The sequence below is a fragment of the Dasypus novemcinctus genome, chromosome 25, assembly GCF_030445035.2.
Source record: "Dasypus novemcinctus isolate mDasNov1 chromosome 25, mDasNov1.1.hap2, whole genome shotgun sequence".
Classification (NCBI taxonomy): domain Eukaryota; kingdom Metazoa; phylum Chordata; class Mammalia; order Cingulata; family Dasypodidae; genus Dasypus; species Dasypus novemcinctus.
In genome coordinates this window covers 44,399,477-44,509,884 of record NC_080697.1, presented here as the reverse complement: position 1 = coordinate 44,509,884, position 110,408 = coordinate 44,399,477, and the positions used below count along the sequence as shown (strand labels likewise).

Below are 110,408 nucleotides of genomic sequence, written 5' to 3'. Positions count from 1 at the left end.
CATTTAATCATTCAACAAACTTGTGAGGTAAGTACTATCTTAATTTAATAGATGGATGGAGGGCAATAATGAGATTCAAACTTTCATCAGTCTGATAACATTTTCTTCAAGGGATATCATACACGACTGTTTTTCAGGGTTCTTTCCTTCAAACAAAATCCAAGTTGGAACACGTGAGATTGTGAACTTGGAGCTGCTTTAACTGAAGCAGATATGGGAAGCCCAGGGAACAAGTACACACACATATACATACAATGTACATGTGCAAACATACACATACCCATATCGGCACACCCAATAGAAAAACATAGCTTCAAAATTACTATTAGGAGAGAATAGTGGATGTGAAAATGGTCATTGAAAAATTTAATGAAAAAGTACATCATCAGATTACGTAAGATCCTTTTGACAAGCTCAGAGCTATAACAGGTATTTCCTTGAGGGTACTTCCAGTGCTGAGATGTGTCTTTTCAATTTCACATACATGAGACCCAGCCTGTTCACAGATAGGGGAATTGACCTCTTACTCCCACAATGTTTGTGTTTAAGCATTTGGGCTTTGTTTCAATTGTTAATGTTGAAACAGAGGGATACTTGCTAAAAATAGTAAGAGATGTAAAGCTGATATTAGTAACACCAAGAATGAAAATGCTTGAAACCTTGATAATCAGGCTGTCCCCATTTAAATCAGGTTTTCCTGTTGTGAAATAAAAGCTCCGAGCCAAGACTTGGGAAATTGAGAACTCTGGCCAGCCTACAATGGGTTTGCCACTGTAGGGTTTTGTTTACTTGTTTTTTGTTGTTTTTGTTTTTTATTTTATTTTATTTATTTATCTTCCCTTCCCCCCCCACCCCGGTTGTCTGTTCTCTGTGTCTGTTTGCTGCGTCTTCTTCTTTGTCTGCTTCTGTCGTTGTCAGCAGCACGGGAATCTGTGTTTCTTTTTTTTGTTGTTGCGTCATCTTGTTGCGTCAGCTCTCCGTGTGTGCAGTGCCATTCCTGCGCAGGCTGCACTTTCTTTTGCACTGGGTGGCTCTCCTTACGGGGCACACTCCTTGCATGTGGGGCTCCCCTATGCGGGGGACACCCCTGCGTGGCAGGGCACTCCTTGCGTGCATCAGCACTGCGCATGGGCCAGCTCCACATGGGCCAAGGAGGCCCGGGGTTTGAACTGTGGACCTCCCATGTGGTAGACGGACGCCCTAACCACTGGATCAAGTCTGCTTCCCTGTTTACTTGTTTTTAAATACATCATATCTTGAGAGCAGAGGCACTGACTGCCTTTGTTACAGACTATTTTTCAAGAATGTGTGTGTAGCAAATAGCTGAAAAAGATGGAGTATCTCCCTCCACAGAAGATAAAAAGTTTTGTGTATTGTCTGATGTATCATGGCTAATGTCTCATTTTAGAATAAAGGTTAGTCAGGCTTAGTGTCTAGTATAAATGATTCCAGTTTCCTCAGCTCAGAATTCCGCTTCTGTAACTTAACTCCCTGCATGTACAGACATCAACTGCCCTACTTGGTGTCTCTCTGTGGCAATTGGGTGTGTGAGTTTTCTATGGCTGCTGTAACAAATTACCACAAATTGAGTGGCTTTAAAAAAAGCAGATTTGTTATTTTATAGGCCTGTAGATTAGACATCCAGCGCTGATCTCAGTGGGCTAAAATTAAGGTGTGGTATTCCTTCTGGAGATCCTCGGGGAAAATTTATTTCCTTGCCTTCCTTAGCTCATAGCCCCTTCCTCCTTCCTCGAAACCTGCAGGGTTTGGCGTCTCCCTAGCCACTCTCCCATAGCCACATCTACTCTTCTGCTTTCCTCTTCCAGTTAAAGATGCTTGTGGTTGCATTGGGCCCATCAGGATAATTCAGGATAGCCTTCCCATTTTAAGGTGAGCTGATTAGTAAACTTACTTCCATCTGTAAACTTAAATCCCTTTTGCCATGTAACCTAACGTAGCCACAGGTCCTGAGGATTAAGGTATAGACATTTTTGTGGAGCCATTATTCTGTCCTCCACAGTGAGTCTTAAAGGACCTATACAAATGCTTATATCCTGGCTACTGCTATTGCTGTGAGTAATAAAATCCTTTGTCTCTGAGACAAGAGTCTCGCGTCTTCTTCTAGCATCCATGGAAATAAGTTTGTTTATAAGTAGTGTAAATACCCTCAAATCTCTTGATTTCATACTATTTTTTAACCTTTTGGAAGTTTTCAAATATAACTTTTTTAAGTCATACTATATCTATATATGATCTAGATAGATATATATATATACATTACATACATATAATTCTATATCCTAATATTGCTTCTGTCGCTCATTTTCTCTCAACTTTGTGAAAGCTGCTTAAGCCCAATTAATTGATTTCCTCATCTATGAAAAAGGAATAATTATAGAATTTACCTCATTAGGGTTTTAAGAGTAGTGACTAAAGATATGAAGTAATATAAATAAGTGCTTGAGATAGCATTTGACACATCATTTTTATTCAGAAAATCCTATATATTTTTTAGCTATTATTAAAAATGAAAAAGATAAATAATCCATTTCATTATGGCTAGCAGAAAAAATGAAAAGAAAAATTAGATTGTTTTTCCCCCAAGTTATCCTGCTGTGATTCTGGGCCCATTCTGAGCCACAACTCTACTGGACAGCAGTAAGGGGATTTTCCCGTCAGCTCCTGAATTCTTCCAGGCCCTTGCCACATGTATATCTGCTTCTGTAACTTAGCTCCCTGCATGTACAGACATCAACTGCCCTACTTGGTGTCTCTCTGTGGCAATTGGGTATGTGAGTTTTCTATGGCTGCTGTAACAAATTACCACAAATTGAGTGGCTTTAAAAAAAGCAGATTTGTTATTTTATAGACCTGTAGATTAGAAATCCAGCGCTGGTCTCAGTGGGCTAAAATTAAGGTGTGGTATTCCTTCTGGAGATCCTCGGGGACAATTTATTTCCTTGTCTTTTCCAGCTTCTAGAGGCTGCCAGCCTTCCTTAGCTCATGGTTTCTTTGGCCTCTGCAGGCCTGTCCCTCTCACTTTTAGGAGCCCTCAGTTCTGTTGGTGAAACAGCCAGGGCAGTGGAGTGGTGGCAAGTGCCTGGAACAGAGGCAGTTCTAGTATTCTACCCCTCAGTCTAGTGCCTGGACTGTGCCAAAGTTTCTTTCCAAAGGTGGCCAACTCATCCTCCCAACTTTGGTCTACTCCAGCTGTTCTTGCAAAAACAGTGGACCAAAGAGAAGGGTCTTCTAGGGACTTAGTAAATTCCATTCTTCTGGAGCTCTGCTAATACAGTGGGCATGGGCCACTTGCATGGTGATGCATAGCATCACTGCAGGTGCCGTGTCTCTCATACTCCTCAGATACCCCTGGGCCCTGAAATGCTAGTGGTCAACTTTGAAAAGACCCCTGGATTGGAGCTGGTGGAACTCTGAAAGGCCAGGTGTACAAACAGGCAAACACCAGCAAGGGAATAGAGACTTTAGTGACAGGGCTTCACAAGGTTACACTTTCTATTAGGTATTTTGGTGTGTTGCTGATTTTTCATTTTCAGTCTATCTAAGATGTCATAACCATAAACAGCTTTGTTGCCATATTTTGTTCCTGTGGTTCATTGATTCTCTGAATTGTAATGGAAAGAATATAGATTATAGAGTTAAGGCACAACCACAGCATTTGTTGACCGTGTGACTGGGGCAAGTCTGTTCGTTTTGTTTTGTTTTGTTTGAGGTACTGGGGCCAAGGATTGAACTGGGAACTCTTGGGAAGCTGGAGCTAAACCACTGAGCCACACTGGCTCCCGTGAGCTTTTTTGCCCCATTTGTTTGCTTGTTGTATGTTTTTTGTTTTGTTTTGTTTTGTTTTGTTTTTAGGAGGCACTGGGGACTGAAGCCGAGACCTCCCATGTGGGAAGCACGCACTCAACTACTTCAGCCACATCCACTCCCCTGAAGTTCTATTTTATTTTTATTTTTATCTTCTGAACGGTGCTTAGATTACATAAATGTTACCTAAAAAATATAGGGGACTCCCACATGCCCCACTCCCCTCATATCCCACACTTTCCCGCCTTAACAACATCCTTCATTAGTGTGATACATTCACTGCAATTGATGAACACATTTTGGAGCACTGCACCTAAGCATGGATTACAGTTCACATTGTAGATTACACTCTCTCCCACCCAATTTTGTAAATACAACAAGATATATAATGGCCTGCATCTGTCATTGCAATGTCATTCAGGACAATTCCCAAGTCCTGAAAACGTCCCTGTATTATACCTATTTTCCCTCTTGCTGCCCTCAGAACCTTCAGTGTCCACTGTTAAGTCTTCCATTACTAGAATCACAATAAGTCTATAGTAGAATACCAGTAAGCCTACTTTAGCCATCGTTCATTTACCAATCCTGATGATTCTGGAATGGTGCTGCCCACTCCGCTTCTAATTGAGAGGGGGCTTCAATCCCATAGGGTCAATGGATGGGAATCTCTTGCTTGCAGTTGTAGACTTTCTCGGTTCCTTGGTGTGGTGGCTGTCCATCCTCACCTCCTTGTTAGTTGTCCTGGGTGAGACCAATGAACTGGTCTCATCTGGTACATGGAAAGCCCAAGGATTTAAGTCTCTTGGACATACACCTACCAAATCTAGGGCTAATTATAGGTTCAAACAGAAGAACAATGAAATTCCATTTTTGTTGACTGGAAAATAAATAAAAGTTGAAGTGGGATTTTTATGAGAATATACCTATATTACAAAATTGTTAGATTCAGATGACTATGGATATGAAAGTTTCAGAAACAAATTCTGGTCATTTTCACCTTTCAATATCAGTCCATTGTTTGTATTCATGTCTCATTCTTTTTATTAAATCACAAGCTCCTCATGGACAGGCTCTGTGTCTATTTTATCTTCGTGTACCCCCAGGTGCCTGGCATACTGTCTGATATTATCCGGTACATGTTATAATTCAATAATTAATTTAATTAATCTGTTTAGTTATCAAAACCGTGCAACAAAACAGCCATAAAGAAATAGTCTAGTCCACGTTTTCCTTTTTTTCCCCCATAGAAATCTGAAGAGAAGGGAAATAAATTCTCCAACTCAGCTTCTGTCTTTTTCCAAACTTCCTGAACCAACAAGCCGAGCTATTTCCCGAGCAGCAGAGATAATGGAAACTTCAGTACAAGTGATGAAAAGAAAAGTTGACCTGAAACTTAAACAATTGCAGCATCCCACTGGTAAGCAGACCTCTTGTGTGCCCCTCTCCCCACCCTGGGGAGTGACAGCTCCCAGAGAGCAGAGCTATCTGAGCTATCATGCCACCTTCCAACAAAAGACTGACTTTGCTCAGAGGTGAGGGGTGGGGTTGCACAGGGCATGCTTTCTTTCTTGACACCAGGCGGGAGTGGAGTTCATGCTCATTCAGAGCACAAAGGCGGCAGTTCTTCAGAAATACTTACCAAACAGGCACAGTATTTCTTTTTGTTAGTCTGGGAAAGAAAGGCTTCTCTGCTATTCGAAGCAAATTTGGAGAAGTAACTCAGTAAGCTATATGACATGATATGAAATAATTTTGGAAAATTTCCATCGTTTCCCTATAAAATTTGAGATGCTCATTGATTTAAGTTCTTTGAGGAAACATATTTACATGATAGGCAGCATATTATTGTGAGAAGAAGCCAGTGACTTGGTAGAGTTACTCAGCCCTTTAAGAACCAATTTCCCTACCCCTAAACTGGGAATCACACTGGTCCTGCTCACTCAGATGACCACTGGCAGACCAAAATAAAAGTGAGGAGAAAGTTGCGTTACATCTAAACTACTCTAGGAATCTTAAATTTTTCACTGCATTTATTTTTTATTAGAGAAGTACAGGTTTATGGAAAAAGCATGTAAAACAATATAGTTATATAGTTCCCATATAACTGCCCTATTATTTCCACCATGCATAAATGTGGTACATTTACTACAATTGATGAAAAAATATTATTATAATGGCACTATTAACATAGCATATGGTTTTTTACTTATATATATATTATTTAATTAAAATTAATAGATAACAAGGAATATTACATTAAAAAAAAAAACATGAGGCTCCCGTATAACCCACTCCCCACCCATCATCACTTTATTACTATAAATTGTATTTTTTTGAAGAGATATACATAACACACAAAAAATGATACACTGAAAAATATAAGAGGTTCCCATATACTCCCCACCCTCCTAACCCACTCCCCCCACACCAACAATCTCCCTCATCATTGTGGCATACTCATCACACTCAGTGAACACATTTTGGGACACTGCTGCACTACACAGATAATAGTTTACCCTGTAGTTCACACTCTCCCCAAGTACATTCAGTGGGTTATGGCAGAATATATAAAGTCCAGCAACTGACCCTGCAATATCATTAAGGACAACTCAAAATCCCAAAAAAGCTCCCACATCACATCTCTTCTACCCTCTCCTTGCCCTCAGCAACTACTGTGACCACTTTCTCCACCGCGATGCTAAAATTTCTTCTTTTACTCATCACAATAGTTTTATAGTAGAATATCAGTAAGTCTACTCTAGTCCATATTTTATTCCTCCATTCTGTGGGCCCTGGGATAGTGATATCCTCTCCACCTCTAAATAAAGAGGGGGCTTAGATTCCACATGGATGATGGATGCAATTCCTCTGTTTACAGTTGTATGCACTCTTGATTCCCTGGTGTGGTGGTTGACCATCTTCACCTCCCTGTTAGCTGAGAACGAACCTGAGAGTAGGAGTCACCACTCTGCTTAAGCTCAGGGCCCAGCTGGCACGTGGGCAGTCTAGAGATTCAAGTCTCCTGAGTATGGACCATCCCTAGTGACAACCACAGGTTCCGTAAAAGTGACAAAAGAGGCATGTGTAAAAAAGTCACATTTAAGTCCAACTCCATCACACTCAGGAACACAAATTCCAAAGTAGGGCCCTCTGACATGGCACAGAGCTCCAAGTCCATGTGCCATGACTATATACCCTGTGGATCTCCATAGCCTTCAGGAGAACCAGTACCTAGAGTTGTATCTACTTTGGCTTTTTCTGGGGTCCTGCTGAGGTGTGTGTAAGCACGACCCCTCTGATGACCTCCTGACTCTTTTTAGAAGACTCTTAGCCATATCAACTCATTTGTCTTTGCCATTTCCCCCTTGTATTCAAGGTCAAAGAGTAGTTTTTAACACTTCATCCAACATGTAGGCTGAGATATTTTGCTGGTCTGAGTTGACCCTTTTATTTGAGGTCTCTTTCTAGTTGCTTCTCCAGTTAGTGATTGGTAGTAATCCCTTGGTGCCAGGGAGGCTCATCCCCAGGAGTCATGTCCCATGTTGGGGGGAAGGTAATGCATTTACATACTGAGTTTGGCTTAAGAGTGGCCACATTTGTGCAACATGGAGGCTCTCAGGAGGTAACTCTTAGGCACCCTACAGCTCTAGACTTAGTTCATATTTCAGGCGCACAGGCTCCTAAGCATAGTCATCAGTATCAAGGGCTCATTATTGGACCATCCTTCCTTGTTGATCTTTGCCATTGCACTTGGGGGATTATTGTTGTTCCATTAAGGAATGTGTCAGAGCTCCTCTGGAGGGGAACTCAGCACTCCCTCAGTTGACTTTTGTAACAGTAACTACTATAAAAATACCAACATTTATCCTAACATATTTATTGTCCCTATATACATGCCCTGGAGAACTCCCCCCGACCTATGTGCCCCCAATCAATAACACCCCACACCAGAGTTCTTCCCCTGCCATTGTTGAACCTCTCTGTGGTCCAAAACTTCTTCAACAATGAATCCTAATACATTGCCAAATTCAATTAATAGGAAATTGAAATACAGTGAGGGGTTTAAAGTTTAGAAATAGAATACATAGTAATTTAGAAATAGTAAAATAAAGTAAAAATAAATTGGTATATTAATAAAGTGAAAAATATGATAAAGCTTTGTTTCTAACGTTTTGACTTTTGTCACTGTAATAGGTATTGCCCTGTATGTACAGTGGCAAGGCACCTTCATTTCTTCCTCAGTGTCTACATCCTTTCTTTTTTTTTTATTTTCTAATTTTTAATTTTGTCTTCAAAAAGTTTTAGATCACAGTAATTCACATACACAATATAGGAGACTCCCAGATATTCAACATCAAACCCTTTTCACCTTTCCCCAGCAGTGATCTCATTACATGTTCATATTATATTTGCTGCAGCTGATGTACAAATTTTGAAACATAGCTATCAAACATGGTTCCATTTTGGTTTACATTATTGTTTATATTTTAGACTTTACAAATTTCTTACTTTCTAATTTCCTTATGTTTTACATTATAGTTTACATTTTAGTTTATAGACTTTTATATACTTTAGATGTAAGTTGACATGTCCATCATTGCATGATCTTGTGGATCACTTCCATTTCCCCCCAGTTGCCTGCTTTCATCCATGCTATACCTCTCTCCCCCTTCCCTCAGGGCACACCATGACACTCAATCTTCTCTACCTGAGGAACCAGATTTACAGATACTGCAACAATGTGAGGGCTTGACATACTAGACTGCCCTATCTAATTGGGAGCCAGCGATCCTCTCAAGAGACACAATTCCCTCTCTTTGGGAACATCAGGTCTCCCCAGGATGTGGGTACACCTTCACACTCACTGTATGGGTCTCCACCCAATGATATAGCACACTATGACAAAATGAACACTCACATACTCCCTAGAAGCTTGCCCCTGTAACAGATGCCCCCCTTAAGCACCTTAAATACATGATCCTTCCTTATTATATTTTCTAAAGAGTTTTCTCAACAGTATAGTTCAACCATATACCTGACATTCTCCCATATTTAATGGCTCCCCCTAGCACTCCCCGCAATTCCTTGGGTCATCTGACCTATCCTCCCAACCGTAGCCCCCCTCAAGCCCACAAAACCCTACCCAAAGGTATTCCTATTCCCCCGTCTTATCCCTTCCCTGTACAAATACTTACCTCCAGCTTATCAAAGACTTCACCCACGTAGGTGTCAGCTTGCAACCTACCTCTACCCCCCCTTCTCAGATTCCTTTAAGCCTATCTTCCATTCTTTTGCTCTCCGAGACAGCTCAGTTTGCTTGTTTCATATCAGAGAGGTCATGTAGTATTTGTCCTTCAATGCCTGGCTTGCTTCACTCAACGTAAGGTCCTCAAGATTCATCCGTTATCACATGGGTTTGTACTGTATTCCTCTTATAGCTTATACATTCCATTTTGTCCTTATTTTCAGATCTTCTGGGTATATTTCCAGCAAAGGAATTGCCGGGTCATATGGCAAATCTATAGCTAACTTTTTGAGAAACTGCCAAACAGTCCTCCAAAATGGTTGGATCCTTCTGCATTCCAACCAGCAGTGGATGAGTGTTTCCATTCCTCCACATCCTCTCCAGCACTTGCGGTCTTCTAATTTTTTGATAGCTGCCAGTCTTATGGGAGTAAAATGGTATCTCATTGTAGTTTTGATTTTCATTTCCTTAATAGCTAGGGATTTTGAACATTTTTTCATGTGCTTTTTAGCCATTTGTATTTCTTCTTTGGAAAAGCGTCTGTTCAAATCTTTTTCCCATTTTTAAAAGGGGTTGTTTGTCTTCTTATTTTCAAGATATAGAAGTTCTTTAAATATGCAGGATATAAGTCTCCTATCAGATATATGTTTACCAAATATTTTCTACCATTGTGTAGACTCTCTTTTCATTTTCATGACAAACTCCTTTGAGGTGCAAAAGGCTTTAATTTTGAGGAAGTCCCATTTATCTATTTGTTCTTTTTCTGCTCGTGCTTTGGGTGTGAAATTCATGAAGACATTTCCTATTACAAGGTCCTGTAGATGCTTCTCTACATTGTTTTCCAAGGTCTTTATGGTCTTTGCTCTTACACTTAGGTCTTTGATCCATCTTGAGTTGACTTTTGTATAAGGTATGAGATGGTAATCCTCTTTCCTTCTTTTGCATATGGATATCCAATTCTCTAGACACCATTTGTTGAAGAGGTCATTCTCTCCCAGTTGAGTTGGCTTGGTGGCTTTGTCAAATATCAGATACCTGTATATATTAGGATCTATATCAGAACTCTCAATTCAGTTCCATTTGTCAGTGTGTCTATCCTTGTGCCAATACCATTCCGTTTTCACTACTGTAGCTATGTAGTATGTTTTGAAGTCAGGTGGTATGATTCCTCCAGTTTCATTTTTCTTTTTCAATATATCTTTGGCTATTCAGGGCCTCTTTCCTTTCCAAATAAATTTCATAGTTAGTTTTTTTAATACATTAAAGAATGTTGTGTTGATTTTTATTGGGATTGCATTGAATCTGTAGATCAGCTTTGGTAGGATAAACATCTTAATAATAGTTAGTCTTTCTATCCATGAACAGGGAATATTCTTCCATTTGTTTAGGTCTTCTTTGATTTCCTTGAACAGTGTTGTGTAGTTTTCTGTGTATAAGTCTTTTACATCTTTGGTTATATTTATTCCTAGGTATTTAATTTTTTAATTTACTATTGTACATGATATTTGTTTCTTGATTTCCTCCTCAGATTGCTCATCATCAGTGTACAGAAATGCTACTGAATTTTTGTGCATTGATCTTATACCCTGCTACTTTACTGAACTCATTTATAAGTTCTAAAAGCTTTGTTGTAGACTTCTCAGGGTTTTCTATGTATAGGATTGTGTCATCTGCAAATAGTGAAATTTTGACTTCTTCCTTTCCTATTTGGATTCCTTTTATATCTGGGTCTTGCCTCAGTGCTCAAGGAAGTACTTCTAATACAATGTTAAATAAAAGGGGTGATAGTGGGCATCCTTGTCTTGTTCCTGATCTTAGAGGGAAAGATTTTTTAGGATTTCACCATTGTAAATGATGTTAGCTGTGGGTTTTTCAAATATACCCTTTTATCATGTTCAGAAAATTTCCTTCTATTCCTATGTTTTGCAGTGTTTTTATCAAGAAAGTGTGCTGTATTTTGTAAAATGCTTTTTCTGCATCTATAGATATGATCATGTGATTTTTTTCTTTTGATCTGTTTATATGGTGTATTACATTAATTCATTTTCTTATGTTGAACCATCCTTGCATACCAGGAATGAAGCCCACTTGGTCATGGTGTATAATTTGTTTAATGTGTTGTTGAATACGATTAGCAAGTATTTTGTTGAGAATTTTCACATCTAGGTTCATTAGAGAGATTAGTCTGTAATTTTCCTTTCTTGTGGTGTCTTTCTATGGCTTTGGTACTAGGGTAATGCTGGCATCACAAAATGAATTAGGTAATGTTCCTACTATTTCAATTTTTTGGAAGAGTTTAAGCAAAATTGGTGTTATTTCTTTCCAGAATGTTTGGTAGAATTCACCTGTGAAGCCATCTGGCCCAGGGTTCTTCTTAGTTGGAAGGTTTTTAATGACTGATTCTATCTCTTTACTTCTGATTGGTTTGTTGAGATCATCGATTTCTTCTTTTGTCAATGTAGGTTGCTTATGTGTTTCTAGGAATTTGTCCATTTCCTCTAAATTGTCTTTCTTGTTGGAATACAGTTTTTCAAATTATCCTCTTATGATAGTATTTATTTCAGTGGGGTCAGTGGTGATATCACCTTTCTCATTTCTTATTTTGTGTATTTGCATCTTCTCTCTTTTTTTTCTTTGTTAGTCTAGCTAAAGTTTTGTCAATTTTATTGATCTTCTCAAAGAGCCAGCTTTTTGTTTTGTTTATTTTTTTAGTGCTTTCCTATTTTCTATTTCATTTAGTTCTGCTCTGATCTTTGTTATTTCTTTCTTTCTTCTTTCTTTGGGGTTAGTTTGTTTTTTTTTTTTACTAATTCCTCCAATTGTTCAGTTATTTCTTCAATTTTAGCTTTTTCTTCTTTTTTGATGCATGAATTTTATGGCTATGAATTTCCTTCTCAGTACAGCTTTTGCTGCATCCATAAGATCTGATATGTTGTGTTATCGTTTTCACTAATTTCAAGGTAGTTATTGATTTGTGTTGAGATTTCCTCCTTGACCCATTTTTTTCTAAGAGTGTGTTGTTTAACTTCCATATCTTGGTGCCTAATCTGGACCTCTGGCCCTTGCAGATTTCCAGCTTCACTTCACTGTGGTCAGATAAATTATTTTGTATGATTTTGATCTTTCTGAATTCATTGAGACTTTTTTTGTGGCCTAGCATGTGGTCTATCTTGGAGAATGATCCATGAGCACTTGAGAAAAATGTATACCGTGCTGTATTTGGGTGTAATGTTCAGTATATATCTATTAGGTCTAGATCTTCTAAAATATTGTTCAAAGTCTTTGTTTCTTTATTGATTTTCTTTTGAGATGTTCTGTCCAATGGTGATAGTGGTGTGTTAAAGTCCCCCACTATAATTGTAGAGGCATCTATTCCTTCACTTAGTTTCTCCAGTGTTTGCCTCACATATTTGGAGGGGCCCTTGTTAGGGTCATAAATGTTTATGATTGTTCTTTCTTCTTGAAAGATTATCCCTTTTACTAATATGTAGTGTCCATCTTTGTCTCTCACAAGAGTTTTGCATTTAAAATCTATTTTGTCTGATATTAATATAGCGACTCCTGCCCTTTTTTGGTTATTGTTTGCCTGTAAGATTGTTTTCCAGTCATTCACTTTTAATCTTCTTAAATCCCTGGGTTTAAGATGAATTTCTTGTAGACAACATATAGATGGGTCATATTTTCTCATCCAGTCTTCCAATCTGTGTTTCTTAACAGATGAGTTTAATCCATTAACATTTAGTGTTATTACTTTCAAGGAATTACTTATATTAGCCATATTTTTTTTTGATTTGTGTTTGTCTTATGATGCTTGATTTTTTCCCCTCTTTTTATAGTTTTAGTTGTTCTTACGCTCCCTTCCTACTCTGTCTCTCTTTTTTTTCTTTCCTCCTGCAGAACTCCCTTTAGTATTCCTTGACAGGCAGGTTTCTTGTTGGCATACTCTCTTAGTTTCTGTTTATCTGTGAATATTTTGAACTCTCCATCATTTTTTAATGCTAGCTTTGTTGGATAGCATATTCTTGGTTGGAAGGTCTTTTCTGTTAGTACCTTGACTATGTCATACCACTGTCTTCTTGCCTCCATGGTTTCAGATGAGAGATCAGCACTTAATCTTATGGAGTCTCCCTTGTATGTGATGGTTCTCTTTTCTCTTGCTGCTTTTAGTATTTTCTCTTTGTCTTGTGCATTGGTTAATTTTACAAGTATATGTCTTAGGGTAGGCCAGTTGGGATTTATGCTGTTTGGGGTGTGTTGTGCTTCCTGGACATGTACATCCATCTCCCTCAATAGGTTTGGGAAATTTTCAACCATTATTTCCTCCAACACCCCTTCTGTCCCCTTTCCCTTCTCTTCTCCTTCTGGGATGCCTATAATGCATATGTTTGTGCATTTTGTGTTGTCATTCAGGTCCCTAAGTCCCTGCTGGATTTTTTTCTATCTTTTTATCGATTAATTCTACTATCCATTTGATTTCAGATGTACTGTCTTCCACATCACTAATTCTTTCCTCTGCCTCTTCAAATCTGCTATTATTTGCTGATAGTGTATTTTTGATTTCTTGGATTGTGCTATTGATCCCCATCATCTCTGTGATCTTTTTGTGCATGATCACAATTTCTTCTGTTTGCTCTCCAAGTGTTTTCTTAATATGCTTAATCTCTTCCTTCACTTCTTTGAATTGGTCCATGATACATGTTTTGAGAGCTTTAATTACTTGTTCAATGTTCCATTTCTCTTCCTGCTTTTTAGCTTCTTCATTGGATTAGGCCATGTTTTCCTGATTATTGGTATGGTCTGTAGTATTTTGTTGCTGTCTGGTCATCATTTTATCTTGTTGGGTTTATTCTGTTGATTATCTTCTTCATCTAGTCTTTGGGTTTAATTAGTTGTTTTTCATGTGTGTGTGTTAAGTCTTCTCTTTGTCACTTTTTTCTTTTTATTCTATTTCCTTGTTGTTGGCTAAGTTCCCTTGAAGGAAAATATTAGGTCCAGAGAAAGCAAAAGGGGTAAGAAAAGAAAAATATAATAGTAGTATTGATAGTGAATATTAGCAGAAGCACCATGTGAGATCTAAGAGAATGGATATAGAACTCATGTAAGCTGTGTATAGTTATAACTGTAAAAAAAGTGGAGTACCTATAATGAGATAGTAAACTGAATATGGGGAGGAATATACTATGAATTAAAATGTCAGTGTGGTCAGGAGAGAGGGAAAAAGAAAAGAGAGGACAATAATATAAAGAGTCAATAGGGAAGCAGACATGGCCCAATGGATAGGGCATCCGTCTACCACATGGGAGTTCTGTGGTTCAAACCCTGGGCGTCCTTGACCTATGTGGAGCTGGCCCATGCACAGTGCTGATGCGTGCAAGGAGTGCTGTGCCATGCAGGGGTGTCCCCATCATAGGGGAGCCCCATGCACAAGGAGTGCACCCTATAAAGAGAGCCACCCAGTGAGAAAGAAAATGCAGCCAGCCCAAGAATGGTGCCACACACATGGAGACCTGACACAGCAAGATGATGCAACAAAAAGAAACAGATTCCTAGTGCCGCTGATAAGGATAGAAGTGGTCACAGAAGAACACACAGCAAATGGACATAGAGAGCAGACAACTGGGGGGGAGGAGAAGGGGAGAGAAATTTTTTAAAAAAGAGTGAATAAATGATAGATAACAGATTAGAGATATTAGAGATAAGAAGTCAGAAATATTGGGGGCTAAACAGAGAGAGGTGGAATGTAAGAGAAACAATAAAGGATGGAGAAGAGAATGAAGTAAAGGAAAGGGATAGCATTGGTAGTCAAAATCAGTACATACAGAAAAGAGAAAATTGAGGATAAGGAAGCATAGCAAATAAGAAATGTTGCATCACTAATATAAAAAAAAGAAAAAATAAAAAAATGAAAAAGAGAGAAGAAAAAAGCAGAGCAAGAAAAAGAGCAGGGAGAAAAAAGAAAAAGAACAGTGGGGGGAATAAGGAGGAAGGAAAAACAAGAAAACAAACCAACAAAACAGAACAGACAAGGCCTCAGGCAAAGAATCCTCTTTGCAATTGAATAAACTCCTTAGGAGTCTGTCTGATCTTCCCTCTTTCTCCTTTCCTCACTTCCTTCTCTCCCAAGGCAGCAGGAAGGCTGCATGAGGGCTCCTGTAGGAAATTCAAATGCGTCCCTGGAGAACCAACTCACCTGAGAAAATAATGACTCTTAATTTCTTGAGAGAGCACACACCCCTTGCTAGGAGCCCTAAATATGCTATTGGAAGGCTGTAAATCACATCCTACTGTCCCTCTCCCTTAAGTGTGCTACAAGGCGGCTAGTTAATTTTCTGTCTCCACCTTCTCCCAGACCAAGTTTCCTATCTCAGGGCATTTACATATATTGGGCTTTCTCAGCAATTCACCTCTCCTCTCTTCCTAGGCTCTCCCCAAGTCAGCTGATACACTCCTCCAAACTCAATAAAAGGGGGGACCAGAAAATTGAACCTGCACTCCTTGGCTCCTCTGCATCTTCCACCTAAACTCTCCCACCCCCAGAGTTATTCTGAAACCGGAGGGGTAGGGAAATGCCAGATTTCCGAGAGTGCTGGACTTGGGAAACAGAGCCCCGGGAGAATGTGGACTCGGGGTATGTAGGTCTGTGAAATGTGGGAAATGTTTCAGGGGACACAGGCTTGGGGTTCACATGTTTGGGAAACATGGGGCTTGGAAACTTTACCCCACGACCGGCAGTTCTCAGTGAACGCCCCGGCTCTTAGCCCTAGGGGGATGGGATGTACCTTCCCACGGCCTCCAAGTTCAGTATCAAGCACCAATTCTGCTACAGTCTCGCCAGATTGATGTCCAGACACCTCCTGCCCTGCAGGTTCCTGCAACAGCCCACTCTGGTAGGACTCCGTCCCCACACCAGCCGGTCTTTCGTAAGAGAGATGACGACTGTGTACTTACTCAGAAGCCATCTTCCCCTCTTCTACAGTATATGGTTTACATTAGGGTGCACTGTTTGCATTGTACAGTCCTATATTTTTTAATTTTGATTTTAATAACATATATACAACCTAAAATCTCCCCTTTTAACCATATGCAACTATACATTTAATTGATGTTAATTACACTCACAATGTTGTGCTACCGAGTTTCTCTTTGGGGTGATGCAAAAGTTTTGGCAATGGGTGGGTGTAATGGTAGCACAACATTTTGAACATAATATAAGACATTAAGATGATAATAATTTTAAAGGTAAGGCATATTTTTTGTAACTTCTATGATTGGAAACTAGAAAGCAAGATTTTCTTTTAAAGAACAGATTTTTTTCAGTGCTGTACCATGAGCTACTTAGGCTTTTAGATCTTCCTCCTAATTATCTATAGATTAATTTATTGCTCATTACCTTAGAGAGTAGTTAGGTTTAATTGACTTTCTGACAAGCAAAGATTCATTTGAAAGAGTTTTTGTTTCAAACCATCTAGTCTAAAAATGCGTCTACAGCCTCTTGGTCTATTTTCCTGTCTAGAATAAGGGAAGATTCAAAAAGAAACTTTCTCTGGTGTTAGAAGTTAGTGTAGGTCTTCTGATCCATACTCTAGAATTTCAATTCTCATTTCCCAGGCCAGTGGTGTAGGCAATTAGGGAGGTCAGGCAGATGTGTTTTAGTCCAGGGCATAAAGTAAAATGTGAGAACACCTTAACTTAGGTTTTCTATTATTTCCATTATAAAAATAGCCAATTTAGAACATTTAGAATGACATAAATGTAAAAGAACCTGAGATACTCCCTTATCACTTCATCTCCTGGTAATAACTATTATTAAATATTAGTGTCTCTCCTTCTGGGCAGTTTCTTCAGATTGTTTTTTTTTTAATTAGCTGTGGTCCATTTTTTAAAACTGGTAATTACTTGAGCATATGTGTGAGCATTTTTCTGTCATAAAGATTTGTATTCATTATTTTAAGTAATGTATAGTTCTTCATTAACTGAATGCAAATTGTAGTTGAAAGTTTATCTAACCATTTCCTTAGAGTCATTCCCATTTAGATTGTTTAGTGAACATTAATTATTAAAAGGCTGTTTTTGTTTCTCTTGAATATAATAATGAAATGCATTTCTTCCAATTTTTTTTCTAGTGAATATTTCTATTTCATTGGTATCTGGTTAATTAAAGTTTTAAGGCATCATCTTTGAAGATTTATATAAACCATCTTGGGGAATGATTACTTCTACTAGTACACAACAAAATAGCCCTTGCTTTGATTTGTTGAATGACAAAGAAATAGTGAGAGAATTGGGGAAAAAGTAAAAGAGGTGGTTTTTCTGAGGCTCTAATCTGGAAAGATTTACAATAGGGAACTCAAAATCAATAAGGAGGAAACATTAAAGACTTTGTGGATGGACTTTGAATACTATTACAAAGTTAACCAGGAAGTTTTTTTGGAGAATAAATACTACTTATTCACCATTCTCTGAAAAGTTGGAGCCATTGCTAGATACATATACCTCAGCAGTGCAATTGTTATGAATGAAAGCCGAGTCATCTGTTCACACTGGAGATGTGCCAATGGAGAATAAGTGATAACTTAAGAAGACCTGACTTGTTTACTTATCTTTCTGGAGGCTTAGCACTCTTAGAGTGGCTTTTCTGGGAGATCACAAAGCTAAAATGCATATTTTTGAAAACTCACATCCCTAGCAGTAAAGAAGCCCTAGGGAATTAAATGAGAGTGCAACTGATTTAAAGAGAAAAGGAAGTTTTTCTCCAAAAAGTTTCATGTAAGTGTAAGACAGTTACCATGTATTACAATGAAAACACACATACATGCAAGAAAATAGCCTCTTTATTGTTTATTTCACTTATGCATGTGTTTCCAAGTCAATTATACAGTTAGAATAAGGAGTCTGGCTTACATTCCAGGTTTGTAAGACAGTATTACAGGCACACAGTGGCACCCATACTGAATTGATGAATGAGTTTCAGTAAGTTTTAATCTACACAACAGAGAGGAGATGTGCTTTTGTGCCACAGTCGTTTTAAAAGAAGTATCCAAATATCTCTTCATAGCATTAGGTTGAACCACCTGGAATTGCCAGCTTTGTCCATTTTTGTCCTGCATAGGTAACAATTTTATATGACTCAGCTTATACCATGGTTGGTGGGCTGTAATAAAGGAAACGGATGTGTCCATTCAATTGTTCTAGAAAATAATTAAATTTATCGATTAATTGGATTTGACAAGCTGATTCCAAATTCTTATGTTGAGGCAACTTTTTGAGAAATATTAGAAAATTTACTTTATTAGGTAGATTGGTTATTACAAAGAGTGTGTTTTGATTTCCTGGGCTGTTCAAGCAAGTATCATGCTTAGCAATAGGAATTTGTTTTTAGGAAATGGCCAAATCTAGGCATCATCAAGATGATGCTTTCACCCTGAAGACAATGACATTCTGGGGCTGGCTGTTGGCGAACCTTGATCCTTAGTTTGTCTCATGGCAAGGCACATGGTGGCATCTCCCAGTTTCTCTCTTCTCTTCCTTGTTCCATTGCATTTCAGTTTCTTTCTTCCTGTGGCTTTCTCTCTCTCTCTTTATCTGAATTTCACTCCGTTTATAAAGAGCTCCCGTAACAGGATTAAGACCAATCCTGATTGAGGTAGGCCACACCTCAATGAAAGGTCCTATTTATAAAGGGTTCACACCTGCAGGAATGGATTCAACTTAACATTTTCATAGGGTATATACAGCTTCAAACGTCACAGAGCATTTCTGGTTTATTTGTTTTCTCAGACGTTTTATCAGAAGATCTACTGAACATAATTGCAAATATATCTGGATGTCTGCCATACATGTTACCTCCAAAATGTCCAAATAATTGCCTAGTAAACAAATACAGACTTATCACAGGAGCCTGCAACAACAGGTATTTTTTTCGGTTTTCTTTATCTTCTCATGTAAGTTTTATTTGAACATAATTAGATACCCATCATGAGTGAGATCCTCTAGATGATTTGTTCATCTTATCACTCCTCTGAGCTCTAGCCCCTTAAACTGACTATTTGACATCTCCCTGGTAGGCATCTCAATCATAACTTGGCCAAATCAGAACATTTTATTCCCACCAATAATACTCCCTCTCCAAATAAGTGTTTAAAAATCATCCTTGTCTTTGTAAACACAGAAAATGGCTCCATATTCCCCTAATTGCTTAAACCAAATACTTAAAGTCATCCTTGATTTCTCCAAACCCCTTACCCATTTATATTCAATACCTAAGTAAGTATTATTTATTCTACCTCCAAAATATGTCCCAAATATCGCCACATCTCTTTACATCTTCCCTCCTATCACCAATCTGAGTTGAAGTCAAAATGGCCAGGGTGTTGGAATAAAGTGATTGTCTCTTAAGTGGTATTATAATTTAAAACTCATTTTTCTACATCCCATACTCCATATTGTAGCCAAAGTGATATTTTAAAAACACAAATTTGATTATGGCATGCTCCTTCTTAACACTTACCATTGACTTTTCATTGCACCTAGAATAAATCTAAATTCTTTGCTAGGGTCAATGGGCCTTACAGAATCTGTCTTCTGATGATAGCACAGATTGTACACTTAGGGTGGATTTATACTGTATTATTATGTATTGATAAAATTGATTTGTTAAAAGAGGATAGATCCAAAAAATGCTCAAGGAGATAAAGAAAAGTAAAGAAAAAGAACTAAAGGATACAAAAAACAAAAAAATAATGAATAATATGAGAATCTAAGTAAAGAGATCAAAATATTATAAAGGAACCAAACAGAACTGCTGGAGTCAAAGACCACAATAACTGAAAAGAAAAATGCTGAGGAGGATTTCAAGAACAGGTAGGAGGTGGCAGAAGGAAGAATCAGTGAACTTGAAGACAGGACACGTGAAAGGATTCAGGCTGAGAAGCAGAAAGAGAAAAGAAATATTATAAATGAAAATAGCCTTAGTCAGTTATGGGACACCATCAAGCACACCAATGTATGCACTATAGGAATACCAGAAGAAGAAGAAAGCGATAAAGGAAATATAAAAGAGATAAAGGAATATAAAAGCATTAATGACAGAGAACTTAGCAAAAGACAGGAATATGTAAATACAGAAGCTCAGAGGACATGAAACAAGATAAACATGAAAATACATCCCATAATATATTGATTATACTATCATATGCAAAGGACAAGAAGAGAATTCTGAAAGCTGCAAGAAAAAAGCAACATATTACATACAAGAGAGTCCCAATTACCTTGACTTCTTGTGTCTCACTAGAAACCATGGTGGCAAAAAGACATTGGGTTGAAAAACTTTAAATGCTGAAGGAAAACAACTGCCAGCCCCCAATTTTTATATTCTGTGATGTTCTCTTTCAGAAATGAGGGGGAGATTAAGACATTCTTGGATAATCAAAGGTTAAAAGGGATCATCCCAGTAGGCCTGCCTTACGAGCAATGCTAAAGGGAGTTCTTCAGACTTAAAGGAAAGGACACTAGATAGTGGTTCAAAGCAACATAAAGAAATGAAGGCCTGGATAAATGTAAACATTTGGATAATGATAAATGCCAGTATTATTGTATTGTACTGTTTGGTATGTAACCCTACCTCTTACATATGTACTTCCTACATATGTTAAAATGCAAATGCATAAAAGGTAATGATAAATTTAGGTTTGAGGTCATATGATATACAAAGACATAAGTGGTAAAAAGAACAAAAAATGGTGGGGGACAGAGAAGTATAGGGAAAGAATATGTGCATGCTGTTGAAATTAAGTGGCTATCAAACCAAATATGATTGTTATATATATGGGGGGACGGGGTTAAATTTTAACCTCATGGCAACCACAAAAATATATATATGAAAAATATATCCAGATAGAAATGAGAAGGCATTCAATGTGGTACAGTATGAAGAAGCAAATAAGTATAAAAGTAGGCTTTAACAGAAGTGAGGGGAAAAAAAAGATATAAAACTTATAAAGGCTAAATAGTAAAAATGGCAGAAAAAGTCCTATAATATCAATAGTGACTTTCAATGTAAATGGATTAAACTCTGATAAAAAGGCAGAGATTGACCGAATGGATTAAAAAAAAAGCTGACCCAACTATATGCTGTCTACAAGAGACTCTTATTAAAGTCAAAGATAAAAGTAGATGGATGATGAAAGTATTGAAGAAATATATACCATGCCAGTAGTAACCAAAAGAGGGCTGGGGAAGATATATTAATAAGGCATAAATAGATTTTAAGCCAAAACACTCTTATAAGGGACAATGATGGTCATTATATACTAATAAAGGGGACAATTCAATAAGAAAATGTAACAGTTATAAATGTATATACACCTAAAAACAGAGCCCAAAATATATGAGGAAAATAACTGACAGATTTGAAGGAAAAAGTGATGGTTCAGTAAGGAAGCGCAATACTTGAATGATACATTAAGCCAGCTAGACCCAACAGACATTTATGGAACACCGTACCCAATGAAAACAGCATATACATTCTTCTCAAGTGCACATGGATCATTCTCCAGAAACTATCATATGCTGGATCACAAAACAAGTCTCAACAAATTCAAAAATATTGGTATCACACAATGTGTATTCTTTGACCACAAAAGCATGAAGCTAGAAATCAACAATAGAGGGAGAACTAAAAAATTCATAAATATGTGGAAATTAAACAACATACTCTTAAGCAACCAATAAGATAAAGAGGAAATCAGAAGTGAAATTAGGAAATATCTTGAGATGAATGGCAATGAAAATACAACACACTAAAACTTATGGGATGCAGCAAAGGCAGTACTGAGAGTGAAATGTACGGTAATTTAATTTAAAAATCAAGAGCACGTTGTTTGAGATGGGATGGGGAAAAGGATTCTAAAAAAATACAGGCCACTTGGCTTCCAGGTAACTGATGTAGTCCTTGCTGAAATACCATGTGTGCCCTCAATAACAGGTAATTCTGGAGCCCTGTTTGCAATATCTTGGAAAAACAAGCCACTGTTTGCTCTGTGGGCTATATCGATACATGTTTTTACTTATTTATTAATTTATATATTTGAAAATATTATCAATTGTATGATATAATATACAAATACTAATTATATGATAAATATTGATTTATGCATGTGTTTATGTATAATTTATAAACAATTTTTATATATACACATATATGATTAAAATTACTATATATGTTCCTGAGAAAGTCCTAAACATCTGAGCTATAGGCAATAATACATAAAAGAGAATTCATTATATTTTGAAATATAAAACAAGATTCTAGTTTCATATAGACTTCATCTGTTACCAGCTGGTTAGACTGAGCTATTCAGTTCACCTCTTTGATCACTGATTTCTTTCATCTGTCAAATGGCAAAGATAATAATATTTACTTACAGGGTGTTTATGAGGCTTAAGTGCAATAATGGAAGCAGAAATATTTTGTGAGCAATAAGTATTCTTCAGATGTTAGTTATTATTATTTCTAAATAATACCCAACTTTTTAACCCCTTGTTTGGATTCTATGGTTCTTTGGTCTTAATTAATCATAGCTTATCTTTGAAATGATTACATTATATTTTGAATTAGAGTCTGAAAGATCACAGCAATAAACCACTGTGTCATGACAACCCTGTAATATAATCTGTGTGTGTATATATATATTATACATAAATATAATTATATATATAGTGTATGTGTATATGGAATTGAATTTATCTAGCACCAATTATCAAAAGGACCATCCTTTACCCACTGAATTGCATCAACATGTATATCATTAATCAGATAACTATATATGTATGAGAGGTTATTTCTTGACTCTTAATTACATTTCAATTTCAAATACATATATTCATATATATATATTGCACACACACATATTAGCATGTGAAGCAGGGAATTAATCTTGCCCTTTTCTAAATCTATTAAGCAAAAGAGACAGGGATCCAATAAAACCAAAACATCGTTGTTTTTGGTTGTTGTTAAGGGTAAAGCTACACTGGGGAACAGGTGGTGGATGTGAGGGCTGCACTTCCCTCACCACAAGCCTGGGCCTGGGCCTCATACGAGGGGGGATTTGGGTCTGCAAAGCTGTGCAGTCACCTGTGTGAAGGCTTGTGTGCCTCACACCTTAAGTGAGCACAGAGATCTCTTCCAGCCGAGAAGTGGCACTGAAGATACCCATCACTCCCCATCTCACTGAATAAGCCTTGCTTCCTTCCTGGGCAGGAACCACTGAAAGCTGGGGGGATGGCAGACACTTCTTCCACAACATCTCCTCGGAAAGTGGGCTACCAGAGCTCCCCTTCGTCACTGTTGTACCAGAATGTGGCATTTAGCCCATTTCATGTTGCCATAAGTAGACTTTGGATGTCAGTAAGTGTTCTCTATCCCATTCATAGAAAACATGAATGTTCTTTGTACATCTGCACAGCTCTGTACCCAGTTCTTTTTGTCTAGAACCACTATTTATTGGCCAGGCAAACTTAAGGTTTTTCTTTAAGATGTCACTAAGACTTTCTTTCTTCTTTCTGAATCTTTCAATGATTTTTCTCCCACCCTAAGAGTAGGTTAATCATTCCCCCATTGCTTGGATATACCTCTATCATTGCTTATTTAATAAGACCATTCAACATATAAGTTATTTTTTTAAACTATGAACTCTTCAAAGGATAGGTAGAGTGTCCTAAACTCTAAATATCCAATCCTTAAAATAGACCACTTATCATGTATTTGTCTTCAATCTATGCATTGAAGTGGATTGAACTGAAAAAAAACATATTACCCTGAACTCAGAGTTTTAAAAAAGTTTATGCCTAGATATTTAGACCAGAACAGAGATTTTGTGTGGCTCCCTGATGTCATCCAAAAATGTCACATATCAGTAGATTTTGGTTAAGCAGACTGAGTAAATATAGATTTCCTGAGCCTGGATAATGTGGACAAACTCTAAATGACTTATTGACTTGAGATGCAAACTCAAAATTCTCAACTTTCCCATTTCCTAACCCTGTGAAAGTTTTTTTTCTCTCTTGTAAAAATTTATTATGCTTTTCCTTTTTGAAGGATTTAACAAATGCCTACTACTGAATTGATGAAGACATAAACAAAGTTATGGTGTGACCTTTCACAATTCATAAGCTTATGTTTGAGTCCTGCCCCTGCCCTTTGTCCACCTCCATAAACACATGCCACACAAACACTGGGAAATGCTGAAGTTGCTTCTTTTCTTCCCCTTCCCCTTCTTCTTCTTCTTCCTCCAGGACAGTTTCTAGAATAAAGTTAGGCAGGACTAAAATCTCAGGGGAAGTGAGAACTTTTTGATGATATTCAATTGGTGAGGGCATCACACAGTGGGCAGAGAACTAAGACATCCCTGACTCACTAATAGAGCACCATTAAGAGACACTGTGGGGGAGTGGATGTGGCTCAAGCGGTTGAGAGCTAGCTTCCCACACGGAAGGTCCTGGGTTCAGTTCCTGGTGCCTCCTAAAAAAAACAAACAAACAAGCAAACAAATGAAAAAACCATCTTAGGGAGCCAATGTGGCTCAGTGGTTTAGTGTCAGCTTCTCACATATGAGGTCCTGGGTTCACACTATGGCCCTGGCACCTCAGGAAAAAAAAAAAAAAAGAGTGAGAGAAGAGTGAGAGAGAGGCACTATGTAGCTTTTTGTTACGCCAAACTAAAGTAGCGCAGCACCCGCTCTGTGCCAGCCCCTAAAATAGGGACTGGACTATAAAGAGGTGATACAAAGCTATGATTCTAGTGAGCAGACTTAATACGGCAGGGGAGATAAAAGCCAATAATTGCAAAACCATAATTATAGGTACTACAGAAAAAATATGTGCTTAGTAGAGCACAAAGGAGGAAAAGGAGATTCACAAAAAATTTGACCTGAGAAAGGTTTTAAACAGTGTATAGGGATTTCCTAAGTAGATGAAGTAAAGATGGAATTTCCAAGCAGAAGAAATAGACCAAGCAGAGTCACAGATGCTGTCTGTCTACTAAGACTGTGTATTTGTGAAAATCTGAATATAGATGGGACTCTGAGTACAGCGTGGTAGAGAACAGAGGGCCACAGGTGGAGAAGAGCCTGGCGATGGAAAGGCTGTTGAGGATACTTGTATTAATATATACATGTTTGGACTTGAAATAAGACTGTTCTCTGGAGAACTATTTTAAGCAGCCCCCCACCCCAGGCGCTTGGCACTGTAAAGAATAACCATCAACCTGCCTCTAAGTGTGCAATTATAGTCATGGTTGCATGTGGAAAGTTTTTAGCTACCTCATTTTTTGCTTGTTAGTTTTATTTTTGACAGCGGGTGGGATATAAATAATTCCTAAAAGCGTTTCAGATATTGGAGATTATTTCATAAACCAGTGGAGTGACATGTCTCCTAGTCCTTTAGCCAAAATTATCCTTCGAGCTGCCTTCTGCAGGATATCAAATTAACACTATGCTTCCAAAAGGAACATGCGTCTAGTGATCCCAAAATGCTGCCACTTTTCAGGTAGCCACAGGTAACTTCCTGCCATTTGTGAGCTCCTGGCGGCCACTTCTCTGTTTCTTTTTCATGTAGAGGGTGCTGTGCACTTTGTCCTCCCCCACGTGAATTATTTTTCATATTTGTACCTCTTACACATCCATTTCTCTCAAAGTTCCACATAGCCCCTATTTTCACTTTTGTTTCTTACTTTTTTCCCCTCCCCCAATTGACCGAGATATAAAACTGACAAATTGATTTTAAAATATTATTTTAATTTTACCAACTTTTTTTTCTCAATGTCAAGCATAAGGAATTTTTAATAACTATGTGAATGTGCTTTTCCATAGAATTTGTATTTCATGGATTCCTTCCCCATCATGACCAGCTCCTTGACAACATCCAGCAGCTACACTCTGGCTGCTTTAACAAAGACACTTGGAGGAGAAACTGCAGGTCTTGGTATTAATCTCTGCCTGGAGTCGAGCCAGTATTCTGTCCTTTATGTGGGCCAAAGCTCTGTGTGCTGCAAAGTATTTTGTAATGGGCATCCTCTTTGAACGCAGAGGACTAGTGGGTGGGAAGAGATAGGCTGAAGCATAAGGCCATCATTTGGCAGGTGGTATCTTTAGACAGTGCAGCTAAGAATCACCAGACCAATCATGGGCTGTTCTACAGCCTTGAAAAACTGTGTATGAAAATGCAAGAGAGGCAAGGCTTAACCGTCTGGTTTTGCCCTCGCATGATGTGAAAGCAACTTCCCAAGCCTGGAAGAGGGCCAGGTAGCCAAGGGTTCAAAGCCTTTTCAGCAACACACCAACCTCATGACTTTAGGCCCTTGCTTCTCATCTTATCCACGTCCCCAGTCCCTTGGTTGTAATGGAGAAATAACACATCCACTTTCCAGGCACACTGTAAGGATCAAATGAGATCACAGCAAGTGATTGTAAGGGTTCCTTTACCTTTCTTTCCTCCTTTTGAATTCAACGGAGAAATTATTTGTAGTTGTTTCATGGAAAACACAAGATTGAGCTTAACATAGAGTTTTCAGTTGAAAGGGTATAAGACATCTTGAAAATGATATTGTAAGGCAAAATACAAGCACAATTGGAGAGAGAAAACATGCTGGGGGTCCTTTCTTTCCTTTCCCTTCATGTGACAGAGAAGTAAACTTGCTGTCATTGAGATTCTGGATTTCCAATAAAACAGGTGGAATCCTTGAAAATGAATGTAACACCTTATATTGGATACAAACCATGTGAATTCTAGATCTGTCCTTACAAACCATGTGACCTAGAGCAGGGTACCTAACATTTCGAGTCTTGGGTTTTCTCCTCTGTAAAATGGAGGCTTTAATAACAACTACATCGTCAACCACACGACAATGAAATGAGACAATGCCAGCAGGACTTAGTAGGAGTGGTTACTGTGCTGCTTAGTGGAAGCAGTTTAGAGCAGTAGAAGTAGAAGTGGATCAGTAGTTTCAGATCCTGTGAATGAAAGCAACTCCCCACAGAACAGAAAATAGAGCAAACATCTTAACTCCTGCTCAGAGGCTTACCCAAAGGCTGGCCCAGAGGCTCAGAACTCTGGAAAAAGCACCCACATTGAATGCTATCCTCTCCCAGCCAACTGCATGCATAGGTGATAGAGGACCAAGCAGTATGGTAAGTGAACGTGCAGTGAAGAAAATGTGGCTATTGGCCACAGAAGAAATTCTGGCTACTGGCTATAATTGATAAATGACCTTGATTAGTTCACTTAGTTACTCTAAGCTTCTATTTCCATGTCCATGAAATGGGAATAATACTTACCTTGCAAGATTGTTGTTTTTGAGAGATAATATTTATAACACTCCTTGCATTTAGTTTACAACCAAAATATAAAAAGTGTTAAAATGATCGCCTTCATGAAATTACTGATCAATATCTAGAACTCTTGGTTGTTTGCCCAAAGCTGCAGTCACACTGTTGTAAAGGAAATTCAATGTGATTTTTCCATGACAGTCATTGCTGAGCGCTCCAACAATTAAATAGCTGTGACTTGATTGATTTTCAGATATGACTGCATCTCAAAATTATAGCAGAATTTTTCATTGCTCAGGCAAAATATAAAGTTAATGATAAGCTGTGATGAAACTGGCCCTCTTCTATTTTCTTACAACCTCATTTGATGGATGGAGATTACAAATGAAATTTCCATCCAGATAGTAACACAGACTCAACCCATTACTGGATTCATCTAACACCCAGGCTTGCCAAATGTGTATTTTTTCATGGGTATACAGAGAAAATTGAATCACTATTACAAGCTATACAGCATGATCCTATCAACGGGCCAATTTCCTTTCCCGTGATAATTCTTTACTAAACTTCTTTCTTGGGGGACAATTTCTATGTCATTTATAATAGCAAACCCCATAAGTTCATAAAGCAAATGACAAACTCTGAAAGTAACAATTAGTATATGCATTTAAATTATAGACAGGACCCAAATCTACCTGGGTCTAGCATATAATGTGGTATATAATTCTCTATATATTTTTATCAAAAAATAGTCAAAAACCATAATTAACTATTAGAAGTGTTCTTAATTTACCAGGGCTGCTATGACAAATTCCCACACACTGGTTGACTTAACAATAGGAATTTGTGGGCTCACAGTTTTGGAGGCAAGAAGTCCAAAATCAGGGTCTTAACAGGTCATGCATTGACAAGAGTCTGTAACATTCTTATGCAATTTTGGGGGTTCCTTGATTTGCATCTCTGCCTCTGTAAAGGGCAATCTGCTTCTCCTTGAGTCTTCTCCTTTCTTTTCTGCTGACTTCTAGCTTCTATTGACTTTTAGCTTCTACTTGTTGTTTAGCTTCTGACTTGTTGGGTCTGAATTTTCTTTGCTTAGAAGAATTGCTATGGATTAAGGCCTGCCCTGATTCAATCTGGCCTCACCCAGCTAGGATCTTCAAAGATCCTATTCACAAATGAACAAATGAGCGTACAACTTAACTACTAATAACTTCAAAGGTCCTTTTTACAAATGAGTGCATAGCCACAGAATCTGGGTTAGAACTTGAACATATCTTTTGCGTGGCACATAATTCAATTCCCAAAATGTAAATATTTTGTGTTAACACTAAACATCTTGGTTAATTGGCCATCTGACTACACTGTTTCCTTTTTTTCAATGTATTTGCCTTGTAGTCACATTCCTGGTCAATTTTTTTTCATATTTTCATTTGTGTTTTGCCCTAATTGATGATATCATTCAGCAGAACTGATATCTTGTGTGGTTTTACCGGAATTTAGCACCTTAACTCAATCGGCTCATTTGAGGAACTATCTATATATTTAAAGTGAAAGTGCTTAAAACAATAATTATAAAGCAACAAATATTTACCTTGTTATGCTCTTAAGGGTACTCTAAATTTTAAAGAAAGCACTAAGCTATAATTTAGTAAGATTTTCATTCAAGTGAAGAAAATTTTACAAAACCAGCCTGAACTATTGTAATCACTGAAACTCCCAAGTAAATTTATTAGAGTCTTTAAGGAAAAATAGGTGAAATATTGGGGACCATAATATTGGTTCAAATTATACTAGAATAAGTAAGATTTTCAACATTTTTGGAAAATGCTGAATGCATACCAATTATAGAAAAGCACTTTTCATCTTCTGAGAGCTTTTAAAATATTTGTCCTGATTGATCATGGCAGTTGACATACCCCTTCGAAGGAATTGACTGGTTTTAATTGCCTCCCATCAAGCCGTTTAACCAACCCAATAAATAATGAGTTACCCATTGTTTTACACTTCAAGGCAATCTGACAGGGCATTAGGTGTCTTTGGGAAAGCAAATTAATTCCTTCAGGCCAGTTGGGTACTATTTAGTAAATTCCTGCTACGGGGTAATTAAATAATCCTCTTGGGTCTCAGTGTCCCATGGCAAAGCAACACCTGTCTTATTTCCACCACCACTATGCCCACTACCAAGAAAATGAGAAGGATAAAGTAAGAAATTGAAAGCTGACTTTTAAGTTTCTCCCAGCATATAATACTACATTTTATTCTTTTTCTTTTCCAAGAAGGACACAGATCTTTAGAGTTAAACATATCCCATATGTTAGTAACAGGGATGACACACCTGGCAGAATTATATTAAGTCTCTTGGCATCAATCTTAAACTTTACAGTCAAGCTGTCTTCAAGCTGGAAGCTTAGAATTTTGTTTCCCTTTAGAATTCAGAATAACACAACGCCTATAGTGACTGTTGCCTGGGAGAAATGAGAAAGTGTTTCTAAAAAAAATCATAATAACTAAGCTCCACTATGATAGCACAGACATTTGTCTCCCTATAAAACGCTCTTCCAGAAATGTTTCTATTCATTTATATTGGTCAGCTTTATGGTTACCATTTTTTCTGATGCTGCCATGAATCCCAAATATAATACAAAGGACAAATGTGGTACTATAAATTGATCCCATTGTGCCTAGAGAGCCTTCCAACACAAGCTCAGCATTATCTAAGGGTGGTCCTTCAAAGACTTGAAGAGATAAGAATAAGGACCAGAAGTTCCCAAGACAGTAGCAGAGGCAACCAGAAGCAAGTGTTATACATCCATTTTGTGGACCTGCTGAAGAGGCTAACACACTGATTATGAAGCTGAAGTGCACACATCAGCTGAATGTTCACAAAAAGCATCTGTGAACACTTGAGCTATTGTAACAACCTAGTGAGCTGCTAACATATAAAAGTCAATCAGGAAAAAAAAATCATTGCTTAAGCAGTTAAATTAACATTTCATTATTTTTAATTGAGTGAAATACCACCTCCCTACAAGCAGTACTTTATGGAATTTCAATAAAGACAAACCAACTGTAACCAATCTGAACACTTTATTAAAGCACATTCCAATCTTCAAACGTTGACTTATTGTAGCTAATTAAACGCATTACTGTCCCATATAGTTTTGCAAATTGAGCCACTTTGGTGTACTGGAGATCAATGAAGTATTAATAATAGAATAATTCTCCACTTACTGCCCCTACAAATGTACAAAAGTAACCATGTTTCCCTGGAGCATTGCCTCCAAATGCTAACTAGTCACTCTAGAATGGTTCCTAGACAAAGTAGCAGTGATGTGAAAGATAGCAGTAATAAAGTTCCTTTTCTCTAATATCAAGAACAATGTAGTGTCATTAAGAGACTTGCAAATGGAACAAAGCATAACTTGCTCAGTTATTGCCAAGGCCAGACTCCAGTCTTGCCTTTAAATATGATCCTTTGTTGCTCAGATAACAAATCGTTCTCAGCATTGTGTTCCTTTCATTCTTATGCCAAACATCTAACTCAATCATGTTTAGCTAATAATAAGCTAATAATGATTAATGTGTGTTATATCCAAAAGAGTGACAATAACTGAGTCTTAAAACAAATCAGCTAATTTTTAAAATTATATTTCCAAACACTCCAAAATTTTTAAAAAATCATTTAGTGTGTCATGGTTCTTATAGACTTCAGTTCCTTCTTTTTCTTTGTCTACACAGCAAACACATGAACGAATTTTTAAGTCTACACCCCAGTATTTTCCAGTTCAGATTATTTTGCCATGTGATGCCCAAAGCCCTCTGATACAACGTGTCTTTCACCTCACTTCAAATTCAGCAGTCTCCCTTCTCATTCCCTTGCGATGACTCTGTGACCACTAAACAAATACCCCAAAAGCTGATTATTCCGTACAGGGTTGCAGGCCACCGTTCATCTTACAGTGCATGTCAGTGGTGCCCCCTAGAGTTGTGCAAACACAGGGGGTGTTCTCTTCAGGCGTCTTTGCCCCTGGCACCTCACCCACAGGAATTTAATCATCTGATCAAGTACTGAGAACCTATTTTGCAGGTCATCTACAGTGTTCAAATAGAACTCCGAGAGAGGTCTGCTTATCTCAGTTTCCCTAACAGAGTTTAGAAGGAAACACTAAATGGCCTCAATGACCAGGGCAGGCCAAGCAGGAGTCAAGCTATGAAGCACATAGAGTTTTACCTAGGTTCTTTGACTATGCTGCAGAAATGAATTTCAAGAGCACATCAGGTGAGTTAGGCCACTAATTTGTTCAGGTAGGGAGGGATGAGAAATGGGGGAATATAACAGGTCAGGGGTCCCGTAGAGAGAAAGGGGCTGAAAAGTGATAAAAAGAGCTAGTTTACAGGATCCAACTTCCTATTATAGATTATAAATGCTCGGGTTTACTTGTGTGACCAAGTGGCAGAGGAAAGACGGCGAGAGCAGTGCGCTGAGGGCAGAACGGATCCACAGGCGAGAGAGCACACGAGCGAGAGCATCAGGCTTCGCCGTCTGCTTTTGGAACCATTAATTATTCCACCCTCTTGCTGATGGCAGGTGAGGGATTCCAGCTGTTTGCTGTTTTGATGGATCACGCCACCTATCAATCCCCCAGTGAGGACCCAATGATAATGTTCTTGGGGCATATCTGGGGCTTTTCCTGGCTTCCAGAAGAAGCCTTTGTTCTGGATAACAGAATCTTGGGGGTGGGGGGCTTCCAGCAGCCACCTTGGTGGTTACAGATGTCCACGTGGACTTCCTGCCAGGTTCCAGATCCCTCTGCTGATTCCCTATCTTACTAGCTGGTTTCTCTAATAGGATTTAGGAGGAAACACTAAATGGCTCCAATGACCAGGGCTGGCCAGGGGGAAGAGTCAAGACATGAAGCACGTACAACTGGCAGGGTCAGCCGTGAGGATGAGTTGCTGATGAGCACTTGACTTTCTTATGGAAGCCCTGTATCCTAAGTAGGAAGCTCCTGCTCCCCAGAGCTCATGTGCATCCAATGGTGATAATCGACCCCATCAGCCTCTCTCCCATCTCAGAACCTTCCCATTAACTGTTCAAATCCCAACTCACTGCCTTTCCATGCCTTGCATGGCATGTTTTGTTCTTCCTTCAGTGCCTGTATGCAGTTCACACAGGCTATGTGCTGAATTATTAATTATTCTCGAGACCCTTCCCTGGTTCTGTTTTCTGCATGAAGAGATCTTGATGGACCAAGGAAATGACTTCAGATTTTCGTCTCCGTGTCATCCACCGCAGTTTCTAGGACTCATTAAACTTAAGGTACTTAATAATCATGGACCACCAACAAAAGGACCAAAATGTTTGCTGAACCTCTCTCATTGAATAAATACTTTATCTAAAGTCTAAAGAAGAGAGAATTAGCCTTATGCCATGAAGCACAGGGTATTCCTGGCTTTGAAGGGAGAATGTCTAAAAGTCTTGGCTCAACTAGCACCTGTTGCTATGATTAGGGTATGAAAGCCTCAGCATCCTCATCTACTGACTGAAGATGTTAATTATGCTGATCTCCCGGCCTGTCTGGAAGGTTGGAGATAAGGCCATGAAAGAAATCTGTAAATTCTAAGAATGTAAGGAACTATTATTGTATTTTTAAATATTTATCATCTGATTTCTTCATTTCTCTTTTAAAGTGGTTTGTAGCCAAGTTTTAAGGTACATTTTGGTTTATCTAGCATCTCATCACCGTTTTCATGGCAATCCAAATTGTATAAACTCTCTTCTCTTTCCAGTTCTACTAGCCAAGGAGCCATGTTCATTGGAAAATTATAATATTAAAATTTTAATATAGAAATATAATATACAATTACAATTTATTTTTTACATGGGAGAGCACCATCGTTCAACAACAAAAGCCTCTGATAGAGTGGAACATAATAACATAATTGTGCCTCAATTACAGGTTTGTGTGATAAATCACCCAATGAAGTCTCTTCCCAATAAGTGCTCCAGTCTTCTACATTGAATATTCATGACTTTTAAACATTTTAATGTTTTGTTAAAATAATAAATGCGTCTAATTAGGGAATAACCTTCCTCCAGTGACATTTGTAATTTCCTTTTTATTGGACTTTTATATGGATCCATACACCTCCTATTTGAATCTTATCATACTCTATTTGGTTCTGAACTGAAATATCCATTTCATAAATATTATCTCACTTAATCATTGCAAGCATCAATTTGGGAAACCAAACCTATGAAACAGTCAGTTAATTACTCAAGAGAAGAAAGCTTGTAAGCAGCATAGACGAAAGGAATTTTTTTAAAGATTTTTTTTCTCCCCTTCCCCCCCCACCCCCCAGTTGTCTGTTCTGTGTCCATTTGCTGCATGTTCTTTGTCCACTTCTGTTGTTGTCAGCGGCACAGGAATCTGTTTCTTTTTGTTGCATCACCTTGTTTTGTCACCTCTCTGTGTGTGCGGTGCCATTCCTGGGCAGGCTGAATTTCCTTTCGTGCTGGGCGGCTCTCCTTACGGGGCGCACTTCTTGCGCGTGGGGCTCCCCTACATGGGGGACACCCCTGCATGGCACAGTACTCCTTGCGTGCATCAGCACTGCGCATGGGCCAGCTCCACATGGGTCAAGGAGGCCCGGGGTTTGAACCACAGACATCCCATGTGGTAGACGGATGCCCTATCCATTGGGCCAAGTCCGCTTGCCAGACTAAGGGATTTGCAGCCTAAATTCCCAGAGCACAGAGCACCACTTTATGCCTCTATGTCTTTGCATTGCTCTTTCTTTGGGGAATTCTCTTTCTTCTTTTATTTACTCTGCCACACATAATTTCTGTGGATACTTGGGTTACCCAATCAAGAAAAATGTATGGTTGTTTAAGTTTTGGTTTTGGAGCTTAAAAGGGGAGCTCAAATTGCAGGTCAACCCCTCTAGCTTAGTAAAGAGAAAAATGCAATAAAACCGTAACATCTGTACAATGACAAATTAGCTTGAGGGTTATGTTTTCCAAGCTCCTTTCCTGGGGTCCTGTTTTAATTTCCTGCCTGTTAAAACAAACACCGTACAATGGATTGCCTCAGCAACAGGAATTTGTTGGCTTACAGTTTCAAAGGCTAGAAGGCTTGCTTCCTCCTGGGGTTCCTTGGAATTCCACAGCAATTCACATGGATGGGATTTCTCCTTTCTCTTCTGGCTTCTGCTGACTTCCAGCTTCTAGTTGGTCCCCATGGCTTCTCCCTCTCCATGTTCAATTTTCTTTCCCTATAAGGACTTTAGCGATATTGAATTAAGGCCCACCCTCATTTATTTGGGCACACCATAACTAATACATCTTCAACAGCCCAATTTATAAATGGGTTCACACCCAAAGGACCAAGGGTTGGGACCTGAGCATACTTTCTGTGTGGGACATGATTTAATCCCCAGCACGTTCTCAGTTATACCAGAACACTTTTCCCTCGCCCTTGGTTGGCACGCTGTGCTTAATTCCTGTTGAGCTCTTCTCATGGGCTTCTATTTACTAGTTTAAGTTGCCTTTCTTTCTCACTAGACTGAAAACCCCTTGAAGGCACGGCCATGTCTTATTCAATTTTGTTTTTAAGCACTTGATAAAAATTCATTGGGTAAATGAAAGAAAGTTTATTCAGGTTTGGAAATAACTATTGCAGGGGCAATAGCTAGAGAAATGTGGAGATGAGGTTAAATCTCTCTCTGTAGACCTCTTCTCCTTTCTACACCTAGAATTTTCTGCAGGAGAAACCATCCATCAAAATCAGCCCAGATATCAAGTTAACTTTGATAATAAATATCTGAAATGGAGTCACTTTTTGGACTTCTAGGCTCCATATCTGTGAGCAAATTAATTTCTGTTGTTTAAGTCAACCAGTGTGTATTATTTGTCATAGCAGTTCTGATAAACAAAGCCACCCCATTTAAATAATAGCTGTATAAGAGTAAAGATGTTATCTCATTCATTCTTGCATCTCAGGTAACTAGAACAGTGCCTGTTAATAAATAATTCTGTTTTGAGTGAATGAAAGTGTTTCAATGGTATGAGTAATTGCCTCAGAAAACTTCAACTACAAGGAGGTTGACTGGCTTTACTGGGATGCTAAGTGTATTTAGATTCCAACTACTTGATGCCTCCCTGGGTTTTATCCTCAGCTATCATGAGACTCTTCAAGGCCCTAGCATTTGTCCCTAGCTAGCTAGCTAGCTTAGCTAGCACCTATCTATCTACTTATTTACCCATCCTTCCATCTACCCATTTATTCCCTGACCCAGCAATCTATCATCATATCTGTCTGCCTGTCTGTCTATCTATCTATCTATCTATCTATCTATCTATCTATCTATCTATCTATCTATCTATCATCTATCTATCTACAGATATCCATCCTTCTAGAATATTCTATAGGAAATTTTTGAAAAAGCAAGAATCCCATATAGAATTATTAAAGATGACATCTAAAAACTTTCTATGTTTAAATAGTTGTAAATTATATGCTTTCTAGCATATTTTAAATGTTGATAAATAAAATAGAACTGATGAAATTATTTATAAATTCCAATGGAATGTGAATACCATAACAATTTTATACTTGCAACAATCCGTTTGAAAAAAGAAAATTTCCACATTTATTTTGATCTTCAAACTGATAATTCCATTCTAATTTCCCTATAAATTCTTTCAAATATAGTATATTTTAGGCTGGAAAATATTTTATTATCTTTTACATATTCTTTAACTTTTACATTTGCCTCTGCAGAAATTTTATATTTGTGATATATAAATTGCATATAATTTACATAATTTTATTTTATATATTTATATTTTACAGTTTTATTTTGCTTTACTTTACATATTTTACATATTTATACAATCTAAATTGAATTTTATACTTAGAAAAGTATTAATCATTTTCTTCACGGTTGGCTTTATAACTGTTATTTGAGAACAATTGACCAAATGATCATAAATTTTTACAAATGTTGATAATTGATAAACATAGAAATGTTTTCACTGAGAATTAATGTATAAATGAGATGTTCAATAGTGTTTCTGTTAGTTCACATATCAATTGGGTGAATATTTTTGGCTGACTGATCACACATCTCAGGTTGCCTGAGAGAATTCCAATGTATTTATTAATAACACTCCCCTTTACTCTCAAAAATATTTGAATTTGGATTATAAATTATATGGTCATCCTACCAATTGAAAATGAGACAGCGTAAAACAGCAATTCCCTGCTTATTTTTCTCTGTAGAGATGTACATGCTTAGAAACTTACTCACTTAAATATGTCGCTGGTAACAAAAGTTTTTTTATAATAATGGAACCCAGTTCTCAAAATTCTACCCTAGCTTTGCACTCTCTTTTAAAATTTCGAATTTCTTTCACTCTATTTTTCTATTTATCTTAAAATTTCACAATAAAGAACCTTTTAATAATTTGGATAGATCATATGGTATGTGAATACATCTCAATAAAACTGCTTAATGAACAAAAATTGTGCAAGAATAGGAAGAAATAGCAGCTATGTACAGCAGGGGAAAGAGACTGATTGAGAGATGATGAATTTTCTTGTTTGTTTTTTTGTTTATTATTATTATTGAAATAATGAAAATGCTTAAATAATGATTGAAGTTATGAATGTACAACTATGTGATTATACCAAATACCATTAATTGTATATTTTGGATAAATTGTATGCTTTATTAATATGTATCAATAAAATTGATTTGTTTAAAAAAAGAAAATAAAATGATCATATTATGTGCTGTCATTAAAATTAAATTTATTGATCAGCAAACAACTTAAGGAGGGTCTCTGTTATTTTAAAACAAATTTGGAAAGCATCTGATTTGCAAAAGAGTAACCAATCATTTGATTTTCATTTTTCAATTTTCGCACACAGTTCCCAAAAAGTTCTAAAAGGACACATCAAATGACTTTAATTAATCCTGTTCTTTTACTAAGAGGCACCTGACTTAACACAATATCATTAAAAATGATTGATAAAATAAAAATATTATAAAACATGCCTTGGCCTTATCATGCACATTAGATAAATTTTTGTCAAAATATATTTTTTATTTATATATATTTATATAGAATAAACTTCAAATCATTCTATTTATGGATACATCCTTATTTAAACTAATTGGCAGTGCCCAATCTCCTTGTCAAATTAATCAGCCAAACATGACTTATTTTCTCTCAGAAATAGCCTGATTTTATTTTTAATTCAACTGAATGCTTTAATATACATTCCCTTGACAACCATCTCACTCATGAATTTAAAATATTTCAGTAAATCCCAAAGTATCCTGATTCTAACATACTCTTAGCATAAATATCTATGACAGGATTAGACATGAAGCCCAAAGGTGTTTTAAGGTGTCTTGATTAAAGGATGCTTAAATACAAGAATATTTCAAAAATTTTCCTTCTTTAGGGCATCAGAAGATTTTATCTTCCAGGGAAGTGCATCACTGTATGTTCCAGAAGGATGAGAAATATACCTTTCAAAAAAAGTAAAGTCTATTGGAAATGAAGAAGTTGTACAGGAGAATCAACTAGCAGGATACCTCAAAAACTGATGCATTTTCAAATTTAGGAAAAAGTGTATATGGAATTTGAGGTTTGGGGAGCTAATTTCCTAGAGATTAGTCATGTCCATATACCAGGTAGTCATACCCCATATGAAGACTACATCTTTAAAGCATGGGTCTCAGAGAAGCATCCTCATTTCTTTTCCTAGAGAATGATGTGCAATCTAATATTATATTTGGGATTTGCTGCTGCTCTCCTTCCTTCTTTCCCATCTCAAACACTTTCACCTGTTTGCTTCCCTTAGAGACCATCCCAGATGGGGAGCCTCCAACACAGCCCTGGCAAGATGGCTTCCTCCAGTCTATGAAGATGGGATTAGTCAACCCAAAGGCTGGAACCACAACTACTTATACAATGGGTTTCCACTGCCCCTGGTTTGTACATCAGGATGCTGCTTAAACTGACTTGGCACTAGATTCCTGTAATTCTAAAAACCTCTCCAAATTTTTTGAGGAAACTCACCTTTTACTGAGAACTTGCTTAATATGGCAGGCACTGTGCCAGATGCTTTATATAATTCTCTCTAGTGCACAAAACATCCCTATGCGGTAGGTATAACTACTTCTATTCATAGCTTAGTAACTGGGGCTCTGAAATACTGAAGTCACACAGCTGGTGAGTAGAACAATGTAGATTGCTGATGAAATTAAGCTTCATCTAACTCTATCATCTTCTCTTTTCAAACACTTCAGTGTTTTCAAAGAAATTCCTTTATTCATCAGTCAGTAACTAGGTACATTCAAAGATATTTAACAATCAATACTCTCATGTATATAAAGATGACAATGACCACTTTCCTCCCTGAGAAGCATTTATTTGCAAAACAGACTCACATCCATTCTACAGATAATTTTGGTCAAAAAATTAATCATTTTGCCCCCTGTTCAACTACTTCTGTGAATAAACCACTTACATGGGTGTTATGCACACTCAGTCCTGTTCCTTCTTATATTATTTTCAATGATGATACTCATGAGAAATACAACAGCTGATGTTCTGGTCAGTCCCAAGAATGTCAAGATCTGATGCAGATCAGCTACAGATCATCTCCACAAAGTCCTGTGGAGATGAACAGTGTTATTTAGACACTTTTTTTCCAGCTGGTTATTTAGCAAGAGGACAGTGTGTTCTGGAAGCTGGCAAAGTTAGTGTGCACTGAGGAAGATTCAGTGCTCCTGGCAGCATGGGACCAAGACTGCCTGGTTCACACTGCACACTTAACTTGTCCATCTGTAAAATGGGGTATTAATTTATTACTTAGCTTGTGTCAGACACAGTTCCAGTTGTATTTCTGAAGTTGTTTTTTTCTTTTTAACTCTAAGTATTATGAGACTATTATTCTTGAACCCACATTTGCTCAGAATTATGTAACTACTCACAAAAACTCAGCACTCAAGTGTCTTCAAATATAGGCTGCATTAGTTTTCTATTGCTACCACAACAAATTACTATAACCCTAGTGGCTTAAAACAACACTCATATATGATCTTACAGTTATGTAGGCCAGAAGTCTGGCATGGTCTCACTGGGCAAAAATATCAGCACATTCCTTTCTAGAGGCTCTAGAGAAGAGTCCATTTCCTTGCCTTTTTCAGCTTCTAGAGGACACTCACATTCCCGGACTGGTGGTCTCCACCATCTTCAAAGCCAACGATGTTGCATCTCTCTGGTCTTGCTTTCATAGTCACTCCTCATGCTGAGCACAGACAAGAAAGTTTCTCAGACTTGTAAGGACTCATGCGATTGCGTTGGGCCCCTCTGGGCAATCCAGGATACTCTTCTATCTCAAGGTCCTTAACTGAATCATATTTACAAAGTCCCTTTTTCCATGTAAGGTAAAAATATATTCCCAGGTTCCAAGGACTAGAGGGTAGATATCTTTTCTGCCAACCACAGATGTTTTATAGTATCCGAAATTCACAGCTGACCCTCAAGTAAACTACATTCATTGCCACCCAAGGTCCCCATTACAGCATCAACTCAAAATCCAAAATCTCATCTAAGTCTCATCAGCTCAAAATTCTCAAATCTCATTATCTAAATTACCGGAATTAGTAATGCATAAGGTTCTGGATGCAGTTCTCCTTGGGCCAAATTCCTCTCCATCAGGACTTGTGAAACTTGGAAACAAGTTATCTGCACCCAGAATACAATGGCTGGATGGGCATAATTTAAAGTTATAGATATTCCAGTTTTAAAAAGGAAGAAATGGAGAGAAAGACAGAGTAACTTGTCCCAAGCAATTTCAAAACCCAGCCCGGCAACCTTCATTGTCTTCCAGGCCTGGGAACCCACCCGTGTGGCTCGAGGTGCCAGCTTCTCGGCTTGGGGCTCCACCCTTTGAGTCACATGCTCTATCATAACCACGGCTAAATGTTTTATAAATGACACCTCATTTAATTTCCACTTCAACCATAAAAGATCAACTTTTCTATGTCCACGTACAGATAAGGAATATAAGGCTCAGAGAAGTTATATAACAGGCCCCAAATCACCACTAATAAATGGTATAACGGATTCAAAGCCCAATGTATCAATCTTCAAAATATATGCTCTTTCCACTATAACTATAGGGAAGAGAGCTATGAACTTGCCAACAGTTCTGCAAATAAGAACTACACCATGAAATTTATTATTCCAAGGTGGCGTATTTCTGCCTAAAATATGGCCTTCCTATATCATGACAAACTGCTTTTCTCTTACCCAGGTACGGGAGGTGACAAGACAAGTGATTCAAGTTTCCAACGAGGCTGTTACAGAGGATGACCAATATTCTGATCTCCTGATGGTGTGGGGACAATATATTGATCATGACATTGCATTCACACCTCAGAGTACCAGCAAAGCTGCATTTTGGGGAGGAATTGACTGCCAGCTGACCTGTGAGAACCAAAACCCTTGTTTTCCCATACAGGTAGAATTTTTTAAACTCCTTATTTTGAAGCTAATTAATGTCATTCAAAAAAGCAAACCGTAAAGTATACGATGGAAAGTTAACGCCCCCTTATTTTGTCCGGTTCCCAGGGGACAACAGCTCTTATGATAGATTTTCCTACGGGTCCCATCAGAAATCTTCTATGCATGTATGCATATATGTGTGTACTTATGCATTTTTGTGTCTATGGTAGCATACTACATACATTGCTCTATACCTAATACGGGTTACTTAGCGATATTTTTTGTCCTTCTTCCTATACCCTTAAAAGGAAATTTGATTGTTTTGTGACTTTATAATAATCTATCACGTGGATGTATTATAACTTATTTAGCCAATTCTTTTCTTAATTTACATTTAGTTTATTTTCAGCTTTGGAATTTTTTCTCTGTTGTCACAAACAATGCAGCAAAGAACATATTCAGATATAAATTTTGTGCATGTGTGTATACCTAGAGGACAAATTACTAGGGATAAAATTACTAAGTAGGGAAGTGGACTTGTCCCAGTGATTAGGGTGTCCGTCTACCACATGGGAGATCTGAGATTCAAACCTCGGGCCTCCTTGACCCGTGTGGAGCTGGCCCATGCGCGGTGCTGATGCGCACAAGGAGTGCCCTGCCACACAGGGGAGTCCCTGTTTAGGGAAGCCCCACGTGCAAGGAGAGCGCCCCGTAAGGAGAGCCACCCAGCGCGAAAGAAAGTGCAGCCTGCCCAGGAATGGTGCCGCACACACGGAGAGCTGACACAACAAGATGATCCAACAAAAAGAAGCACAGATTCCCATGCCACTGACAACAACAGAAGCAGACAAAGAAGAACACACAGCAAATGGACACAGAGAACAGACAACTGGGGTGGGGGGGGAGGGGAGAGAAATAAATAAATAAATCTTTTTTTAAAAATTAAGTAAACGATACATAGATTTTGAATTCTGATAGGTATTACAAAATTGCCCTCCATTAATATTATACTAGTTCCCACTCTTACCAGCAAGGGATGAGTTTAGATGAGATTTTTGATTACTTCTCTTTAGAAAACAGCTTCAAAGCTGGTAAGGCACATTTTTACATAAAGAGCAAAGGATCTGGGATACTCATGAACTCACTAATATTCCTTCACTAAACCTGCACTGAGCAGCGGTTCTGTGCCGAGCTGAGCTCTGTACCAAGAATGCAGACGTGAAAGACACAGGTTCAGTGCTGGGAGAACGTCAGGCCAAATCAGTAAAACAACACTTGTAACACCTGAGGCATCTGCATACGAGGCCCCAGGTGGCAAGGCACCTAAACAAAATATACCAAGGGCAGAACTGGGGAAAAAGCTGGGAAAGGTGCACCGTAAAATCTGTATCGAATCATAGTAAATTGACTTTTCAACCATCTCCCTTTGTTCTTCTCCCTGGGAAGAGAAGCCGTTCTCACATGGTGTGGGGCACAGCCGTTGGGTTGGTCAAGGACTCAGTGGAGTTTTCTTACCTCCCATCCCTGGAGTGGCCCCACTGGCATGAGCCTCCAGCCCTGCCGTTCTATCTCAGCCACCCTGGGAGGCCAGAGGTCCTCTAAGATAAGAGCTATGAGTTCTTACAGAAGTACCCATATCTCCAGCAATGAACAGTCCCACCAGGCACAGCTCCTTGTTCACAGCTAAGAGGTTGCAAACCAGAATAGCTGCCAAGACAAAAAAAAAAAACCTAAAGCAAACAAACAAAAATCCAGAATTATGATGCAGCATAGAGAAGTGGTTGAACCAGTTTCTTTAATCTTAAAATGTCTTTGGTTCAAGTCTTGCCTCTACAACTCATTGTGTACGTATAGGTGTAATACATCATATTATAATAGCACAATAGAGTAAAATGTGTATGATAATTCCTATCTAATAAGATAGCAATGCAATTGAAATGAGATCAAGTTTACAAAGCCAGGTTCAGAGGAGGAACTCAATAAAGGTCATGGTTACCGTCATTTCAGTTAAAGCATAGATGCCCTGGGGACCTGAGATAGAATGGTGGAGAGGGAGCTCAGCGCTCCCACGCTTTCCTCTGGCTCCAAGTGAACATGTAGGTGTGGGCAGCTGCAGACTTTGCTGGCAGGGAGTGCATGTTTGGACAAAAACCTTTGTGGGGGAAACCAATCAGAGCAGTTATGTGTGAGCCTCCATTTTGAAAGCTGGTGGATGAGAACCACTTTGAAGGAAGTTTCTACCTTGGGAAGGGGCTACCTGAAGTCTGCTAGTGTAAGAAGAAATTCTCCTAGCAATTCTGCAGCTATTTGGATAATTTAGATTTAGTAGGACAGGTGGGGAGGAAGAGTTGGGGGCTAAGGTCACATGAGGGCCGCCAAGTAGGGTAGGAAAGTCAAGTTGGAGGGATGATGCAAGAGTCACTGTGGCAGATTCTCAGTCCTTGAGAATTATTCACAACATTAAGAGTCCAAAGAATCTTGTGGCCAGGCTATCAGTGTGAACATTTGCCCAGGGCTCTGTTATTGTTTTGTAGGCTGTAAGCACTTTTGTCTTCATAGGTTTCCTTTCTCTGTAAAAGAAATATTTAAAAATATATTTTGCTACTGCATACAGTATATATGGTATAGGAGAAAGATGAATATATTACTGTTGCAAGTTAAAACTTTTTCTTTGGCCTAAAGGTTTTTTTCCTTCAATTTTAAAAGAAATTAGCACATTTTAGTGAGCCCCACTATAACTAATGCAGGCCGGAGGCACTGTGCCTACTGTATCTAATGGGTAAGTAGGCCCTGGAGAAATTGGACATCCTTCCAATTTTCAACGGTTAACCTGTCCAGAAATGAGATATACAGAATTGTTGGGAGCAATTTGAGCCTGTGGCAAAGGGGAAAGTCTTAGTGGGAGAAATTAGTCTTATTATTTTAAGAAAAAACTAGTGAGAAGAATCAGAATGGGAATGGAAAACAGAATTGATCTGACCCTATACACACACACACACACACACACACACACCTCTTCCAAGATCCTTCTGCCAACATGAGTGCTAATAGCAGACTGTAAATCAAGGCACCTGTTGGACAAGGACCCAGGGCAGTTTTTTGTGGGGAGAAGGCTGATAGTGTCACATAGTGATGATCTTCAGAGAGGTTCATGGGTAGGGCAAGCCTAGGCCCCTCTTGGAGTTCCCTACTCTGTTTCCAATGAAAAACTTTTGCTCTTATTTGCCATTTTCTCTCCCCATCTCCTTCTCTCCTTTTAGGGCTAATTTATCTTGCAGCTCTAGCCACCCTCATTACTATCTCTCTCCCATATATTTCAACCTCCTGTTGTAGCAGAGTTTCTGGTTAGAGGGCTTCTGTGTTCCAGAACTGGCAGTCACAGCAGCCTCATTCCACACACTGACAGAGGAGGTTTGGTGTTGTTTATGAATTCCAAAAATAGGTGTTGGATTGTGTTTGTAAACTGTCTGTTCCTCTGGGTATATTAGATTGTATTAAATTGATTGAATTATGATTAGGACTTTGATTCAGCCACATCATTAGGATGTTGAGTCTCTGCCCCTTTGGTGGATGGGGACTCACAGGGAAAACGATATGGCAGAGGAGAGTTTTAGTTTTGATGCTGGAGCCCCAGGAGCTAACCATAGAGAGAAGAAGACCACAGGGGTAGGGAGAAGCTCCTTAGATGTGGCAGAGACACTGCGAAGAGAGGTGAGGCTGATAGCCTACAGCTGATTTTGTGAAGAGAACCAAGCAGATGAGCCTGGAAAGAAATGAACCCCAGGAAGAGAGATGAGCCCTATGCCAGCCTACAGCTGAGATCGGAAGAAGCTGAGACCATGGAGCCTTAGGAAAGAGAGGAAGACCAGCAGCCATCTTGCTCCAACACATGGCAACAGACTTTGGTGAGGGAAGTAATTTACTTTTTTAAGGCCTTGTGACTATAAGCTTCTACCCCAAATAAATACCCCTTATAAAGCCAAGCAACTTCTGGTATTTTGCATCAGCACCCTTTTGGCTGACTAATACACTTCCATCCAAAATTTGTGAGGGTCAAGAAATCAGAGGGGTTAAGAGAGCTAATGGTAGACACAGGGAGGAAAGCCAGGATTGGTCATTTAATGAGCAGGGAGCCAGAGGTTCATCTAGAGGATCTGAGGAAAGACTCATGGACCAAAGAGTTCTCTGCTGGGGTTTCAGGTGCATAGAAGTACACTCAGTACAACTGCAAGAGACAGAGAAACTGGAGAAAACTGATTGTAAAATAAATGATCAATTAAAAAATAATTATTATCTGTACTTAAGTTGGTTACAGTGAGCCTCCTTGTTCTTAGGAAATGTACATGGGTGGAAGTGTTAATTGTTAGAGGAGCATGATATATGCTACCTATTCCAAATTGTTTAGAAGTTAGATAGATAGATGATAGACAGATAATAGGTAGGTAGATAGATAGATAGATGATAGATATAACAAATGTGGCAAAAGCTAAAAGTTGGTAAGCTGGGTATCTGAGGGCCATGTTGGAATTCGATGTACTGTTTTTGTATTTTCTGCAACTTCTTGTGTCAATTTATTTCAAAATGAAAAGTTTATTTTAAAAGAAAGACCAAATAAATGCCACTGGAATTCACAAATAGATGGTGAACAAAAAATTAATCCAAGATTGATTAAATATTTACTGAAAGGCTCCTGATTAAACATGAGGAAAAATTCTATCTTTACTTTATAGCAAGATCTTATATTGTAATAGAAAAAAATGGGCACCACAATAGCCTAGCTATCTCATATAATCAGGAAAATTAAAAAAGAAAAAATATATATGCAGATAGACACATATGTATAACGGGATATAAATTAACTTAATGAAATACTGTTTTTCAATTTACAAACTTGAAAAAATTGAAATTAAAATTCCCAGAGTTTTTGAGGATTTAGCAAAATGATTCACCCCCCATACAATATTTGAACAAATGAAAATTGGTTAAAACTTTCAGGAGGCAATGTGGCATAAACCATAAAAAAATGAATACCCCCCCTCTTTTTTTTTTTACCACTACTAGCGATCTATCCAAGGGAAAATAGTGGAGAAGCCCATAAAAATAGGTATAAATACTTGTTCATCACAATTGTTTATATCACCAAACTGTTGGGAAAATTTTAAATATTGATCATAGAAGATAAAATCATAAAACATATAAAATACAACTTCAAATAATCATGTTATAAAACAGTATTGATATAGTGAAATGTTTCTTGATGAGTATTTTAGATGATTATTTCCTTGTTGCTTTTCTGTTTTTCAGATGTTCATTATTAAGCATATATTACTTTTGTAATTATAGAAAATAAAAATAAAATCATTCCTAAATCATTTTCTATAACTTCTAAATTATTTTTTAAATGAAAGCCAAGAATAAAACATCCAGCAGAAAGAACATCTGTTGTGCCAATTGATGAGAACAACAGGAGAGACTAGCAAGGCTTATCCTTCTGGAAATTCTTCTTGGACTTGGCATTGGAAGAATTTATCTACATGCTTGTAGTTAGTTGCTTTGCTTAATTATTCAAATCTTCTCTATCTCTGGAGCAGCATGTAGTAGTTATGGGATTTATCTAATGGTCATTCGTGTGAGTTGAAAAATAAACAATACACCCAAGAAATAGCTCAAAATTCGTTAGAAAATATATCATAAACCAGTATGTTTTTATGTGTTTGATGTTATTCTAAGAGCTTCAAGTTTGGTCTGTGAGTTCTTATGGAGGGTGGTAGAAGAGTGCTGGGTCAGGTTGGAAATTTCTTCTTAATGAGCTTGGAGCAAGTTGGGACTTTTGAATCCCAAAGAATAACAGAAAATGATCCAAGCTATTTCTCCTATCTAGGCTTGCTCACTATTCCTAAGGTAAACCTGTTTCCAGCACTTACATAAGACCATAGATTAAAAAGAAATTATTAAAGTACTTGAGGACAGACTGACACTGCCAAGGGAGCTGTGATACACTGCAGCAGAATTCCCTATCTGAAGGAGCAATTAATTTTCTCTGCTTCAACTAGGTAGGTAGGAATGCAGGTCGACTGATCAGGGTCCTGCTGAGTAGTGGGGACACAGGTCAACTACAGAAAATCCATGCCTTGGAATGAATCACGGGGACTAACAGCAAAGAGATCTTCTAGAGAAAATCCTAACCAGATAAAGATAATCAGATTTTCTCAGGTAATAAATTATTCCATATCAACTATTTTCTTTATTTAAAAAGATGCTTTTCAGGTGTGAGTCTAATTTGGCCTCTGATTTCTGCTGATTGGTAAACTGATAATGGTTCTCCAGCCAGTAGGTGTTGGTCAGGTGGGAGCACTAGAATCATTCTCTCTCTCTCTCTCTCTCTCTCTCTCTTCTCTCTCTCTCTCTCTCTCTCTCTCTCTCTCTCTCTCTCTCTCTCTCTCTCTCTCTCTCTCTCTCTCTTCTGACATCGTCTCTCTCCTTGGCTAACAGTGCCTATTGCATGGCAGCTTAGGGATGTCCCCTGTGTGATGCATCACTTGTAAAAATTACTATTTTTCTTAGGCTTTTGACGTCTTTGCTACCCTATCCTTATGTTTTCCCCTCTCCCCTTGTGACCCCCTTTCCTCCCTGAATTTTTTTGTTCTTGCTGTTGGTATTTCCATTGCCCTATTTTCCCTTCCTTTCTCCACGGTCCTCCGTTCACCATCCCACACCCTAACATCACAGCCATCAACTTATATGCAGGACAGAATTTGTTTTGTTTTTAAGTTGTTTTGTCAAACCTTTCTCTTTAATACCTCTCCGATTAAACCAAGGTTTGCTTGATCTGCATGGCCAGACCATCATAGTCACTCATGGGCATCTCCAGGCCTCTAATACGGCCTTCCTCTAACCCATGAGCTACTCTGCAGAAAAAAAAACAAACCAAAAAAGACTACCTTTTTTTTTTTCACTTTACTCTTTAAAATATTTTACGATTTTTAAAATTATACATATACCTATCAAAAAGTTGATCATTATAAATGTTCAAATACTACCATAAAGCTAAAGTTCCCTCTCCAGAATTAATGACTGTTAGTAGTTTGGTTGGTTGATATTATAAACAATACTTCAGTAAAAATGCTATGTTTCTCCTTGTGCACATGTATGAGTTTGTCTCTAGGTGTATGTTAAGAAGTAGAATTGGAGAATCATGGGAGGTGTACACATTTCAACTATAATAGATACTCCCAAATTGTCTTCCAGTAATTGTACTTTCTAACTGCTTAGAAACCATAATATAATTTAATGCCTATATTTTTCCAATCTGATAAAGAAAAAAGTATAATCTTGCCCTTCACTTTACTAGTGAATTTTTTAAAAATTGTCTTTATATTTCTCTTTCTGTAAAATGCCAGTACATATCTTTCACCCATAATTCTATTAAGTTTAGCTTCTCCTATTGATTTAAATAGATTCTTTATACATCCTAGGCCTTACTCTTCAGTCACACAGTCATACAAGATTGCTGGTCATTTAATTTTGTTTGTGGTGTCTTTTTTCATAAAGTAAGTTTTAGATATTGGTGTATTTCATTTAGTCTTTTTTCATTTATAGTGTTTAAATTGTTGTCTTGTTTAGCAGGGCTTTCCTATGTGGTGCGAATAAATTTTCCTGTATTTTATTTTAGTAATATTAAAGTTTGGAGTTTTCATATAAAATATGTTATATTAGGAATTTATTTCATGAACAGTATGAGGTAAGGTCTAACTTGATTAATTTTCTAAACATATCGCCAATTTTTAAAATATTCCATTTTTTTCCCACACTGATTTCCAATGCTATCTTAATTATATTCTAAACTGCCATGTACATTAGTCCTCCTGTGGACTCTAGGTACTTTGATATATGCTTCATTACTGTAGTTTTGGATTATGTTTGATGATCAGTAGCGTAAAGTTTCTCTTTTCTGCTTTTACATTATTATCCTGGTGCTTCTCTCACAAGTGCTCTATCATAAATTTTGGGAGTGTTTAAAATTAGTTTGTCAAGCTCTATGAAAAGTCTTGTGGAGATTTTGAATGAGATTACTTTTGTTTATGAATTCAGTTGGATTTTCATTTATGTCTTACAAAATTAAGACTTCCTTTTCAATAAAAGTTCCTCTTCAATTTATCAAGTCTTTTATGTCCTTCCCTAAAGTTCTATAGTTTTGTCCATTAATGTTTTTTATATATTTTGATAGATTTTCGTGGATTTTACTGCTGCACTGAATGAAACCTTTCTCAATTATATTTTTTAAATGGTTATCCCCATGTATATGGAAACATACAGATTCTTTTAAGTGTTGGTCTTGCATCTGGCTAACTTTCTGAGGTCTCTCAGAAAGTAGTTGATGCATTGAAACCTTTGCACTTCCTATATAGATGCACATGTTGTTTGCACGTAATAATTTTCTCCTCCCTTTCAATATTTACACCTCTCATAACATACATTTCCATACTGCTTTAGCTTGTAAAATTTTGAAAAGTTGTAAAGGTAGTAAGCATTCTGCTTCTGTTACTTATGATGGACATACTTCTAGGGTTTATTATGGATTTCTGTTAGATAGCTTTAGTAAATTAAAGAACATTTCCTTCTATTTATAGATTTCTGAGAGATTTTACTAAACATATGGGTTGCAAATTTATCAAATGCTTTTCCAGCATCTATTGAGATTACATAGTTTCTTCTTTAATCCATTACTATAGTGAATGCCACTGATTTCCAAAGATGAAATATTTTTATATTACTGGAATAAGCCAACTTGGTAATGATGTAAATCTTAATTTACACTTGGTTTCAATTTACTAATATTTTATTTAGAAATTTTAAATTTCTCTTCCTAAGTGAAATTGTCCTACAGTTTTACTTCCTTGTTTTGTGCTTTTCTACTTTTAATGTTGTGGATATATTGGCTTCATAGATTGAGTTGAGGACCATCCAATCTTTTTCTATGCTCAGGATTAGTTTGTCTAATATCGAATTATCTGCTTAAAATATTGGTAGAAGTTATTTGTAAAACTAACTGGACTTGGTAACCTTTGGGATGATTGATCTTTGGATAGGCTTTAAAATCTATTTATCATAATTGATCTGCATAGGTCAATAAAAGTCCTTTATGGTCATTATTTCTTATTACCATTGTTATTTTTCCTTTTCATTTACTTTACATTTCTTACCTTCTTATGTTAAAAGCTTACTTTAGCTAGTTTCAGTTAGTCTTTCTCATAAATGTAATTGGGACTATACTTTTTTCTGTTGCATCCCTTTGGCCACATAGCACAAATTTTGATATACTGCCCTCATATCGATGTTGGTTCTAAATAGTTTTTAATGCAAATTTGAGTTCCTCATTTTAAAATTGTATAACCACACATAAATATAAACTCAAATAAGCACATAAACTTGGAAATATGTATGATTTTTCCTAGCACACTCTTCCTTCTCCCTCCCTTGCTTTTCCTTATTTGGTTTACTTTCCACTTTATTTCTGCTCTGCATTCCCATATCAGTTTCTTACCCCACCAGGAAAGCCAAGTAAAAAATTTAGATTGTTAAAATGCACAAGTGCTTGTGGGGGGGAAGGAGATGATTAATGAAACAAGAATGGGAGGAAGTTGATGGAAGCTAGATAATCGGCACAAGGGGTTCATTGTACTAATCTTTGTGTTGTGTTGGGTGTGTTGAAATTTTTTCTATAATAATTATTAATTGGTGTGTATCCTTCATATTATCTCCATGCTCATACAGCTACACATAAAGAAACACAACCACGGGTAAATTTTTTGAATGTTAACAAAAACAGGATGATGTTAAACATATTTTCAGCATCTTGAATTTTGCACTCAGTAATACCTCATGGAAATCCTTCAAATCATCTGATATAACTCAAGGTCCTCCTTTCTAATTTCTGCCTGATGGGTTGTTAGAATCATGTATTCAGCCTCTCTTTTGGAAGGACGTCCTCACATGCTGTTTTATGTCACTGTTTTAATTCCATGATTTACATCCTCAGAATTGAAGCACCTAGATTGAAAGGCATTTTTAAAATGCTGCCATATTGCTTTCTAATAGTGCTGTTAACACTTCATGGCAATATCTGAAAATATCCTTTTCCTACATCCATACCACCAACAAACATATTAGTATTTTTCCTAATTTTTCTGTCAGTTTGGTGGTAATAAAATTATAGTTACTTAAGTTTGCATTTCCTGAAATAGAAACTTCTTTATTTTTTTGACAGTTTGCATTTTTCTTCACATCCTTTGTCCATTTTTCTATTAAGCTACTTGACTGTCAATTTTAATTGCTATTTATACTACAGATATTAATTCTTGCCTCTTGTTTTTTAAAAAAATATATCTTTTTCTGTTCCATCAATATGGTACTTTCATCATAAAACATTTTAAATTTTTATACAGTCAAGACTATATATGTGTTAGCAGTGTCTGTGATTCAGTCTTGGTTAAGAAGTCTCCCTTGAGCCCAAATTGTAAAAGTTACCTCCTATATAATATTGAAGGGCATATTTTCATTTATTTGATATGGTATATAATGATGGTGTATTTTTATTCTTATTCAGTAGATAGACAGTTGTTCCAGCCTTCCTTTTCCCCATGAATATAACACTTCCTCGTAGAATAACTTCACATTTATACGGGGACCTAGGTCTGGATTTACTCTCATTTTCATTGCTATATTATTTATCTGTTCCTACAATATCACACTGATTTGATTACAATTACCTTATAGTATATTTGACTACATATTAAGGCGAGATATTCATCATTATTCCCTTCTACACAATTTATAAAGAGTAAATAGTGGAATTCATTTCTTCATGAGAACTTTAAGATTAATTTATCCATTCCCCCTGCCCCAAATAGTGCTATTGTGATTCTAATTGAAATTAAATTTATGCCCTAAATACCTGAAGAGAACTGGCATTTTTCAGCTTTTACTTTCTATTTTTTATTGATTCTTTATAATTTTCTTCTTATATAACCTGGGATTTATTTGGTTATATGTATGTTTTTGATAATTTTGTTGCTATTATAAAGTGATTTTTTTTCCTTCCATTACCATTCTGGGTACTTTGCTAGTAAAAAAAAAAGGATTAATTTTTTACTATTGTACTGATTGAAGATATTTTTTCCTGAGGTTTTATTTATTTTTTATTTACTTTGTAATAATATTACATTAAAAATATATATATATGAGGTCCCATTGAACCCTAACTCCCCCACCCCACCTCTCCCCCGCCTCAGCAACACTCCCTCCCATCATCATGACACAGCCATTGCATTTGGCAAGTATATCTCTGGGCACCCCCGCACCCCATGGTCAACATTTCACACCATGGCCCACACTCTCCCCCATTCCATCCAGTGGGCCCTGTGAGGATTTACAATGTCCGGTGATTGCCCCTGAAGCACCAGCCAGGGCAGCTCCATGTCCCAAAGACGCCTCCACCTCTCATCTCTTCCTGCCTTTCCCCATACCCATCAGCCATCATGTCCACTTTTCTCAATCCAATGCCACCTTTTCTATGTGGACATTGGATTGGTTGTGTCCATTGCACCTCTATGTCAAGAGGAGGCTCAGATTCCACCTGGATGCTGGATGCAATCCTCCCACTTTCAGTTGTAATCACTCTAGGCTCCATGGTGTGGTGGTTGTCCTTCTTCAACTCCATCTTAGCTGAGTGTGGTGAGCCCAATAAGTCAGATTGTAGGTGCTGGAGTCTGTTGAGGCTGAGGACCTGGCTATCACATTGTCAGTCCAGAGATTCAAATCCCCTAAATATATCTTAAACCCCGACACTAACTGCACCTCCAGCACATTAGCATGAAAGTCTTATGAAGAGAGATCCCATCTGAGTCCAGATTCGTCACACATAAACACCAGTTCCAAAGAGGGGCCATCTGACCTGGTAGTTAACCCCATCGGCCATGACCATAACTCCCATGGGTCTCTTTAGCCCTCGAAGGAACCGATATCTGGGGGTTGTATCTGCTTTATCTGTCTCTCTGACTCTGCTCAGTTGTGCATAAGGGCAATCCTTCTGACAGCCTCCAGACTCTTTTTTAGAGACTCGTAGCCATATAAACTCATTTCTCCTTTCCAATTCCCCCTTACATTAGGTCAAACAGCATTTTAAAGTCATGTTATTTTATGTAGACAGGGATATTCCGCTGATCCGCGTTGAACCTTCCGTATGAGGTCATTTTCCAGTTGCCTCATCAGTTGGTAGTTGATAGTGGTCCCTCGGTGCCAGGGAGACTCATCCCCGGGTGTCATGTCCCACGCTGGGGGGAAGGCATTGCATTTACATGCTGAGTTTGGCTTCGAGACTGGCCACATTTGAGTAACATGAAGGCTGACAGGAGGAAATTCCCAGGCACAATGCTGCTCTAGGCCTTGTTCTTATTTTAGGCTTATCAGCTCCCAAGCATAGTCATTAGCGTTATGGGCTCACTGTTGAACCCTCACTCCCTCCCGGTCCCCGCCGCTGCACCAGGGAGACTGTCGCTGCTCCCCTAGGGACAACGACAGAGCACCACTGGCCAGGAACCCAGTACCCCCCCTGCTGTGGTTTTTAATTGTTGCCACTATGAGTATATCCAAACATTGCCATGCACCCTGGACATATGTTCTGTACAGCTCCCTGTCAGCCATATATCCCCTGTCAATGGTATCCCATACCAGTATTCCTCCATTGCCTTTGTTGAACCACTCTGTGGTCCAGAACTCCCTGAAATTTGAAGCCCAATATAATGTCAGGGTCCCTTACTAGGAAATGGCATATAGCTATGGGTTTAAAGGTTATATAAAGAATACGTGTTGACTTGGAAAAAATTCTACATCCTATCTTCCCCCCCCCCCTAATTATTGAGCTTCTCTTCACAGGAGTCCTAGACCACAGCAATGCATATATATAGTATACAGCACTCCCACACATCCACCACAAAACCTTTCCCTTCCACAGCGATACTCTTACACCCTATTCACATCATATTTACTTAACGTAATGTACAGAGTCTGAGACAATAGCTTTCAAACAAGGTGACATTTGTGCTTACATTGTGGTGCATACTTTAGGATACACAGTTTTTTACATTCTTAGTTATCCTATGTTTTACATTATGGTTTACATTATCAGTCTGTCATCTCCTATATGTTATGCTGTAATATTACATGTTTTATATCCATCCTTGTGTACTCTCACGAAACTCCTCTCTTACCCCCCATTTACCTTGGTTACACACATTTAACGTCCATTTTCCCTTCCACCTTGGTGCCCATGGTGACAGCCAACCTCCGTTTCCCGAGGAGCCACTTCCAGATATAGATGGAATAGTGTTCAGGGCCTAACTTGCTCAACTGCCCCAATGCCCTGGGAGCCACCCTTTCTCTTGAGGGATACAGTTCCCTCTATTTGATGGCATTAGTCCTCCCCAGGATGTGGGTCCACCCCCACTCTCACTACTTGGGATTCTACCCCATGGTGTCACCCACTCTGGCAGAATGAGCATTTAGACATTCCCCAGGAGCCCGTCCTGCATCAGACCCTCCCCTCCGAGCATTCTAAACAGGTAACCCTCTTTATTATATTTTGATATGATTTTCTCGGCATTTTACTCTCCACCAACACCTGACCCTCTCCTGTGTTCGTATGCTACCCCTCCTTCCCCCCACTTTTGGGCAATGTTACCCATCCGCCCATCCCCAGCCTCCCTCAAACCCGCAAAGCCCCAACCAAAGGCAACCCCTGCCCCCCTTTTATCTCTTCTTTGTGTTCATACTTACCACCATCTCGTCTTAAGTTCCACCCCTGTAGACATCGGCTCACATCCTTCCTCCACCCTCCGATTTCCTGTAAGCCTATCGTTCAGTCTCTTGCTATCTAGGGCAGCTTGGTTATTTCAAATCATTGAGGTCATGTAGTATTTGTCCTTTAATGTCTGGGTTGCTTCACTCAACATAAGGTTCTCAAGATTCATCCATGTTATCACATGTGTTTGTAGTGTGTTTGTTCTTACAGCCGAGTAGTATTCCATTGTGTGTATATACCACATTTTATTGATCCACTCATCTGTTGATGGGCATTTGGGTTGATTCCAACTTTTGGCAATAGTGAACAATGCTGCTATGAACATTGGTGTACATATATCGGTTTGCGTCCTTGTTTTCAGTTCTGCTGGGTATATACCCAGCAGTGGTATTGCTGGGTCATATGGCAAATCTATGGCTAGTTTTTTGAGAAACCGCCATACTGTCCTCCAGAATGGTTGGATCCTTCTGCATTCCCACCAGCAGTGGATGAGTGTTCCCCTTTCTTCACATCCTCTCCAGCACTTGTATTCTTCTGTTTTTTTCATAGCTGCCAATCTTATGGGTGTAAGATGGTATCTCATTGTGGTTTTGATTTGCATTTCCCTGATAGCTAGAGATTTGGAACATTTTTTCATGTGCTTTTTTGCCATTTGTATTTCTTCTTTGGAGAAGTGTCTGTTTAAGTCTTTTTCCCATTTTTTAAATGGGTTGTTTATCTTTTTATTTTCAAGATATAGGAGTTCTTTATATATGCAAGTTATAAGTTTCTTATCAGATATATGGTTGCCAAATATTTTCTCCCACTGTGTGGGCTCCCTTTTTACTTTCTTGACAAATTCCTTTGAGGTGCAAAAGGCTTTAATTTTGAGGAAGTCCCATTTATCTATCAGTTCTTTTGCTGCTCGTGCTTTTGGTGAGATATTCATAAATCCATTACCTATTACAAGGTCCTGTAGATGTTTCCCTACACTGCTTTCTAAGGTTTTTATGGTCTTGGCTCTTATATTTAGGTCTTTGATCCATCTTGAGTTGATCTTTGTATAAGGTGTGAGATGGTAATCCTCTTTCATTCTTCTACATATGGCTATCCAGTTCTCCAGACACCATTTGTTGAATAGGCCACTCTCTCCCAGTTGAGAGGGTTTGGTGGCTTTATCGAATATTATGTGGCTATATATGTGAGGTTCTATATCAGAGCTTTCAATTCGATTCCATTGGTCTATGTGTCTCTCCTTATGCCAATACCATGCTGTTTTCACCACCGTAGCTTTGTAGTATGTTTTGAAGTCAGGTAGTGTGATTCCTCCAATTTCGTTTTTCTTTTTCAGTATGTCTTTGGCTATTCGGGGTCTCTTTCCTTTCCAAATAAATTTCATAGTTAGTTTTTCTAGTTCCTTAAAGAAGGCTGTGTTGATTTTTATTGGGATTGCATTGAATGTGTATATCAGTTTTGGTAGGATAGACATCTTAATAATGTTCAGTCTTCCTATCCATGAACAAGGAATAGTCTTCCATTTATTTAGGTCTTCTTTGATTTCCTTGAACAATCTTGTATAGTTCTCGGTGTATAAGTTCTTTACTTCTTTAGTTAAATTTATTCCTAAGTATTTGATTTTTTTATTTACTATTGTGAATGGTATTTGTTTCTTGATTTCCTCCTGATCTTGCTCATTATTGGTGTACAGAAATGCTACTGATTTTTGCGCATTGATATTATAACCTGCAACTTTACTAAACTCATTTATGAGTTCTAGAATCTTTGTTGTAGATCTCTCAGGGTTTTCTATGTATAGGATCATGTCATCTGCAAATAATGACATTTTGACTTCTTCCTTTCCAATTTGAATGCCTTTTATTTCTGGCTCTTGCTGAGGTTTTATTTTTTAAGGGTTTTTCTAGACAACTAAAATATAATCAGTAAAGAAGATAATTTAATTATCTTTTTATCTTATCTTTCTAATAATTTTACCAGTTCTAATTTTGTTTCCTGTCTCTGGTTTAATTATATTTGTTAAAAATTTCCCAGATAAAATTCAGTAAAAATAGTGGTAGTGGGTGTCTCTGGGTTTTTCTTTCTTTTTTTCCGGAGGTCCAGGGATTGAATCTGGGACCTCGTACCTGCAAAGTGGGTGCTCAATCACTGAATGGCACCTGCTCCGTATCTGGGTGTTTCATAATTTTTATGGAAATGGCTTCATCATTAGTCAGCCAAAGGGGTGCTGATGCAAAATACCAGAAATCTGTTGGCTTTTATAAAGTGTATTTATTTGGGGTAGAAGCTTACAATTACCAGGCCATAAAGCATAAGTTACTTTCCTCACCAAAGTCTTCTGCCACATGTTGAAGCAAGAAGACTGATGACATCTGCCAGGGTTCAGGCTTCCTGGGTTCCTCTCTTCCTGGGACTTGCCTCTTTCTGAACTCAGCTCCTCTATTTTCTCCACAAGGTCAGCTGTAGACTCTTAGAAGAATGGCTTTTCTCTCTTCCCAGGGCCTTCTCTCTTTCCTCACCACCAAGCACCTCTGTGTGCTTACTTCCTGGGGCTCCAGCTCAAAACTCCAGCCTCAAAAGCTCCAACTCTGTCCTTTGACATGTCTTTTATGTGTGAGTTCCCACCCACCAAGGGCAGGGACTCAGTGCCTTATTGACATGGCCCAATCAAAGCCCTAATCATAATTTAATTAAGTAAAAGTGAAACTTCCTCCTCCAGTTTACAATCATAATCCAATAACTATTTTTGGAATTCGTAAACAATACCAAACTGCTACAATGATTTTATAGTTTAAGATAATATTTGCTATTGCTTCTACATTATATTTAATCAATTTTACTATTTCAGTTTTACTAGAAATGGTAAAAAAGAGAACTTTATCATTGCATTTTAAGTATCTATTTGTATTATTTTATTATTTTTCTCCTTTAATCTGTTGCTTTTTGGATTATATTAATCTATTCCCTAATATTGAAAAACTCTGGGAATAAATCCTCTTGGTCATAGCATTTTACTCTTTGGACTCGTTGATCTATTCTATTATTTTATTTAGAAGGGATATTGATCTGCAGTTTTTGTTCTTTTTATTTTATTTTTATTTTTTTGAGGTACTGGGGCCGGAGATTGAACCCGGCACCTCGTATGTGGGAAGCCGTTGCTCAACCTCTGAGCCACATAAGCTTCCCTGGTTTTTTTTGTTTGTTGTTTGTTTTGTTGCTGTTGTTTGTTTTTAGGAGGCATTGGGAACCTAACCTGGGACCTCCTATGTGGGAAACAGGCTCTCAACCACTTGAGCCATATCGACTCTCCTTTACTATTTTTATCAGAAGCTAATATTAAAGTTTTGCTGACCTGCTAAAATGAATTTGGCCCCTTCCCATCTTCTTCTATGGCTGAAAAAGCTATAAACAACATTGGAATTATCTATCCTTTGAAGGTTTTATGGAACTCAGCTGTATAGTACCATCTGGTCCTGGTGCTTTATACAATGTTAGATCTCTGATCATCTTGCCAAACTCCTCTGTGATAATTGGTCCTTGTGAGTTTTCCATTTCTCCTTGATATGATTTGTTTAATTCTATTTTGCCAGGAAAGCTTCCATTGGTTCTTTGTTTTCAAATATGTTCCATACTGTGTGAAACAATCACTTAAAAATCTTTTAATCTCCCTTATACCTCACTCCTTTCTCATTCCAAATCTTCCTTTGATTTTGCTCTTTCTTTTATCTTTCATCAGGCTTTTGAAGTTTGTGATTTATATTTCCTTTCTACCATTCTTATTTTTAATTCTAGTGTATGAATTCTAACTGTTGTTTATTCTAATTTACCTTTCTTGGTTTCTTTTGCTATTCTTTAACTAAATTCTTAAAATAACTACTTACTTTGTTGTTATTTTTACTAACTTTTTAATGAAAGTAATTCAAAGGTTGTAGATTTTCTTCAGAGAAAAGCCTTCATTGTTATGCTTAGATTTTCTTAAACTGAGATTTAATCTTTCTTTGATTTCCAGGTAGTTTTTAATTTTTATAGAAAAAAGGTATCTCTGTACTGAAGATTATCTAGGGAAATTTTTATTCATTCTTACTATTTCCTTCTAATTTTATTTTAATTAGTATTGTTCAATTTAATTCTTCTATTTCCTTACTACTTTTGGGTCTACTTAATTTGTATAACTTTGAAGTTTCCCACTGTAAGGGACCTCTTGACTTTTCTATTTCTTTTTGCTTTATTTTAGTTGATAAAATTTTAGGTTCCTTACTACAGTTCCATGGTAGTTGTATTAGTCAGCCAAAGGGGTGCTGATGTAAAATACTGGAAATTGGTTGGCTTTTGTAAAGGGTATTTATTCGGGATAGGAGCTTACAGATACGAGGCCATAAAGCATAAGTTACTTCCCTCAACAAAGTCTATTTTCACGCGTTGGAGAAGGTGGCTGCCAAACGGCTGCAAGGGTTCAGGTTTCCTGGGTTCCTCCCTTCCAGGGTCTTCCCTCTTTCTGGGTTCAGGCTCCTCTCTTCCAAGGGCTTGCTTCTTCCTGGGCTCAAGATTCCTCTCCTCCTGGGGCTTGCTTCTGTTTCCTCTGTGAGCTTACTTCCCAGGACTCCATCTTAAGGTTTCAGAATCAAACTCCAACATTAAGAACCCCCAACTCTGTCTTTTGCCATGCCTTTTATCTGATGATGCCCTAATGACATGGCCCAATCAAAGCCCTAACCATAACTTAATCACGCCCAGGTACAGACCAGATTACAAACATAATCCAATATCTATTTTTTTGGAATTCATAAGCATATCAAACTTCTATGGTGGCCTTCACCCTTCTAAAACTTTCTGCTTTGACCTCTAGCTGCCAGCCCTTTAACAGTTCTCCTTAAGGAACTTCAATAGAAACACTTTCTTTAGTTACAAGTATGACCTGATATCAATTTCTGAAGCAGGGCTGGTGGGAGGATCCCTAGGGCCCAGCATTCCTCCAATATCATAGGTGGACAGCTACACCTCTCCCTATAAGGAGTGCTGAGGGCATCTGCTTTGCTGCTTTTAACTATTACAATGCCATCCTGGGGAGCAGCTCAAGCAGTTTAGTGCCTACCTCCCACACAGGAGGTCCCAGGTTCAGTTCCTGATGCTTCCTAAAGAAGACAAACAATGAGCAGACATCAAGCAAAAACAATGAGCAGACAATGAGCAGAAAAACCAATGAGCAGATGGCATCACAAGCAATGAGCAAAAACAACAAGCAAACAGATAAGGGAGCCATCTCAGGGGTGGGAGGGTGGAGAATGTTATTGTGGGAGTAGGTGTGGCTCAGTGGTTGAGTGCCTACTTCCCATGTTCAAGGTCCTGGGTTCAATCCCCGGTACCTCCTAAACAAAGAAGTCATCCTGCAAAGCTCAAGTGGTCTTCATACACATGGAAATACTAGAAAATGTCTACGTCTCTTTGCCCTACATTCTTTTCACTATTCCAAAACTGATTGATCTATGAATATATCTACCTCTCTCTTACAAAGAACTGCAGATAGACAGATCTAACTTGAGCTAGCTACCGTTGGCCTTCAGTGCCAACATGCCCCAACTTAGCACCATAAGATCAATGGCTGACAAAAACTTTTCCTGGTACTAGAAATCATGCTATGAAATGCTCAATCATTTCCACCCATATATATTCTCAAGCGATATCTTGTTGAAATACCCAACCTGAGCACTTCACCGAGATGACTCACTCAGCTCATTACATGAGTACATGGAGATATATCACTGAAGTTCACAAAAAACCCACAATTTTTTGTTCAGACAGCCACAACAGAAAAGGCTGTTGCTCATTAAATAATGTCACCTAGCCACAGCAAAATCTTAAGAATACTATTAGCTCTTACATACAGCTCTTAGACATTTCCTACTTTATGTTGATTATTTTATTTTTAATTCAGGCCTTCCCCCATGCCTTCCTCATTACAAAACTTTGAAGGAGCAGCTACACTATCTCAAGCACTTGCTAAGTACTGAGACCAAAATTTTTAAATCAAACCAATTCCTACTTTAAAGACTCTCACAGTTTCTGAACAAGGTAGGCATATAAACAAATATAAACCATGCTATTTTTCTAGATATTCAGACCCAAAGACTGAAGGGTTTCCAATTCCTTTTGCTCCATCTAAATCATTGCAAAGCCTTGGTGCCTTTTCATTGTATTCCACATTCATCCTCTCTAACCCATTTGTAACAGCAATAACATCCTGGCTCTACACCTGGATTTTCTCACTGCTTGGTTTCTAGAAACTCCCTCGTAACATGTGGATACAACGTAGTGCCCTTGTTCAGGTCCTCAAGGCTCTCTATTCTCTCATCCCACCCTCTTGCTCCAACTTCTTGTTCTACTTTTCCCCAACATTCAGCCTTGCTCTCCTCAGGTCTTTTTCTGTTTTATATGCTCTTGTGCCTTTGCTTGCACTGAGCCTCTCCCTTGTAACTCAAGTCACTTGCTGATTGACTCACTGAGTGCCTATCAAATGGCACCACCCCACCTAGTGGAAATTGGGAATTTCGAGATGAGGAACAGTTGAATTCCTCAAGCAGTTCCCAGTCTAATAGGGAAGAGAAAGGCAGTTAGAAAACAAACAGCAAAAACTAACCATATTTCAAAGTGAAAGTGTTGTAAAGAACTGCATAGAAAGAGGGATCATACAGGGATGAGGTAAGTTAAGTCTCTAAGGAGGAAGGGAAGATTCCAGGACACTGAAAGATCACCTCAAGTCCTACCTTCTCTTGAATTCCAACCAACATTCATGCCTGACCTCAACCCCTGAGAGGGCTTAGCACTTTTTAGCAGTAAAACCCATTTTCCCACTTGGTTATACTCAATGACGCACTTCTTTACAGATTCCTATACATCATTCTATTATTACTCCACAGGCCAGAACTGCTCTTCCCAAAACAAGAAAGTCTTGAGGAATTTCAGCTATGGCCATGTGTTCTCCACAATGCCTGACAGGGTGCTTTGCCCAGTTTTTCACTCTCAATAATAACACAACAGTAATTAAGAGCCCGTCTTTCGGAAGTTTTCAGTTCCCTAGGAGCTTGTAGCTTTGGAAAGTTATCCAACCTCTCTAAATTTTAGAGTTGGTAACTCTAAAACAGAGAAAATATTCATTCCTTTTTCATAGTGTTGAAGTGAAGGTTACAGGTTAACAGCCCAGGGCAGGGCTTGATCCTGCGGTACATCCTGGCATTAAGGAAGAGCTGCTGGTGTGACACGGCATGTGCTTTCTACAGCTCACAGAGCACTTCCACACCCAGCATCTTACTTGATTTTCCATAAGAAATCTGTGAATTTGGCAAACATATTTTTTAGATGTCCTCGTTAACAGATGAAGAAACTGAGACTGGTTGCGGGCAGACCTAGTACCAGAGCCCAGGCCCTCCTGATTTTCAGGGCTCTTTCCACCAAACTGCGATGCACATAAATCTATTTAACTATTTGTTCATTTCACTCTTAAAGGAAGGGCATATTGGGCGGAGAGAAAACGGTAAGCTGCCCAGGAGTCAAAAGATGAGCCCAAGGTGTGGGGATGCTGGCAGACAGGCCACGTTCAGGGAAGTAAGGCATTGAGTAGTCCTAGAAAACTGTAAGGAGAAGGTTGGATTTTGGAGATGCCATCCATAGGTTGGGACTTTTTATCCCGCTGGGTTCTGCCTTCCTCCGGCAATGAACCACCCAGCTCAAAGTCAAGGCGGGGGAGGCTGGGAGTGGGGTGGCAGCCAGAAGGCAAGGGGCGTAGAAGGGATGATGGCTTGAACTGATCCAACACAAAAGACCAGAATGGACACAGGCAGAGAAGCGATCCCGGGCCTAGTAATTTTTATTGTTTTTAAAGAAGATGCCCAAGACCCGTACATAAGCCTGATTTTCCATTTTCCCCGGCAGCTTCCGATCAACGACTCGCTGACCACGGGCACCCAGTGTCTGCCCTTTTACCGCTCTTCAGCCGCCTGCGGCACCGGGGACCAAGGAGCCGTCTTTGGAAACTTCTCCGCGTCAAACCCGAGGCAACAGATGAACGGGTTGACCTCGTTCCTCGACGCATCCACCGTGTACGGCAGCACGCCAGCCTTGGAAAAGCTGCTCCGCAACTGGAGCAGCGAGGACGGGCTGCTGCGGGTCAACGCGCGCTACCGCGACGGCGGCCGCGCCTACCTGCCCTTCGCGCCGCGCCGCGGGCCCTCGCCCTGCGCGCAGGAGCCCGGCGCGGCGGGCGCGGAGCCCGTGGACTGCTTCCTGGCCGGGGACGGCCGCGCCAGCGAGGTCATCTCCCTGACGGCCGTGCACACGCTGTGGCTGCGCGAGCACAACCGCCTGGCCGCCGCGCTGCGGGCTCTCAACGCGCACTGGAGCGCCGACACCGCCTACCAGGAGGCGCGCAAAATCGTGGGCGCCCTGCACCAGGTGTGCGCAAAATCGCGGGCGCCCTGCACCGGGTGTGCGCAAAGTCGCGGGCGCTCTGCACCCGGTGTGCGCAAGATCGAGGGCGCCCTGCACCGGGTGTGCGCAAAGTCGGGGGCGCCCTGCACCGGGTGTGCGCAAAGTCGCGGGCGCCCTGCACCGGGTGTGCGCAAAGTCGCGGGCGCCCTGCACCGGGTGTGCGCAAAATCGAGGGCGCCCTGCACCGGGTGTGCGCAAAGTCGCGGGCGCCCTGCACCGGGTGTGCGCAAAATCGCGGCGGGCCTGCACCGGGTGTGCGCAAAATCGCGGGCGCCCTGCACCGGGTGTGCGCAAAGTCGCGGGCGCCCTGCACCGGGTGTGCGCAAAATCGCTGCGGGCCTGCACCGGGTGTGCGCAAAATCACGGCGGGCCTGCACCGGGTGTGCGCAAAATCGCGGGCGCCCTGCACCGGGTGTGCGCAAAAATCGCGGGCGCCCTGCACCGGGTGTGCGCAAAATCGCCGGCCCTCAGCATCGTCTGCGCCCCGCCTCCACGTACTGGAGGGCCTCAGCCTGGGTTCCTTTGTCCCAGGGGCTGGTGCATCTTATTATCCTCCCTGGAGTACTAACAGCAAGAACAACAGTTTTCCCGGTGCATTTCAGGTTTTAACTCATTTAATCCCCACAGTAAACCCTTTGAGGTGGGTAGACACCAATGATTTTGAGTTTTTTTTTTTATATTTTAGAAACAATGGGGAAAATTAAAAGGGGGAAATCATTATGGGTGAGATACTTGAATTAAGTTAACCCAAGAGGCTGTTTTAATTCTTTACCCATTTCAGAACGACTTTAATTTTGATTCAGAGGACCTTAGATTGAGTTTCAAATTGACCCTTTACTAGTTGCATGATGTTGGGGAAAACGTACTTGTATCTATAAAATGTAGTTACTAATTTTCATCACCCACAATGTTGTTAGGAAGAACAAATGAGTTCTTTTGAATTCATAGTTATTGTTTGCTCTAAGTCTGTAGCTTTTCAGGGAATAGAGGTATTTCAAGATATACTACTTCAGAAGTAATTCAATATTTTAATAACCAGTATGCACAATTCTGTGTGTGTTAGCTAAGTATCAGTCGTGTGCATGTGTGTGTGGTGCAGGAAAGTCTCTGATTGAGGATTAAACACGGGAGTTAGGTTTTCAGAGACTGCATCATTGAATAGTTAAAACACGGCTTGATATATGGAGATGGACAAGGTTATTAACATTTTTAAAAACTAACCACATAGGCATTTGGGAAGAGGGAATTCAAGTTAATTTGAATCATAGCTATATAACGTGACCAGGAATGTTGTCATCTTTCATAAAAATAATCAATGACCCTGCTACTTTCAAGTAGCTCGTCAGCCATCTTCCTTTCTTGACCAAGGTAGAGTACAAGTGGATCAGGAGATCAGTATTATTAAAACAGCATTTCAAGTTTTTATAATACCTTATAGCCTTCTGCACATTACCTTGGTGAAGTCAAAGCCCAAGCAATTTTTTCTCTTTCCTCGATTTATCACCACCTAATTATTGTATTATATTTTTTTGCTGGTTTTATTATATTTTGTCTGTGTCTTCTCTACCCCGGTCCCCCAGAATGTAAGCTCCTCAAAGACAAAGATTTTTGTATTTTTGCTTAATTGTTTTATTCCCAGCACCTAGAATAGACCTTGCACTAAGTGGTGCTTCATAAATATATGTTAAATGAATGAATGAAGTAGAAATCCCAAGAATCACCACAGGAGTCCTGGCCCTGCTGTCTCTTAAGAGTCAGGATTTGATTTAAACATGATCTAAATGAATAAGAACTTCAGACCACCCAGGAAACACAGAAGAAGAGCAGTTGGATTTCAAATCAATGATGACTATTTACATAGGAAGAAAAATGTTAAGATTTTCATGTATCCGATTATCTTTCTTCTCACAGTATCTCTGTGATTAACTTAGTGGTATGAATTATTCACAGTGTGTCTCTATGTTAGGTTTGTACTTGTTAAATTGGAGAAAGCTTAATTCTAGAATTCTGAGAATCCCAACTGATATGGAAATAATGACATCTGCTTGTCCATTCTTCTCAATATGTAAAATAATAATCACAACAACAAAATCAATAGAGAAAGTACCTTTTAGTATTTTGCATTTACTGTCCCAAATCCATTTTCTGTGTTTTCTGCTTTTTTATGTTCACATTCTTTTCCTCTTGGTTTTACATTTCACTTTCAAATTTCTTTTTGTATTTTTTTCAATCAATAGCTTCTTTGGTTCTTTTTACAAATACCTTTGAAACCTTAAAATAATAAGAGGCTGCATTTAATGTGTCAATAAAACCACCGCTGAGACTTTGAACTGTATTTGAAAGATCCATGGTGACCTGGAAAGACAGTCATTTTTCTCTCCCTGATTTTATTGATTCACAGTTTGGTAACTTTATGATCTGAATCTCTCTCCTTCTGAAAAGAATTAGATAATTCAAAGAAATGTCAGGGCAAGTTAAAAAAAAAAAAAGTCATCTCCTGTTGGGGATTGAATTGTGTCCACCGCAAAAGGCATGTTCAGGTCCCAGCTCCAGGTCCTATGGGCGTGCACCCTTTTGTAAAACAGCACCTTTGAAGATGTTTTTAGTTAAGGTGAGTCCAAACTGAGTGAGACTGGACCTTAATCCACTATGGCTGAAGTCCTTATAAGCAAGGGAAATTAGACGCTGAAAAAACCACAGTGAACAGTCAGAAGCTGGAAGTCAATGGATCCGGAATAGAGAGGAAAAGATGGTCATGTGTGCAGCCATGTGTTGGAAAAGCCAAGGAACCCCAAAGATGGCTGGACAGCCAGAAAACACCAAACCCAAGAGCAAGCAAGGCTCTGAGCCTCTGAAACCCCAAGTCAATAAATTCCTGCTGATAAGCCAACCTATTGTATGGTATCTGTTTTAGCAGCTAGGAAACTAAGAAAGTTTTTGGTACTGGAAATTGGGGTACTACATTGAAAAATACCTAAAAATGTGATTTGGGTAATGAGTAGAGGCTGGAAGAATTATAAGTCACTTATTAGAAAAGCCTTGATTGCTTTGAAAGGACTTAGGGTAGAAATATGCATGTTAAAGCTACTTCTGATGAGGTCTTAGAAGGAAATGATGAATATGTTATTGGAAACTGGAGGAAAGCTGATCCCTGTTATAAAGTGTCAGAGACCTTGGCATAATTGTCCTCTGAGGTTGGTGGCAGGCAGAAATTGAAAGCAATGAACATGGAGATTTAACTGAGGAGATATCCAAGCAAAGTGTACAAGGTGCAGCCTGTTCTCTCCTTGCAGCTTATCGTGAAATGATGGAGGAAAGAGATAAACTAAGGATTGTTAAGAAACCAGCAATTGATGATTTGGAAAAATCTCAACCTATCCAGATAGTGTGCCCTGAGAGTGGGACCAAAAGCAGCTCTATCAGGGATCCCCCTGAGCTTTCAAGAATTGAGTTCCCAGAAGTTAGGGCTCCATGTGAGAGAGTTTAACTGGATAACCCTTTGCTAAAGAGGGTCTGACCGAACATGGATCCAGTCAGCCATTTCAGACTACACTAAGACTGGAATTGCAGTTATCCAGGAAGGATCTTTGGTTTATGGTTGGAACCCCCTGGAATTGCACAAAGCCAACAAGGTTTTTGCAAAATTTGTATGAGCAGAAAAACTGCCAACCTGGACTGAAAGGGACAGAGATGGGATGAAATGAAGTAAGAATGACTTCAAGGCAGAGCCTTGGAAACAAAACTCTAGACCTAAAAGATCTCAAACCAAGAGGGCAGGCCTGCCCACATATGGAGAAAAGACTCGTCTTCCTTTCTACTTGAAGACTCAGAGTGGCCTTAATCCTATATGGCTGAAGACCTTTCAAGCAAAAGAAATGAAAAGACATAGAGAGAGAACAGCTACAGGGAAGAGCCAGGGACCAAAAGTCAGTGGAATCCAGAAGAGAGAGAAGATGCTGCCATGTGCATTGTCATGTGATGGAAAAGCCAAGCAACCACAAAGATGGATGGCCAGCCCAAGATGCCTACCCCAGGAGGAAGCAAGCCTTCAAATCTCTGAAACCATGGGCCACAAATTCCTGTTATTAAGCCAACCCATTTTGCAGTATTTGTTTCGGCACCCAATAAACTAAAACGCACCCTCCCCAACAAGTGCAGGGGCCAAGCTAATTCACATAGGGCTAAGTCTGCTCCTGATCGGCTCAATCAACAGAAAAAGCTGGAACGCCCTCAGTCAAGGCAAGAAAATATGTTTTCCCTTCTCCATTTTTGACCCTACCTCAACTCTAAATTCAAAGCTCAACTCCCATTCATCCCTCCTCCATGGAAATGTCTCCATCAACCCCGCCCTGAGGATCTGTACTCTTCTGATATCTTAGGCAGAGGTCTGATTGAGATAGCATGCCTTTGGTCCTAGGATAGATAGCCTTCTACTCCTATCTTTTTACCTTGGTCTCTGACTGTGCTGATTTCCTTGAAGGCAGACATAATGGCCATGCAGTATCCTTCACAGTGACTGGCATATGGGAAGGCTCAGAGAAATAGTCTCTTTCTGGTTTACGATCCCAAAAGGGTTTCCTACTCCATAAACCATACATCCTGTGATAAAAGAACTGAAGTTCTCACTTTTATAGCAATCACAGTATTACCCTATACTTTACTATAAAACAAGACTATAGAATCAGATGCTCATTTTAACTGTGAACTGTACTGTAAGAAAATATGAAATAAAAAAGTATCCAGCCCAGGTATGTCATATAGAAATGAGGAGTTATTCAACTCTATCGGGTCAGAGTGCTCAGTCCATAAAACAAGTATGTGTTCTGCAAGGGCTGAAGGGATAGGCTTTCTCAACAACTGTTTGGTATGTTTTATACTCACCAGCTCTTTTTCTCCTTAGCTATCAGGGCCTGAATTTCCCAGTGAACAGCCTTGATTTTCCAAGATCCCCAGGGGCCGACAAAAGCTTTAATTAGAACTCTTCTGTGGAGGCAAGGCCTGATGTCAGTGGAACAGACCACTTCCCCTGCAGCATTCCAGTCTGAATGAAGTATATAAACTCCCGGGACAGAGAACCCTGCATCCTCAGGGAAGAGGGGACCTCATTAATTGAAACTTGGCTGTGGAAATTCGCAGCAGCTGACAAGTCTTTTTCAGATGTGTTACTCCTCCCAAAAAGAGAAAGTAGTTGAAAAAGGAGTGCTCTTTACCCATTTCTGGGGAAATTTGAGAAAGGACAGTTTTTAGAGTGGGTCTTCTGGTGCCCCATCAGATCCCCATTTACTGGCAGTGCTCCCATCCCTAGTGGCTCTGAATTAGTTGCACGAAACAATCTTAAAGTGGCCCTCTTCTCTAGAGAAGTTGCCCTCCCAGGGCAGGCCTTGATCAATAATTGACAAAGCAAGGGCAGGGCCCTTTGCCTCCAGACTAGACCAAATCTGGGTATTTTGTGCTCCACATGTGTCTGCAAGAATGAACAAAACCTAGACAACAACTGACACCACATTTGTTAAATTTTTTCCCTGCTGAATACTGCTTCCCTCAGTTCCCTTCTCCTTCCTCTGTAGACGCTTAGGAAGCCTTCTTTCTAGGGAACCTGAGAAGGACATTTTCTTATTTGGACTAACGGGGCATTTGTGAGAAAATGTTGAGTGACTTTTTTTTTTCTCTGTAGAGCGGGTGGTGATATTGAGAAGAGAGTCAGAAGTCAGGGGATTCATATTGAGAGGAGTGAACAATTGACTAGAATTAGAATGTCTCAACTGTTGATTTACCATGATTGTGTCTTGTGGCCTTATTGTTCCTGAGACTGTTGCAGTAGTCTCCAGCGCTGACACGCCTCACTCATGTTTACAAAACACAGATTGTTTTAGTCTGCTCGGCTGCCAAAGCAATATACCAGACATGAATTGGCTTTTACAATGGAGATTTATTACCTTACAAGAGTTCGAAGTGATGAAAATCCAAATCGAGGCATCGTCAGGCATTACTTTCTCCTTGAAGACCATCTGGCTGCTGGTGATCTTGGACCCTGTCACATGACAAGTCACCTCTGCTGGTCTTTCCCTTCTCTTCCAGGTTTCTTGCTTTCAGCTTCTGACTTCTCTGGCTTTCTCACTCTTTCATCTGAATTTCATTCTTTTATAAAGGTCTCTAGTAAGAGGATTAAGACCCACCCTGGGCCACTCCTTCCTGAAGTAACCTAATCAAAAGACCCTTAACTGGCATAACCTAATCAAAGGCCCTTTGCTAAAGTAACCTAATCAAAAGACTCTATTTGCAATAGGTTTACACCCACAGAAATGGATTAGCTCTGAAAACATGATTTTCTGGGGTCTAAGCAGCTTCAAACCATCACACAGATCAGTGCATGTCATTCCCCTGTTAAAAATTTCAGCGATTCTGCATGGCTTCCAACAGCATTTCTCAAACTCTTTTCCAAATCTCCTTATTTTATGTTATTAGGTCATCAATACAAACACACACACACACATACATTCACACACAAGTGCACATTGTAAGCCTTTGTAAATATGAGATACACTGATTTTCAGAGTTTCTCAGAGGATTTGCTTATGTACATTGTATATACTATGGTATACAGTGTTTCCAAAAAAAAAGATTTTGCCACAGAAGCTTTCTTTCAAAGAAATCCTGTTGACATCTTTATACACTGTAGTGGCCTATGAAATGAGCCTCAGCAGGATCAGTAGACCTCATGCTCGTCCATTATAAAGGTTTAAACTTGGATTGTTAGAGCCTATCCCAGTGATATGGATCATCAGCAGACTTGGATCCAACTGGTCTAGGCCTAAGTGAGGCATCCAAAGCCTTTCTATTACCTGGCCAATCTTCCTTTCCTATCACCCCACCTGCTTTCCCAATCCAAAGTACCTTAGCCTCCAGCCTCATGGAATAGTCTGAATTTTCCATTCCCTGAATTTCCCATGCTCCCATGCTGTACTGTGCTGTTCCACACCTGGAATACCTACCTTCCCCTTTGCTGGGTGATGACTTCTCCTTCTGCCTCTAGATTTAGTTCATTGTTATTGCCTCTGTAACATCTTCTCTTGCATATGCCATTACTCAAGGAAGAGGGAAGAAAACCTTAGTGGACCTCACATTTGTTCTTAGAGGAGAGTGAGCTCTGAAAGTGAAGGGAGGATGAGCTGAACCATGATTGCCAATTGGCTGGTGGCCATGAGGCTCATCACAGAGGGGGCTGGGAGCCACCGGCATCTTTAGGAGACCTCCCATGCTTCCTGATATGGGTGAACTCAGCAACAGAGGAACAGTAAGCCTCCAGAAAGCAGTTTAGACATGGAATTTATTCAGGTTCCCAGATCAGACAGCTCTTTAGGCTTAGTTGCATCTGTGGTACCATGGAAAGGGCTAAGGTTTTAGAGACAGCTGGACTTGGGTGTCAGATCTGGCTCCTCCATTCACTGGTTGCATGGGCAAAGTACTTCTCTGGACCTTGGTTAACTTAATTAAATTCAAATTAATACTGGCTATCTTGTAGGGATTTGTGAGCATTATAAAGCCTAGACATAAAATACTTGAAGTTGTGTCTGTCACATATATACAATAGCTATGATAATATTATTTTTGGTGCTTGGGATAACACTGACTAAAAAATGTGATGAAGAAGAAAGAAATGCAGAAAGAGTGCAGAGTAAATGCCCCAGTTATTCCTATTAGCAGAATTACTAAAGCACATTATTGTCACTTGTCTCATATGTTCATATAATATTTCTGTGAGGTTGCCATTGTAGTGTTTTGTGATTTTTCTTCCTATAATTATTTTTGTAATTTAATTGAACACAGACAAAAAAATGTGTTTTGCCGCAGAATCCTCACTGTCACACTTTTTTCAATTATTGTCAATAGAGCATTTCTTTCCTCTTAGCAAAAATTTATCTATTTGACATCAGACTCTGATTTTCTTTATCTTAATAGCTTAGGTGAGTTCATATATTAAATTTCAAGTTACATCAAGTTGTAGGTATACAGAAATTGGCAGTCATGCCCTAAGGCCCATTTATGACTTTTTTTTAGGGCATTAGAATGTATTATTCAATTAAGAAACCTCAATCGAGTATCCACAAATCATGAATACAGAGAAAAAGGGATAGAGCCCAGGTTCCTTCTCCAAAAGGAGCTCAGAACCCACTTTCCTTAAGGAAGGAATTGACACTGAGGCTATTACACTAAGGAGAATAAAAAGAAATTTGTATGCAATAATTGAGGCATGAAGAAAGAAAGGAAGGGAAAGAGGGAGGAAGAGAGAAGGGAAGAAGGGAGGAAGGGTGGAAAGGAGAGAGAGAGGGAGGTAGGAAGGGAAGGAGGGAGGAAGGGAAAAGGAATAGATTAAGAAAGGTCTTTGATGACCTCAACAGAAAATAGTGAGACCACACCTCCTTCAGCGTGGTTCAGAGCCTTTCAAAGCAGCCTCCTTTCTTCCAAAGAAAGAAAAGCGGTCTACTGCAATTTACCTGCGCAGACACATTCCAACTTCTCCCCACTCTGATGCTGACATTCGTCAGTGATCCTGGCATCCTAACCCCAGCTTTTCTCCAGGCCACCATCTGTTTGTTGACAACTATGGCCAGACCCGTGTGGGCCTGCTGGTGTAGGCAAAGCCGAGGGGGAACGGTGGCTAGGACCATGGTCAGGTTCCAGCTTGACATAACTAGAAGACCTGTTCCCTGGGGTGAACGCACCTTTACAGTCAGAAGGGTGAGTATGCAAGTGGACTGGCCTGACCCACAGCTCTGCCCATGGAGGCCAGCTGAGACCACGTCAAAGTGTCAGGCCTCTGAGAGGGTGAGGAGGGTGAGGACGGGCATGGAATCCAAAGGTCTAGCTGAGAAGATGCAGGAGGAAAGAGCTCCTTTGAAAGATGGAGTCAAAAAAGAGGACCAGGGCCCAGGAGGGAAACTTCTCCCAACCTCGTCTCTCAGAGATTGGGAGAGAATGGCAGGTCGGTGATAAGAACAATGAGTTGATTCAAACAATTCCCAGTTTTGAAGTTATTATTTCTATCCCAGCCCCAAGAATTCACAGCAGGGGTTTGGGGAAGAATTGCCATGAAAATTCAGAACTACTTGGATAAGTCAAATCTTTAAAGTTCCATTGGTTAGAACAAATGATGCCTGTGCCTCTGCCTTGGCAGCTAGCCATGGGAGAGTTTCTGGAATTTTACCATAATATCTTACAATTGACATTTCTCATCCAACCATGGAGAAAGTGGTGAATAGGGGAAATGCACTTTTCAGATCTCTGACAAGGTCAAGATGCAAGAGATATGTGAAATGTAATCAGTTAAAAGGGCATTAGTTTGCTATTTGTGACTCTGGGAATTAGAAGAGCCATGACAACTTTTAAGAGCAAATGCTCTCAGGATTTCCTTTGTCACCCTGGGTTGGTTGCCATCCTTTGGGACCGCAAATTAAACTTTAGATAAAGGAGAAATGTAAGAGCTGTCTTAAAGTAGTTTACACTTGAATTTAAAGTTTTCTCATGTCCCTAGGCTGTAAAGAGAGAGGCCATTTCCCTCTACTGTAGTCAGAAGAAATCAAAGAAGAATATTAAAGAGAATAAAAGATGCTGCACATGTTCTGAATGTGAAAAGCCACATTAACCTTATTGTCTCATCAGAAGAAGCCACTTTGATATATTTGTGGTCCAAAAACTATGCTCTTACAAATTGTATCTGAAATTGAGAAGCTGTGTCTGCATTATAAAATCATAACTACTCTCTCTAATGCTGATTTGTAGCTTGGTGACTTCTCACTGATCAATGGACCAGCACAGAGATTGAAACATCAGTTCAGAACCATTTGAATAGGCCCTTTCATTGATTGTATGTCCGGGTCTTGAAGGTGAAAGTTTGCATAGTGCTGGGATAGGATTTAGTCCTTCAGCTGGAGGCAGAAAGCCAGGCAACCAAATCTCTTTTCATTGCTGGTTCCTGGTCTTTAAAATACCAATTTATATGTAAATAATATTTGTTATTTTTTAAGCAATCTAAGAGACATAATAGTTTGCCTTTCTAAACAGATAGGCTAAAATATAAGGCCTTTCCAAGACTTTTGTTCATTTGTCTTTAGGAGACAATCATTACTCTTGGTTTATGCCTCATTTTGATGCAGTTTATTGACCAAAATATTCTCTTTAAAACACAAAACAAATCGACACTAATTTATACAGCTGAAATATTGTTAAGCCTAAAACCAGACTCCTTGTGCATAATTCTTCTGGCACCTGTTTGTCCCATAGTAATTACAAGACCCTACGATTATGCCACAATTTCCCACTGACATAGCACTTTAGCATCCCTGGTTCTTTGAGTTAATCTTCACAAAAACTCCAGGAGCCAGGTATTTTGGGGGCTCATTTGTTGTGCCATGATGACCCTTGTTAAACAGAGGGGAAGGAGGTCTTCTGTATTCCCTTGGAAGTGTTACCACCCAGGCCATTACTGCCCTGGAAATATGCATTGGTTGCTAAGCTTGTAAATGGAATTTCTGAACATCCATGAAAAAAAAAAATACAACCTTTCAGAGGAATTCTATTTGAGGGTTTTACAGCAGGGCAAGAAAACTTCATTAGCAGAGAGCTGGTCAAATTAGCAAATAGTATCCCTTCCTTTTTCATTTATATACCTGATTATGAAAGTCTATACTTTAATTTTAGGCAATGCCATTCATTGTTGCAGGGTGGCTCAAAATGTACAAATTGAGACTCATAAAATTCACAGCAGAAATCCAGTGTCTGATGGAAAATATTTATTTCCCCCCTTTCCCCATTGTATTTCAGTGACTCTTACAAAGTCCTACCAAGGAGTAGTAAAGACAATTCAGAAGGGGAAAGAAGAAAAATAATCCAGGGCTCTTACTCCCTCCTTAAATTTTAATTTATAAGCTCCAATATCTTGGGTATCATTTCCTTTAAACATGGAGGAGGGGATCAAGTTCATTAACATATTGATCTGCCATACACAAATGCCCAATAGATAGGTGTGTATGTATATATATACATCTTACAGTTTTTCTTATTCTAACAAAAACTCTGTGAAAAGACTTTCCACATAAGAAAATAGTGGCTCAGAGTGGATAAGAAAACAGTCCAGAGTGGCACAGCTAAGAAGTATCAAGAATAGAATTTGAAGTCATACTGGTTTGAGTCCTCAGGTCCTTGTGCCAAAATTCCTCGAAATGACTCGATTTCTGATTTGTGCATTTAACTTAAAGGTGTTCATAGAGTGATCGTAGATGAATTGGTACGTACAGTGATAAGATAGTCCTCGATGGAAATGTTCTCTTGTCTCTGAAACTCCAATAACAGGTTGCAGTCCTGTTTCTAAATCTATATGACTTATATGCCAGCCAAGTTTTGCATGGCCTGCCCTGATCTGGTCTGCCCTGCCCAAAGCACTGCTTCTGGTGAATCTTTGAGGACGCCTCTGACACTTGTCGTCTATGAATGCCAAAAGCCACTAGGACTTAATTTTAATTGGTTGGTGTTATTTTGCCTGTTCCCTTAATTTGGTGCATGCCCCCCTTCTCTCAAAATGAAGTCTACTCTCCCCAGGACTGATGAAGCATTTCTTCTTCCCCTTTGCTCTGATTTCAACTCCTTGTCTGGTGGCCTGGACTTTGTTGCAAATCAGACCCTGCTCAAAAGGTCATGTTTCCCTTTCTTCATAGATCATTACCATGCGAGATTACATTCCAAAAATCCTGGGCCCTGAGGCTTTCCAGCGGTATGTGGGTCCCTACAAAGGCTACGATTCCACTGTGAACCCGACAGTGTCCAATGTGTTTTCTACGGCTGCGTTCCGCTTTGGGCATGCCACAATTCATCCCCTGGTGAGACGCCTTGATGCTCATTTTCAGGAACATCCAGACCTCCCAAGGTTACAGCTGCACGATGTCTTCTTTAGTCCTTGGAGACTTGTCAAGGAAGGTGTGTTTCTTACTTAGAAGTCAGGTTTCGTTCTAAGTTCTTTCCTTTTATCTCTCTTGAATATAACTAATTAGAAACACTGTAAGGCACAGGGCATGTATTTAACTTTTATGCTGGTTGGTATACTATCCACCTGATTAAAATTTGTGGAGAAAATAATTTCATTCCAAACTTTAAAAGGCTATACTGTTCATCAAAAGATGCTTTCTTTCATGTTTTTCCGAATTTATCCAATAAACTCTACCAAGGGCAAGTTAACTCTTCACCCTTTATTTCAGATATATGGAGAAGAAATACCCTTTTATTATTGCATAATATAAATATATAATATTAAGATTTCTTTATAGATAAACACTTTGTTTCTATGTTCAACCCCATATAGCTTTAAAATGTTGAAAATTGGTTACCTTTCAAGTGAATTGTTTGAAAAATGTTTTTAACTCATTGGCTAGGCTTTTGGAAAGGTTATTTTTTCTCCCCTCACACTCCCTTTCTTCTTCCTTTCCAACTCTTCTTTATGCCCGTCTGGAAGCTTCTAACCAATCTCAAAAATGGATTAATCCAAGTGGCTGTAGTGGTGGAATGGAAAGTGGAGTTTACGAAGTCACTGCCAATATACTCTTGCTTCTCTCTCCATTTAAATAAGCTGTTTTCATGTAAAACTTACTAGAATGAGAGGTTAAGGGGAACAGTTGGGGCCTTTACCAGGTAACCTGAAGTCTGATGACAAGTAAGTCACCCTGCCTGGGCCAAAGGAAATTGTGATTTCAAAGTTGTTCTTTTGGGGGCACCCTAGGGTCCACATGATCCAATAAAAGACTTTTATTCTAAGGAATTGAAGATTCAAATGCTCTTGGTGTCATAAGGATCCTTAGAGGCAATCTATTTAGTTTTTCAAGAAGGAGTTCCATGGAGATGACACTAGAGCTTTGGGAGATGATGAAAACAGAGGGGTTCTAGACACTCTGACTCCTCCTTTGGTCAAACCAAGTCTTCTTTTTTACTCTTCTGTACATTAGAATTCAGCAAATGTTTCCTTCAATCATCACACTTCTGCTGCTGAAAAATCAAACAAACAAAAAATCAATTTTCTAGACTCATTTTCTAAGATCCTTTTCAGTTCTAAAGATCTGTCATTCTATTCATTTCATTGATGTGCAGAATGGATATCAGACAGATGTTAATCTACCAACAAGGATAGGATTATAAAAATATTCTGAAAACTTGGGGATCATGTAAGGTGAATTCATGAACTTATTAAAAGGTTATTTGCTAAAGCAAGAAGCATAGTTTGTGATAGGAGATGTTATTCTGTTTCTTCAGAACGTATCATAGAATCTCTTTGTCTTTTCCATGATGTTTTCCAGGTGGTTTGGACCCAGTGGTCAGGGGCCTTCTTGCAAGATCGGCGAAATTGCAGGTGCAAGGTCAACTGATGAATGAGGAACTGACGGAAAAACTCTTTGTGCTGTCGAATTCAGGCACCCTGGATTTGGCCTCACTGAATTTGCAGAGGGGCCGCGACCATGGCCTACCAGGTCTGCCACTGCTTTTGTTTTCCCTTCTGAGTGCTTGCCTCACACTTTAGGTGTGTCATTAGGCAGATTAGCGACCTGTTCTTTAAGAGACTGCCTTAAAGTAAAACGTATCTGCAAATCTATTGCCCACTTCTAATGAAATGGTAGCTTTTAAATCACTCTGGTGCATTAAACCAAAGAGGACCCTTCTAGCTTTTCTTAGATAATGGAAATGGTGTAAAGAGGCTCCTGAGCCTCCCAGTAGCTGAAGGAGCAAAGGCAACTGGAAGTAGCATCCCCTGCAAGAGTGAGGAGGAGTTCCAGGAAAATAATGACAAGCGTTGAGTCTGCTCTTCCCAGATGCCGGTCTGTAGCACCCAGAGCTTGTACAGTTGGTTGGTGTCCATTCTCCTTCTTTTTAATTCCATTTCAGAATGTCCTGAAGGACCAGCAGAGATTATTCTGCTGCCATCAAGACAATCACTAAACAGCAGTCCAATTTTCTGATCCACCGCTGGGAGCTTTGTTTCCCTTTCTCAGGTCAGGCAGCTGCCAGCCACGCTGTGCTTTCTCACTCCCCGCTTAGCTCCTGCCATTCCCAGTCCACCACCCAACCCTGACAGCCCTGCTCTCCACTCCTGCCTCCCCTGTGCAAATCTACCTCATCCTTCACTGCCCTTCTCGCACACTTTCCCTGACCTCCACAGCCACCAGGTACCTTCTCTCCTTGATCTCCTGTAGTTTTACCACCTGGTCTCCTCTAATATTTGTCCAAGACTTTCATTACATGGTACCTAATTTTCTCCGTGCATATCTGGTCTCCCTTTGTGCCTTGTAGGCTCCTCAAGGAGAGGCACCACGCCGTGCTTGCTTCTTCCTGCTGGTTTAAGCTCAGAAGGTGCTCCACAAATGCGTGCTGGGTGACTGTCTATACATGATTCGGAGTAAATCCCACTCTGCTCAAACTTCCCAAACCCCCTGAGACAGGGCAACCCTTAAATCTCCTCTTTCAATGCCTCTCACCTTTACATAATCGTTCTACATCTTCTCAAAGAACTTCTACTCTCCTATTTAACCTGATCGTTCATTCATAGAGCCACTCAATAGATGCAGTTACATCCTCTCAGGGTGAGAGATGCAGATGCCCTTTTTACAGGTTGGTTTTATTTTCCTGGAACTTCAAACTTTTAGTTTGGAAGCTTTTATCACAGAGTATATTCTATGCTCACTAGCCTCCATCCTAGTTTCTTCCTCACCAGTGGCACCTGGAAGGATTATAACCAGTGCACAGGTTATCAATATTTAGAAGCTAAACATGAGTTGGAAGGAAGCAAACAGGGTCTCCCCTCTGTGCATCAGGTGACCTTACATCCTTTGCCTCTTGCTGCTGGTACTCGAGATACACCTGCTTCCCATCCTTTGAACACACCTCATGGGCCTGCCTGCACCAGGACCCTTGCACCTGCTATTCTCTCTGCCTGTGGTGCTCTGGCTGCTTCTAGACATCAGGGTTCTCCATAGAAACAGAACCAGCAGGCCATTAAGCAACTACAGGACCTGGCACATGTGACCACGGGGGCTTGACAACTTAATGCACTGCTGATACCTGTCTGGCTTCCTCCCTCAGATTCTTCAGGTCTCTACTTAAATGTCACTTTAATAAACTGCTGTAGAGACATTACCATCCCCACCCCCCACACCAGCCTTGCCTTTCCTTCCCTTACTCTACTTTTTGCCACAGCACGTATCACTACTTGAAATACTATACCTACAAGCCCACACTTTTCATTTGCTCATTGTTGGCCTCCCCCAAATTGAATGAAAGCTCCATGGGGACAAAAGTTTGGTTTTGCTGCTGCCTGCAGTCCCAGCACGTAGAAAGGTGACTGCCACAGAATGGGCATGCTTACTGAATACGTGACTGAGTGAGCAACACTCGGATAAGGAAAGAACTTAGAAAAGAAGGAAAATGGTTTCATGACAAGTGTGCTGGGCTTTCACTCAGAAGACTTGGCTTTGGTTCTGAGAAGTCCATCTTTCTGATGAAAAATACTGACCATGTCTGCTTCGTAAAGTTGTCCTGAGTGTTAGAGACTATGCTTAAAAAATAATCAGGGTGGGGTTAGCAAACATTAGTAACATTACTAACAGAAACAATAATAAGCGCTAACATTTTATTCAGACCTTACTTTGTGCCAAGCAAAGCTGTAAGGATTTTACATGTATTAACTCTACTTTCTCCATTAACTCTATGAGGTTGTATTATGATCACGTTGTGTTTTTTTTTAACTGATAAGGAGACTGACCTACAGAGAGTTTGGGCACCTTCTCCAGGTTCACATTTTCAGCAAGTGGAAATATTTGGATGTTACAAGAGAGCCACATATGTAATGAACATTTAATAAAGATCAGTTAGATCTAAGGCTAAGTTAGATGATAAGCTTTGCTGAGAAATTCTCATTAAATGATGGGATGATGACCTCTACTACATCTTGAAATCTTCTTTTGTTTTACCTTGGAGGGATGAATAAAATATCCAACCTTTATTACTCTAAAGATAGTCTTTCATTTCTTCCCCTCTTCTATCTTACATAAACAGGGGCCTCTGAAATCAATGTTTATAAATTCCTAGATTTGCAGTCTGGTGAGCTCTGGCACAGTTTACTTTTTAAAATATTCCCAGACATCTCACATTTTCTTTCTGGAGTTGTAAGATATGAATGCATTCTCTCTTGAAGCAATAAAAAAGGAAAATATTTTTCTGATTTTTTTTCTGTGTGAAACTCAAAGCCTCAATCTCATACTGGTACTGGTACTGAAAAATTTTTATTATTTTTTACTGTTTAAAATACTTTGAAGATGGTCTATATTAGTATAAAATTTTCTCCCCTAAATCTAGAACTTTCATTCCCTCATTGTTTTAAGTTTAAAAGTTAAAATGTGTGAAAATCAACACATTCCTACAGCAAATATTCACTGAAGTAAATACTATGTTCCCCAAGCACTAGGAACATTTATTTTCTGTATAAACCAAATTGAGTGCTTTTATGTCATCTGTTAGTGAATCAGGGGAAAATAACTGGATGGATTTTCACCAAATTGGTTGAGTATGTTTAGAATGAACTGGCCTAAAATAGACTATGTCATAAACAATGTGATAAAGATGAAATACCAGTGGTGGTGCCAGAGTGTGAGGAAGGGGCAGGGGCTGTGAGAGACACAATCATCCTTCCAAGTAGCTGCAGCTGAGTTTTTTTTTCTTTATTTTCTTTTAAATGTTCCATTCAAAAAATATGAGGTCCCCATATACCCCCCACCCCACCCACGCCACCCGTCCCCCATCAACAAACTCTTCCCCGGCGAACACATTCTGGAGAACCGCTGCAGTACATGGTCAGTGGTCCACCTTGTAGTCCACACTCTCCCCCAGTCCACCCAGTGGGCCATGACAGGACACACAACGTCCAGCATCCATCCCTCCAGCACCACCTAGGACAACTCCAAATCCTGAAAATGCCCTTACACCATATCTTTTCTTCCCTGTCCTGACCATCAGCAGCTACCATGGCCACCCTCTCCACATCACTATTACATTTCTTCCCTTATTAATCACAATAGTTCCCCAGCAGAACACCAGTAAGTCCATTCTAATTCATACTCTATTCCTCCATCTTGTGGACCTGGGATGGCTATGTCCAGTCCCCCTCTACATCAAGAGGGGGTTTAGATTCCACGTGGATGATGGATGCAATTCTCCTGCTTGCAGCTGTAGACCATCTTGGCTCCCTGGTGTGGTGGTTGACCCTCTTCACCTCCCAGTCATGCAGCTGGCATTTGATAAGAGGCCAAGCAGCTTCTCAAGAGGGCAGCTCTCAGAAGCATACACCAGAGGTAGCAGCACCAAGGTCGTGTGATCTAACCAAGGTCAGCGAGCCCCCTCAGGCTGCTGGTGTTAGTGAGGAGCACAGGGGGAAAATTCAGGCACTTGCTTGTTCCTCGTAAACTTGACTCATACTCAGAATGGACCCAACCACGTTTGACAGTGAATGTCCAAAAGCTTAGGTTTTTACATCTCACAAATACTTTCCTGCTTCCATTTTTCTATTCCTTCCTCTAGAATGATCTTCTTCCAAGTTGTTCTCTGTACCTGAAAGGCTTTCCCTCCGTTCTCTCAGTGAGCTGCTTCTTCATCACTTACCTATTCCTTGATCACTTACCTATTCCCTGAATGGAAGTTCCTGATATCCTCCAGACTAACTGGAAAATATGTGAGAATTCATGTGAACATGAGCTTCCACACAGGTCCCCCAGTTCTCTCTCTTGGGAATGCCCAGCGTTGCTGAGGAGAATCAGTTCAGTTGGAAATGTATTTTTGTGTCTGCGTGTGTTTGCACAATACTTTTGTTGAGTTCCCACTGTACGTAAGACATGGGGAATAAAACAAGGAACAATCCCAGTAAAAGGATTCCAGATGGCACAAGTGAGAAGCAAAGAAAAAACAATAAAGCTCCATGATGAGTGTTCTGGTTAGATTCAGTACGTATTGCTACTCAGTACTCAGATTCAGTACGTATTGCTACTCAGTACGGGGTACAATTTAGAAAGTTCACCTCACTTAATTTGCTGAGGAGAAAGGTTTCTGCAGGAGGCTATCACTAAACTGAGACCAGGAGGATAACGGAGCTAAGGTCGAGATGGGGGGAGGGTAGGACCATGGAGAAGGGAGTGAGAAGAGGAAAAATTGTATTAGGCAAAGGCAGCAGCTTGGGTGAAGCTGGAGTGTAGGAGAAGGGTAATCTAGAAGGGACTCTAGGGTCTTTCGTATGCTTAGATCACAGAGAGGAAAATAGGAAGGACAATTAGAGAAGATGGAAAGCAATCAGGGACCAGACCGCAAGGGCTTCATGTGACATGCTGAGAAGTTTGGAAGTTATCCTGGAAGCAGTGGAAGAGGCAATGATAAAAGAGATCATTGGTCAGGACAGTAAGGATATTCATTTATAACCCTTTCCATATACACATGTGAGGGAGGGGAAGGAGGGAGGAGAGAGAAAGTTTGCTGGTATTTTCTCTGCCATCTCAATGTCATTATGGAATGTCAACTTCATAAAAGGTAAGGATCCCATGTCAGTTGCTCTGAAGAGACAAGAAATTAGTATAGGTTTGGTAATAGGGTGAATCCATTTAAGTGCCTTGGATTGGGAGCGTTATTGCTCTCTCCAAGCTCGTTTATGAGCAAACTCTCCAATATGACCCCAGAAGTCTGTGCTGGAACATTCTAACATATTGAACTCTTAAGGGCATCAGTTAAGTAAGTGGTTTTCTGTTGCTGGAAATTATGACAGGACTCTCTATTGCTGTAATGATAAGTTTCGGTGGCCGACAGAAGTCATGAGGTAAACTGAATAAATATTGCTATCACTGTGGAAGAAAAGCTTAAAACACCTCTTCCTTTTGTAGGTTATAATGAATGGAGAGAATTCTGTGGCTTACCAAGACTGGGGACACAAGCTGACTTGGACACTGCCATCGCCAACAGGAGTGTCAGTGAAAAGATAATGAACTTATACAAGCATCCTGATAATATTGATGTCTGGCTGGGTGGTTTAGCTGAAGACTTCCTTCCCAGGGCTCGAACAGGTCCCCTGTTTGCATGTATCATCGGAAAACAAATGAAGGCCCTGAGGGAAGGTGACCGGTAGGTATTTGCCATCAGTTCCTTCTATATTCTATATGAAAGATAATATTCCATATTGGTTTTATTTGAAGTAAGCCCAGTCTGGGTTCAAATACTGGTGCCATCACCCTATGTGTATCTAACTGTAGGCAACTTATTTCTCTCTACCATGATTTCCTCAACTATAAGAGGACTGAGATGAAAATGAAATAAGTGCAAAGTGTACAGCATAGTCTGAGCATGTAAAAGGGCCAACTACTATTGTATTTTTCGTATCATCTAATCACATGAATGAATAAGCTGGCGTCACAGGAACATCATGTGTTCCCTGATGTCATGATCGCTCTGAGACTGTATTCCATCTTTAGATGTTCTCTGACAACCCCTGGTGGACTTAGACGTCGGTACTAAGGAAAAAGGCCAACCACTATGCATAAAAACAGAGAGGGCTTTTTAAATGGTGGCAGAGGGTGCTGCTTCTCCTCTTTTGTTGTCTTCAACCTTCAACCCCAGCAAAGTTTTGGTCTGCAGGTAGCAGAAAGCTGGAGTGCCCAGCTCTTTCCTCCACATATTTTGTCCTGACACATTGTTGCTCCCTCCTCAACTTCAATCTAAAGGTTTTAAATTTTTTCCACTAAATTTAAATCACTAATCTCTAGATGTCTCAGTAGAAACTAATACAAATGGCAAATTGGTGATTTTGGAACCACACAGACAAAACAATGGAATTTTAAAAAATAATACCTATATAACCATTTCTCTTTTTTTATATTCATGTTCTTAGAAGAGAGAACAATAACTACATCCTAGGGTTGCTTTCCTTTTTCTTCCAATGCACCACTTATCATTAATTTCTGAGATGCAGTATTTCAAAGAGTTTGAAAAACCTGGGGAGAAATTACAAGGAGAAGTTGGCTTACTCAAAACTTCTATAGTTTGAAACACTATGTGACATGGGAAACTACTAATTCAGATAATGGCATATTTCTTCAATTTATACTTTTTCATATATGTTTTATGCTATCTTTGGTTAGAGTACAATTTGAAATAATTAGTCGGAAGTTGTGAACACATTCCTGGAGTGATACAGTTCATTCCTTATCTTCATAATTCATGACTGATTATCTCCTAAATACAGAAATTTGATTAACTAATTAATATATAATGAAAACTATTTGCACATGTTTGTTGCCTTGTAGGAAGAGAGAAAACTTTTATATAACAAAGGGAATATAATGAGTTAAGGCATTCAGGTAAGGAGTTCTTGGGGCTTTGTCAACAATTTTAATATTTTCAGAGAAAATTGAGATATTAGGATATCTCCTAAAATTGAGATATATCCTAATATCTCAATTTTCCTTGATTAATCATGACCTGAAGATAGAGATAAAAGATGGACTGGACCCACACAGCATTTTGACTTCAGTATAAATAGCAGTACTTCCCGAAAGAATTCATTTGTGTGGTCCTTATTCTTGTTTTTATCTCAGGTAAAAAACAATGCAGCATAATAGATTGACATTTAAGAAATAATCGTTTATAAGAAACTTTTTCCACAAAATGTGGTTTCCTCAGCCAGTCAGTGTCACATTAAATCGTGGAGTGTCTCTCCCCATCTCTTCCTCCTCCACTTCCTCAGAAGACTCAGCTTGAACTGGAAAGTTCTGCATTGGTCTCTGAGTTACGCATTGATTTACCACATTGAAGACTATAAGCCGTGAGCAGCTTCATTCACAGGCTCTGTGGAGAATACTTGGCATGTAGCCATAGGATAGAATGTCATTTAATGTATACACTAAATAGAAAACGACTCGAGGCATCCTCTACTTTTCTTATCTTGCTCTCTCATTCTGTGGAGGTTTTGGTGGGAAAACAACCACATATTTACTGAAGCTCAAAGACATGAACTGGAAAAGCATTCTTTATCCCGAATAATCTGTGACAACAGTGGCCTCACCAGAGTGCCAGTTGATGCCTTTCAAGTTGGAAAATCTCCCCAAGACTTTGAATCATGTGAAAACATTCCAGGGATGAACTTGGACGTATGGCGGGAAATCTTTCATCAAGGTAAAATTAAGCCTCTTTTAAAATAATAATATAATACATAGGTTTAATGACAGAAAGCATAACTTCTCAAAGGAGTTGATTCTTAATAAGGCCCATTTGAGAAAACATAAAAAACGATGCTTATATTCTCAAGGGTGCTACGTTAACATGGTTGCAATATGGTGTTTCCTGAGTGCCTCCTCCTCAAAGGGAGAAGGAATTTGGAAGTCTGGGAAAAAAAAAAAGAATCAGCATGGAATACCTCCACCCCCCCCAATAAAAAGTCATTGATGAATGAAAGAGTTAATTATAATCATTGTATAATGATTTAAGTGCTAAGTCAGAGATTAGGCTTCTCAACCTCAGCGCTATTCGCATGTCCTACTGGATAATTTTTTGTGGTTGGGTCTGGGCTGTGCATTATAAGATACTTAGCAGCACTCCTGACCACTACCTACAAGATTCCAGTAGCATCCCACAGAGTTGACAAACAAAGCTGTCTTCAGAATTGCCAAATACCCCCTTGAGGTACAAAATCACCCCTGGTTGAGAACCAATGGATTAGATGATACATTTTTAAGTGAGAAGGAAGAAAGAAACATTTGGCTATATAGAGAAGGGATTCTAGGAAGGCATATAGCTTACCGAGAACTTGACGATCGTTTAGAATTTAGTTTAGCAAATCAGAGATTTCACTGTTCACATGGAATGCATCAAAGTGACTCTTTTATTAAATGGCAGACCCAAGGCTGAGCTTAAAACCAGATTTTCTGACTCCAATTTTTGTATTACACATGCTTATAGGGCAGATTAAGTCATACAAACTACATCTTTTGAATCAATTATGCACAGAATGTAATACTTACTTATTCTTCTGTTATTATTTATGACACCAACTCTGTCTACAAAAAACCTGACAGGAGATGAAGAATTATTTATTTAGAAGCTCCTATGTAACTGTCCCATGTGCTGTGAATACATCTGGAAGAATCAAATGCACACATACCCCACACATACATACATATTTGCCTTCACAGGACTTACATTCTAGAAAGAGAAGACAGCAAATAAAAATAAATAAGTAGTATATATAGTATGTCAAATACCATATAGTCTATGGAGAAGGACAGAGAATTTGGGTTGGAGTGAAGGGATTTACAAGTTCAACCAACAGGACAAGGTCGACCTCATTGAAAAGGGGGTGGGGGCAAGTGCTCCTTTCAGTGGGAAGAGCAAGTGTGAAGCTTCTGGGCAGAATCATGCCTGGAGCATTCAAGGAACAATAAGGAGGTGGACAGAGGCTGCGGTGGAGTGAGTGAGGAAATGAGAAGGCCCTCGTGCCCCTTATGAGGATTTCGTCTTTATTCTGAGAGGGTCACAATATTAAATGGTTTGCCCGGAAGAGGCACATGATCTAAAATATTTTAACAGGACCCCCCTGGCTATTTATTGGGAATTCACTAGTGGTTTATTGGGAATTCACTAGTGGAAGCAAATGCAAAAGCGGAAAGAACAGTTGAGAAACTATCACATTATTCCATGGGAAAGACAAAAGGATGATGATGGCTTGGACCCAAGTAGTAGCAGTAGAGGTAGGGAGAAGTGGCCAGATTATGGATATATTTTGAAGAAAGAGTCAACATATATGATTTCCTGACTGAATAAATGCAAGCTGTGACCAAAAGAGAATTTCTGGGTTTTCCCTCAAGCAACTGGAAAGATGGTTTCCCACTTACTCAAATGGATGTGGTTGTGAATGAGGCAAATGTGGAGCAGATTAGTAGTTCAATTTTGGATATGTTAAGTTTGAGATGCCTATTAGGCATTTCAGTGGAGATGTGCAGAAGGCAGTTGGACACAGAAGAGTAGAATTCAAGGAAATGGTCTGAACTGGATATATTTGGGATTTATATGTAAATGCCATCTGTAGAGGTTGAGTTTAATGCCAAGAAACTGGCTGAAATCCCCTAGGGAGTTATTGCATATAGAAAAGAGAAGTCCAAAGACTAAGTCTATAGACACTCTTGTATTTTGAATGTGAAAAGATAAAGAACAAGTAAAGAAACCAAGAAGGAGATACTAGTGAGGTGAGATGGGAGCAGCAGCTTGTGTTTTCTAGGGAAACCCACTGAAGAACAGTTTTGAGGAGGCAGTGATCAACCGTGTAAAATGCTGCTGATTGTTAAAATAAGATAAGGAATGAGGATTATCATTGCATTTGGCAACATGGAAGCCATTGTTGATGCTAAAAGCCATTCTTTTGCTGTGGAAAATAAGAGTTTACTTAAGAGAGACCAGGAGGAGAAAAATCAGGGACAACAAGTCCCAACAAGTGTTCCAGAAGTTTTACTGTAGCAGAGCAGCTAGATGGTAATGAGGTGGAGATTTAATTAAGAGAGGAGAAATTGTGCTTTGTTTTTGAAGAGGAACAACCCCTTGAGAGGGAAATTTGCTGAAGTGATATCCTTGAGAAGTCAGGGAGGAATTGAATATAATTCCAAGCATAGGGGAGGAAGAAATGAAAGAATGATCATATTTTGACATTTCAATGTTGTATAGATGACAAGTGTAGTTTCCCAGATAAAGTGGATAATGGGGACTTTGTGTACTGTGATGAATCTGGAAAACGTGTCTTGGTGTACTCCTGTCATCATGGATATGAGCTTCAAGGACAAGAACAGATCACTTGCACAGACAAAGGATGGGATTTCCAACCACCTATTTGTAAAGGTCAGTCATTTAACAAGGCATTTATTTATTAATGACTTAATTACAAAAATAAAATCTGCATTTTTCAAATAAGAATTAATAATAAATGTCATTGACTATCTATTCCTTCCCTGAAAGGTACTTCTGAGCATAATTAATATCACCAGGAACTGTTTCGGCATGGAAATAAATTATTCTCTCATTAGTTAACCATGTTTCTTCATCAGATGTTCTCAGTAATGGAACATGATTGAAGCATCAAGGCAGTCCTCATCAAAACATGACTGATGGGGAAGGAAGACAGGAAAAGAGAAATGAGGAAAGCCAATTCATACAGAAAGTTTATAGTAAAGAATATACAGAGCCAATTTCTTAAATGAAACAAAATAGGGGGAAAATGTTTTACCCTCTAAGAATCTGCAGATTAAGGCCCTTTCCCACCCTGGGGTTTGTAGCTTATACAACTGGACTACAGTTCCAATCTTCAATTTACAGTAACCCAAACATTTTGTGAATCGAGGTGTAGATATGTGCTGAATTTTAGCCAATGAAATGAGAGCACAAGTGGTGATACCTACTTCCAGGCACCCTAAAAAAACTTTCATGAGCCACCTTTCACTTGCTCTTTCCCTTTTGACAGCTTGGAAAGGCTATGACACCAGGAAAACCTGGGAAAATCATGTGTTGAAGATGGCTGAGCTGCCAAATATTAAAAGCCTAGGTCCTTGAATCACTACTGTAGGAAAACCAGCAGACCAGGGACATTCCCATTGGCCTGCTCTATGAAACTTGAATAAACTTCATGCACTATGCCCCTAAGGTCTGGGGACTTTTTTCCTCTTAAAGCAACTTATATTTATTTTTTTTTTTTTAATTTTTTTATTTTTTAAAGATTTATTTATTTATTTATTTAATTCCCCCCCCCCCTCCCTGGTTGTCTGTTCTCGGTGTCTATTTGTTGCGTCTTGTTTCTTTGTCCGCTTCTGTTGTCGTCAGCGGCAAGGGAAGTGTGGGCGGCGCCATTCCTGGGCAGGCTGCTCTTTCTTTTCACGCTGGGCGGCTTTCCTCACGGGCGCACTCCTTGCGCGTGGGGCTCCCCCACGCGGGGGACACCCTTGCGTGGCACGGCACTCCTTGTGCACATCAGCGCTGCGCATGGCCAGCTCCACACGGGTCAAGGAGGCCCAGGGTTTGAACTGCGGACCTCCCATATGGTAGACGGACGCCCTAACCACTGGGCCAAAGTCCGTTTCCCACTTATATTTAAACCAATTCAGAAATTCCCCCATAACAAAACATAAAATAGGAGACTCTGGCTCAGTGAGCAAGTGAGGTCAATGAAGAAATTCATTTTGGAAACTGAAATCATGAATACTCATCTTATGCAATTGTAAAGAATTTGTTCAAACTCTCATTTGCAATAATTTGAAAGGAAGACCAATTGCCTACCAAGATCCATGGGTAGAGACCAGAATGAGAACTATAGCATAGCAAGTGCTGCTTTTTAATGAGCTGCATATTGCAAAGTATTAAGAGAAAGAGATGAACTTATATAAGAATTTGGTTGGTTTTTAAGCAGAAAATTTTTTTTAAAAATTGAAGGAGTCCAGCAATTTTCATCTTTGAAGGGTTGTAAGAGTCAATGTTTTCTAGACTCTGGGTAGTAAAAAATAAGACCAAGAGGGGCTGTGAGCATCAAGAACTATTGAGTCTCGGTCTTGTGGCACCCATCAGTTAAAGGGTGGGTGCTACCCACTCAAGTCAGCTATCTCAGGTACACTCCAGGTAGTGCCTTTAAGTTGAAAAAGAGGGAATGAGAAGCAAAGAAATGAAGTTGTTTTAAGAATGCAGTCTAGGAGATAACTTTGAAAATAGTTAATAGTATGTGGAACTGATGGGAAACAAATAGATGTGAAGCCTGCTAGGTATGTGAAGGAATTTATTACCAAGGGAAACATTACCTTGGAATGGAAAAGTCTTTGTTTAAAGTGCTATAACACTCTTCAGACCCCATGGTTCGCACTCTTAGGAAATAAGCTATGAAAGCCCATGGAGGAAAATACCTATTTTAGATTGGGTTGTGGATGATAATGGGCAAGGAGAAGCTACACAGAGTTTAGAGACAAAGCCATGGAAGACAATGGGCAAGGTGCTCCTCTCAGAGAGCTACTTTCCAGAAAATTCACTTTACAGGAACCCAACTGTTCTGTAAATTGTGGCAACATCTGTATGTGTTCATTATCGCTGTTAACTACCTCTTTTATTAACTCGTGATAATTATATTCCGTAGCTAGGAGGGAAAGTATAATATATATGGAGGGTTTTCGTGTTGTCTTGGCTTACTGGCTATGCAAAATTGAAATGCCCACTTTACCCGAGATACTTTATTTTCATGTTTGGCAGTATAATGGAGAAAAACAAGATGTCTGCTTCAAGGTTTGGTACCTTGAAAGTTTTATGTTCATTAAGCCTTCACATGGTATATACTTCATGTGTATGCCTTATGTCTTCTTTGCCTAAGTATCTAGTTTCTATATTCCTTTTGTTTATTTATTTATTTATTTTGAAGTACCGGGACCAGGGTTTGAACTTGTGCCCTCAGCCTACACTCAACCACTGAGCCATATCAGCTCCCTCTATATTCCTTTTGGTACTTACTTTTAGGTGCTTGTCACCTGAATGCTCTATTCACAGGGATATATGGGGTCATATATCTTTTGGATATAAAAGAGTAACAAAGAGTGACAAAGGCTTAGGAATATAGAAGTAAAGGAAAATTCCATGTATCTTCCATTCCATCAGCACTGACCTGTCATTCTCTAAATATGCTTAGCCTTTCAAGTGTCCATCACGTTGCTTATCCTATTTCCTAAATCTGGAATGTCTTTCGACTCCTCTAGGCAATCTTAGATCTGCCATCAAACTCATTCATTTATTTCAGAATTCTTTTCACACCCATAATATCTCATTTGCACTCAACCAGGTTTCCATCTAGAACAGGTCACCATCCTATACTGGATATATGACCTTGGAGAAAGTGGTTTAGCTTCTATGTGCCTCATTTCAAATTAAAATGAGGACAATAACCTCTACTTCATTGATTGTGAATTAAATTAGCTAATAAATGCATAGTACATAGAACAAAGCACGTAGCTACTGTGATTAGCATAGTAAATGTTCAAAAAATGGTGGCAATTGTTTTACTAATCTATCTCCTATTCTGCATTGTGAATGCCTTAAGAGATGGTCATATAGAAGAGATGGAATGCGTTTACTCAACGAATAGTTATTGAATTTCTAATATGTGCCATGGACTATAGACATGCCTTGATAGAGCTAGATAGGGCATGATGAGTGAATAAATAAATGAACAGGTTCAGAAGACTGGTCATGATTGTTTTCCAAGCCCAATGTTTTCACAAACTGTTGGTTTTAGGAACAGTTCACTTGAATATTTTTGCCTTTTCATTAAATCAGTGAAAAAAGAAAGTGACTTTGTACTACAACTTCACTGAAGAACCTTGAGGTTTGAAGGGATTTAGGTCACAATAAGTTTGCTGTTAATACTTGTGGCTACTTATTTTGCAGACTGTTTTTGTGAACATTCTTACCACATGTGTCAATGAATGGACAGGTACAAATTGCTGAATACGTAATGGACTATGCTTCCCTGTATTGGGAATTAGTTTTAAAACAGTAAATATTAGACTCAATATAAAAATAGGCAAATATATATATAGGCAAGTAATTAATAAAGAAAGTGAAAAGGCCAAAATAAATAAATACATGAAGCATAATCTTACTAGTAATCAAGGAAGTGAAAAATTAACTTAAAAATATGCTATGTTTAGTTATAATTTAAAAGGTTGATGATTTCCAGTGCTATTGAGAATGTTAGGAAATGGATATACACACTATTTGTTTGAATGAATATGAACCTTTCCTTTTTTTGTTGGGGGAGCAGTTCACAAGGTGTTCCTATGAAACATGCATACTTTCAAATTAATCAGTCTCAATTTTGGAAGTCTGGCTTGTAGATATAAATGTGCCAGCATATAAAGCCATTTGTTTCAGCATGATTGTTGCAAAATTATTTGTAGTGACAAAAAGTAGAAACAAACTAAATGTCCACCTACATGGAAATAATTGTCTAAATTATTATGTGGACATACTATTAACTATCATGCTAAGTAAATTAAAAGTGTTTATATTGACCTGGAATACTGTGCATAGGTAAAAACTGAAAATTATAGACTAATGCACACAATGAACACCCACTTCGATTTTGAAGAGCAGTGAGATATATTTATGTGTATCATATTTACAAATGTTTTCATGAACAATGAAGAAAGGAGTATCAGGACACAAGAGCTCATTATTATTAATTATCTCTGAAGAGTGAGATGGGAAGAGGAAGAAGAGGTTCTCAACTTTCTTCATTCATATCTGTGTTTTGTAGATATTAATCCTAAAATATACTATCTTAAAAATAAACAAATTGCAAAGCTTAATGGGGATAAAAGCCATGGAATAAATGCTCTCATTTATATAAACAAATATTTTCATCATGTCTATGCCCTACACTAGAAGTTCTAGATTAAGAATTACAAGGGAAAAAAACTAACTCTTAAATATACCAGAGGAAGAACTATTTATTTCTGTGGTAAAGTGATGTGAACCTAAGTGTTCAAGCTGATCCTCCATGAAATCAGCTTATCAACATGTCTATGGCTGCAGAAAGGAAAGCTACAGGCTTAATTGAATATTTAATAAAGCAAATCAAATGAGATTTGCTGTACTCTTCTCTATTCAAATCCTACTTATCCACTAAAATCCATCCACATAAAAATCTGATGAAGAAAAAAAACTGGCAAATGAATTGTAATAAGTCTCATTTGAGTGTTTTTAAGTTGTGAATTCAAAATAGATAAAAAAGCTATCTGTCGGTGGCTTTTTGCACTTGTTATCGTCAAGAGGCTATGCAATAAATGAATACAAATAAATGTTTCTGTGTCTATTAGGGAAAGTAAGATTTGCAATCAGTACAAATTTGCTTGGGGAAATGGAGGCATCTGTGCAGATGTTTGTGAGCTAGTTGTGGAGATTTGGGGATGCGGTCTGTTGCTTTTCTTGAAAAAATAATCTGGCCAGGTAAGCAAAGCCTACGTCTTTGTGCAAATTGATAGAGGAATTCGGGGATCCTGCTGGCCCAACACTATTTGTCCTTCTTCTCTTTTGTAAGGAACATCAGTACCCAAAACAGTGTAGGTGTGTTGCACATTCTTCAGGCTCTTAATCATAGGGTGAGATCTAGAATATCCCAGTCTCTGATTTCTGCTTCTGCTTATGAAAGACTTGACTGTAGGTAAGTGAAGTCAGAGCCCAAGAGCAAGTGAACGAGATAGAGAAATGGAGAGGAGACAAAGCTGTTCAGCGGGAAGCTTTGCCTAGAAGGCAAATGAGAACGTGAGTCCACTGGGCAGAGCTGGTTTACCATGCTCAGGGATCTTCACTTTGTTGATTTACATTTCACATTCCTTTAGCTAAGAAAGAGAAAATTGGAGTTGCAAGCACTAATGGGCAATGGCATTTTTCATGCTCTCATGACAAAAGCAAGCCTAATTGAATATTCTCCCTCTCCCCCAGGTGAGGCTGCATATGTAGTCATTTTTACCATATAACTCTTCATAATTCTACATTAGGGAATGCAAATGGGGTGGTTTATAGGCACGGTTTTATCAAAAAGAGTGTTATATGTTAAAAGGCCTTGGCATGGTTAGCTAAAAATGTAATATTTCAAAATTACTTTAATAACATAAAAGACAAATCCCAACAATTCATTGAACATCTGCTCTCAACTAGTAACTCTGTGTAGCTCTAAGCCCAAGAGCTTTCCTTTATCCTTTCAATATTATTATTGTTGTTGTTATTACCATTATTATCATTATTAATAGCTGTACTATTTTCAGTGCCTCCTTTACTCTAGATCTTTGATAGATTTTACTTTTATGCATGATTTTTGATTCCCATAGCATTTCTTCACAATCTACATAAGTATACTCATTTTATAAATTAGAAAACTCAGGCCCAGGGAGGCAAGTATCTTGCTGTAGATCTCTCAGTTAGTACTGGGCAGTCTGGCATAAACCCAGGACCCCCTTGTATCATATTCCAAACCTTCCCAACATTCTCATCCATGCACTAGAACGTAGACAACAGAAAACAGAGGCCTAGCAGCAGACCCCCTGATTTGATCTGATTTGATATACAGTGACACTGAACATTGCATAAGCTTGAACTTTTCTCTCTCTCGCCTTTAGGGAAACTACCAGGTGGTGGTAAAGAGCACTGAGTCTGGTGCCAGAGTCTTTGTCTACCTGTGCAAGAGTCCCAGCTTTTCCATGCAGTTGTGTGTCCTTAGCCAAGTTCATGACTCTCAGTTTCCTCTGATATTACAGGATGTTGACTGTGCCTGTGTCAAGGAACTATTTTGAGTTTAAAAAGTGACTTTTTGGTCAAAGTTCAGTATATGTTAATTTTTATTCCCTCCTAACAGAGGGTCATATACATATGTTAAATATATATTTAATACATGTATTGTATTTATATATTGCCTTTTTAATAGTATATAGTATTTTTTTTCTTTTGACATTCTTCTGTTTGCTTCCTGGAATTGACCAGAAAAGAAAGAAATGTTATTTGAAAAAAAAGAAGTTATAGAGAAAGTTATTTGGAAACTTGAGCCTGAGAAAGCAAGTGATAGGTTATAGATTTTAGGCAGGAGAAGACTGTGAGATGTAGCAGGACATTCCTCAGTCACAGTGGATAAAATGGAAATCCAGACAGCTTCTATGACTTGAAAGTATGACCAGGACTTGTTGCCAGGACTGGAAATCAACTTCTAGGCTCTTGTCTAATGTCTGACCCTCAGCAATGAAAATCCACAAGGACCCCAACCAGTTTTTACTGGGATGGAATGGAGAGTACAAAAGCACAGAGTTCTTATGCTCAAAATTGCCATCTAGATGGAAAACTGTTCTGCCTGGGACATGCTTACTCCATTCCACTTCTAGTCACTCTCCAGCCTCAATTACTTGGGGGTTTTCATTTACTTGGCAAAACCCAACTCACCCTTCTAGTCCCTGCCAGTGCTTAACTTTCTCCAGGGAGATCTTCTGATCACCCAAGTCTGAATGAGGAGCACCCCTCCATCGCCCATCACAGCATGGTGTAAACTGCTGATCTGAGTCTCCCCCACACTAGCCCAGAGTAACATCAGTCCCTTTGAGTTCAAGAACTGCATCTGCTTCATTCATCATTATTTTCATGTGACACCGATTGGGTTGAGTTGAACTGAATTGAAACAAATTGAATCAAATTGCATTGAATCGCATCAGAAGGAATTCATCTGTTAATTGCCAGAGAAATTCCATAAACAATGATTGCCTGCGACGGAATTCAGCAGAAAAAAAAGGCACTTAACGGCCATCTTGGTTAGACAGTGACAATAATTTGAGATGATTCCTGAAAGACTGTAGAGCTCAACAGGTAATAAGGAAGGAAGAAATCTCTCTGCTAGAAAGTAGCATGAGCAGAAGCATCGGGTCCAGAAAGAGCATGCAAGTTTCAGAGTCCACAATTTGTGAAACAGTTAGATTGGAAATGAGGGCTTTTGCAGAAGAACCCAATAATTGGATCAGTTATCCAAGTGTTTTGCATCAAGCACTCTTTTCAAAAGCAAAGGGAGGGAAGCAGATGCAGCTCAAGTGGTTGAGCGCCTGCTTCCTGTGTATGAGGTCCCAGGTTTGAGCCCCGGTACTTCTGCAGACAAACAAACAAATGACAAAACCACCTCTCATTGGGGAGCAGATGTAGCTCGGTGGTTGAGTGCCTGCTTCCCATGTATGAGTTCCTAGGTTCAATCCCTGGAACCTCCTGAAAAAAAAGAAAAAAAATGTATAGAGAGCAGAGAAAACAACTCAGAAAATGGAAGATGATATTCTTCTTTATGGATCAATGTTAGAAAAAAAGATAAAGGGGCTTGACCCATAGGTAAAAAGAGAGCTGTACCAACACTGACACTCTGGTAGCCTGTGTGTATGAGATTAGGAAAATCAGTTCCTTCCTTAAACCATGTAATGATCTCTCTGTCATTTGTGCAGATATTAATGAATGCAAAGATCTAATGGACCCTCCCTGCCATGCCTCTGCCAAATGCAAGAACACCAAGGGAAGCTTCCAGTGTGTCTGTGTGGACCCTTATGTATTAGGAGAAGATCAAAGAACCTGTGTAGGTGAGATCATAGCTCCCTTTTGTACCAGATGGTAATTTTTATTTTAAATGTGTTCAGTGTAGTCAACTATATGTAACATCAAGTCTAGGAGGGACGGGGTGTAGAGGAAGAGATAGGGCGTAAGATATCCCAAAATTATGGCCATAATTATCTTTGTTGTTTCATTGTGGGTAGATGATGTACTTATGATTATCTGCCGTGTTAACATTGAGGATCATAATCATCCTATAATGCTGAGTGGTTAGTGGGAAACCAACTGGAAGAACACTTTTTTCCAGATAAAGTCCACCTAAGTATATACCTAAGCCTATATTATAGGGAAAAGCACAACATTATTACACAATACTCGGCGTTCAAGAGAGTTCATCATTATGGCTCTTTCTCGTGGATCTTCTTTTCAAACTTGGTCCTCTTTACCCTCTAAAACAGGCTTTGCGCGGTAGCCTCATGGACCTGCATGTCCAGCTACTCCTCCATGACCTCACTGTTCCCATACCTTGATGTTTGTCATTCCTCCCCTTGCATAGCCTCTGCAATAGTCAGCTCTCTACTTCTTCCCTGCATGGCTCTGTTCTCTATTCTGATTCAGGGTCACTCGTCAGCCTCAAGCACCATTACCGTCACCACAGTCTATTGAGTGTCCCCTAGCCTTGGGGCACTGTTCTAAACATTTGACTAATTTAATTCCCCCATTTAATTATTCCAATCAGGTAAACACTATTTTTAATCCCCATTTTACCTAAGTGGATACCAGGAGACAGAGGTTAAATGATTTGTCAGAGATCACGTAGCTACTTAGTTGCAGGCCCTGCAACTCTGGGCTTTGTAACTCAACTGCAGCTCCAGAATCTGAGGTCTTGACGACTCTACTATATTTCCCCAATCAAAAAATATTTATTAAGCATTTATTATATACCAGACAATAGGCCGTGGAATTGGAAAGGTGAGTAAAAACTATATAGTCTACCCTGCATGGAATTTAGAGTCTAATAGGGAAGCAAGGCATTAATAACGATGTCAACAAATGTAAAATGGAACACCTCTGGTAAGGAGAGCATGTTGCTGCAAGTGCCGTTAAAAAAGAGAACTGACCTGTGTCAAATGCTGAGAAAAAGCTTCCTTCAGGAAGGGAGACTTGAGCTGAGTTCTAAAAGATGAGCAGTATGGAAGGGTATGACTGGCTGCTTCAGGCAAAGGGTATACATAGTAGGTGCAAAGGCCCAGTGGCAAGAAGGCACATGACAGATAAGAGGAAGATACCAAACATTTAAGAAAAAAAGAGGAAGTTCCAGAAATTAGTGTGGATAAATATAAAGCATTTTACTAGATGAGGTGGAGAAGTAAGTTAATAAGAGCAATGTCAAGCAGACACTTTAGTCCCAATTAAGGACTTTTTTCTTTATATTAATAGCAGTAAAACTCCACCTACATGTTTGGTTATTGGAAAGTGGGGGAGTGACATGATCCCGTATGATTTCAGAGCTTACCTGGAAGGTAGTGTGGATTGAGACCAAGTATAGCAATAGTGCTCATCAAGGGATTATGGTACCAGGGACTAGAGAGATGGTAAGTATGAAAAAAAGGACACTTTCATGAAATATTTCGAAATAGATAGGTATTCTTTGTGATTGGACATGAGGGATAAGGAACAGGGCAATGTCAAAGATACCACCTTGAGTAATGGGTTTGACGGCGAAGCCATTCCCTGAGCTAGGTGATGTGTGGAACCCAACTGGGTTTAGGACGAAGATCATGATTTGGATGTGTAATTATAGAGAGAAACTTAAGTGGGTTTAAAACTAAAACCCATAACCATTTGGGAGGTTGGATATATGCAAGAGGGAAGCATTAAACAACAATTAATGTTCCTGATGAAGTATAATCGCAGACGGCCTTCACCTTGCACAGTGCGGTCAGATCCCCCGCTGTACCAACAGGTACAGAAGTCAGATTGCATCGACGTGTTAGACAGGTTTGCAGGATCACAATTGAGAAGATGCGGTAGTTCCCTTCCAGTGCATTCAAGTGCACTGATATGTCACGGGCAGGGCCATCTGTGCCAAGTAAGGGGATGGAGGGAGAATTAGAGATTGGAGAAGAGTGGAAGGCTTTGAAAGACATGTGGCAGTAGTCTCCTCTTTTGTATCTAGTCTAATTCCATGCTCCACTGAGGCACCTTGTATTTTCTTTAAATATATATATTTTTTATTTTTTTAAAATACATAGATCACAGAAAATGTTACATTAAAAATATAGGAAGGAGGTGTGATATGGGGGCATTTTTCAGGACTTGGAATTGTCCTGAATGATATTGCAGGGACAGATGCAGGACATTATATATCCTGCCATAACCTACTGAATGGACTGGGAGAGAGTGTCAACTACAATGTAAACTATATTCCATGCAGTGTAGCAGTGCTGCAAAATGTATCCATCAATTGCAATGAATGTACCTCACTAATGAAAGAAGTTGGGGGGAAGCGGGGGAAGTGGGGCATATGGAAATCTCCGACATTTTTTAATGTAACATTTTGTGTGAGACAGTTATAATAAAACATTCATGCAAATTAATTAAAAAAGCTAAAGGGAAGCTTGTGGATAGGATTTAGAAATCCTATTTTCTGTCTCTTTAGAGGCAAAAATAAAGTATTATAGCCACTTTATTCTGGAATAAATCCATAGATTTGGACCAGCAATGTTTATCACGTCTTATAAAAGTCCTTCTGCCCAACATGTCTTTATAATTAAATAATAAAAATGATGATAATATAAATTTTATTTAGACTTGTTTTGCCAGCAAAATTTCCCTGCTCTCATGCTAATTGGCTTTTATATTTGTCCCTGATTTTAATGGATTCTGATTTTAGGAACCTGTTCTTTCAGTGCAAACTGCTTCAAACATTATTTAACTATAAGCAAAGCAAAAAATAAATGCATTGCATTCAAAATAATATATGGGTTTAGTGCTTTGGATTTTTCCAAGTATTTCCCCGTGGATTATTTTCTTTGACCTGCACAACGCCTCTGTGAAATCGAAAGGGGAAAATTTCTGAGTCAACCAAGAATTATGACAATAACAGGAAGGTACAAAACAATAACCCAGCTCATGCAACTTCTGTGTTATTAAGTCCCATAGCAGTCCTAGGATAAAAGTAAGGAAAGTTTCCATGAAGTTTGCTTCTTTTGGGTAATGGATGCCAGTGACGATAACTCAACGTTGTGAATACGAATAATACTCCTGAATTGTACATTTGAATTGGGCTACAATGGGAAATTTTGTGCTGCATCTTTGTTAGTACAATAAAAAATTAAAATTTTTAAAAAGCAGTGAAAGTCGACCTGCCCTCTTGTAAAGAAAGTTTCAGAGAATGTAATTGTCCTGGCTCAAGAACACAAAACTAGTAAAAAGAGGACAGGCCTAAAACCCAGGTCCTCTGACTTCTGACTCCTACAGCCAGTGTCCACATAGCAATGTGACCTGCTTCCACGAAACGCCAAGGACTGTTGCCGATGTGAGCATGGCTTCTTTAAAAAACCAGACTTCTCTGAATGCATGACTGCTTTTTCTAGTGCCACAGGATGGGTCCTGCTCAAATCTGTCCTTTGTGTTTCATCCTGTGCCTGTTCCTTCTCAGTCCTCAAGCTTTCCAGTTTTCTCCTATGACTTCTGTTGTAATGCTATTCTCCAGTTCTACTCCGGGCCTTGGGCTGCTGAGCCCCATTTCCTTTGTCACAAACGTTTCCTTTGTTCCCTCTCTGTAAGTATTTTCTCCTTTCTCAAGCCTATTGTTTTATCAGCCCCTAGTCTGATTCACAGTTTTGCTCTATTTGAACATTTGAAGTCTCTTTATTGGAAACCAGACTACTCCTGATTATAGAAAACTATAGAAAACTGCAGACCTTGAAGTCATATATTTAATGTCTAAAATAACCATTCAAATGCAAATTGGCCAGGTAGCCAGTTGGCAATGCTACAAACATTTACAGAAGGAAATTCAGGGCAGCTTCTGCATTTATCATTATAGAGCCAACAAAGTCCATTCAGAAACCTCCCAAGGTGGACCAGGTAGGACATTAACATCTGCGTTCTACTTTTGCTATCACAATAGTCCCAGAAATGTTTATTTTTAAAAATATTTCTGTAACATTCTATGACATGACTCTAAGAAGCCCCAGAAAAACTTTCATTACTACTATTGGACTAAAAGTCATTATTTCCTTTCTGCTTCCTCTCCCCAGTGTTTTGCTCAGTTTTCAGCTATAGGAGCTCTCTCTAAATGTTGAACTCTGTCCCCCAGAAAAACAATATATCATAAAAAAATGCTTCCCCTAAAACTTTATATACCTTCTCAGTAGAGGTTAATCAATTATAATGTGAAACGAAGTGACTCTTATTTGGGTTATTTTTAAGTCCCAACTTTTCATTTCATTACTTTTAGCGTGAGAAAGTCAATGAGAAAAAGTCAGGTAACTTTTCTGTTCCCAAAGGGATAAATGATGAACTTATCTTAGTAAGTTCTTTTGCCCCATCTTTCAGTTCCATTCTACTGTCATGATAAGCTATTTGTGTCTATGATTTAAACTGATGGACTTAATTTGGTGAGACCAAAGGTAATAATAGAAGAATTGGGCTTCTTTGGAATCAGAATAATAATTATGCTTCCTTGGTTGGCAAATTTATCTTGTGGTGAAAGGACAATTGTGTTGTGTGCGTTTTTCTATAAAATCATTAACTCTATCTGTACCAATCAGAGTTTTGACTTTGGGATCATTCTCAAGTCAAGGTCAAAGGAGAGGAAGGTGGCATCCAGAAAAAGTTCCTAGGAGTGAAGGGAAGAAATGAATCAATGTTTAGTAAGTCAGTTCCTTGTTTTTATTACTAGTGTAGTAAACACTACACTATAGGGTTCATAATGTCATTTTCAATCTTTGAAATAAAACATTTTTTGAAAGCCCCTATATAAAAGTACAAATTACACAAACTGACTTCCAATATTTGGACACCAATGTCTTGCTTTAAGTTTTTTCATTGTCAGAATTATTATCTTCATAAATATCTCCAATTTCACATTTCAATTATTACTTCTATAAACCCTAGAACCAAACTTGTTTCTTGGATTGAAACATATTCTTCCACAGCCACATCTCTGCTTATGATAGTTCTCTCACTTGGAATGCCCTCTCCCCCGTGTCTCTAAGTCCTGGCCTTCCTTCACAGATGCTTAGTAAGCAGGGCTAGGCACTTGACATGTGACCTTTGCCTTGCAGCAGCTCCAGGCGGTCAGAATTAGTAGACTTATTTTGTATATGAGTAAACTACAGCTCAGACAAGTGAAGTAGCCTGCTCAGTATCACGTAGCAAGCAAACAAGCAGGGTTCAGCGTAGGCCTGGGTGCATCAAAGACAGTTTTCTCCCCAATGAGTTCTACCTCTCTCAGGGCAGCTCAAGCCCGTCTCCCATGAGGCCTTTCTCTTAAGCTCAGCCCTCGTGCCCTCAGTCTTCCCCCATCCATTACTCACTGTGCTTCCAGATCTGTTGCTGGTTCTTAGCCTGGCTCGTTGACCTGAGGCTTTACAGTGTGCAGTGATGTTCTCCTCTTAGGGCACATCTAAAACTCTACTGCAGAAACCTTGTGGGAGAGAAGGATACCCAAACTGGCAGTCATTCTCATTAGCTCAGTTTTATGCCATGCTCTGGAAGGTGGATTTCCTTTTTTGTTTGTTTGTTTGTTTGCTTCCTGTCTTCTCTCTCACACTTTGGAAGAGGCTGTGAAGCCAAGAGCTGTCATGTTTTCTCCACTGCAGTTCTCAATAGGCACATTGACCTGCAAACATTGACTGACTTTACTTAGTTTCTACTCCAATTAACTTCAAATGTAATTTTTTTTTTTAATCTGGGGTTTTAAGAAGAGGGGAAAAAAAACTCCTGGTTTGGAAATTGTTGAAAATTGTAGCTTTTGTTTTACTTTCAACACTTTCTTCAGTGAATTCACTTTTATTTCAGCTTACAATCAGCTACTTACCTAGAGAACCAGTCTGTATATAGAAACATGCCTGTATCATTACTTGGCTGCATTTATAAAATTCCTGAAGAGGAAATAGCCTGAATAAGTAAAAAGTAGGCAGATTATATTTTACCATCATTATCTACTTTTTTAAAAATTAAAACTTTGGATATAAAGGTGTGCACCTGGGAAGCTCAACCATCCACTGATCACCAAGGCTGATCTGACAGGCCAGGCTGTCACCACTTCTTTCCTTGTCCCTCTGCGGTATGCTTTCTTCCTAAACTATCAACTTCAGTTGCAAATTAGAGCAATTCCAGAGAGAGGATGAATATCTCCTAGTCAAGGGTTGACGATAGTACAACCATAGTGATCTTCTATTGACAAAGACAAGAGCCACATATCTACAATCATTCCACCTCATCCTCATTTTAGGTCTTTGATCAGGTGTATTTATAATCACTTTTCATATGAGGACTCTGAGAGGCTGAAGGGTTAAGTAATTTTTCTAAGGCCATACTGAGAAAGTTGGGATTCAGTCTCAGGTCCATCGACTCCGGTACCATACTCTATAGTGCATCACTGCCCGCACATGAACTTCCATATTCATCCAGGATTTAGGGACTAGGATTACATTTCTGCATCCCCAGTGTGTGAGGCTCATTGTCATGGTTCATTTTGGCCATGCGTATTCCTGTTGAAAGACTGCCCTACTCCTGCACCAGCATCAATCACTACACTTCTGGTAGCTTAAAATCAGTAAATAATAATAATATGTAATACTGACAGAGTAGGCAGGCACGACAGAGTGTTGTCTCTTGAACGCTCCAGTTCTGTCATTGCTGGATAGCAAGCCTTAAGTTTTTGATGAAAAATTGCTGTGATCACTCAGCCTTCAGAGTGACAAAATAAAATTCAGGACCTCTCGCCACAGTGAATAGAAACAGGAGCGTGGTTGGAAGCAGAGGTCAAGGCTAGTCCTTGACAAAGCGTGGAGGACACAAAGTTTTTGTCTGGTACCTTCCTAGTTCCATATCAGAATCTTTCTCTTCTCCTTTCCCACCCTTTAGGCTGCTTCCCATTCTTGATAATCCTTGATATTGATATATATATGATATAAACAGTTAAATAAAACTTCATTGCTAATAGCCGACAGTATGAACTCTTCTAAGCAACAATTCAACCAATATTTACTGACTCTCGAAGAGGTACCTAGCCTTGTGTTAGATGCGGTGGATTCCAGGGAGAGAAAACATTACCAGCCACCAGTTTCTGAGTGGTTAGCGTGCCAGGTAGGTGATGATTTACCAACATTGTCTCATTCAACCTTCCTGATAATTGGGAAATACTATTATTATACAGATGAGAAAACAGAGAATCAAAGAAGAGAACTCCTTTGCCCCAGTGATGAAGCTCGAGCTCTCTCTGTGGCACACAAGACTGTGCCTCATCTCCAGTCTCACTCCCAGTCACTCTCCCCTGTGTTTTAGCCACATTATTCATTCAACTAGTTCTTCACAATTCCCATACAATCAGTCCCCACAGGGCCTGCCTGCCCCTTATTTCTTTCCCTTTAAACAGCTTTTCTTTCAAGGCTCAGATAGAATCACTGGTGAGAGAAGGCCTGTCCTATCCACTCCCTGCACCAGGGTATCCCCTGGTGTCCCCTCTTGAAGCTCTCTGTATGTCCCACCTCCAAATACTCTTTGCATGTGAAATCATGCTCACTGTCTTTCCCTGAGGGTGCCAACCCCATCCATCATACACATCCTTGAGTCCTTGATTCTTAGGTTGGTGCCCATCCCCTGATGGGCATTCAATAAATATTTTTTAGGGGGTACCGGGAATTGAACCCAGGACCTCATACATGGGAAGCAGGTGCTCCACATTGAGCTACAGCTGCTCCCCAATGAAAGCTGGTGTGGGTTTTTTTGTTTGTTTTGTTTTTAGGATGTATTGGGGATCAAACCCAGGACCTCCTACATGGGAAGCAGGCGTTCAACTACTTGAGTTTTATCTGCTCCCCTACATTCAATAAATATTGAATGAATGAACTGGTTAATGAAGCTACTCCCCCCTGAGAAAAATAAAATAAAATAACATAAAAGTCTTAAGTTATGCAGTGGCATGATTGCTACTTGGCATTCTTTACTTGGGCTGCTGCTCTGTGTTTGATGTGCTGCTTCTCACTGCTGTTGTTATAACTTTTTATTAAGCTCCACAGGGGCTCCCAGTACGTTTTCTAATGAATTTGAAAAACACAGCGAGAGTGCGGCTTGACTTAGTCCTAAAATAACATGTTTATCATTCCTTTAAAAATGAGCAGCTGGAATTTGGAAGTGATTGGAATAAGGGACTGGTACAACTGAGTGATATATAATTATTGGAATGTGTCAGCTCCTTACAGGGATGACACTCTTCTCAACAAAAGTGCTCGTGAAATTTGGGCAAACTCCATTAACATTAACTATGCTCTAATGTGCATTCATCGAACCTGCATCCTCACGCGTTTCTGTGCTGGAGCCCACATGGCATGGAGGTCAAGAGCACCACCATGGATGGGGTCTGGGACCAAATCTGCCTGGGTGAAATCTCAGCATTGCCATATACACGCTGTGTGGCTTCAGGCAGTTTATTTAACCTCTCAGCAACTCCATCTCCTCATTTCTAAGTGGAGACAATAGTATCACCTACCTCAAAAGGCTGGTGGGTGGAGGAAGTATGTCAATACATAAAGCATTTAGAAGGAGTACCTGGAAGAGTAGTCTCAGGCAAATGAAAATATACTTAAACAAACTGGAAGCAAAGTGAAAATTGACAAATGGATGCCCTCTAAGGTTTCCTTTCTTTTCTCTGTCCTATCTCTTCTCAAATTAGTGTTGCCTACTGCTGGGTCATTGGGCAGACCTGCTTTTTGCTCATGATTAAAGGGGAGGAGAAGGAGAGGGATGGTTGTCAAAGAGACCTAATATTTATTAAACATTAGTTATAAATTGAATAGTGTCCATTTACAGAACTTTGAGTGCTGGCCCCTGCCTTTAAAGAGTAACAGGCTAAATGTAGGATAAGCCTGTCAGACCAGGAAGATAAATGGCATAAGGAAAAGACAGCAACAGCAAGATAGTCCTCCAGCTGTCTTGAGATAATTGTTCATTTATTTGACATCTGCTACTACATGGCTGCTCTGTACTTGGCCCTATGCTGGGCTGTGGGGAAAGACAGATGAATCAGGCAAGGACACTGATCTCTATGGAGCACATTGTCTAATGCAGAAAAATAGAATAAAATAGATAAGAGGATTTGATTTAGTGAGGAGTGTAGCCAGATGGGAGGCAGTCAGAGATTTCCTGTGAGATGACACACCAGCCGAAACACAAAGGTGCCATAGGAATTAACCTCGTGATTAAGGGAAAGGGCACTGCTGACACTGGAGAAATACGAGAAGAGGCAGAAATGTGAGAAGAGCTGGAGGGTGGAGAACCACAGGGGCCTTCGTGGTATTGCTGAGTGACATGTGAGGCCAGGAGACCAGGCGGGTGAGGTAGGACCAGGCAGAATCTGGAAAGCCGAGCCAATGAGTTTTGAAACTGTCCTCTAGGAAATGTAAAGATTTTGAAAGAGTCTGTCTCACTCAGGAATCTCAAAGCAGCAAGTGGCATTAAACCTAACCTCGAATAAATATATCAGTACATGTAACTGATAATGTCATGAGAGAGAAAATTGAAGCAAAGGTTAATTAGAGTTTATGACACTAAATATTTCCTCTCTTTTCTCCACTCCATCTTTTTCACATTTTCGCCTAAACGTAGAGCATTTTACTACCCCCTTGGATGGCTCTTTTGTTCATTTCATGTTGGCTTCATTCAGATTCTCAACTCTGTCCCCAGAACTTGGGTTCTTCATCTCAGGGTTCCTGCTGCCAGATGTTTTCCTTTGTGATTATTTCAGAGTCCACAGGTGGTCCTTAGAAATCTCAAGCTCTTATTCTCTCAGAATCAAATCTGGTGGGAAAGGAAGAGGCCACCTCCCTGAGAGAGGAAATACAAATTCTAAAATTAAATTTTGCGGGTTGTGCTGCTCTCACTGGTTTGACTTGGGTCATCTGCCTGCCCTGAACCAATCCCTTTCACCAAGGGAATATGACTCCTGATCGCCTCAGCGGGGTCACAGGTCAGCGTGAGATACATGTGTGGAGTCACCTCCTCCAAACCGTAAGGAACTGGGAAGGGGAGAAAGGCTGATCTCGAAGCATAAACTCAGCTTCTTTCTGGAAACAGGATGAGTGAATGATGGATGTCCAACAAGCTACTTTTTTTCTCTACAGTTTTTAAATAAGACAATGATATGGTCATGTTTGTGTTATAAATAGATTGATTATTCAGTGGCTGTGAGAGAGGTGGAATAAAAGAAAACTCTGGAGATGTAAGACCAGTGAGATAACTGTTTGACAAAGGAAGAAAAATCATGAGGGTGTAAACAGTGAAAAGAATAGTTTTAGAGAAATATTTAGGATATCAAATTAGGATTTATTTGTTCATCCATTTTTTTCAACAAACATTTACTGAGTGTGGAGAACTGTGGTAGCCTCTGGAATGCAATGCAACAACACACAATACAGGCATGGTCCTTACACTGATTGGGCTTACATGTCTGGTTAGGTAAAGAGACATGCTTGCAAATAAAACAACATGGCAAATGGTATGGTAGTGTCATAAGCATATGCAAATGGCACTTAACCCAGTCGTGGGGATGAGGAGAGTCTTCCAACTCTAGGTGACTGCAAGCCGAATCTAGCAAGGTGGGTAGGCGTTATCTGGGCCGAGAAAAGGCAGAGGCGGTGATGGAGTCTTCAGACAGATGGCATTTCATGTGCAAAGACTTAGAGCTACAAGAGATTTTCACGTTTGGTTCTAGAAATGGAAGCTCACCGTGGCTAGACTTAGAATGGGAAGGTGGAGCAGTAACAACTGAATCTGGACATAAGTGAAAGAGTAGTTTGAGTCAGAGGTGACTTTCAATTTTCTAGACTTATTCCGAAGGTAGTGTGGTACCCCCAAAAGATAAATCACATAAGAAAAGGGGGCCAGGTGCAGGAGAGGATGCCTCCATTTGAATATTTTGAGTTTGAAGTGGAGCCAGCCAGCAGGCATCTGGACATGCAATCTGAAGACTGGATGAAGTCTGGATGGAGAGAAACAATATTTGAATCCCCCCAGCTCATAGGTGGTGGTTATACTATATTTCGACTTGACCATTAATGACCACAATTAACCTCAAATGAGCACTATTTTTTTTCACAGATTTTTTAAAAATTATTTTTTATTTTTAAAGAAGCTTTAGATTACATAAATGTTACATAAAAAAATAGGGATTACCATATGCCCCCTTCCCCTTCCCACACTTTCCCACATGAACAACATCCTTAATTATTGTGGTACATTTGTATAATTGATGAACCCATACTGAAGCATTGTTGCTAATTGTGAACAATCGTTTACATTATAGTTTACACTCTGTGCTGCACAATTTTGTAAGTTATGACAAAATATATAATGGCCTGTAATCCAATGTCCCTATATTATACCTATTCTTTCCTCTCCCTCCCCTCAGAATCTCTGGTGGCCACTGCCTTCATATCAATGATAAAAGTTCTTCCAATGCTAGAATAGTAAGTCTATAATAGAATAATAATAAGTCCACTTTATTCCATTGTTCATTCCCCAATCTTGAGGATTTGGGGATGGTGATGCCCATTCTGTTTCTAATTGAGAGGGGGCTTAGATTCCATGGGGCAGATGGGTGGAACTATCTTACTTGTGTTGCAGACACTCTCTGTTCCTTGGGATAGATGTTGTCCATCGTCATTTCCTTGTTAGTTGTCCAGTGAAATGGAGAGTAGGTATTGCAACTCTGCTGAGATGCAGGGCTCAACTGGCATATGAACGGACCAATGATTTAAGTTTTAGGGACATATATTTAACAAGTATAGCACTATTTTTTAAAAGTGCATAAGGAATGGCCATCTAAATAAAAAAAGTTAAAAGTTAATTATAAAGTTGTGACCAGAAAGACTTTGAATTCAAAGCCACATGAGTCCCAGATTGCCATTATTCACCTGAATCATAGAAATCTAGAGCTTAAAGGGAGCAGTAAAAATGATCTATTCAGCCTCCCTCCCCCCTCCTTACAATGGTGTGGGAGAGGGCCTTTCGAAGGTCACATTACCAAGAAACTGCAGATCTTAGGGTTCCAGAATCCTAGAGCAGCCCCTTTCCTCTGCCTGACACTGATCCAACTGCTCCTCATTTTCCTGTCAACTCTGCTTAATTTCTTTCTCTAATGGGCCAGTAACAACTTAGCCTGTAGCTCCAAAAGCTGCTGGCCTATTATCTCTGCGGCTTCCCCATGGGATGCTCTAACTACTGCAAGGAGTCAGGCTGTGCCTCCTCAACTAATGTTTAACTTTCAGACTGCTTCAGCGGCAAGCAAAACGCAACCAACGAGACCATATCAGAGCCTTACAACACATCCTACTAACCGTTTCCCACTAGCCACCGCCCACTCGGCCTCCACCGTTCTTCCCATCTAATGCTTTCTGACGGTTTCCAGGATCTCTTCAATGGGGCTGGCTTGAAAGGTAGTCATTTGACTTACTGGTTTGGGCAGAAAAGAGATTTTTCCTCTCAGACACAGTAGGTGAAGTGTGCTCAGGTTTCGAGATGGCTGTGCTGCTTGCTAATGATGATCAAATGCAGCCTAAGCGAGACTTGTCACCTGGAAAGGGCAAACATCTTTCAAGAGTAAAACTCATCCCTCTAGTCTCCGCATGCACTCCCTACCCACCTCACATTTAGAGCTGAACAGACCTGTTTACACGGCTGTTTCCCCGTTACATAGAAGCTCCTCGGTGCCTGGCACCGTGGCGTGAGAGAGGATGGCCATCCCCTCGTGAGGGTACGGGCGGAGGTCAGGCGGCGCTGCCACCGCCGAGCCGCCCACAGGCCCCGAGACCTGCCCCTCTAACCACCGTCCTCCTTCTGTGCTCCAGATTCTGGAAGGCTCGCGAAGGCGTCCTTAGTCTCCATCGCCCTGGGCGCCGCGCTCGTGGGCGGCCTGGCGGCGCTGACCTGGACGGTGATTTGCAGGTGGTAAGTCCCACATTCTCCTGTTGTTACCTTGGTCAGGAGGCAATTTTCTCTCCTTCGGGCAAGGCCGTTAATGAAGCTTCTTTATTTCTCTGAAGACAGTATAGATTATAGGTTCCAGGGACTCATTTATCTCCAGAGCCATTTTGTACAACTTCTAGTTCTTTCGTAATGAGAATGGAGTGATCGTTAGCCCCCTTAGCTTGCCTCAGAGCTCGGGAGGCGGAGACTCAGCGACACCCAGTGCTTTGGGAATACTAAATGGTTGTACTGAAATGGTCTCTTGTTAGGCGTAACAACGTCTAGGTTTCTCAGAGGAAAAAAAGTAAGTCACCTGTGGATAAAAAAGTTTGATTCTGCAGTCGGATCCTGTCCCCGCCCCGCCTCCAGAGCGAACGACCCGGAAGTGAAAAGCTGAACTTCTGGTAAATATGGCACTACCACTGTAAGCGTTCAGACCCCAAATCTGAACGTTGCTGCCTGGTGATGGCGTTCGCTGCTGGGGAGGGCTGCAGGAGGGGTTTCTCTGGAGAGCGGCTCTCGGGCTGCATCGCTCCAGCCCTAGTGGAAACTCAGCCTTGACTCCTTGGCTGCCAGTTCTTACCTTGTACGTGTAACGAATCAAATTATTTGACCTTGGTTTCATTTTTAAATCAATCATTTGTTTCCAATGGAAAGCATTAAGAAATACAACAGCATAAAATATAAGAAGCCATTGCTGAAGAGTGGATGAAGCTCAGGGGTTGAGCACCTGCTACCCATGGTACCAGATCCTGGGTTCAATCCCAGGTACCTCCTTAAAAGAAAAAAAAAAAAAAGAAGCCATTCCTTAATCAGTTGGGTCCCCCAAGGCCCACACTCCCACCCACACCCACACCTGCAAGGTATATATGTAATGTTCTTATACCTCTAGACTTTTCCTTAAATTGCTAGAGTCTAGCTAAAGTAGCAGATTTCTATTTTCTCTTCTGAGCCATCTGCCATGTTTCCTTCAAGATATACTTTTTGTGTTTACTATTAAACATTTATTGTAGTTGTCTTCATTCTACAATTCTCATAGCGTGACTTAATACCACACATCTGAGCATTAGTTTAAAATTATATCCATTGTTCTTGAATTATTTTTCTAACTTGCTTTTTCATCACCTCAGTAATATAATAAACTCAACATTTTAAAATATCATCACAGTTTCTAGTGAGTTCTCAGCCCATTAAGAAATGCCCGCTGCTTGACCTTAAAACGAACTTCTTTATATGTATTGTCTACATCTGATGGGAACTGGTTTTAAAATAATCAAAACTCTAAACCTTAGCAATCGAAACTCACCTATAATCACTGCTGTGTTCCTAAGGGTTTAGTTGATAATTGCTATAATGACTTTGTGTGTGTTTGAGAAACTAGCTATGTTTCTCATAGTTTAGCTATGGTCAACTCTTTGTCATATTTCTCCACTTGCTGCGATACAGTAATAAAGTCAGGTGCCCATATTCCTTTATAATGCAAGGCTGTCTCTGCCAACTATTGTTGCTTTTCTGACCCAGATTTATTTATTTAACGCTTGAGTTTACAATCTATCTGATATGTTATATGTAAGCAATATATTTTTTGACTGATTCATAACTTCTAACAAAAATAACATATGCCAAAATTCAGAAAGTAACTGGGAATAGAGGGCTAATAATAATAATAGAAGTTATGTGTCAGATTCTATACTCTGTAATTTTTAGGAACTATCTCATTTAATCTTTGAACATCAATCATATGAGGCAGTTACTACTATCTCCAGTTTC

The 110,408-nt window shown here is 39.3% G+C and overlaps 1 protein-coding gene across 1 annotated transcript; it reads left to right on the top strand.

The window, feature by feature from the left end:
* The first annotated feature begins 4,886 nt into the window (after window positions 1-4,886).
* Window positions 4,887-108,624, top strand: TPO (thyroid peroxidase). The gene is made up of 13 exons (XM_058287842.2): window positions 4,887-4,957; window positions 5,073-5,242; window positions 18,848-18,980; window positions 38,268-38,397; window positions 40,731-40,937; window positions 62,700-63,218; window positions 74,966-75,224; window positions 76,592-76,762; window positions 82,202-82,439; window positions 84,277-84,485; window positions 87,024-87,194; window positions 95,336-95,467; window positions 108,521-108,624. The coding sequence occupies exons 1-13, from the start codon at window positions 4,887-4,889 to the stop codon at window positions 108,622-108,624; spliced, it is 2,514 nt and encodes an 837-aa protein (XP_058143825.2).
* Window positions 108,625-110,408: the final 1,784 nt, after the last annotated feature.

Bases quoted from the DNA above. Each gene is read 5' to 3' on its own strand.
- TPO (XM_058287842.2), top strand. From the start codon at position 4,887: ATGGACAGGCTCTGTGTCTATTTTATCTTCGTGTACCCCCAGGTGCCT. The intron at 4,958-5,072 runs GTACATGTTATA...TTTCCCCCATAG, and splicing joins ATACTGTCTGATATTATCCG to AAATCTGAAGAGAAGGGAAA. The intron at 95,468-108,520 runs GTGAGATCATAG...TCTGTGCTCCAG, and splicing joins AGATCAAAGAACCTGTGTAG to ATTCTGGAAGGCTCGCGAAG.